This window comes from Elaeis guineensis, chromosome 12 (assembly GCF_000442705.2).
Source record: "Elaeis guineensis isolate ETL-2024a chromosome 12, EG11, whole genome shotgun sequence".
NCBI lineage: Eukaryota > Viridiplantae > Streptophyta > Magnoliopsida > Arecales > Arecaceae > Elaeis > Elaeis guineensis.
In genome coordinates, this window is record NC_026004.2 from 92,437,019 (window position 1) to 92,581,197 (window position 144,179).

General features: G+C 39.4%; 1 pseudogene; it reads left to right on the plus strand.

The window, feature by feature from the left end:
- The first annotated feature begins 42,284 nt into the window (after positions 1–42,284).
- Positions 42,285–119,706, plus strand: LOC109505176 (germin-like protein 5-1; annotated as a pseudogene).
- Positions 119,707–144,179: the final 24,473 nt, after the last annotated feature.

A 144,179-nucleotide genomic window follows, 5' to 3' on the forward strand; every position in this document is an offset into this window, starting at 1 on the left:
TTTACATCCATCTGCCAGATCTCATAATCCAGATGGACAGCTATTGCAAGCATTATCCGAATGGATTTGAGCATTGCCACAGGGGAAAATGTCTCGTCATAGTCAATACCATAATGTTGACGATACCCCTTGGCGACCAGACGGGCTTTATAGGTCTCCACCTTTCTGTCTGCGCCCCTCTTCCTTTTGAAGACCCATTTACATCCAATGGGTTTAACCCCTTCAGGTGGGTCAACCAATGTCCATACATCGTTGACCTTCATGGACTCCATTTCGGATTTCATGGCTTCAAGCCATTTCTCAGAATCAGGTCTTTGCATTGCATCCATATAGGTGATCGGATCCTCATTATTCTCATCAAGTTCGATGGGATCACCGTCCCGGACCAAGAAACCGTAGTATCTGTCCGGTTGACGCGGTACTCTACCGGATCGCCTTAATGGTGCAGGTACATTGGGCTCCGGATCTGATCTAATCATATCCGACTCAGGTTCAGCTATTGGTGTCGGTCCTTCTACCTGTTGAACTTCATCAAGTTCAACCTTAGAGGCAACGGTTCCTTCACCAAGGAACTCCTTTTCTAAAAAGATTGCCTTAAGGCTGACGAACACCTTTTGTTCATCAGCATGGTAGAAAAAATATCCTTTTGTCTCTTTGGGGTACCCTATGAATGAGCATTTGTCAGACCTAGGTCCAAGTTTGTCTGTGACTAATCGTTTGACATAAGTCGGGCACCCCCAGACCCTAAGGTGTGAAAGTACTGGCTTACGCCCTGTCCATATCTCATATAGAGTCTTAATTACAGACTTACTTGGAATCCTATTTAATAGAAAACAGGCCGATTCGAGTGCATATCCCCAGAAGGATATCGGCAAGCTAGCAAAACCCATCATGGATCGGACCATGTCTAACAGAGTCCGATTCCTCCTTTCAGACACACCATTATGCTGTGATGTTCCTGGAGGAGTCCATTGGGAGAGAATCCCATTCTCTCCTAGATATGTGAGAAATTCACTAGAAAGGTACTCTCCTCTTCGATCAGATCGAAGAGTTTTAATACTCTTTCCAGTTTATTTTTCTACTTCACTTCAGAATCGTTTGAACATTTCAAATGAATCCGACTTATGTTTCATCAGATAGACATATCCATATCGGGATAGGTCATCCGTGAAAGTTATGAAGTAGAAATATCCACCTCTAGCACTGGTGCTCATGGGCCCGCATACATCAGTATGTACTAGGCCCAAGAGCTCAGGAGCTCTCTCATCTTTTTCAGTAAAAGGTGACTTGGTCATTTTACCAAGAAGACAGGACTCACAAGTTGGAAGTGATTCACAATCACTGACTTCGAGGATTTCCTCTTGAGTCAACCTGTTTATTCTGTTCTTGTTTATATGACCTAGCCTACAATGCCATAAGTAGATATCTGACACACTATCTAATCTAGGGTGCTTGCTAGTTGAATAGACTACATTAACAGGTTGTGATAACATATACACACCATTGTTCAAATGTCCACAAAAAATAGTAACACCATTCTCAATGATATTACAAATTTGTTTCTTTATTGAAATTTCATAATCATTTTTGGCCAGAAGGCCTACAGAAATGACATTTAAAAAGAAACTGGGACAGAAATGACAATCATTAAGAACAACGATATGAGATTCAAAAACAAGTTTTAAGATTCCTAATGCTAGAACTGGAACTGGTCTTCCATCTCCAACGTTCAGGAACCTCTCGCCTTGCTCGAATCTCCTACTGACCTGCAACCCCTGCAACGAATTGCAAATATGGTAAGGGCTACCGGTATCCAATACCCAGTCAGTTATATCACAAATAGAGAAATTGCAAGGAGTTATCATATAAATACCTTGCCCAGCAACAACTTGCTGCTTTCTCTGCCTGTTCGGGTCTAGGGAGGCAATGTACTGGGGACAGTTCCTCTTCCAGTGCCCCCGCTTCTTGCAAAAGAAGCATTCAGCTTGACTCTTATCGGGTTTGATCTTTTTGGCCTGACACTGCACAGATGTCCCAGCCTGAACTTGCACCTTCTTCACTTTCTTCTTCTTGTTCTTCTTCCCTTTCTTAAAGGGTTGAGAACCAGTAGACGAACCTCCCACTAAGTTCACCGACTCCTTATGGAGTTGGTGATCTTTCTCAAAGTTCTGAAGTAACCCCAGTAATCTGTGGTAGTTTACTTCAGGCTTTGTCATTCTATAATGAGTGAGGAATAGGAGATAAGACTTGGGCAGCGAGTTCAGTATTGCATCTTTCCCAAGCTGCTCATGCAAGGGAAAGTCGAGCTTGCTCAATCGTTCCATCAGCTCGATCATGTACAATACATGATCAGTGACAGAGGCACCATCCCGTATTTTGGCGTTGAAGATGGCACAACTAGTCTTGTGCCTCTTCACGTCATCGGGTGTGCCAAAGGCATCCTCCAACACTTGAAGCATGTCCTTTGGCTGAGCCATCTCGAATCTGCGACTGAACTCGTCGCTCATAGCAGCCAGCATGATACAGCGCACCGTGGTCCGGTCACTGAGCCACTTCTGGTAAGTGTCTCTGACTGTTCCACGTGCATTGACAGCTGGCTCCTCAGGTGCAGGATCCATTATCACATATAGGATCCGTTCATGCTCCAGGACTATCTTCAACTTTCGGTACCAGCTACCGAAATTGGGTCCCACCAACTTATCATTGTCCAACAATGATCGGAGCGATAGGGAAGTGGCCATATCTGCACAAAAGAGAACCATAACCTAATTAGTAATTGATTCATTAAACCTAAAGATTTGAACTTTAATCAAAAGGTTTCTCTCACTATTTTATTCGAATTGGTAGCCTCTACCTCCAACTCGAGGAATTACCCTAATTCCTTAGCGGGTACTAGAATCCACTTAGACTGCACACAAGTCCAACTTTGGTTGGTCAACCCATGTACATCTAAGGGTAGGTTCATAACCAATTGTTTCTCTAAACAATTTCTAGTAATTTTAATTTTGCCCCAGAAACCTAATCAGTAGGCTTTGGCCTCCACTGTAAGGATCCGGTTAGGTTCAACCATTAACATGATCATACTTGGTGTATCTAACCAACGAATGATTAAGCCCAACTTTGGTTGGCTCACCTAACCACCATTAGAGAGACACTTCCAAGTCATCATATGATGAGTGATAATTCCATTAGTCAACAAGCACCAGGCCTTTGGGTCTGCAATGATTATTGAGTTAATGGACTCATTATCAAACACCTTAATGGGAGGCTATGACTCAGTTATCTCCATAACTTTATCATTTTAAGGACCTAATAATTTTAGAAGATTTAAATAATTTAGAGGATGAGGTCAGATGAATCAGCTTATCATGATCCTCCCACTGGCTTCACCAAGTCAGCTTAAGGGAGACCAGGGCTGGTCTAGGAGCACCTAAATCAGTCACATTAATTTACCTAGCTGACATGGGTCAGCTCGAATAGTCAAGTGATCTGATCAAAACATAATTTCACCAAGAGGCCAGGTAAGTTCGATCAGTGGGAGGGTCTGCCAAAGCTTGCCTTAGACACCATCAGAAATGGCCAGGTAAGCGGGCTCCTAATTAAAAACCACCGGTCTGGTTTACCTTAGACACCAACTGGTTTAATTAGTTTCGATTAGATCAACCTAACAGTTCGTGCTAGATCGCTTAGCCAAGAATCAAGTTCATTTGGTTCTCGTTAAAGATATGGACTTGACCAACTACAACTATTGTAATTGATCTAGAGAATCCTTGACCTAATCTAATACAACAATTGATTAGATTTAGTCAATTCTCTAATTAAGTCCATCTTTAATCTAACCATAGGTCTAACCCAATTAATGGACCTAATTCCCACTAACCCATTAACCCAATGTGTTATGATTTGTGTCTTAGGTTCTTCAATTCACAATCCTAGAACCTAATCAAACAACTTCTTAATTCTTAATTAAGTTTTGGGCTGAGGGTTGGGTTCGGCTTTTCAAAAAATAATTTTCATATTTGTAAAATAATTTTACAATATGATTCTACCAACCATATTGCATGTTTGATTCATAATCAAGATGCAAGTGAAATAAACATGAAACTACTTTAGATCTAATCTAAACAGGTTCATGTAATTCAAACAATTTCAACTTTAAACAATTTCTTTGCACAAAAATTATTAACAAAGAGATTTTATTTTAGATTTAAACATCTTTTAAATTTAATAAATTATAAATTTAATCTAGATCATATCTAATAAATTTATGATTAAAGATAGATCTACACAAACTAGGACAACCTTTGCACTGTAAGGGGTAAACCTTACAGCAGGACAACCTTGCAGTTTGTGATTGATCTAAAATTTTAATTTCAGATTTAATAATCAGATTATAAATTAGATCTAATCTAAAAAATAATCTAAGCATGTATAAATAGTCATGTAATAAAGAACCTAGGCTCTGATACCAATTGAAGGAACCAGATCTAGGGTTTCAGGGTTAGATCTTGAAAAAGAGGGTTAGATCTTGAAACTTTTTCAAGATCATACAGCGGAAGACTAAAATAAATCAAAATTTATTTTTTAAGATCAAAAAATCCCTAGATCTAAGATCCTATTACATTATTATTACATGGCATTAAATCAAAAATTAAAATATATAAATATAGCATGAACTATATGTTGATCATATCAACATGTTTCTATACTACATCTAATGTATGTATTAAACAATAGATCAGATCTATTACCTTGCAAGTTAGATGTTCTAACCTTACTGATCTGGGCTTGAGGATGATGTTACAAGTCGCACATGCATCCGGCCTCTAGGAGTCGTCCACACGAGCCCACGAATCTCGATCAGAAGTCCTGCTTCAGGAAATCAGCACAGTATGCTAGTACTGCGCTGATCCTTCTTTGATGGTTGATCAGGTGCCTCCTTCTTCTTGATTTGGACTCTTCCAAAGATGGAAAGTATAAGGAGAAGTTTCAGATCTGAGACGCTCTCAGAAAACTCAAGATGGAAGGAGGAAAGATATGAAAAATAAAAACCCTAGAAGAAGACCCTCTTCTTCTTCACGTTTTTCTCTCTAGACACCCAAACTGGTGTCTTTTATATCTCTATGACCCAAAGGTATTTCTCTCTGATTTTTTGATGGTAGAAAGGTCTCTCGAATATCTATCTCTCCCTAAAATTTTATGAAGAAACTCATCTTATATAGAGAGATATGATAGAGTCCTTGTCTAGGTCAAACACCTAGTCAAGGCTTATCCAAACATGGCAAGTTAAGGGACGCCCAACTCTTGAGCATCTCCTCCATATTTTCATACATGGATCACCAGCAAAGGGTTCACAATGTAAACCCTAAAGGCCATGAAAATTCCAAAAAAAATTTGGATAAATTCGGTGCAAAATTGAAAGAGTTTTGGATTTCTAAAACTCTATCTCATAGAATTCAAAATCCAAACTTATTCCTTTTAGATTTGATCCAAACCACCTTCCATGTAAGAAAGAAGAGAGGAGACCTTTTGTGAACGTGGGAGAAATCTGGGAGAGGGCTTTTGTTGCACAAAATAAGTGGAGATTGGCGTTGAATAAGAGAGAGGGCGTGGAGAAAGATTATGTGGCGCAAGGTGGAATCCTAGTCTTACTAGGATTCTGTCTTATGACTTGTTTTAATTTGGTTTCCCAAACCAAATCAAATCAAAATTGGATCAACCCAATTAAAATAGGTCTTAACCCAATTAAAAACCTAATTTAATCAGATTAAATTAGATTTAAATCTGATTTAATTTTCTAATCAAATTAGAAATTAGACTGACCCAAGTCCTAGTTGAACTAGGACTAGTTTTTCCTTGCACTTGGCTTATCCAATAAACCAATTGGACTTGATCCAATCAAGCCCAAACCAAATCTAATTAAATCATATTTAATTAGACTTAATCTCAGCCCATTGGCTTAATCAAATTAAGCCAATTAGCAATTGAATTGCTAATCGATCCTCCTGCAACACTTGCACTGGGTTAAATGTCAATCGTATTGATCATTTAACCCTAGAATGATTCTTAATCATTGATCAACCATCTGATCGGATCATGAACTCTAATGTGTGTGACCTCATAGGTCCGAACCTAAGCCGGTAGCATAGAAATAAATTTCTATACCAATCGAAGTGACCATCTAGCAATGGTACCCGACGACCGGATAGGTCGAATGTGTAGAACAACATCCTTAGAACCCATGCGGATATAGTTTTCATATAATTCATCCCCTTGACCAAAATGATCATAGGACACCCCAGAGTTTAACTGTCAACTCTGATCAGGTTGTCCATATTGTATTTCAAAATATCAAATCCATCTGATGGATTACCCTGGCCAAGGTTTTGCTAAATTGAAATACAGCGACTCATTCTTCTCCAACTCTTGGAGTGGTCAATCCCATCTCGATCACACTCTGACTTCACAAGTACTTGACTGTGCCCAGAAGCCTTCCGTCTTTGAATTAAAAATTCAGTTAGTCCAGTACCAAAGCACAGTGAGTTGCTTGCAAGTCACTGAGGCGATCTCAGGTCTAAGGGACACTTATACCTATATCCCATCAGAGATATTCTCGACAGTAGAATACTCTGGAGTTGGTCACGTTCAATGATGATGTACCCTTACATCTCACCTGTATGCCATACCAGTGTCTCCACACTCCTTGGTTAAGAGGACAACCAACCCATATGGCCTACAGCGACCTATGCTCGATAGAAGCTGTCGTCCTTATTAACAGCCTATCATTTGGTCGTGAACAGTTTTAAGGACTAATCGATAAATCCTCTCTTTATTGAACCTAAATAGTCCTAAGGACTTTATCATAACAACGGAGTTCATTAGAAGATGAAAGCTTATGATGAAAATGCCAAATATATTTTATTTATTAACAAATCAATTATAATACTTGATTGCTCAACCGTCAACAGCTTGACGATTGGCTTTTTGGGACACATTTCCCAACACCAACCACCGTCGTCAGAGGAGGAGGCAGAGGCTGGGAGACTGGAGGTGAGGCCGGAGCCTGTGATCTGGCCGCGGAGGCCGTAGATCGCCGTGTGGATGCCCTGCGGGGAGGCATCGGGCGAAGATCAGGCGGGAGAAGGAGGAGTGGATGTCAGAGAAGATGACCAGAGGTGGTCCCGTTGAGCGCTCCTTTAAGAACAAGGGTACTGCAAAGACACAAACTCCTTCCTCTAGCGCCAATCCTGTTGGCACAAAAATCCGCTTGCACCGGAGAGGCTGGAGTCGAGGGAGTCGCAGTCGCCGCTGGGACCTGCAAAAGAAGTCTAAATCGGAGGTAGGGTTGCTCCGGCAAGACCCTCCGATGCTCAAGTCAGTTCTCTACCTCAACAAGAATGGAGTGCTCTAACGAAAATTTTAGCAGAGTTTTGGGTAAGAAAATGAGAGCTTATCGAATAACGTATCTGGGGTCCCCTTTTATAGGCGAAAAGGGGGCAGTAGACTGATAGTGACATCTGTAACCGTCTGGCAGTGGACTGCCCGGAGTCAGGCAGAGTTTGTTGCAAAGAGTAGTGGAGTGAGATCGTGTTCACCGCCGAAACGTGACACGTGGAGTACGTTGCGGGTAGTGGAACGGCACCCGTTGTCGCGACTTGCCAGGAGGTGGGAGGAATCGTGTAGTATCCATCGCAGGGAGTGGAGCAAAATCATGGTCATTATAGCGATCTGCCAGGGAGTGATGGAGCCACGCAGAATACATCACAGGAGGTGGAGCAGTATTGTGGCCGTTGCTGCGGCCCACCAGTGGGCCCAGGCCTGTCGGTCGAAGTTCGGCTAGAGTATCTGGCAGAGAGATGTGGCTGGCCATCCGTCTGAGAGGAGCTCAGAGTCCAGCTCCTGTAAGAGTCCGGATGAAGTCTTCTTTCAATCAGAGTCGGGGATGAAGTCCGGCTCCCGTAGGAGTTGGGACAGAGTCTACCTGTGGTCGAGGTCGAGGACGAAGCCCGGCTCCCGTGGGAGTCCAGGTGAAGCCTTCCAGCCGTTGAGGTTGGGGATGAAGCCCGACTCCCGTAGGAGTCCGGACGGAATCTATCTGCAATCAAAGTCAGGGATGAAGTCTGGCTCCCTTAGGAGTCCGGACGAAATTTACCAGTAGTCAAAGTCGGGGATGAAGTCCGGCTCCCGTAGGAGTCCGGACGGAGTTTCCCCGTGGCCGGAGTCGGAGGTGAGATCCGGCTCCCGTAGGAGTCCGATTAAAGCCTTCCTGTAGCTTGAGTTGGAGATGAGATCCGGCTCCCGTAGGAGTCCGATCGAAGTCTACCTGCAATCAAAGTCAGGGATGAAGTCCGGCTCCCTTGGGAGTCTGGACGAAATTTATCAGTAGTCAAAGTCGGGGGCAAAGTCCGGCTCCCGTAGGAGTCCGGACGGAGTTTCCCCGTGGTCGGAGTCGGAGGCGAGGTCCGGCTCCCATAGGAGTCTGGTTAAAGTCTTCCTATAGCTTGAGTTGGAGACGAGATCTGGCTCTCGTAGGAGTCCGGTAGTTGTAGAAATCTGCCGTTGGTGAAGTTCGGCTGTTGGTGAGGTCCGAGGCAGTCCGGGTTGGAGTTGAACCTGGCTGAAAGAAGTCTGGAAGGGATTTGGGGAGCAGCCGACGGTCGTAGGAGGTCGGCTGGCGGCAGAGCTTAGTGAGCTCTTGGGGCGGCTTGATAGACGACTGGGGGAACTCATGTTGAAGGAGTTTGGGGTGGTGCAGTGGGAGTTCGTCCGTCGGGGAAGTTCGGTCAACACCATGGAAATTCGACTGTTGGAGAAGTTCGGAGAGGTACCATCTACAGTCGAAAGCCGGATGAGTCTCGGGAGGATCAATCCTGCTATGAACTTTGACTGAGGGTATTTTATACCCAACATGCTGAATTTGAACACATATTAAATTTTGTGCTGAAATTAAATATATGATCTAATCACATACCTATTTCGTAATTTATTTCTTCGAATCTAGATCTGAAAGAGAGTAGGTTTTTTCTTAGCCATGCAAGTGCCTGATCTCTATGGGTATCCACTCAGGATCAGCCTAAAATAGTGTGTTGATCTTTCTTCTCCAAGAACAATCACTCTGCAAATCTGAACGAAGTCTAGATCACGATCAACTCTTTGATCCTTTTCTTGATCTTTTCTTTCTTTTTTTTCTTGATTTTCTTCCCTTGATTATGAAGCAACCACGGTCTGAAAACCAACAAGGAAGGAGAGACGTCTAAGCTCTTCTTGGGCATGGAGATGGAGGATGCCCAACACCTTTGGGCAGTGGAACCAAAGGAGAGAAGAGAGGGAGGCATAGGAAGACCTTATGAGGCATGGGAGCTGCTGCAAATCTCATCCTAAGAGCCTTAAAGAAGGTCTTTTTAAATAGGCAAAAGGTTTGAATCTTATTCAAAATCAAATAGCCTCTTAATACAAGTCCTACTTGTATTAGGAATCTTTGTAGCCTCAGATATTTGACCCCCTTTAGGAGATCCATTAGGCGCCAACTATTGGAGCCTTTGCACCCACTTTTTCATATGCCACATGGGGCTTAGGGGACGCCCCATACTAGTCCTTCATGCCCTCTTTTAAGTGGGCATGCCAAACTTGATCAAATCAAGTGGCACCCCAATCCAAACAATCAAGAAAATTGGTTAAAGGTTTGAACCCTTAATGCGTATGATCCAAAACCCTAGGCACCAAATAATTGAAGCCCAATGAATCTAATTCATTCAAGATATTAGCAGGTAATTAACTTGAATTAATCTTATCAAATAAAAAATTCAAGTGCAAAGAGAAAATTAGATTCAATTATGTGCTAGCAAGGTTATCCTGAATCCAATAGGATTTCTGTAAACCCAATTGAGACTTCATAAGCCTAACTGCTTATTTCAAATTTAGTCTCTTTATTGTATGATCCCATAGGTTCAATTCTATTTGGTAGTGAGATATACAATAATTTTTATTATAGTATTATTGAAACTCTTTTCTATGGATCAGAATGATTTTACTCTAACTCATCAAAGATTATCGATCTTGAGCAACCCTAGTGAGCTCTCACAATCCATCAGTGACACGTGGCAGCATGTAGTGACAATCTAGTAGACCTGAAATAGAACCTTAAGGCATAGTTCACATGTGATTCAGTCCCTCTTTAATGAGTCCTAACTAGATGGTAGGTCATGGATAAATCATCAAATCTCATCATCAGTCATATGATATATTCGATTAGCTCAAGTCCATTTGTGATCCTCATGAAAATTCTTTTCCATCAATCACATTACTGTAGCCACAGACTTTTGGACTTAGCTTTTCAAATTTTATAGGACTACTCCTCTCTATTAAGATCGATAGATTCCATCTAGAGGTGCATCCTTCTCTTATAATAGATCAACTATCACCAACATCCACTATAAGTCTCAACGAGATCATGTTTATGTGTCAGTCAAACTCCAGCAGTCTCAATACAAGCAATCATACCATCATAGGTCAAAAGATCATCCTCACAACTACAGCATCGAGACAATCACTGATAATCGAGTAGAAATCTAAGAGATCTCTCTTATGTTCACACTCAATACTAGTTATTCTCTAATAACTATCCAAACTCGTCGCTCAGTATCTCTACACTATAGATCGAGACTCATCTATCTCAAAAAAAAATGATCTGTGCATTGATCTATCTAGATCAATTATTATCCTCATGATGATACTATGATCAAGAGCATTTAGGAATTAATTATATATGCCTCTAATTCACAATACTTTAAGAATATGTATCGAAGTATTAATTTCATGGACAATTCAAGGATACATTACTCTTGAATGAAAATAAAATTTACTCTTTTATTGATCAAATTAATGTATTAAGTATAAAATTATATCCTAGACTTATTACAATGTGTCAGTCATATTGGTTTCTAGGACATACATCTAACAAGGGTATTAGCTATTACATCTCCAACAATATCATTCCTCCCTACAATGAGGTGCAGCTCTTCTTTCTCGTCAGCCAACCTATCCGATACAGTCCAATGCTTAGGCAAACTAAAGATCTAGGCCAATCTATCATTTGAGAGCTCAAATTGCACTCCTTTGACTAATGACACAATCTCACTTGATCCTCCTCTCAGATTTGCATAAAACTCCCTAACAATGTGAGAATACATTGGTAGATTCAAACAACAAAAATGTTTCCAGCCCATAGTCTCAAACCACTGCCCTACAGGGAATTTATAACACTCAAAGAAATCAAAGTCTATTCTCCTTCCCATCGTGATAAGCCTAGTAGCCATTCTTTCTAATGATGAGGACTGAGGAGGAGGGATAACAGTATCTTGACCGGCTCCATGCTTAGGTTCTCCCTCAGTCTGAGCCTCGGGTTGGCTCTTTTTGGCTCTTCAAGATGAAATGCCTTCATCTCGAGCCTTGGAGCTCTTTTCTTTGATTATTTTGAATTATGGCTGCTTCAATCTTCATGCGATCTCCTTCCCTGGTCCCATCCCACTTGAATCTGATGAAGAATCAAAGAGAAACAGATAGATGAAGAATCAAATGGTTGGGGATTATTGTTTCTATGGTTTTTGGAGAAGAAAGAGATAGTTTAGGAATAGTTCGAACATAATTAGAGCGAAAAATAAAACTACGGGTCTGACTATATGGCACTGTGGTCCCGAGTGTTGCCCAGAGATAGCAACCCAAGAGGGGGGGATGAATTGGGTTCTTGAAAAATTTTAATCAAATTACACTCTAAACACATATGTGCTTTATTTAACTTAATTTAACTTAATATGATTATATAGTGTATGCAGCGAAATCAAATATGTATGAATCTAAGCAAGAATTAAACAAAGCTAATCAAGAGTTAAACAGATTTGGCAAGCAAAGCAACAATTAAAAGATGCAAGATATATGAATTAATAAAGAAAGAGGCACAACTTTAACATACAAAGATTTTATAGTGGTTCGGTGTAACCTAGCACCTACATCCACTCTCTAAGTTTTTTTTAAAAATTTCACTATAATCTTTCTAATTATAGTATATTTATTTTCTCGGTCTTATAAATAAACCCAGTTGATTTTTCAAAATCACCAACCAAAATTTTATACCAATAATTTTTTGGACTCACTCTCAACCTAGTTAGTTTTATGGGCTCACCAACCAAAACTTTATACTAATAATTTTTCAGGCTCACTATCGATCTAGTTAATTTTATAGGCTCACCAATCAAAATCTTACAACCATAGTTTTCTGAACTCACTATCAACCCAGTTAGTTTTACGGGCTTATCAACCAAAACCTATAAAGTTCAATTTTAGGCTTGGATAGGTCTAATCTCCAAGCTTCTTTTCCCTAAAGAAACTTATAAAGAAAATAAAATACAAGTATAAAAATTTTAGTTCAAAACAAAAATAAAAAAATAAACTCTTTTGGATGCGAAGAAGAGACTGAATGATTGGCTCTTTTGAAGATTGAACACTCTTCTTTGAAGCATAAGAGGATGCTTGAGAAGTTGTGAATGATATCTCTTGAATGTCCTCTGAATTCAAAACTTGATTCCTCTCTTTTTCTCTCTTTTTGATGTGCAATGAAATTTTCTTAATCTGAAAATGATTTCTCTCTTAAACCCCACTCATCTTGCTTCCAAATTGATTCTCTAGCCTCAAATAGTCTTGGAGATGGCTGGAGAAAGAGTTTTGGCTATTGAAAGGGCTGATCTAGCCGTTAGAGATAAAAACTAGCCATTAGAATCAAATCTGCATACTTCTGAAAATTCTGCAGAACTAGTCATTGGACTTTGAGTCGACTCGGATAGGATTCAAGTCGACTCGACTTGTCTGCGAGTCTGCTCGAGTCTTTTTACTAAAAATCTAACTTTCTATCTTTTTCTGAGAACTTCAGCTCAGATATTCGAGTCGACTCGAAGGTCCGCTCAAATTTCTATAAGTCCACTCGAATTTCTATGAGTCTATTTGGATTTTTTATCCTTTTTTTTTGAGTCAACTCAGATGACACTCGAGTCGACTCGAGAGTGTGCTGATTGAAGCTTTATCATGCCAAAACCCTCTTTTCTTCTATTTTTCTGTTTGAGTCGACTTAGATAAAATTTGAATCGACTCGAATGATAGCCCACTAAAAAAATCTACATATTTTTCTGTGTGTGGCTTTTTGACTTCAACTTTTGCGAGCTTCTTCTACCTTGATTTTTATGATCTTTCATAATACGTAGGCTTCCAAAAACTTCTCATTTGTTTTTTATTTAGGCATTTAGATCCATTATTTTTTTTAACTTTACTTCTTTTGAGGAGATTTCTTCTATAGATAATTTCTTCATTTTTAACACTTAGAAAATTCTATATTTACTCATAAATATATGATTAGTAATATAATCACTCAAAATTTTGGAATCATCAAAATCAATCATAGGATCAACAATCTCCCCCCTTTTTGATGATGATAAAAAACTTTGAGTATATGCACAATAAAATAAGTAATAATTTCAATGCATTTTGCCAATATATATCATGAAGTAATAACTTAAACATATGAATGCACACTTCATGAATATTCTCAATAATCTTTAGTTCATTGTACATATTTAGTTCATTGCACATATCTCATATACTCATTTCAAAAGAATGTCTCAATTTAAATCAATGAGCATTAAGATTTTATCTTAAGCATTAATTCATTGAGTTTCTTGAGTACTAATCCTTTAAGCATATACTCAACATCACTCTCTCCCATTTTGATAGCATCAAAAAATTCATGGGAAGGATTAGAATGATCATCAAAATTAATCAAGTTGAGTTCAAAGAGTATCAAGTTGAGAGATGTATCAAATTCAAAAAATCAAAATTAATTCAACTTCAAGAATGTATTAAATTCAAAACTTATGGCACATCTCTCTTTTTTTTAAAAAAAAATCTGACTTTTTATTCAAAATATGCTCAAAACTTTTCTTCATTTTCAAATGTTAACTAAATTAAGATACTATAAGCTCTCTCCTTCTTTTTGAATGAATTGGATTCTTTAATCAGATTTTCAATTATACCTCTTTTTTTTGGAATATAATCAATTTATTAATCAAATTTTTAGATTCAAATACTTTATGCTTTAAGAGTTTAAGAAGAATAGAGCTTTTCAAATGTTTGAGCAGTGAAATTAAGCATAACATTTACTAAATATTCATTCTTTCCTTCTCTTAATAAAAATCAGCTATTTAAATTTAGAAAAGGTATGTATTGAGAATGTATCGAGCAAATCAATGATAGTATTAAAATAAATGAGAGTTATATTTTCAAATTCACTTCTTGAATAAAAATTGCTTTGATACAAATGACATTATAAAGATTTTTCAAGATACATCAAAAATTCTATATTATATTCAAATTTTCAAATGACTTTCAAAATTGGAAGTATGTATCAAAATTAATTTATTTGAAGTAAGAATATGTTTTAAATTCACTTTAACTCTAATTGATGGTTAAGAATGATTAATCAATCAAATCATGTAAATCAAATGGGATAAGCATATGAAGGCTCAACTTAAGAAAAATCATATAGTAATTAATTAAGAATATAAGGTTAAAGTTTATTTTTCTTAACTCAAATTAATTAGTATTTTCAATCAAATCAAGCGAGACAATACCACAAAATTTATTTTTCTTTTAACTATTTTAGCAATATTTTCTCCCCCTATTTTTTATAATTAATGATGGATAATTTTACTATACAACTTTTCTCCCCCTTGTTCTTTCAAATTAAGCACATTTAATATGAATTTAACATTTAAATTCATATTTTTTATTTTAAAAATATTTTTAACTAATTTTTTTCTTTTAACCTTTTCTCCTTCTTACTTTTACAAACAAAGCTAATTTAAAAATTAAGTACAACATAAAAGTGTAAATATCAATTGAGTGAACTAGGCATCAATTTATTTAAATATCAATCAAATATAGCATTCACTCAAGTAGACACCAAATTTTTAAAAAATTACTTTTCATTAATTTCAAAGGATGTTTACAAAAAGTGTTTACAATGATAACAAACATTGAAAAAATCAAAAGATATGACATCTATATCTATCAAAAAGATTTTCTACTTAAATTTAGATTTTTTTTCATAAAAAATATCACTCAATTAAGTTCAGAAAAGATATGAAATTCTTTGAATTTATCTCAAATGGTATCACATCAAGAGTATATCAATGAAAAATAGATTTGAGACATCATATTCAATTCTTTTGTCAAAAATAATGCAATAAAATGTAAGACAAGAATGATACCATTTATATCAAAAGTGAAAATTTTCTTAGGAAGAAACTTTTTGATACCAATTGTAAAAATAATCGATTATTTTAAAAATCAAACCAAATAGTTATTTCTTTGAAAGATTTTTTTGATATCAATTGAACTGAAATTTAAACCAAATCATGATTTTCTTGACAGTTCTATACCACTTAAAGATCAATTTACAAATTTAGCTTGATACCAATTATTTTAGTTTTGAAGTAATGAAGATGAATCATTTCAAATCAAACAAATTTGATCAATTTGAATGGAAATTGATTTGCAATCAAATTGAGGATCAAAAGTGATATTCAAATCAAATTAAGGGATTAAACATTGGTCAATTGGAGTTTGATGAATAATCAAATCAAAGGTATCAAAGAAGAGGGAATCTAGATATTAGGCTTTATGAGTTTAGTTCTATTAAGAAATTTCAAATCCTTAGGGATAAACCTAAGATGCAATGCACATCAATCAAGCACTTGATTAATTTTTATGATTGGATGTCTTGTCTTCAAGTACTTAGATCATGCAATTTTTAAGAAAATTTCAACAATTAAGCATCTAATGGAAAAAATGTTAAAACTTAGTTCATTTATCATTTTTGTAATCAACTAGATTTATATACAATTATGCTTCTTTTAATTTAAGTTTTCAAGAAATGAAGTGATATGGGGGAAGCTAAAAGATCATGCTGAATTTGAAAAAAAATTAATCTCATATTAAATATTATAAAAGAAGAGAGCATGCTAATTTTGAATTTTATTTAAGATCAAAATGTTCAAAGTTCATACATTCAAATCATGGAACATAATCATTGTAGGCACTAATAAATCATCAAAATCAATTAATTAATCAAAATATATTCTACAAACAATGATGGTATGATGTGAGAAAAGTTTAGATTTTATCAAACATCATCACCCATCCAATTTCATTTCTAAGGCATCCATCCATAAAAATTTCTCTTTTCATTCTATTGGATCCTTGGTATACCTGCAAAATCATTTTCTAAATTTTGGTATCCAAGTCATCGTGAGTCCTTGGAGGTTAAAGCATATGATTCTTTTTGAAATCTAAATTTGTTTAATCAAAATATGACCATTTTTATTGATATTGCATTTTGAATATTCTATGATCAACTTTGTTGTACTTAAAATAAACTATAGAATAATTTTTATGATAAACTCTAATAAATATATTTTTAATAAATTTCTATTTTATTGAAGAGTTAAAACCAATTTTAGCATTATTGAAAATAGATTTTTGATTTTTCAACATTAATTGAAGCTTTTCACAACTAAATGTAAACTTTTGAACAATGGGCTTCAATATTTCTATCTCTTTTCTTAATTTTGCATTGTATTCCATAAGACATTTTTCAGATTTCAAAAGCTTCTCTTTTTCTTCAACTAAAGATTTTTTAGATTTAAAAAGTTCTTCCTTTTCTTTAGCTTGAGCATTCTTTTCTGTTAAAATATCTTTTTCTTCTAATAAGAGTTTATTCTTTTCATCAGCTAAAAGAAGATTAGACTTTTTGAGCTCTTTATTTTTCAACCTTAACTTTTTAAATTCATCCATTAAATCATTAAAGACTTTAAATAATTTATTAAATATGAATTAGAAAGAGTTTTTAAAATTTATCTTATCCTCAATAGTTATGAGGCAAAGATATGCCACTTCCTCTTCCTCACCCGAACTTGATAAGTCACTATCTCCCTAAATCCCAACCATTGCTCTTTTCTTGGTCTTTTTGGGGTGCTTCTTGAGTAAGGGATGAACCAGTTTGGACCATTCCGAGTGCAGCAGAGGGAAAAATCTTCTTCAGAACCGGATCTCCTACTTAAAAGCGGCGCTCCAAGACCTTTTTCTGGTAAATCCTGCGCTGATATATCTGGGCATGGTGGGCCGCTCGGAGCTCCCGTGTCAATCACTTCCATTCCTCAGAGTAATCGATTAGCCCAATCATCGGAGCCTTGGAATGGGAGCAAACGTAGCTGGGTCGGGATTGCTGAAAAAAGGACCGGTATCAAACAGTTGGTACCGTTCTGTTGGGACAGAATGGGCCTTTTGGATTGAAAAATGCACGCGAAAGCTCTAATCTAATAGGGGTGCAAAGCCCCCGGTAGAGCAGCAGTTAGCCATGCTCTTGCATTTGTGGCAAGTTCGAGCTGTATGATATGGCTAGTAAGGAGAAGTGAGAAAGGCGGTGAGTACACAACTGGATCTCTTATTCGCCTTCCAACGGGGACTCTCTCAGGTCCTAGTTTTCTGGGAATCTCTTTTTATCTAAAGTTGTCTCTCCCTGCTTCAAAACTACAGGGCGCGCGCTACGGCTTTTCCGCCTCCGTTTGCTGGAATCGAAATAGTTGAGAACAAAGTGGCGAACGGGTGCGTAACGCGTGGGAATCTGCCGAACAGTTCGGGCCAAATCCTGAAGAAAGCTCAAAAGCGCTGTTTGATGAGCCTGCGTAGTATTAGGTAGTTGGTCAGGTAAAGGCTGACCAAGCCAATGATGCTTAGCTGGTCTTTTTGGATGATCAGCCACACTGGGACTGAGACACGGCCCGGACTCCCACGGGGGGAAGAGGGTCAGGGGAAGAAGCGGGGTAGAGGAATTGGTCGACTCATCAGGCTCATGACCTGAAGACTGCAGGTTCGAATCGCTGCTTGGAAAGCAGCTGCGGTGCCCTCGCTTCAGGCTCGGGGGTAACCTCGCGAGTTGGGTCCACAAACCAACTCGCTCGGTCTTTGGTGTCAGGTCTTCCTACTAATACCCGATTTCAAAAAATCGTATAATGATGTTCGAGATCACCGTTGTGTGGTGCTAATAAGCTACAACAGAATAGGGCATAGGCCAGGTATCGTATCTATCCAAATTGGGATAAGATCCAAAGATTTCTCCTCGGATCCATTTGTGAAAGAAGAGCGAACGGTCACCTTCCTAGCCCAGCGACTTTCCAGGAAAGAAGACCTAAGAGGAGAGGCACTTGCTTAATAGGGTTAGTACAGAGATTGCCTTAGCCCCAGCCCGCCCTGTTTACTCCTGACCGAAGGTAATCTTTTTGAACTAGAAAGCTGCGAAGCAGACCTTATGAATTGAACCTAATTTTTTTTTTTGCTTCTTTTTCTTTTTGGCGAGTGTTAAGCACCAAAGAAAAAAAAGCAAAAGAAAAGGCCCCCCTGCAGGTCGGTATGCCAATGCGTTCATAATTCACTAGACAAAGCGAGCCTAGATTGCAAGTTTTGACCCCCAGGATGGATAGAACGAAGCTCGACCTTTGCCATGGCAAGTCTTTGTGAAATAACTCCGATGGGAAGAAAAAAGAAGGTGTTAAGAGATGCTCCTGGCCCAACCCTAGACACTCTAAGATCCAAACCAACTCGCTCGGTCTTTGGTGTCAGGTCTTCCTACTAATACCCGATTTCGGAAAATCGTATAATGATGTTCGAGATCACCGTCGTGTGGTGCTTCAAATTCGATAAATGTTGGTTGATCGTATATTTCATTATAGTTATATGATTCAGAGTATCATTTCCTATTCGATCCCTTTGAATTCCATATTCGAAGTTGCGATCGGATCTATTTGGAGTTATGAAGGTGTCGCAGGGGCACATATTGTGTTTTCTGGTTTGTGCCTTCTCTTCGAAGAAACTCTATGCGTGGATTGACAGCTAGTCGGACTTGTTGGCTGGCTTTTCTTTCTTTCCGTCTTCATCCTATAGTAAAAGAAATAGTGTAAGGCCGTACTTTGCCTACCCCCAAAAAAAGGAATAACTACCCCAAGTACTATTTTTACTCAAGGTTTCGCTACGTCGGGTCTTTCAACTGCCTAATCCAGTCCGACTAGCGAAGCTAGAGAACTTCTAAAGCGAAACCAGACTGAAGAAGACAGTAGAGAAAGACTTTTTATTACGTTATCCAGAATGCAATGCCCCAAGGCAAGAAAGTCGCAATCGGCTTTCAATCCTATGATTTTACTCGAATAGCTAATGTCAGCTATACAATTACAACCCATCTTTTCTCAATGGGTATCTATATTTGGCCTAATAAGTCCGTGCTAAACCCATTTCTCTTGATTCATCGATCAAACAAAATCGATAAAGACAGAACCCACTGTGATAACGATAAAGAAAGAACGAAGTGTCAGCAGCATTCTGGTTTCTTGCCCAGAACGAATACATCCAATAGTGGTATACGGCATGTCTTTCGTCGCTGTCAAACATTGTTGTATTCACGTAAACATGTTGAAGATGATTCGGCATAAAAAAACTTCGGATTTGGGAAGAAGCAAGAAAGTAAAGACAAACACTAGGGATAGGCCCATGAGCATATATTGATTCCAGTGCCAATTCGGTTGGAGATGTTTGTCCCAATTCCAAAGATTTCGATTCGATTTCTCCTGATCCAGCTTCCATACTTTCATCTGCTACTGAGACAATTGTCATTGCCTTTTTGTTGCTTCTAAATTGATTTTGATGATTACAAAGCAGATTGAAAGGATACAAATATTTTTAAATTGAAAAAGTCTTTATGCTCTTCAGGGGCAAAATTGTAATTTTACTAAAATCCTGATTTGATAGTATCATTTGGTAGAACAAGTGATTTGTAATCTATTGGTGAAAATTTCATTAATTTTGGACTTGTATTTTGAAAGTTATGCATGTTTGAAAATCATGAGTCGACCCGTGAGTCAACTCATGGCACTATGAGCTGATTGGCACGCAAAAATTTCCCATGGCACGCTGGATTTTTGACTTGGCACGACATGTGAGTCGACTCATGAGTCGACCCACAAGGCATGAGTCGACTCATGAGTCGACCCCTGCTGATTTGAGCCAAAAAATCCAGAAATCAAAGTTTCTGGCTAATGCAACAGAAGTTGACTCCTGAAGCATGAGTCGACTCATGAGTCGACCCCTGCGACGGAAAATATCCGCAACGGCTAGTTTTTTATCCATTTTAATTGCCTTTTATGCTCCCTAAAAATGCTCTAACGGCTCTTTTTCTGCCTAATGTGTTTTCTCTTGTTTCTTAAGGCTATAAAAGGTTTCAAATGGTGAAAGAAATTGTAGATCAAAAATACAATTGAGAGGATCCAAAATACACGAGGTGATCAACGAGATACTCGAGAGAAAAAGAAAAGAGGATCCAAAATCTACACGAGAGAGAGACAGAAGATCCACAATATACACGAGAGATTGTGAAAGAGATTCAAGAGCATTCAAAGAGAGAATTTTTCACACCTATTGTTTCAACCTTGATCTAGAGATCTTTCAAATCCTTCAAGAAGTCTTTAATCAAAGATCATCCTCTTCTCAAGCATTCATTCAAGCGTTCATCCACCTTGAAAAAATTCAAAAAGGGGATTCTTCATTTGAGTAAAGTGTTTTTATTGTTATATTCGTTCATTTAGGGAGCTGTTATTGTATTAATTTATGCTCTAAGCTATTTTACTCTTTGTGAGTATTTGTTCTTGTTTTTGGAGGATTTCCAAAACAAGGGAAGGTTGATCCGAACCTGAAATCGGAGTGTTTTGGGTTAGCTTGTACCCGGGAAACAAGTAGATTAGCTTGGGATAGCTAGTGTCGGAGTTTCCGACGTTTTGTATTCGGGTTGAATACAAATATAGTGGATTGAAATTCCCAAGTAGGAGCTTGGGGAGTGGATGTAGGTGCAAAGTTGGCACCGAACCACTATAAATCCTTGTGTTTGTGGTGTGCTTTATTGTTTATCTTTATTTCTTTATTATATCCTTGCATTCTTGCTTTAGGTTATTAATCTTGAATTAAAGTCTTTGTTCTCATTCATCATAAGTAATTAATTAAGCCTAAAATTTTTAGAAACCCAATTCACCCCCCCTCTTGGGTTGCATAGCTGGGCAACAAGTGGTATCAGAGCCCGGTGCTCTAGCCCTTCTTTGATCTAACAATCAAAGAGCCAAAGATCTATGGCAACCCATGTCGGTACTTGTCTAGCCGAGGGGCAATCTACAAACCGACCTCCACTTTTCAATGGGTCAAATTACACCTATTGGAAAGCTCGGATGAAGATATTCATACAAGCACTCGACTATGATATGTGGAGTATCATAGTGAACGGTCCTCACACACCCACCAAGATTATAGATGGTGAGGAGTCAACCAAACCCGAGAAAGAATGGGATGAGGTTGATAAGAAATTAGCACAATTAAATGCTAAAGCTATGAATGTTCTTTATTGTGCACTAGATGCAAATAAATTTAATCGCATTTCTACTTGTGCATCTGCTAAAGAAATATGGGATAGGTTAGAAGTAACCCATGAGGGAACAAATCAAGTAAAAGAGACTAAAATAAACATGCTAGTGCATAAATATGAATTGTTCAAAATAGAGCATGATGAGTCCATAACTGCTATGTTTACTCATTTTACTGATATAATTAATGGTTTGAAGAGTCTTGGCAAATCTTATACTAACAGTGAGCTTGTAAGGAAGATTCTCAGGTCATTGCCAAGAACTTGGAAAGCCAAGGTGACTGCCATCCAAGAAGCAAAGGACTTGAACACTCTACCTCTAGAAGAGCTTCTTGGATCTTTGATGACTCATGAACTTAGCATGAAGCAACATCAAGAGGATGAAGTCAAAAAGAAAAGAACCATTGCCCTCAAATCCACAACTTCGCCTGATTATGAAACGGATGACACTGAAGATGAAGAACAGGATGAAGAGATGGCACTCATCACCTGAAAATTTAAGAAGTTTCTAAGAAAAAGGAAACAGGGGATGAGAAAAAAATTCACAAAAGGGGAACAAAGCAAAGAGAAAGAGAAAGATCAACCCCTTATATGCTACGAGTGCAAGAAGCCGGGACATTTTAGATCCGAATGTCCACAACTGAAGAAAGGTCCCAAAAAGTTCAAAAAGAAAGCAATGATGGCGACTTGGAGTGCGAGTGATGACTCAAGCTCCGACGAGAAAACCTCAACAGAACAAGCCAACCTGTGCCTGATGGCACACGAAAATGAGGTAACTTCTGAATCCACTAGTGAATTTACTTTTGAAGAATTGCATGAAGCATTCTATGATTTAATTGATGAATCAAAGAAACTAGGGAAGAAAAATAAAGAACTGAAATTGAAAAATCAGTCCTTAGTGAAACAAGCTGAAAATCTTTCAATTGAAAAATCCACCTTGATTCAAGAAAATCAAAGCTTGAAGAATGAAATTAACAAGCTGAAACCTATAGTAGATAAGTTCACCTTAAGTTCAAACAAACTAAATATGATTCTTGATAATCAAAAAGCTGTATATGATAAGGCTGGACTTGGCTATAACCCCTTGAAGAAACAAAAATTTCTGAAGAATATTTATGAAAATTATTCAAGCAACAAGGCTACAAATATTACTTGTTTCAAATGTGGTAGAATAGGACATAAATCATACACATGCCTTAATAACAAATATGCAAACACAACTATAAAGAAAATATGGGTTCCAAAAGGAACCATTTTGACTAACCTAAAAGGATCCAAGAAAGCTTGGGTACCTAAGACAGAAACTTGACCATTGCTTGCAGGCGTGTCTAGCATCCCAAGAAGGAAACAGGAAATGGTATCTTGACAGTGGATGCTTGAGACACATGACTGGTGATGAATCACAATTCATCACGCTTGATGTTAAGGATGGAGGGATGGTCACCTTTGGAGATAATGGCAAAGGAAAGATCATCGGGATAGGTAACATTGGTATCACTCCCTCCAAATACATTGAGAATGTTTTATTAGTTAAAGATTTAAAGCATAACTTACTGAGCATTAGTCAATTCTGTGATAAAGGGTATAAAGTAGTATTTGAATCATCTATTTGCATTGTGACTAGTCTTATTAACGATGGCATTAAATTTATAGGACATAGGCATGGCAATGTTTATATGGTAGATTTGAATAACTTAGCCAAATTAGACATGCAATGCCTAGTATCCTTGAATGCTAAAATTAATGAGACTAGTTGGCTGTGGCATCGTAGACTTGCACATATTAGCATGCATTCTCTTTCAAAACTAATTAAGAAAGAATTAGTTCTTGGTTTGCCAAAATTGAATTTTGAAAAGGATAGAATTTGTGATGCATGCCAATTAGGTAAACAAACTAGAGTTTTATTTAAATCCAAAAATACTGTTTCAACTTCTAGACCTTTAGAGCTCTTGTATATGGACTTATTTGGACCAACTAGAACCACTAGTTTAGGAGGAAAATAATATGGCTTTGTAATTATAGATGATTACTCTCGTTTTACTTGGGTTTTCTTTTTGGAACACAAAAATGAAACTTTTCATATATTCACTAAATTTCATCGAAAAGTCACTAATGAAAAAGGGTTTTCAATTCAAAATATTAGAAGTGATCATGGAACTGAATTTAAAAATCAAGATTTTGAAAATTTTTGTGATGAAAATGGAATTGGCCATAACTTCTCTGCTCCTAGGACACCCCAACAGAATGGGGTAGTTGAAAGGAAAAACAGAACCTTAAAAAAATGGCCCGTACCATACTTTGTGAAAGCAACCTTCTAAGATATTTTTGGGCGGAAGCAATTAACACAACATGTTATATTTTAAATCGTGCTTTGATTAGATAATTTTTAAAGAAAACCCCCTATGAACTTTGGAAAGGAAGAAAACCAAATATTGCATATTTTCATATTTTTGGTTGTCGATGTTTTGTATTAAATAATGGCAAAGAAAAACTTGATAAATTTGATGCAAAATCAGATGAAGCAATCTTTCTAGGTTACTCCTCCACTAGTAAAGCATTTAGAGTTTTCAACAAAAGAACTTTAGTAGTTGAGGAGTCCATACATGTTGTTTTTGATGAATCTAACGATCTTCCTTCAAGGAAGAATGAGGGTGTTGATGATGCAGATCCACTAATAGAAGGTATGAAGGAGATCACTCTGAAAGATTCAGCAACTCCAAAAGACAAGGATCAAGAAGACGAACAAGATGAGAGAGGTGAAGAAATTCAAGAACAACCTCAAGGTACAAATGTCCTACCCAAGGAATGGAGGTATGTTCACAACCACCCTAAGGAATTAATTATTGGTGAGCCTATGCATGGGGTAAAAACCCATTCTTCACTTAGAGACGTAGTTAATCATTGTGCTTTTGTATTTCATCTTGAACCTAAAACTTATGAAGAAGCTGAAAATGATCATAATTGGATTAATGCAATGCAAGAGGAACTTAATCAATTTGAAAGAAATAATGTTTGGACCTTAGTATCAAGACCTAAAAATTATTCAATAATTGGCACAAAATGGGTCTTTAGAAATAAATTAGATGAGCATGGAAATGTAATTAGAAATAAAGCAAGACTGGTTGCTAAGGGATATAATCAAGAAGAAGGAATTGATTTTGATGAAACCTTTGCACCTGTTGCTAGATTAGAAGCTATTAGACTTCTACTTGCATATGCTTGCTTTATGAAATTCAAGTTATTTCAAATGGATGTTAAAAGTGCATTTTTAAATGGATATATTACTGAAGAAGTATATGTAGAACAACCCCCTGGATTTGAAAATCATGCTTTTCCTAATCATGTCTTTAGATTAAATAAAGCTTTATATGGATTAAAACAAGCACCTAGAGCATGGTATGAAAGGCTAAGCAAATTTTTACTAAATAATGGTTTTTCAAGAGGTAATGTAGATACAACCCTATTTATTAAAAGAAATCAAAATGATATGCTAGTTATACAAATTTATGTTGATGACATAATTTTTGGATCTACTAATGAATCCCTTTGTCAAGACTTTGTTAAGCTTATGCAGGGGGAGTTCGAGATGAGCATGATGGGAGAACTCACCTTCTTCCTCGGACTCCAAATCAAACAATCAAAAGAGGGAATCTCCATCACCCAAAGCAAGTACACCAAGGAACTACTCAAAAGATTTGGAATGGAGAACTACAAACCAATTGGCACACCAATGAGTCCCTCATGTAAGCTTGACAAGGATGATGAAGGTAAATGTGTAGACTTAAAATACTATAGAGGTATGATTGGCTCATTATTTTATTTAACTGCAAGTAGGCCTGATATCATGTTTAGTGTTTGCTTATGTGCTAGATATCAATCTAATCCTAAAGAATCTCATTTGAATGCTGTTAAAAGAATCCTTAGATACTTAAATGGTACTCAAACTCTAGGATTATGGTACTCTAAGGACTCACAAATTGATTTATTAGGATATTCAGATGCTGATTTTGCTGGATGTAAATTAGATAGAAAAAGCACAAGTGAAACTTGCCAATTTCTTGGAGTTAACCTAATCTCATGGTTTAGCAAGAAATAAAATTCGGTGGCACTGTCTACGGCTGAGGTCGAATACATTACAGCCGAAAGTTGTTGTGCTCAAATCTTGTGGATTAAGCAACAACTCGAAGACTTTGGAATCAAACTTAATGAAACACCAATAAGATGTGACAATACAAGTGCCATAAATCTATGTAAAAATCCAATTCAACACTCAAGATCCAAACATATTGAAATAAGACATCATTTTATAAGAGAACATGTTCAAAACAAAAATATAATTCTTGAATATGTTTGCACTGAAAATCAATTAGCTGATATCTTTACAAAGGCCCTTAGTGAGGATAGATTCTGTGAAATTAAGAGAAATCTAGGAATTCTAGATCCATATGCCTAAAATTTCTCAATTTCCAAAGAATTGATGTCAAAAACTCTTAGAGCTCAATTTCCAACATCTATCCTGGTCCCAAAAGCTCAAATTTATCATTCTAAAAATTTATCATTGAGCAAAACCCCTTCTCCCAAAATTTTGAATTTTTTTGGAATTTATTCATATTTTTTCTGAATTTCTGAACTTCATGAGTCGACCCCCATGAGTCGACTCAATGGCAAACTTGTTATTTCCTCAAACTTCCCACGGGCTCATTGCTTTTAAACGGGATTCTGTTCGTGAGACGACTCATCTTCTCATCGTCCTCCTTCCAAAGGCCATCTTCTCCAATTCTTTTTGCTCCAAATCCAAGGATCTAATTCGAGGCACTTCTCCCTCCTCCTCTCCACCAAAAATTGCCTCCTTGGAAAGGGATTTTTTGTGCCTTCTCGTATTGCTTGGCGCGGTTGGAACGTGCCCTAGCACTCCACCGTTCTTCCCAAATCCACTTCTTTTCTCCATCAAAATCTCTCTTCACTCTCTTGTGATCCCTCCTCCACTCATTCACGTGTTCCTCCAAGTCTTCTAGTCTGCTACTGTAGTGAATATGGCTCCGAAGATGAAACTTCCCCAAAGAAGAAAGTCAATCCGTGAGCCTGAAGAAATTGTCAGAAAGAAAAGGCAAGCTGGTCAGTCTTCAACTGCTCCAACTCCAGCTTCAGTATCTGCTCAAGGTCCCCCTCAATCCTTTCTAAGCCCCAGTAAGAATCCTCTTTCCGATAGAAAAGTCAAAACCGGGAAGAATATAGATTTTCGGTTCTTTGAGAAAGAGGGCTTTACTTTTGCAACTAAGATTAAAAATCAAGGATGGGAACTCTACTGCTCTCTTAAGGAAGTCACCTATGTTGACCTAGTTAGAGAATTCTACCAGAATCTACATTATGGAGATGGGCCAGTGACTTCAACAGTCAAGGGTATTGATATTTGCTTGGATTCAAGTATATTGGGAGAAATTCTTGATTTGCCTAGTGAGGGTTACTCTTATATGGAACTCCCAGTAAAAGAAGAAGGGATCAGAGTTATTTTAGGGGGAACTTACTCAGGAAGTTTAAATAAATTGGAAGCAAAGATTTTGTCTATTGAGATGAGGATCCTGCATCAGATGGTAACGAAGCTCTTCTTTCCTAGGAGTGGTAGGCATGATTTACTTTCCAGCAGAGATGTATGTATCATGTTTCATGTCATCACTCAGACCCCCCTAAACCTCCCTGCACTTATGATAGAGGCCATGAGAGAAACTTTGAACAGATCCAAGGCACACTTGCCTTATGGTATGGCCCTTACTAGAGTATTTAGGAGGTTTGGAGTTAGCTGTGAGGGGGAGGCTTCTACTAAGCTCTCTCATGTGGACACTTTCAACCAACACACCCTGCACTGAATGGGATTTACAAAGACTGATGGTAGTTGGATCAAGGGATCTGAGGAGAGAGCTGAGGAGAGAATTGAAGAGAGAACTGAAGATAGAGCTGAAGATAGAACTGAAGGCAGAGTAGAAGAAGAAGGTCCATCATCTCCTGTCCATGACTTCAGGGCAGCATCACCAAATATCCAGTTCATTCCTGATACAGACGCTGGCCCTTCAGATTTTACTAGGATGCCCACACTAGTGTATCAGCCAGAGAGCAGAGTACCTCATTCAGAGTTCAGACTGGCTGACGATCAGATTGAGCTTATATCACAGCGTGTGGCTTCTCTGCTATCTAGTCAGTGGAGTAGTACTTCTTTTGCATCTGGAGTCACTTCTTCTGATCAGACCATTACTCCCCACATCTCCACTGTGTTTCAGATGATATCAGATCAGTCCATCCGGATCCAGCAACTTGAGGACACAGTCTGGAGACTGACTAGCAGAGTTCTAGACTTGCAGGGACAAGTCCTTACTTTGGCCCATCCTAAGCCACAGGAGTCAACTATTGAGGTCACAGACCTCACTGCAGAGGCTGGCAGGCTCAGAGGAGCACTAGAGGGTGGATATGAGTTACTGAGGAAAGAGATCCGAGGATCGAGTGAGCATGCTACCACTCAGTTCACTGCTCTACTACAATCTGTTTCCAGAGCACTGAACATACTTGATTCCATTAGACTCACCCTTTCTGTTCAATCCTTAGCATCTCAGCGTACTCAGCCTCCCAGTTCATCTCGCTCTCCTGCTCGTGCCAGAGGCAGACGGGGTAGAGGACGCACTTCTGATCCATCAGCTTCTCATCCCATATCTGATGATTCCGATCCATGACTTCTCATGATCTTTACTAGATCCTAGGTATTAGTGTCTTGTTCTAGGATCTGTATTTTGGGGCCATGTATTGACAATTAGCTGGTTGACTTTTATTTTAAGAACTATGTAATAAAATAATTATGGTTTTATGGTATCATTTTTACTTATATCTCTACCTTTTGTAATGATGTCGATCATATTTTAGTTATATATATTCTCCTTGTTGAAATATTAATAATTGCTGTATTAAGGGGGAGCAAACATCTGTGATAAACCCTAAAGGGAGAGAAATTAAAGAATGTTTCAGAAAAAGGAAGAGTTAACCATGTTTGATGATGTCAAAAAGGGGGAGAAATTAAACAAAAATTTGGAAAATTAAACAAAAAGCAATCCAACAAAAGCAAAACCATAAACTATGAAAAAGCAACTCATCAAAACCAAATTATGAGAAATTAATGAATGAATTGAAAATTTAAAGAACAATATCAAAAATACAATGCTAAGTACAATGCAAATAAGTAATTTTTAAATTACTTCTTTACATATGCTCTGATTTGCTTTAAAAAAAAAAATTTAATATGCTCTGATATACTTCAAAATTCAAACTTGCTCTGATATATCTTTTGAAATTTTATTTACCTTGATACATCTTAAGAAATTTAACTTACTCTGATACATCTTAAAATTTTTTTTAACTTGCTCTGATACATTATAAAATTTGCTCTGATACATTGTGAAATTTTCTCTGATACATTGTAAAATCTTTTCAGATAACATTGTAAAAATTATTTTTCTTGCTCTGATACATTGCAAAATTTATTTTTCTCTTATTCTGATACATCTTAAACTCAAAATGATCTAATACTCTTTTCAAATCTTTAAGAAAATGGATAAACTATTTTTGCATATGACCATTTATATTACATGCCAATAGAATCATACTCTTTTCAAGCATATACACCTATAATGCATTCTTTTGAAATTAATGCATTCACATAAATGCTTTTGTTCAAGTGTTTTGTCATCATCAAAAAGGAGGAGATTGTTGCTCCTAAATTGATTTTGATGATTACAAAGCAGATTGAAGGGATACAAATATTTTTAAATTGAAAAAGTCTTTATGCTCTTCAGGGGCAAAATTGTAATTTTATTAAAATCCTAATTTGATAGTATCATTTGGTAGAACAAGTGATTTGTAATCTATTGATAAAAATTTTATTGATTTTGGACTTGTATTTTGAAAGTTATGCATGTTTGAAAATCATGAGTCGACCCGTGAGTCAACTCATGGCACTATGAGCTGATTGGCACGCAAAAATTTCTCATGGCACGCTGGATTTTTGGCTTGGCACGACATGTGAGTCAACTCATGAGTCGACCCACAAGGCATGAGTCGACTCATGAGTCGACCCCTGCTGATTTGAGCCAAAAAATCCAAAAATCAAAGTTTCTGGCTAATGCAACAGAAGTCGACTCATGAGTCGACTCCTGAAGCATGAGTCGACTCATGAGTCGACCCCTGCGACGGAAAATGTCCACAATGGCTAGTTTTTTGCCCGTTTTAATTGCCTTTTATGCTCCCTAAAAATGCTCTAACGGCTCTTTTTCTGCCTAATATGTTTTCTCTTGTTTCTTAAGGATATAAAAGGTTTCAAATGGTGAAAGAAATTGTAGATCAAAAATACAATTGAGAGGATCCAAAATACACGAGGTGATCAACGAGATACTCGAGAGAAAAAGAAAAGAGGATCCAAAATCTACACGAGAGAGAGACAGAAGATCCACAATATACACGAGAGATTGTGAAAGAGATTCAAGAGCATTCAAAGAGAGGATTTTTCACGCCTATTGTTTCAACCTTGATCTAGAGATCTTTCAAATCCTTCAAGAAGTCTTCAATCAAAGATCATCCTCTTCTCAAGCATTCATTCAAGCGTTCATCCACCTTGAGAAAATCCAAAAAGGGGATTCTTCATTTGAGTAAAGTATTTTTATTGTTATATTCGCTCATTTAAGGAGCTGTTATTGTATTAATTTATGCTCTAAGCTATTTTACTCTTTGTGAGTATTTGTTCTTGTTTTTGGAGGATTTTCAAAACAAGGGAAGGTTGATCCGAATCTGAAATCGGAGTGTTTTGGGTTAGCTTGTACCTGAGAAACAAGTAGATTAGCTTGGGATAGCTAGTGTCGGAGTTTTCAACGTTTTGTATTCGGGTTGAATACAAGTATAGTGGATTGAAATTCTCAAGTAGGAGCTTGGGGAGTGGATGTAGGTGCAAAGTTGGCACCGAACCACTATAAATCCTTGTGTTTGTGGTGTGCTTTATTGTTTATCTTTATTTCTTTATTATATCCTTGTATTCTTGCTTTAGGTTATTAATCTTGAATTAAAGTCTTTGTTCTCATTCATCATAAGTAATTAATTAAGCCTAAAATTTTTAGAAACCCAATTCACCCCCCCTCTTGGGTTGCATAGCTGGGCAACACTTTTGATTATCTTTTTGATCAGAGGTTGAATCGATCATCAGAAGAAGAATTAGGCCAAAAATTAGGATACATTCTGGGAAAATGAAACTTCCATGATAAGACGTAGGATAGAAGGTATAGGATGGAACCGAATCGAGCCTACGAAGAAGTTGCTCCTTAGAATGCCAAACCAAAGACGAAGCAAGCAAGGCTTTCTTTTCTTGTAGTCGGGGAAAGAATCCCGGGGTTGATGCTGAACCACCCATTATGTGGCATAGGTGTTACATCACGTACTAAACTTAATAGTATACCACTTCTACGAATGGCTCGTAATGCTGCATCTCTTCCGAGACCAGGGCCTTTTATCATAACTTCTGCCCGTTGCATACCTTCTCCAAGTAAAGCCCTTCGCATGGCAATACCTATGGTATCGGCTTGACCTTTCATAAGCGGGGACAGAATGAAACGACCTGGGGTGACGGAGGGATCGTACCATTCGAGCCTTTTTTTCATGCTTTTCTCGGAGGTCTGGAGAAAGCAGCAATCAATAGGATTTCCCTAATCCTCCCTTCCCGAAAGAAAGAACGTGAAATTCTTTTTCCTTTTCGAAAAGTGACCGAAGGTAATCTTTTCGAACTAGAAAGCTGCGAAGCAATAGCTAAACTCAGACTGTTCGGTGCTAATCATCTTGCCTCGTAGGTGAACCGTGAACGGAGCCAGCCCAAGGCAAGTCCACAGAGACAAAGCACCACATAGGGAGAATCAGACCCTTTTTCGGCAATCAAACCGTCAGCATCAGCAGTAGTTTTTGTTCAGCCAGACTTAATGGGAGATGCAAGCCTAGTTTATTTAGGTGAAAGTGGACTTCCTCGAGAATTTCTGCAACTAGAAAATGAGAATATGACCTTCCACGATGGGGTCGGGTACGGGATGAAAAAGCGATTTCACGCTTAAAGATCGATCCTGTCGAGAAAGTTTTCAATGCTAGGATAAGATAACCAAAGCGGGCATAGTTCCATGTAGTGAATTCTAGTAGTTTTTCTTGCAACGTCGATCTTACTTCCGCTGCCTGCCCGTACACGGGTCGACTCACCAGAAATGCAGCTAGCTCGCCAACTAACTGTTCATGTTTGAGTTCGCAGCCTTCATTCCTGCCTGCTCGCTTCCACACACGCCTTGCATTCTGCACGGTTGCCTTTCCATCTCCCCTTCTTTAATGGCGGAGGGCGAACCCTGCTCCCGCTTAGATAGAACAGGAGCCCTGCCAGAACTAGAAAAGGTCTCGATCTCTGAGCCCAAGGCCAACCAGACGAGAGGGAAAAGTAGTCACTACCTGAGCCACAGAAGATGCTTTTTGACCATGAGCTGTAGGACTGCACTGAGATGCCTCTCGCACAAGGTCCAATTGATATCAAAGGCGGGTCAAAGGCGTAAAACCATCAAAAGAACTGGTACCCACTGTTTAGTATAGGAACAACGACTAGTTTTCGGGTTATACATGCCTACTTCTTAAGCAAGAGAATCATTCAAAGAATCTGGAGAGATTGTCACTATGAGACTAAGAATGACAATACGAAGCAAGGGAGAATCTGAGTGCTGTGGGATCCCAATATCCTAACAACAGTCAAAGTTATCGAAAAGTCACCGAAGGGGTTCGAAACAAGAAGTTCTGGCCCTGGAGGTACAATATCAACCACTTGATGTCCATCCGATGCATCTTAGATTCACCAGATTTTTGTCGAGGTTCAATACACTTTTTCTTTTTTCTTTCCTTCCTATCCTCCGTTCGCTCTGAATTTCATGACAAAATTCAGTTTATGTTGGGTGCTGGTAACTCAGGTTTCTTCATTACCAATTGGAGCGGACTTGGCGCATTACGTCATTTCTTTCAGCCTGCTGATTGGCGTTCTTTCAATTTCGGAGTACATTCCTGCTGTTTGGCACGGGAATCGGGACTATTGATTTAAGTGCAATGAAATGTACCGGTGGTTCGCGAAGCATCTGGCTTACCGGTAATCTCCCATTCCCGTCGTCGAGAGACTAACTATAAGAACTATAGCATGCCAGAAACGGGGAGTTGAGGTGGTTAGACCTATACCCCGAAATGCTCCCAGCATAGGAGCCTATGGTTCCATTCTTGTTGTTGCTGGAGGTACACATACCTCTTCTCGGTGTGGAGCGATATACGAAAAATAGATGCTAAGCCTGCAATGTCTGATAACGGCGCTGAAGTTTTGAATCTATCGGCACCACAGCAGTGGCATACAACTTTGGACCTAACGGTCGGCCCCGTTACCTTTCGGAATGGGGGATCCCCGTTGGCAACAACCACGATAGTAGTTGCGAAACTACTGGGCCAAGAGAGGACAACCTGTTGTTCCTGCTCCTCTTTCTTCGCTTCGGGGACGGAGGTCCTACGGTAGGTAACCCAGCCCCCCTTCTGATCCATTCATTTCTGCAAGCAGGCGGGATCCAGAGCTAAGCCCCCTCCTATTCGAGGCCGGGTGGCCTCGCCCAACCTTCCTTTTGCTCTTCCTTCGGTTTGGCTCCACGAACGCGCCACCTAGGAGCCCCACTCATATTCAAAAGGCGCTACTTCAATTCAAGCGCAAGTCCCCCACTTTGACTATAAGAAGCAAAGTACCAAAATGGTTGTGGGAACGAACTTCGTTTCGTTTCCGGGTTTATGGATGGATTCAGTCAGCCTCACTCCTTCCTTTTGAAAAGTGACGCTTTGCGTCTTCGCTTCCGAGGGTTAGGGTCAAGGGCCGTTTCGAGCAAGCTTTCGCTTTTTCTCCCGGCTTTCAACAACTTTCGCTTTAGCTTCCAAAGGCGACCCTATGATGTTTCCGTCATTGAAGTAGCCTTTCGTCGCCCTACCCTAAGAAAGAAGTCACTATCAAACTGCTTGCCCTACTGAAGTACCAAAGGTGCGCGGAGCCCAAAAATTCTTAATATGTTTGCTACTGAAAGAAGTAGGGCTCCTATTGAAATGCTTTCCCTCCCTCAAAAGGTGCCCAGCTTTCAAGACGATTATCAAATTTAGTTACGCTGCCATTTTTCCAATATCATTGAATAGCATGGCCCGGGGCTAAGGTAACTCCAGTGGGAGAGCCGTGTTATGGGTGACCTTATTGCACGGTTCAGAGAGCACTTGTGTATGTGATGCAAGTGAACGTGTACGAAAAAGCTGTCGTAAAGTTTCATTGTTCGTTCCGTCGTCGACCCTATCTATGTTTCTACGATGGTTCGCGAAGCATCTGGCTTACAGTATATTTCCAGTCCGACTAGCGAAGCTAGAGAACAAGGGAGATTAGATAGAGAATATGAGTTAGATCTCGAGAGGTAATTCAGAGTGGAGTAAGGCGTGTTGGAAAAAAGAATGTTACCTTGGTTAAGCACTCTTAGAGGTGTCACTTAGGGATTCTACCAGTAAGGAAGAACTAAGTGAAAACTCTAAGTTTTAGGCTTAACTCGACCACGACCGTACAAGACGACGGACATTGATACCTGAAGTCTGTTGGCGTGCCCTTGCCTATGGGCTGGGAGACAGAAACTACAGGGTCGCTTGTCGATCCTCCTTCCCAAAAGGATAGGACTAGATCACAAGCATGCTAACGACGCGACGATGGCTCCATACTGTTATAGATTTAGTATCGGAACCTGCCAATTTTTCTTTTGCTTTTTTTTCTTTGGTGCTTAACACTCGTCAAAAAAAAAAAGAAGCAAAAAGAAAAATTAGGTTCAATTCATAAGGTCTGCTTCGCAGCTTTCTAGTTCGAAAAGATTACCTTCGATCACTTTTCGTTAGTTAGGTTCAACTCACTAATGAAGGGGTAATTTTAATCAAAGGTTCCGAGCCCTACCGGGCTCGATATCAGGGGAGGAGGACCTCCCCCGAACCCCTCCCTACCACCTATGACGCTCCTGACCATGCCGAATTCACTAAATATCTGTCCAAACGGGCACGGATGCAGTGAGCGCCTTCGTAATTGTTACACCATGTAAAGCGGCTACCTTGATAGCCTGCATCAATCCAATTTGTTGTTAACATGATTCAAGCTATCAACAGATCTTGCCTCCGGATGGTTTCCACCAAGATTCTCATCATTTGAAAGAACTGCAATCAAGTCGCCCCCGACCAACCATGGTAAAGAGATTTTATAAGAAAGCATTGCCAACTGATGCCAAAAGTCCTACCTTTCTGATACAGAACATTTTGCATAAAAAAAGGAGAAAATGGCTTGAATATGCCCATTTTTTCAACCTTCAAAGAGATCATGAGAGTGATATGGAATGAGCCTGATAGGATTCTTCCAAAACACCCATATTTTGCAGATTCCATCTCCAGAACAACAGAAACCATCCATATTGAAACGTCTAGCTAGCTTTTTTCCCGCTATGGATCATGATCATGGGCTCTAGCTATAAATGACAGCTTATGTTCTTTGATGAGAGATTTCACTCTCAAAACAGAACTATGATTACCAATTCCCCTCACATTCCATACTAACCCAGAAATCATCATGAAGAATTTGATTTAGGACTGACGCCCTTTGCTAACATACCACGAGTCCGAGTGCTAAGAGGAACAAGATTGACTTTCCTCTTCCTTTTAGCAATGCTTCGACTACTGGTCGGCTGGTTCATCAATGTGTCGTAAGCTATCATCTGCAGTATGCTGATCCAACAGTTGCACCTGATCCAGCACACTAAAACTGTTTTTGTGGTTATCCCTTCTGTTTCACCTGCTTATAACTCGAATTGACGTTGAGTCTGTGTGTGATGACTTCCGGGTCAATGTCTGGCATATCTGCTGGGGACCAAGTGAATACATCGTGATTTGCTCGGAGGAAGCTGACTCATTTCTCTTTTCTCTCCTTGGAAATAAGGGAGCCGATCATCACTGTCCGTTCACTATCATAAAAGGGAATGGATTCAAGGTCTTCCCAAAGGCCGGTGCACAAGAATAAGAACCGGATGTCGGTTCCTCGATAGGCTGCAGAATTCCTTCTGCCTCTACTGAATAGTCAATTGATGATCCGGGGTCAAGTAAGGAACAATCCGGCTTATAATGTCCCTTTTAGTTGCATTTGTAGCAAGTGATATTCTTCTTTTCTTTTTCTTGTTCATTTTTTTTTTCTTCACACTTCTCTTTATGAGGAATTTTTTAAATTTTTTTATGAGTAGTGTCATGTCCTCATCATCTTCACTCTCTTCTTCATCTTATTCTTCCTCTGACTCATCGCTCTCCTCAAAATGTATAGTAGATTTGAAGGCAATGATCTTTTTCTTCATTGGTTCATCCTCTTTTTCTCTTTGAGCCATGTTCAACTCATGAGTCATGAGTGAACCTATCAACTCCTCTATGGACAACTTGGTAAGGTCTTTAGCTTCTTGAATGACTATTATTTTTGCTTCCCATTCTTTTAGCAAAGACCTCAAAACCTTGCAAACAAGTTCATAGTTAATATAGGTTTTGCCAAGACCATTTAAATCATTAATTATATCAATAAATTTAAAAAATATATTAAAAATTGATTCATATTTTTTTATTTTAAATATTTCATACTTATGAAGAAGTAAATTAATTTTAGACTCTTTAACTTGGCTTATTCCCTTATGAGTAATTTTTAATTTATCTCAAATTATTTTTTCTGATGTACAAGTGGATATTCTATTAAATTCATCAGCATCAAGTGCATAATACAAAATATTCATGGCCTTTGCATTTAGCTCAATTAGTTTCTCTCATGCATATCCCAATCCGCTTCAGGTTTTGGAACATCAATACCATTTACTTTAATTATGGGAGTGTGTGAGCCATTGATTATAACTCTCCATAATTGATAATCTAGTACTTAAATATATATGCGCACACGTGCTTTCCAATATGTGTAGTTTGCACCATTAAATAGTGGTGGTCTTGAGATTGATTGTCCTTCGACAAACGAGGAACCAACCGAGGTTGCCATAATCTTTTACTCTTTGACTGCTAGATCAATAATTAAATATTAGAGTACTTGCTCTTATATCAATTGTTGCCCAGAGATAGCAACCTAAGAGGGGGGTGAATTAAATTTTTAAAAAAGTTTAATCAAATTACACTCTAAGCACATTTGTGCTTTACTTAACTTAATTCAACCTAATATGATTATGTAGTGTATGTAGCATAATCAAATATGTATGAAGCTAAACAAGAATTAAACAAAGCTAACCAAGAGTTAAATAAATTTGACAAGCAAAGCAACAATTAAAAGTATGTAAGATATGTAAAGTAATAGAGAAAGAGGTACAACTCAAACACACAAAGATTTTATAGTAGTTCGACGTAACTTAGCACCTATGTTCACTCTCCAAGCTCTCCTTGAGAATTTTACTATAATCTTTGTGATTATAGTGTATTTATTTTCTCGAGCTCACAAACAAACCTAGTTGATTTTTTGGGATCACCAACTAAAACTTTACACCAATAGTTTTTTGGACTCACTATCAGTTGATTTTATGGGCTCACCAACTAAAACTTTACCCTAATAGTTTTTCAAACTCACTATCAATCTGGTTGGTTTTATGGGCTCACCAACCAAAATATTACACCAATAGTTTTTTGGGCTCACAATCAATCCAGTTGATTTTATGGACTCACCAACCAAAACCTAAAAAATTCAATTTCAGACTTGGATGGACCTGATCCCCAAGTTTCTTTCTCCTAAAGAAACTTGTAAAGAAAACAAAATACAAGTATAAGAATTTTAGTTCAAAACAAAAATAAAAAAATAAACTCTTTTGAGTATGAAGAAGAGGATGATGATCAGCTCTTTTGAAGATTGAACACTCTTCTTTAAAGCTTAAGAGGATGCTTGAGAAGTTATGAAAGATATCTGTTAAATGCCCTCTGAATTCAAAGCTTGGTTCTTCTCTTTTTCTCTCTTTTTGATGTGTAATAAATTTTTTCTTAATTTAAAAATGATTTCTCTCTTAAACCCTACTCATCTTGCTTCCAAATTGATTTTTTAGCCTTAAATAGTCTTAGAGATGGCTGGAGAAGGAGTTTTGGCCATTGAAAGGGCTAATCTAGCTATTAGAGATAAAAACTAGCCATTAGAATCAAATCTACGTACTTCTGAAAATTTTACAGAACTAGTTGTTGGACTTCGAATCAACTCGAATAGAATTCAAGTCGACTTGAGCTGTCTGGGAGTCCACTCATGTCTTTTTTCCAAAAATCTGACTTTCTATCTTTTTCTGAAAACTTCAGCTCGGATATTCGAGCCAACTTGAAAGGTTCGCTTGAATTTTTGTGAGTCCACTCAAATTTTTGTGAGTTTATTCAGATATTCTATACTTTTTTCTTTAACACTATAAGAAATAAAGGTATTAGCGATGGCATTCTAGCCGTCACTAATAAAAAGTATTAGCGATGACATTACTGATGATAAAAATTCCATTGCTAATATCTTTTTAACCGACAGATATTAATGATAATATTTTTGTTGTCTTTAAAAAAATTATCGATAATAAATAACTTTAAAAAATAAAATATCATAAAAAAATAATTATTTATTAAACTTATTAGCGATGGTAGAAAATATATTAGAGACGGAACATGCCATCGTTAATAATCATTAACGATGATACTATTAGTGATCAACTTAGCCATCATAAAAAAAAATTATATTTATTAAATTTATTAATGATGGTGAAAAGAGTATTAGCGACAAAATGGACCATCACTAATAATCATTATTAGAGATGGTAATTATCATCATAAAAAATAAAAAAAAAAAATTTATTTATTAAACTTATTAGTGATAGTGAATAATTATCTTTATCATTCATTATCTAAATAATTATCGTTAGAGTATCGTTACAAAAGACCACCTCGATCTGATAGCCCTAGCTATGTTGATCAATAAAATTTGATTTCGATGGCGACAAACGACCATATGATGATCTAATAGATAGAGACCATCGATGGATCTAAAAATTTATAATGATGATATTGATGATATTTGTAGCATACTATCAAAATTTTACTTCAATCGGACATCATTTTTATGGTTAATTTAGCATGAAATTATTTTGATCGTTAAATAAAAAATAAGTGATCAAAAGGCCAAACGACATCTGATTAAAGTAATTTTTTAGATAAATAATTTTTGTTACTACTTTAATTATTTATATGATAATGATCATAAAATTCAAATCGTACATACATGAACCATCCACATTAAGCAGATCTTACAAAAGTATAAGTATAATTACTTAAGAACTTTGAGAATGAGTATCAAGAGATATATAGTTTTGGATCGTTCATATATATTCGATTTGAATTTTACGATCACCATCAGACAAACAATCAAAGTAGTAGTAAAGATCATTTATCTAAAAAATCATCTTATAATCAGATGTCGTTTGACCTTTTGATCATTCATTTTTCATTTAATGATCCAAATCATTCCGTACTAAATTGATCATGATAATGATATCCGATTGAAGTAAAATTTTGATAGTATCCTACAAATATCATCAAAATTATTATTTTAAATTTTTAAATCCATCGATGGTCTCTATTTATCAGATTATTATATGGTCATTCCTGATCGTCGAAATCAAATTTTAATGATCGACATACCTAAGGCCACCGGATCGAGGTGATCTTTTGTGATGATACTCTAATGATAATTTTTTAGATAATAAATGATAAATATAAATTTTAAATTTTAAAATTAAAAGTTTTTTAAAATATTAATAATTTTTTGAAATGCTAAAGTTATTAGCGCCGACTTATAGCGATGATATTTCTACCATCTCTAATAACCATTATAAGCGATAGAAGATCACTATTAGTAATCATTATAACTATAATTAATTAATTAATTAAAATTTAAAATTTTTAATAAATTTAAAATTTAAAAAAAATTGATTATAATTATAATTAAATTAATTAATTACCAACAGTTATTAGTGACGGATGTATTTGCTGTCACTAATAATTTTGAAAAAAAATTATTTAAAAAATTATGAAAAAATATTTTTTTTGATAAAAGTATTAGCGACGGCTCTCCATTTTTAACGATGGATTTTACCATCGCTAATAAATTTACTGATGGCATTAGTGACGATGACTTACCGTCGCTAATACTCCACCACATTTACCCAAGCATGGTGGGAAAAAAAATTTTCTCGTGCACTCCTCATCTCTCTCCTCTTCTCTCCTCTGGCCGGTGCTCAAACCCCCCTCAACCCCCTCTCACTAGTGCCCAAACCCCCCTTAACCCCCTCTTGCCGGTGCCCAAACCCCCCTTCCCTCCTCTTCCCGCATCCTCTCCTCTCGTCGGTGCCCAAATGCATCATTCTCTTGCCAGCAACTCATCCTCTCATCGATGCCCAAGTGCCTTGTCTCTCCCTATCCCATCCCTCTGGCATCCTGTGGCCCCAAGCTCACATCCCTTCATGCCCACGGTCACCCAGATCCCATCGGCCCCGACGTCGCCAGCCTAACCCCACAGCCACGAGCCCGCATCCCTCCACGCCCACGATCGCCCCGACCCCACCGGCCCCGACATCGTCGGCCCGACCATGTGGCCCGAGACTGCATCCCTCCATGCCTGCGGCCTCCCTGACCCCATAGATCCGAGCCCGCATCCCTCCATGCCTACGGTCGCCCCAACCCCGCCAGCCCCAACATCACCAACCTGACCTCGCAGCCCCTGCCCTGCCCCCGCAACCCGTTGCCCCACCCCGTCGGCCTAACCCCATGGCCCCGACCTGCACTGCCTTCCTGCAGCTTCGTCCTTGCACCCTTATCTCCGCAGCTGCATCCCCGAGCTGGCATCCCATCCTCGAGCTGACGTCCCATCCCTAACCATCCTCTTACCCCTCAGTCCCTGCCCGCCAGACCACCTTCTGTTGTGAGTATTAGCGACGACTAATGTCATCACTAAAAATTATTTTTTTATTTAAATTATGTTAATTAAATTTAATTATATATTAAAAATTAATTAATTAAATATTAATTTAATTAATTAGTTAGATATTAAATTAATTAATTAATTAATTAGAAGCATGGGACTTGAGTCTCGGCATGCAGAGCACTTGGACTGAGGAAAGGAGTTGGGCAGTAAACACGGGGTCAGGGCATGCTCTATGTGCTCAGGCCTTGAGTCCCAGCTGGTGTCCAAGACATCCAGCTTCTAGATCGTAGTTAGATGGATTGTTAAGTAGTCGATGGGGTGATTTCTGTAATACCTTATTTTCCAATGGTAGAATTGAGCTTTCTTCTTTTTCTCTTTTTCTTGTTTACTTTATTGTTCTCTGATTTAAGTACTATTTTTAGTTTTTTATTTTACTTTTTTAAAAAAAAATTACTCTTAGTTTTTGGATTGGGCTCGGGTAGGGGTGGGGGGCTCGATGAGACGGTTGGGGGCTCGGTGAGGCTATGATGACTACCTATGCGAAATATACCTAAAGAGTCTAGAGAGAGATTGATGGAGGTGATGCATTTTTGTTCTTATTGTTGTAGTTGTAGAGCAAACTTGAATGGTCTGTTACATCACAGACAATCACTTGTAACCACCTCATGGTTAAAGGTACAGTGGAATTTGCAATGCCTTATTGTTCAATGACAGATTTGAGCCTTCTTCTTTTTCTCTTTCTCTTGTTTACTTTATTATTCTTTGATTTAAGTACTATTTTAGGTTTTTATTTTATTTTTTTAAAAAAATTTTGCTCTTAATTTTCAGACTGGGCTCGGATAAGGGTGGGGGCCTCGAGGAGGCAGTCAGAGGCTTGAGGAGGCTAGGATGACTGCTTGTGCAAGATGTGCTTAAGGAGTCTAGAGAGAGATCAATGGAGGTGATGTATTTCTATTTTTGTTGTTGTAGTTGTAGGGCAAGCTTGGATGGTCTGTTACATTATAGACAATCGCTTGCAGCTATCTCATGGTTAAAGGTGTGGAGGAACTTGCAATACCTTATTTTTCAATGGCAGATCTGAGCCTTCTTCTTTTCCTCTTTCCCTTGTTTACTTTATTATTCTCTGATTTAAGTACTATTTTTAAGTTTCAGACTTGAGATGGAAGGGATGGGTACAAGGAGGTCAAAATTCAATCTAACTATTCGGTGTATGGCTTGGAGGTATTTATAGCTCCATATCATCGAATGGAATATGTAGGAACAATCCATTCAAGAATCGAAGTAGTATATTAAAATATATTCTTTCGTACCAATTTAGGTTTGAGGCATATCAATTACAATAGTTTTTTAGTTTTAATTAACATAGTTACAGACCATTGGATTATTGGCCAACAAAATATGTTATTTTAAATCTTGCATTACCACCTATAATTGTATAATTAAATCTTGCATTGCCACCCATATATAACTTATTTAACGTTATCCTTGATCTGTAGTAGACCTACCCCTAGACCCTACAATCGATGTCGATCCTCCATCAGAGAGATCAGATGTTATACAAGATTGTTAGTTAGCATCTGTAATATATCAACAGAAAAATGATTCTCATCTAGTAGTACATGATAATGTATTGGTTTGCTTTTATGAATGTGGTACAAAGTTAAGGTATCCCTATTCATTCTCAGATATTATCTTTCTAAATTTGGTGAAAAAGCTATTCTTGCTTATATTAGTTTTTGATATGTTGAATTTTGAAGGTCATACTATCTGATGCTAATATTTTTGAGAAAGGAGAATACAAAATCATGGCATTTATATGGCTTCAATGCAACCTTCCTGGTTGCAACCCAAATTTGCATCATTGCTTATATGGTCTGGTATGAGAATCTAAGACACTACAGGTCTTCTGGATTTAAATTTTTGAGAATCTAAGTTTCAAATTTCTGACCATACTCATCTGGTAGGGTTGGGTCTTATATTTCATACCTTTCTATTGGATGCTTTGATCTATACTTGAATCAAATTTTATTCTCCAGTCTTCCTAAAGTTGTGGTTAAAATATATACAAATAAGCTTGTACTTGTCCATGTTGACAAAATGATGATGGCGCTATCACCTAATTAGTTGTTACTAAAAATCACAATAAGATATATGCTTCTATAGTTTTTGTTAAATTCTGCCATATTTCTTGCTATAGCGCCACTATATACGATAGTGCCATCATTTTGTGCAACTAATTATCTAGGATATGCTGATTGAAAGCCATTACTTGGATATGATTAGACCTAGTAATGAAGCTATGATTGAAAGCCACCACAATCTGAGCCTTCAATTGATGCAAGCAGCCATGGTAATATGTTGCCCAAGGATGGCTACCTAAGAGGGGAGGTGAATTGGGTATTAAAAAAATTTAAATGATACTTATACAGATTATACTACTTAAGTGCTTAATGAAACAAGATATAAAATATGCAGTGAATGAGAATAGTAAAGTAAAAGCGCACAATCACAAACATAATGATTTTATAGTGGTTCGACGTCAAACTCACCACCTATGTCTACTCCCTAAGTAACTCATTTAGGAATCTAACTATAATCACTAAGCTTGATTATAGTCTGATTGTTTTTCTTGGGTTCACAATCCAACCCAGTTGGTTTTGGCCTAGGCTCACCAACTAGAACCTTACAATGATTGTTTTTCAGGACTAACAGTTAACCCCGATTGATTTTAATCTTGGCTCACCAATCAGACCCGTATAATGTCCAACTCAAGGCTTGGACTAACCCAAGTTTCTCATCCTAAGAAACTTGAAATTAAACATAATTAATACAAGAATAAAAGTTCAAAAAATAAACACGATAAGGCACAAGAGAAGAAAATCTAAATTGCTTGCTGGTTCCTTGACTTTTCTCATTGAATGCTTGAAAGATGTGGACGAAGATCTTCAATACTGATTTCCTGACTTCTCTTAGCTTAAGGATAGTGGAAGGACATAAAAAAATTAGTAAAATACTCCTTCCTTTTACTATTCAGCTCATAAACTGAAAACACTTCAAAGCTCTTCACTAGGGTTCAAAAAGATACTCTTCAATACTCTAAAGATTTTCTTATATAATACTGATATTTTTCATCATTTAAAATCATCTGAAGATCCTCTAAAATATATTTTACCCATTGGAGATACGAAAATAGCCATTGTAGGGTGCATGGGACAAAAAACTGTATTTTTTAAAAACTAGCCATTATAGACACTGGATCGGCTCAATTTTTCTCTGAGTTGGCTCAGTCCTTCACTAGGTCAGGTCAGTTGCAGCAGGCTGAAAAATGAACTTTCTATCTTTTGATGTATTCTCAGACTTGGTCAGCTATCTTTCTGGCTGAGTCGGCTAAGTTGCTTACTAGGTTAGCTCAGTTGAAAACTGGATTGGCTAAGTCCCTTGGATCTTGAATTTTGAGTTTCTGTGCTTTTTATTTTTGGTATCCACTCAGACTGGATCAGCTCAATTTCTGACTGGGTCGGCTCAGTTTGCATGCCAAATATTATTTTTTAGCCTTTCTTCTTCAATTTGATTTCTAGGCTAGACTTGCCTTCTAAACTTGATTTATTTCTCATTAAAACTCCTTGAATGGTGTGTCTAATCTAGAGTTTCATCACTAGGATCTTGGATGGTGATTCTTCATTTGAATGTTGAAAAATACTTGAAAATTGTGAGTTTCTTGAAACTTAAAACTACACATCCTCATAAATAATGTTAGAAACTTAATAATTTATACTCAAATACTTTTGTTATCATCAAAATCAATCTAAGGTCAACATAATATTTATCTTAAAATTTTATTTTGTATACTAGCTTTTACTTATGAATAATACCTAATTGTCTAGTTTATACTATTTGTCTTGGTAATAGGTTCTACAATTGGAAAGAAAAGAGGTCGGGGATAAGATAAAGGGTTAAACCTGGATATGATCCAAAGTTAGAAATTTTTGATAAAAGATAATTATTTGAAATTTATTTTACATGGTTAGTAAAATTTTATAATTTTTTTATTTGATATGAATCTACTATTATTTTTACTTAAGACGGTATGTTTGATAAATTTGTTACTAATAGTACATACTTACCTCAATTATGCCATGATTAATTATAATTTTAGGATAATTACACTAGCAGCATGCCATAAAATTAGCAGTCTTTTTCATCAGAATATCAATGGGTCTTAGACTACTTTTAGTCTATACCCAAGAAAAGGATTCGACCATAGGATTTGGCTACAGCTTCGACCCTCCAGTGGCTCGATACTCTTCGATGTCCTCACAACCCTCGATGTCCTAGGCTTGGAGTGATGCACATGGGAAGGAGGTTATGCAGAGGCTTCTAAGCCAGTGACCTCAGAATTTTTGGGATGCCGTCCGTGATATGGTCGTGGAGATTCTTCGAGATCCATAGCTGCACGACCAGCTGGGCTCATTATCCCAACCACCACATCAGATAATTCTATTAGTAAACTCTTTTATTTGCTTTAAGTTTTTATATTTAAAAGCTTCACATATTTAGGCTTGAGTCGGAGAAGGGGATCTAGGGGCTAAAAATTTAATCTAACCATCCAATTAATAGACCAGAGGTGTTTATAGCTCTGTATCATTGAATAGAATATGTAGGAATAATCTATTCAAGAATCGAATGAGTATATCGAAAGATACACCTCCATACCAAAAGGTACATCTTTGTATCAAAACTTATTAATAATATTTTATTTTTCTTTATTTCAGGATGCTGGGACATCCGACTCTCATCCACCAGCTGCTGGAGAGGAGTAGGAGGATGAGGAGGAGGATGACGAGGAGGATCTAGACAGATTTTTTTTTATTTTGATATATTTATTTTTTAATACTACTTATAAAATTATACAATTTATATTTTTAATATAATATAATTAATTTTTTATTTATGATTATCATATTATCTTTGGATTTTAATTATAACATATGTTAGGAACCATAATTGATTGTGATTAATTAAAATTGATTTTAAAAAATATTATTATTAGATTTTTTAAAAAAATAAAATTAACTATTATTAACGGTATTAGCGATGGCTTTAGCCATGGCTAATAACAAAATATTATTATAATTTTTTAAAAAAAAATAAAATTAAATATCATCGATGGTTAATATTTATTAGTGATGGTATTAGCAATAACAAAATCATCGCTAAATTTTTTAAAATTTTATTTAAAAATAAAAAAATAAATAGTGATAGAATTTAACCATCACTAATACTTTCTATTAGCGATGGCTAGGAAGACCGTCACTAATAATGATAATTAATGACTAAAATTTTTTCTATTAGCGATGGCTAGGAAGATCGTCACTAATAATGATAATTAATGACTAAAATTTTTTTCACCATCAATTAGCGATGAGCTACCATCACTAATAGTATTAGTGACGATAAAATTACTATTAGCGACGATAGTTAGCCATTGCTAATAGTCAAATTTTTTATAGTATGAGTTGACTCAGATGATACTCGATTTGACTCAAGAGTATACCGGTTGAAACTTTAGTATGCCAAAACTCTCTTTTCTTTTATTTTTTAGCTTGAGTCAACTCGGATAAAATTTGAATCAATTTAAATGACAGTCTACTAAAAAATTCTGCATATTTTTTTGCATAAGTAGCTTTTTAACTTCAATTTTTGAGGACCTTCTATCTAGATTTTTATGGTCTTTCACAACATGTAGGCTTCCAAAAACTTCTTATTTGCATTTTATTTTGGCATTTAGATCCATTTTTTTTCTTAACTTAACTTCTTTTAAGGAGATTTTTTCTATAGATAATTTCTTCATTTTCAGTACTTAAAAAATTTTACATTTACTTATAAACACATGATTAGTAACATGATCACTCAAAGTTTTGGAATCTTCCAAATCAATCATAAGGTCAGCACCGAGCTTTAAGTTGACTCAAATTTTTATTTGAGTCAACTCTAGCAAGAGTTAACTTGGGTTCATATTCAAGTCGACTCGAGCACAAGTCAAGAACACCCCATGGTTTTTAAGGAAAAACAAAAATCTAGGGATATCAAGGATTTTCTTATTATTTCAAATGAAGACAAATTAGGAGATTTTGATTGAATTAAGTTCAAATCAAACTAAATTGACTAAATTTGAGAGAGAAAGAGAGATGAGAATGATTTAGCCAAAAGGATTACATTACCACTTAGGAGTTTGATAAAAATATCAGCTAAATCTATCTTCACTTAGAGATTTGATAAAAATATTAGCTAATTATCTTTCAGTGCTAACAAAATCAACCATTAAATTACTATTTTATATATAATCTCTTATGAAATGATATCTTATCTTAATATATTTAGATCTTGAGTGTTAAATTAGATTTTTAGTTAAATTAATTATACTTATATTATCACATCTTATTGAAATCTTATTAAGTTTAATAGTGAAATCTTCAAGTTGCTGTTTAATTCACAAGTTGAGTGCAACAATACCTGACGGTAATATATTTGGCTTTGGTTGTTGATAATGCTATCGAGTTTTATTTCTTGTTAAACGATGAGATTAAGTTAACTCCAAAAAATTGATAGGTTCTACTAGTATTTTTTCTATTTAATTTATATTTAGTAAATTCCACATCAGAATATCCAATTAAATCAATAGATGAAAGCTTAGCATATCATAAATGAATATTAAGAGTAGTTGATAAATATCTAAAAATCTTTTTAATAGCTAGCAGATGAGATTTCTTAGGATTTGATTGATATCTAGCACATATATAAATACTAAACATAATATCTGATCTACTTGCAGTAAGATAGAGTAAGGATCCTATAATATCTCTATATAATTTAATATCTATATTCTTATCACATTCATCTTTATTAAGAGTATATGAGGGACTCATAGGTGTGCCAATTGGTTTTAAAGTCTCCATTCTAAATTTTTTGAATATTTTTTTGTGTACTTTATTTGGTTAATGAAGATTTTTTCTTTTATTTGCTTAATTTGGAGTCCAAAAAAAAAAATAGCTCTCCCATCATGCTCATCTCAAACTCATTCTGTATTAGCTTAGCAAACTCTTGACAAAGAGATTCATTAGTAGCATTAAAAATAATATCATTTACATAAATTTGAATCACTAACAAATCACCATTTCTTCTTTTCAAAAATAAGGTTGTATCAATATTTTCTCTAGTAAAATCATTATCTAGAAAAAATTTATTTAGTCTCTCATACCATGCATGAGAGATTTATTTTAAACCATATAATACTTTATGTAATTTATAAACATGATTTAGAAAAGTATAATTTTCAAATCCAGATGGTTGTTCTACATAAACTTGTTGAGCTATATAACCATTCAAAAATATACTTTTAACATCCATTTGTTAGAATTTAAAATCCAAGAAACATTCAAATGTAAGTAATAATCTAATTATTTTTAATCTAGCTACTGGAGCAAAAATTTTATCAAAATCAATATCTTTTGCTTTATTATAACCTTTAGCAACTAATCTAGCCTTATTTCTAATGATAATATCATTTTTATCTAATTTATTTCTAAATATCTATTTAGTTCTAATTATAGGATAATCAATAGGTCTATCAACTAAAGTGCAAACTTTATTCTTTCAAATTGGTTAAGTTCTTCTTACATAGTATTTCTCCAATTAAAATTATTTTAAGCTTCTTCTATAGATTTTGGTTCTACTTGAGATACAAATGCTAGATGATCATATATGTTTCTCAAAGAAGAATGAGTTCTTATCTTTTGAAATGGATAACCAATAATTAAGTCTTTTGGGTGACCATGAGGATACCTCCACTCTTTAGGTAGTTCATTTTTTTGTCTTGAAGTGATTTTTGGAGCCTTTTCTTCTCCATCCTCCTTCATTTGATCTTCTTCATCATTTTGAGGAGAGTCATCATTTAGTGGGAGATCATCCATCTTCTTATTCAGATTTTTTGTATCATCATCTAATGCATCTTTCTTTCTTGAAGATTTATCATTAGATTCATCAAATACTACATGGATAAATTCTTCAACAATAAGAGTTCTTTTATTCAAGACCTATATACTTTGCTAGATATGGAGTATCTCAAAAGGATATCCTCATCTAACTTAACATCAATTTTTTTAAAATTATCATTTTTATTATTCAAAATAAAACATCAACAACTAAAAATATAAAAATAATTAATACTTGATTTTCTAACTTTTCAAAGTTTATATGATGTTTTCTTCACAATTGGTTGGATCAAAATATGATTTAAAATATAACATGCTGTGTTAATAGTTTTCACCTAAAAATATCTTGGAAAGTCATCTGCACACAACATGGTGCATGCTATTTCTTTCAAAGTGTGATTTTTTCATTCTACTATCTCATTTTATTGAGGTGCCCTAGGTATAGAAAATTTATGTTCAATTTCTTTTTTATTGTAAAACTTTCAAAATGATGATTTTCAAATTTAATTCCATGATCACTATGAATGTATACAATAGACAAATTCTTCTCATTTAAAATCTTATGATAAAATTAGTAAATACAAAAATTAATTTATTTTTTTATGCTAAAAATATAATCCATATAAAATTAAAAAAAATCATCAACAATTATAAAATTGTATCTTTTACCTCCTAGAAATATGATCTTAGTTACTCCAAATAAATCCATATGAATTACTTCCTGAGGTTTAGAAGTTGAAATAACACTTTTTATCTTGAAAGAACTCCTAGTTTGCTTTTCAAATTGATAAGCATCGTAAATTCAATTGTAAATCTATACTTACATGATCTAATTTATAATACGACAACCAACTAGTCTCACTAACTTTGGCTTCTATTATAATAAGACATTGACTATTCTTCATAAAAAGATCATCTAGATCAATCATGTGGATATTACTATGTCTATGTCCAATAAACATGATGCCATTATCATTGGGATTAGAAACAATGCACAATGATGATTCGAAAAAAATTTTAAATTTCTTACCACAAAATTGACTATACTAAGTTATATTTCAGCCCATTAACTAATAACATATTTTGAATAAAAGTAGAAGAAATGATATAGATGTTATCAATACCGATAATACGTTCTTTTTTATTATCTCCAAAGATAACAACCCCTCCATCCATTGCTTCAAGAGTGATAAATTATGATTTGTCATCCGTCGTATGCTTTGAGTAGCTACTATCAAGATACCAAAGTCTTTTTCTTTCTTCGATCACAAGCACACCTATAAAAGAGAATCAAGTAGAAATTTTAGGTACCCAAGCCATCTTGAATCTTTTCAGATTAGTTTGCATGGTTTCTTTTAGAATTCAAATCTTTTTAATCATTTTTTATTTAATTTTTTAAAATTATTTGAGTAAGATTTATGTCCAACTTTTCCACAACAAAAGCATATAACATTTGAAGTAGGATTTGAAGAAGCTTTTATAAAGAAATTTTTCAAAAATTTTTGCTTCTTTGGAGGTTTAAATCCCAAACCGACTTTGTTAAAAATGATTCTTTATTCATTTAAAATTATTTATAATTTTTTAGAACTTAAGATAAATTTATCAATAAAGGATTTAATATTTTTCAAATCATCTTTCATATTCTAATTTTCAAGAGTTAGAGACTTTACTTCTTTTGAAATCTTTTCATTCTTATGAGACAAATCAAGATTTTGCTTTTCTATTCTTTTTTTTTTCCAAACTAGCCTTTCTAAATTTAGTCATAAGTTCTGAAAATGCATCTTGTAATTCATCAAATGTGAAATCTAAAGTATTCTCAAAACTTATCTCTCCTTGAAGAGCTATCAAACATAGGTTAGCCACCTCTTGTGTTTCCTCATTGGAGCTTGAATCTTCACTATCGCTCCATATGGCCATTATTGTCTTTTCATCTTCTTGATCGATTTCTTAAAAAGGGGGCAGTCCATCTTGAAGTGATCGAGCATTTTATATTCAAAGCATATGGGCAACTCCTTATCTTTTTCTTTTCCCTATCATTACTTGGTTCATCTTTGAAGGGCTTCTTCTTAAAGCCTTGTTTCTTTTTCTTCATGAACCTCTTGAATCTTCTTGCAATCAAAGCCAAGTCATCCTCTTCATCTCCTTCTACCGACTCATTGCTTTCTTCATCTTCAATTGCAATTGACTTGAGTGTGATAGTCTTTTTCTTCTTTCCTTCCTCCTCATTATTTTACTTCATAATTAACTCACGAGTCATGAGAGAACCAAAAAGTTCTTCTAGTGAAAGTATATTGAGATCTTTGGCTTCTTGGATTGTGGTGATTTTAGCTTTCTATGCTTTTGGAAGAGACCTAAGAATTTTACAAATAAGCTCACTATTAGCATAAATTTTTTTCAAACTTTTCAAGCCATTAATAATATCAGTAAACCTAATAAATATATTGGTAATAGATTCATTTGGCTCCATTTTAAATAATTCATATCTATTAACAAGCATATTAATTTTGGATTTCTCCACTTGATTGATATCCTCAGGAGTAACCTCTTATTATGGCAGTATTTTAGAGAACAAAAATGAAATAATATAGAATAGAGAAGAAACTCAATTGAGGTGGAAAAATTAATTAATCAAAGTTCTCTACACATAGCACGTCATAGCCAGGCTTTTTTATAGCGCATGGGTTATGCACTTTGGATAAGTATGAATAGATCAAACTCCAACAGAATAGCAAACTAAAAGTTGAATTTCAAATATTAAATAACAAATAAACAAATCTAACTAATTCTAGAATCAACTAAAATTTGGTCTTATCTTGAACACACTCCCATAAGATCAAATTCTATGACTCCAAGTCCTTCATGACACCAAATGAATTTTTCCAGTGGTAGTGGCTTGGTGCAAATATCCACAAGCTACTCTTGAGCTGAACAATGCACCAATATGACACTGCCATTTGCCATTTGGTCTCGAATAAAATGATGACGGATTTCAATGTGCATGGTGCGATTTTGGTACATTGGGTTCTTTGTCATGGTGATTGTAGATTGATTGTCATAGTAGATGATCATCGGGTCTGTCAGTTTTTGCTTCAAGTCACGTAAAATCCACTACAACCAAATTACTTAGCAAGCTGCACCGATGACCATAACATAATCGAACTTGGAAGATGATTATGCCATCATGTGCTATTTCTTTGAGGACCAACATACTGCACTCGAACCAAACTTGAACACATATCCACTTGTGCTCTTTCGATCGTCAATAGAACCTGCCCAATCACTATCAAAAAAATCAGAAAAAGAAAAATCATTAGATTTAGTAAGCCATATCCATGGCCACTAGTCCCTTTCAGGTATCGCAGGATCCATTTTGCTGCACTCATATAGATTTTGCTTAGATTTTGCATGAACTGAGAAAGTAGACTTGTTACGTGCAGAATATTCACTCTCGTGTGTGTCACATATAACAAACTTCCAATCAAACTTCTATAATTATTGGCATCAACTTTTTCAGCACCATCATCAATTGAAAGCTTCACATTAGTTTCCATAGGGTTTGCCACTGAAGTACAATCCTTCAAACCAAATCTGTCAAGTAAATCAGATACTTTTGTGAAATAAAATTTTTTTTGTCTGATTGTGTCACCTCAAAGCCCAAAAAATAATTCATCAAATTAAGATCAGTCATTTCAAATTCTTGCACCATATGAGACTTAAATTCATCGATTATTTTTTGAGAGTTTTCAATATATATTACATCATCAATATAGAGACAAACAATCAACACTTCTGTACCTTGGGTCTTCACATAAAGCGTCAGCTCGCTTAAACTTCGATTAAAACCATTTTGAAGAAATGGGTGTCGATCCAACTATACCAAGCCCGTGGTGTCTGTTTGAGTCGATGCAAAGACTTCTTGAGTCTATACACCTTATCCTCCACACCTTTTATTTCATAATCCTGAGACTACTTAACATATACTTCATCATATCAAAAACCATTTAAGAAGATAAATTTAACATCAAATTGAAAAATTTTTCATTTATGTTGAGCCGCTAGGGGTAAAACTATTCTAATAGTATCAAAACGAGCTACTGGATTGAATGTTTCAAAAAAATCAATACCTTCCCATTGTAAATACCCTTTGGCAATGATTCTCACCTTTAGTTTTTGAACAGATCCATTGGGCTTGAACTTAGTTTTGTAGATCCACTTTAGGCCAATTGCATTTTTGTTCGGAGGTAGATCTACAAGCTTCCATGTTTGATTTCGCTCCAACGCTGTCATCTCTTCATCTATTGCTTTGCACTAATTTAATGATTTTACTGCATCTTCAAAATTCTTGGGCTCAAGTGTAGAACTGAACTAGCACACTTCTGATCTTTCATAAATTTCTTGCAATGAACTCATCCTTGATGGAGATGATTCGGGAGACAAACTTGTTGATGAACTCAGTGAGGTATGAGTGGGGCTTGAACTTGCACTTCCCATTGCATTGATAGTTGGAGATTCTTCATCAACCATCCCAATAAGATGATCCTGCACAACTTCATCCCACTTCCATCTACTTTGTTCATCAAATATTACATCATAACTAATTATTAAAGAACATAAAATGGGATTACAAAGTCTGCTATATGCCTTACTTCGATCACTATGCCCCACAAAAATGTATTTTTGAGAATTATCATCCAATAACTTCTGTCACTTTTGAGATGGAACATGTACATAAGCAATAGAACCAAAAATTTTAAAATGTTTTACATTTGGCTTTCGCTCAGTCCATGTCTCATACGGAGTGCTATCCTCCAAGGATGATGTAGGACTCTGATTTAACATGTAGGCTGCTATAGAAACTGCCTCCACCCAAAGTTTATTTGATAGTTGTTTGGCCTTCAACATGCTCTTCACCATCTCCACCAGACTTTTATTTTCTCTCAGCAGCCCCATTTTGATGGGGGTGTAGCTTGTTGTCAACTCCCTATGAATTCCATTTTTTTCATAAAAAACTTCAAACTCGTTAAAAATAAATTCACCACCTCTATCTATTCGGAGAGTTTTTATCTTATAGCCAAATTCTCTTTCTACTATATTTTTAAATTTTTTGAAAGATGAGAAAGCATAAGATTTTTGTTTCATGAAAACAATCCAAGTCATCTAACTATAATCATCAACAAACACCACAAAATAAAAGTTGTTATTTAATGAGGGGGTTTGTATGGGGCTGCACACATCCGCATGCACCAAAGCTAGCAGCCTTTTTGGTCTTCATGAGCTTTTCTTCAGAAATAGGTTTCGATGATGCTTCCCCCATATGCACCTTTCACAAAGCGATTCATCATGTGCAACTTGTGGCAAACCGTCAACCATCTTCTTCTTATGTAGTAGCTCTAATCTGCCAAAACTCAAATGCCCAAACCTTTCATGCCATAACTAATTGTCATCAATAGATGCTTTCATAACATGATTTTGGAAATCAACATGTACAGGAAAAATCTTATTTTTTGCCATAAGAACTTCAGCAAGCAATTCAATTTTTTTGTTATCTTTGTAAATAAGACATTTAGTATTTTCAAACACCAAAGAATATCCAGAAATAAGAAATTGTCCAACACTAAATAAATTTGCATCTAAGCTAGGATCATAAAGAACATCTGATATTTTTGTAATTTTGAAAAAATTTACATTCAGTACTTCTTTGCATTGTGCTTCACGAACATGACCATCTCCCATTTTGACTGGCTTCTGGATTGATCTATCCAACTCGATGAATAGATCTTCTCTTCCTGTCGTACAAGCACTATCCAAGTATTAAATTTTTTTTGAACAATTATTTACAGTATAGCAAGCAGAAAAAATATCATATTTTGCATACTTAGCATCAACTGGTGCACTATTCTCTTTTTTTAATTGACAATATCTTTCAGCGTGACCATATTTCTTACAGTAATAACATTGGATATTCTTATAAGTGTTACCTCATTCGAATCTATTCGATCTGTCACTACTTCGTTGATCTGTCGGTTCAAATCTACCTCCACCTTTGTATCCTCGGCCACATCCTCTACCACGACCTCAATATGATGATGCTTGCTGGCTATTATTTACAGTACTTTTTTCTGTATCTTGTGAAATATTCAATTAAGTTTAAAAAATATTCTCAACATAATTTTTGTGAGGCCTATCTATTCATTCTTCATGTGACAAAAGAGAGCCAAGTAATTCACTACATGAATAATTAGAAAGATCTTTTGACTCTTCTATTGCTGAAACAACATGCTCTTATTTATGTGTAAGGCTTTATAAAATTTTTTCTACAACTATTTCATTAGTAATGGCATAACTATAAGTATGCATCTGTGTAACTACTTCCATAGTTCTAGAAAAGAAGGAATGAATATTTTCATTCTCTTGCATAGACGTTGTTGGGTATAAAATACCCACAGCCGAAGTCCTCAGCGGAATCGACTACATGACAACTCTGCCCGGACTCCTACGGGAGCCGGACTCCGCCAACAACTACAACCACGAGCAGACTTCGTCCGGACTCCTACGGGAGCCGGACTCCGCCAACCACTACAACCGCAAGCGACCTCTGCCTGGACTCCTACGGGAGCCGGGCTCCGTCCTCAACTCCAACCACTGGTAAGCCCCTGTCCGGACTCCTATGGGAGCCGGACCTCTCCTTTGACTTTAATTGCAGGGAGACTCCGCCCGGACTCCTACGGGAGCCGGACTTCATCCTCGACTCCAACGGCTGCAAGACAGACTGCGTCCGGACTCCTACGGGAGCCGGACTCCTCCAACAACTTCAACTGCAAGTAGACTCCGCCCGGACTCCTACGGGAGCCGGGCTCCGTCCTCAACAACGACTGCTGGTAAGCTCCGCCCGGACTCCTACAGGATCCGGACTCCGCCGATGACTTCAACAGCAAGTAGACTCCGCTCGGACTCCTACGGGAGCCGAGCTCCATCCTCAACGTCAACTGCTGGTAAGCTGTCCGGACTCCTACGGGAGCCGACCTTCGCCTTTAACTTTGATTGCAGGAAGACTCTGCTCAGACTCCTACGGGAGCCGGGCTTCATCCTCGACTCCAACGGCTGCAAGACAGACTGCGTCCGGACTCCTACGGGAACCGGACTCCGCCGACGACTTCAACAGCAAGAAGACTCCGCCCGGACTCCTACGGGAGCTGGGCTCCGTCCTCAACGTCAACTGCTGGTAAGCTGTCCGGACTCCTACGGGAGCCGACCTTCGCCTTTAACTTTGATTGCAGGAAGACTCCGCCCGGACTCCCACGGGAGCCGGGCTCCACCTACTACCCCAACCGCAAGGAGGACTCTGCCCGGGCCCCTACGTGGGGTCAGACTCCGACCACGGCCGAACTTCAGCCGACAGATCTGCACTCCCAGGCCGCAATCATGGCCACGATTCTGCTACACTTCCTGCGGTAGATTCCGCGCAGCTCCACCACTCCCTGACAGACCGCAGTAACGATCGCAGCACTGCTCCACTCCCTATGATGGATCCCACGCGGCTCCATTACTACCTGACAGGCCACGATAAACGACCGTGATCCTGCTCCACCTCCTGCAACGGATACCGCACGATTCTCCCATCCGCTGGCAAATCACGACAACAAACGCCGCCCCACTTCACGCGGCAGACTCCACGTGGCACGCCCCAGTGATAGCCACGGGTCCATTCCACTACTCTTCGCAGCAAACTCCGCCTGACCCTGGGCAGCCCACTGCCAGATGGTTACAGATACCGCCATCAATCCGTTATCTTCCCTGCCTATAAAAAGGGGGAACCCAGATATGTTATTCTATAAGCTCATTTCTTATCTCAAAACTCTGCTAAATTCTCCGTTCGAGCGCTCCATTCTTGTTGAGGCAGAGAACTGACTTGAGCGTCGGAGGGTCTTGCCGGAGCAACCCCACCTCCGGTTTAGACTTCCCTTGCAGGTCCCGGCGGCAACCGCGACTTCCCCGACTCCAGCTTTTCCGGCGCAAATGAATTTTTGCACCAACAGGATTGGTGCTAGAGGAAGGGTCTGAACCTTCACAGTACCCTTGTTCTTAAAGGAGCGTTCAACGGAGCCGCCTCCGATCATCTCCTCCGACACCCACTCCTTATTTTCCCCCACTGGGTCCACACTCGATGCCTCCACGCAAGGCATCCACACGACGGTCCACGGCCTCCGTGGCCAGGTCTCAGGCTCCAGCCTCCCCTCCTATTTCTCAACCTCCTCCTCCTCCTCCTCCAGCGGTGGCGGTCGGTGTGGAGCAGTTTGACTTGCTGGCACAGCAGGTCAGAGGCCTCGTCGAAGCTGTGCAAGCAATGCAGCAGCAGCAGCCGCAGGCGTCAGCGCACCCGAAAAGGGCATCTCCGGAATGCCAGAACCCGGCGGCGGGGCGGGCCACCTGGGCCAGCCGCCCCGTCCTTCCTGGGAAAACAAATTCGATGGTAGAGAGCCCTCAATCGGACCACGACTCCACCCCTGGAAGATCCCTGCCCCCGTTCTGCCAGAGGACCCTCGAGACTCGAAGTCGAGAGGATTTCCTGGACCGAAGGCTCCAGGAGATGAACCGACGGATTGAAGAACTCCGCCATGCGCCCCCCGCTTATGGTGAGGACATTTGTACTGACCCTCCCTTCTCCCAAACGATCATGCAGGAACCGATCCCGTCAAACTTCAAGCTTCCCCAGTTCGAAAGCTACGACGGAACTTCAGACCCGGTTGATCATCTGGAGGCCTTCCGGACGATGATGCTGCTTCACGGTGCTCCTGACGCCATCTTATGCCAGGCTTTCCCGTTTACTTTGAAGGGAGCAGTGAGGAACTGGTATTCAGCTTTGAAACTGGGTACCATCTTCTCCTTCGATCAAATGAGCCACCAATTTGTGGCCCATTTTGTCAGCAGCCGGCGCCCCCGGAAGGGTTCGGAGTCCCTCATCAACATCAAGCAGAGGGAAGGGGAGTCCATACGGGCCTACATCAACCGCTTCAACATCGCGGCACTGGAGGTCCGAAACTTGGACCAATCAGTTGCCATGGCCGTCCTGAAAGGCGGCCTTCAGAAGAATGATCTTTTGTTCTCCCTGGAGAAGAAGTATCCCAGGGATTTTGCCGATTTACTGGCCCGGGCTGAGGGATATGCCCGAGCGGAAGAAGCCTTCAAAATGAAGGATGAAGAGACAGCAAGGGAGCGGCAAGCGGGAGATTCGAGTAAGCCCGCAGTTGAGAAAAGGCCAAAGGAAGTCCGGCCGCGTTCTCGATCCCCTCCTGGGCATAAGCGCGCCCATACTCCACCCCGGGCACGCAGGCAGAGAAGCCCGGACCGCGGGGTTCGGCAGGGTTCCCCACCAGGAAGATTCCGCAACTACGCCCCCCTCAACGCCTCGAAGGCCCAGGTATTAATGGAGGTCAGGGAGCAGCTCCCTAGGCCGGAGAGGATGCGCACACACCCCGGGAAGCGCAACCCCAACAAGTTCTGCCTCTACCACCGCGACCACGGTCACGACACAAAGGAATGCATCCAGCTCCAGGACGAGATCGAGGAGCTCATTCGGCGAGGTCGACTTGACAGATTCATCCGCCGCAGGCCTGAGGGTAGGGGAGACCGGCCAAGAGCCCTTCCACAGCCTGAACCGTCGAGAAGGGAGGAGCAACCCGGGGACCGGCCTCCCATCGGGACCATCGACTCCATCACCGGAGGGCCTCAAGGAGGAGCGGGCCACCCGCGACCAAGGAGCTCAAAAAATCTATAAATGTATCACTTACGATTTCGTCTTGAATCTAATTTTCTTTCTACTTAACGTACTGGCATGGATTTATTATGACTGGATATGACCCCACCGAATGCTTAAAATATATCCATGTCAGGAACAGGAGGAGAACCTCGTCCTGACATGAGCAAAGTTAAAGGCCCGATTCTTTTAGACCGGATGGGGGGAGAGGCCTTACAACGCCCTAATGTGCCCCCACAGCCGTGTCAGAAATAGGAGGAGAACCTCGTCCTGACATGAGCAAAGTCAAAGGCCCGATTCTTTTAGACCGGATGGGGGGAGAGGCCTTACAACGCCCTAATGTGCCCCCACAGCCATGTCAGGAACAGGAGGAGAACCTCGTCCTGACATGAGCAAAGTCAAAGGCCCGGTTCTTTTAGATCGGATGGGGGGAGAGGCCTTACAACGCCCTAATGTGCCCCCACAGCCATGTCAGGAACAGGAGGAGAACCTCATCCTGACATGAGCAAAGTCGAAGGCCCGATTCTTTTAGACCGGATGGGGGGAGAGGCCTTACAACGCCCTAATGTGCCCCCACAGTCATGTCAGGAAAAGGAGGAGAACCTCGTCCTGACATGAGCAAAGTCAAAGGCCCGGTTCTTTTAGACCAGATGGGGAAAGAGGCCTTACAGCGCCCTAACGCACCCCCATAGCCAAGCCAAAAATGGGAGGAGAACCTCACACTGGCTCGAACAAAAAGGAAGACTTCACCCGGACTCCTACGGGAGCCGGGTTCCGCCCACAAGGAAGACTTCACCCGGACTCCTACGGGAGCCGGGTTCCGCCCACAAGGAAGACTTCACCCGAACTCCTACGGGAGCCGAGTTCCGTCCACAAGGAAGACTTCATCCAGATTCCTACGAGAGCCGGGTTCCAGCCACGACGCCAGGGAAGACTTCACCCGGACTCCTACGGGAGCCGGGTTCCGACCACGATGCCAGGGAAGACTTCACCCAGACTCCTACGGGAGCCGGGTTCCATCCACGATGCCAAGGAAGACTTTCGGCACTGATTAGGAAGACAACGACATCCCCGAAATAATGTGGGGCCCAGACGGCCAAGCTCGGGCTTGCGGTCACGCACGATAAGAAAGGCGAGCTAATGCATCGACGACCGGGCGCCCCCTGACGACGTCTACGTCAGACAAGTCAAACGACAAGAAAGGTTTGGCAGACGGCAATATTAGTGCAACACGCAGACGAGGTAACACAAAATGCTCTTTTTATTCCATTTTCGATATGCACACTACAAAGCCAGGAAGGCCAAGGAAAGAAGGGCAAAACGACAAAAAGGAAGTAACTACATGACAAGACAGAAAGACAAAAAGAGCTCTAAGAAGGCCCTGCTCCCTCCAACCTAGAGTTATCTATTCCGTTCCTCAACCAGGACTGCCTCAGATTCTCAATCTCCTCTTCTAGCTCTTCCCTCTTTAGCAGCGCGTCCTGGAGTGCCCGACGAAGTTGCTGGCTCTCAGCCTCCACCTCTCGATGCCTCTTCCTCAAAACTTCGGACTCTGCCTCCGCGTCCGCGATGGCCCGCCGCTCGAGTGCCAGTTGGATCTTCACTTGCTGCAGCTCGACTGTCTTTTCCCCGAGAGAGACAGAAATCTCCTCCACGATGCCTCTTAGGGCTTGGAGCTCTTCAGAATCTTGGGCAGAAGTAAGCTGTGCCCTGCTAGCCAGCCGTCTCTGGAGACGGACGACTTCGTCGGCTGCCGTCCTGAATCTCCCTTTGTATTCTTCCACTTGCCTGCGCCAGCTAGCTCGTTGCACGTCGTGGCTTACCTCGGCATCCTGAAGCTGCTGCTGAAGGTCGGAAACCTTCTGCGACCATCTCTGGTCATCGTCGACCCGGGCCAAGAGCCGGGATGAATTTTCTTCCAGCTGGCCGATCTTCCCCTTCGTAGCTGACAATTCCACCTTGAGGACGCTGATCCTGGCGGCCTAGGCCCAAATCCGATCGCTGGAGCTCTTCTTGCATTCCTCGAGCTCCTTTGCGAAGTTCGCCTTCCTCCGGCTATACTCCATGATCCCCTTCACATGGAGACTCCGAAAGTGGGCGGCCTCAGCGGCGGCTTCAGAGTGACCTTCTCTCGATTTGCGAAGCTCGGCTTCTGTCTTCTTTAACTTCTTCGTCAGGTGAAGGGCCTCTTTTTTCAACCGCTGGATCGTCGATTTCAGCGGGACCCCCAAGGGCAGGGGGAGTGCTTTTGCAGGACACTGCCATCGGAAGGTAAAGGCATCAAGGAACGATTCATTGCAGGAAGAAAAACAGAGAGAAGGAGGGAGGAGGAAAGAGAAGCCGTCCGTAACGAGAAATTCAACTTTATTGATTGAATGATTTTTAAAGACAAATGAAAAGGAAAAATTGTGATGAAATAAAGGTATAAGATCGGAGGTCTCAGACCTCAGGGGCGGGGAGTGGAGAACTCGGTGCGGGGGCTGCGACGGCAGTGGCGGCTGACGAGGGGCTGGCCTCGTCCTCAGACTCCTCGCCTAGGAAGCTGAGGTCGAGCTCTGAGAATTTTCTGGCCACCTTCTCTTGGCAGAGCTCGAACCCCTTAATGAATGCTTCCTGGCCGAACTGGATATTCAGGTCCCTCATCTCCGCAGAGGCCTTGAATTCCTCCACTGCAAGGGCTCTGGCCTCCGAGACCAGGACCGGAGTTTGCTTGACCAAGTGGGCGACCTCGGCCTCCACCTTCCTCACCGATTCCTCCAAGATCTGCCTCTCCTCCTCTCGGGCTTTCTTCTCCCTTTCCAGGGCCTCCTGGAGGGCGGCTACTTCGGCCGTCTTTGCTTGGAGGTGAGCAACCTCCACCCGACAGCGTTCCTCCACCTGGAGGATGTCCCTCCTCGTGCGGCTCATCGCCTCGATATAGGCGAGGAGCTGGTGCCCAATCTGCAAAGACAGCTAGGGAATCAGTACAAAGGCTGAATAGCCATGTAAATGAAGAGTCGCTCACCTCAAGGAAGGACCCCAAAGAATCCCAAGCCCGCTGCTCAGGATCGGCGCGGTCGATCCTCTCTACGATGTCAGGTAGAATGCAGCCATCGATCAGCCGCCTGATCAAGTCCCTATCATTGAAGGGATTCTCCGACCCCTCCTCGGAGCAGAGGGACTCGTCCGCAGCATTTCGGCGGCTACTCGCCCTGCGGGCCACCGATTTCCTCCTTTTCCCCGCGGCGGGCGCCTCTGTGGGGCGGACCCCCGGGGCGGGGGCCTCAATCAACGGACTCCTCGAGGAGGCCCGGGGAGCTGTTGGCTCGGCATCCGAGGGAATGTCGATGGCCGGGGCCGCCTGGATGGGTGCTGCTGAGCTCGTCTCCTCCGCCCTAGCCCTCTTCGCCGATCTGGAGGTCTTAGCGCCCTTTCTCTTGTGGACCCTCATGCCCCTGACGAGCCTCCGCACTGCTTCGGCGTCCATTCCTAAAAAAAAAAAAAAAAAAAAAAAGGAAGAGAGAAAGAAAGAAACAGAGGGGAAAGAGAGAGAGAGAGAAGAGGAGGTAAAAAGAAGAAGAGAAGGGAAGCACGAAAAGAGAAGATAAGGTAAAAGATGAATACTCGCTGGATCCTGGGGACTCAAGCCGATGTTCAAAAGAAACTGTTCCCTCAGAAGATTGGGAAGGGAAGGAGCGGAATAGGCCAGAAGCTTCTGGACGGCCTGGAGGTCGTCCTCCCCCAGGCTAGGAGCCCGACGGACAGAATCCCTCAGAGAGCCCCAAGGGGGCAGACCCAATCTCAGGGTCGGGCAGTGGACGAAGAGGAATTTCCCCTTCCAATTGTGGATCGAAGAAGGGGCACCTTTCAGCAACTCCTTCTTGCCGAACTGGGGGGAGAAGTACCACCAGTCCTTCGCCGAAGGATGGCGTTTGAAGGTATAGAAGTGCCTAAACAAGGAGAGAGACGGCTAGACCTCGACTACATGGCAGAGGGAGAGAAATCCTATCAAGAACCTAAAAGAATTCGGGGCCACGGAAGCCAAGGAGATATCTAGGAAGTGGAAGAGGGCAACGACAAAGGAAGGAAGCGGAAGCCGGAGTTCGGCACGGAACGCTTCCTGGTACAAACAGAAGCGATCGGGTGGGAGAGTGCTAGCCCGGTCAGAAGGGCCCGACAGTTCCAAGTCGTACTCCGAAGGAACTCCATACTGAACCCTTATCAGAAGGAGTTCCTCCGAGGTCAAGGAACACGGAATGGCACCCGATGCAAAAATCGGGCGGGGCCCAGCCCCAGATGCAGGTTCGTCTACAGAGACGGAGACCTGGGGGTTTGAGGCAGAAGAGCTCTCAGAACTGCCGGGAGCAGAAGAGCCAGAGGATATTTCGAGTGGTTTCGAAGGGAGGCTCTAAAGGACCCTAAGAAGACAGACAGAAGGGAGAACGAGAGATCACAGACTAACTCGGAGGAATGCAAGAAAAACAATGACAGAAAAGAAGTCCCTAGGTGATGAGAAGAAGGTTGGCGGTGCTGGAACTAACCTATTTCACTCTGAGGGACCTGAGGGACGAAAGCAGGAGACGCCTACGGCTCGAGAAGATGCTCACTGAAACAGGGCTCTCGAAGAGAAGGCAGACGCTGGTGAGAACTCAGGAACGGAGTGGGACACCTAAAGATGGGAGGACGGGTTTAAATAGATCCTGGGATCCGGCGCCATAATGATCGCGAATCCCCCCAGGCCGGTCCGCATCCGACATGTGTCCCACTCCCCCTGGCAGGCGGCTAAAAGCGGCTGGCGGTTGGCAGGATTATAATTGCGCCGTACCTAGGCCAGTGTACCTACGGGAATTTTGAAGCATCCCCTCGTACCACTCCAATTCGAAAAGACTCCGGCACGCGCACATTTAATGCCGAAATATCTGGGGGCGGCAGTGCGCAGGATTCGAAGGGACGGCTTCGGCTGTGCCCATCTCTCTCTCTGTACTTCCTTCGTTTGAAATTCAAACTCGGAAGTAGGGGGACTGGTGTTGGGTATAAAATACCCACAGCCGAAGTCCTCAGCGGAATCAACTACATGACAACTCTGCCCGGACTCCTACGGGAGCCGGACTCCGCCAACAACTACAACCGCGAGCAGACTTCGTCCGGACTCCTACGGGAGCCGGACTCCGCCAACCACTACAACTGCAAGCGACCTCTGCCCGGACTCCTACGGGAGCCAGGCTCCGTCCTCAACTCCAACCACTGGTAAGCCCCTGTCCGGACTCCTACGGGAGCTGGACCTCTCCTTTGACTTTAATTGTAGGGAGACTCCGCCCGGACTCCTACGGGAGCCGGGCTTCATCCTCGACTCCAACGGCTGCAAGACAGACTGCGTCCGGACTCCTACGGGAGCCGGACTCCTCCGACAACTTCAACTGCAAGTAGACTCCGCCCGGACTCCTACGGGAGCCGGGCTCCATCCTCAACAACGACTGCTGGTAAGCTCCGCCCGGACTCCTACAGGAGCCGGACTCCGCCGATGACTTCAACAGCAAGTAGACTCCGCCCGGACTCCTACGGGAGCCGGGCTCCGCCCAGACTCCTACGAGAGCCGAGCTCCGTCCTCAACGTCAACTACTGGTAAGCTGTCCGGACTCCTACGGGAGCCGACCTTCGCCTTTAACTTTGATTGCAGGAAGACTCCGCTCAGACTCCTACGAGAGCCGGGCTTCATCCTCGACTCCAACGGCTGCAAGACAGACTGCGTCCGGACTCCTACGGGAACCGGACTCCGCCGACGACTTCAACAGCAAGAAGACTCCGCCCGGACTCCTTTGGGAGCCGGGCTCCATCCTCAACGTCAACTGCTGGTAAGCTGTCCGGACTCCTACGGGAGCCGACCTTCGCCTTTAACTTTGATTGCAGGAAGACTCCGCCCGGACTCCCACGGGAGCCGGGCTCCACCCACTACCCCAACCGCAAGGAGGACTCCGCCCGGGCCCCTACGTGGGGTCAGACTCCGACCACGGTCGAACTTCAGCCGGCAGATCTGCACTCCCAGGCCGCAATCATGGCCACGATTCTGCTACACTTCCTACGGCGGATTCCGCGCAGCTCCACCACTCCCTGACAGGCCGCAGTAACGATCGCAGCACTGCTCCACTCCCTACGACGGATCCCACGCGGCTCCATTACTACCTGACAGGCCACGATAAACGGCCGCGATCCTGCTCCACCTCCTGCAACGGATACTGCGTGATTCTCCCATCCACTGGCAAATCACGACAACAAACGCCGCCCCACTTCACGCGGCAGACTCCACGTGGCACGCCCCAGTGATAGCCATGGGTCCATTCCACTACTCTTCGCAGCAAACTCCGTCTGACCCTGTGCAGCCCACTGTCAGACGGTTACAGATACCGCCATCAATCCGTTATCTTCTCCGTCTATAAAAAGGGGGAACCCAGATACATTATTCTATAAGCTCATTTCTTATCTCAAAACTCTGCTAAATGCTCCGTTCGAGCGCTCCATTCTTGTTGAGGCAGAGAACTGACTTGAGCATCGGAGGGTCTTACCGGAGCAACCCCACCTCCGGTTTAGACTTCCCTTGCAGGTCCCGGCGGCGATCGTGACTTCCCCGACTCCAGCTTTTCCGGCGCAAGCGGATTTTTGCACCAACAGACGTAGTTTCAAATTTTCTTTTTAAGGTTTAAAATTTGAATCGTAATACTTTAGTGGTACCTTGATATTCAATTTGTAGTATGTCCTATGCCTCCTTTGCTTTCTTAACTGTAGTAATATGAAAAAAAATTTCCTCATCGACTACCTGCTGAATGATAAAAAGCGCCTTTGCATCCTTTTTCACATGATCTGGGCTCGCATTTGTGGGCCCCTTCATCTATCCAAAATTCAGTTGGTTTTATACAAAATTACCAACTAAAATCTAACCCTAAGCTAATCCTTGGCTTTTAATCTAATTCTAAGGCTTCGATAAGCCTTCTCCTAACTTTAATTTTCAATTGAAGCTAGTTACAGCAAAAAGTTTTAAGAAAAATAATAAACAATAAAAAGCTCCTTTAATGAGCTGACAAAAGATGATGAAGCTTGAGGAATCTCTTTTGAGGAAGCTTTTTCAGATGTAGAGCTTGTCTTTTTACTAGAAAGGCACTGATGCTTTGATGGTTCAAGTGGTTGAGGAATGATTGCACACAAGTCAATGCTTTTTGGCTTTTTCTCTTAGTTTCTTGCTTGCTCTTTGATTCTCTTAAGTTCTCTTCCTTCTTCAATGAGTTTGGTGAGAGTTCAATATCTTTTCAATCAAAAAACTATTTATGACCATTAGAATCTGAGAAATAGTTGTTAGAACCAAAATTATATAGTTTTGAAAAGTCTGCAGGACTAGCTATTGGACTTCGAGTCGATTTAGATAGGATTCGAGTCGACCTAAATACCATTTGAATCCACTCGGCCAATTGTGAGTCTACTCAAGCCTTTTTCCAAAATCATAGCTTTTTATCTTTCTCTAAGAACTTTGACTCAGATGATTCGAGTCGATTTGAGCCATCTGTGAGTCCATTTGAATTTTTGGTGATGAAAAATTACTTTCTATCTTTTTTTGTGGGATTGACTTTGATAGAATTTGAGTCGACTCAAGTGCATACCGACTGAAACTTCAGCATGCTAGAATTTTCTACTTTCTTCTATTCTTTCAGTTGAGTCCAATCGAATAGAATTCGAGTCGACTCGAATACCCGCCAGCTAAAATTTTTTGATTATTTTTTGGCATGAGTGACTTTTTGATTTTAACTTTTGAGTACCTTTTTTATCTTGATTTTTATGGGCTTTTACAATACATGAGCTTTCAAAACCTTCTTATTTCAATTTTATTTAGGCATTTAGATCCATTCTTTTGATACTTTAAAATTTTCTTGAAATATTAATTTTATCAAACCATTAATTCTATTATATACTTAAATATTTTGTTATCCATCAAAATTAATCCCTAGGGTCAACAACTTGTCATTTAGATAAAACCATATTTCATGAGTGGTAGGAAGCTATTCACACTCACATATGAGACCGTTCATCATAGAGCTTATTAGAATGCCACATGCAATGGAATCTTTTTATTTTCATGCTCGATAAGCCTTTAATCTCTTCTATGTTGAGCACTGTTTTCCTCACTCGGATCAACCATGGCATAGTTGATAGCTTCTAGTGTCTCTTGTTTCTTAAGAGCATATTGGATCTTACAAGGACAAATATTGTAATTGTCACTATCCAATTTGTCATCTTTATTTAGTTCAACTATTATGTTCTTAATTTGATGCTATTATTAGTGATAGCTACATAGAGATATAATGTATAGAATAAATAGTAGTATTTTAATTTATTTAAATAACATGTGAATTTAACTAATTTTATCAATAATGAATTAAGCTAATGATAATAATTCACTCGATATAGAAACAAAAATTCACTATGTTCCCAATCAGCTCCTATTATCTAATGCTCTACTATTATTAACTTATAGCTTATTGCACAAAATTATAGTTTTAGATGAGATATTGCTTGAATTCTGTCAGCCTAAGAACTCCCACTCAACCAATACTTCATAAATTGATTGTAATTTTTATTCTTATCATATTAAAATCAAGATATGATGTTAATATAAGCATGTCATATACAAAAAGAAATATTACATTTCATTTCACACAAACATTTATGATGCATTTATTACCACAGATTTAGACCTAATATTTACACAAACAACATGAACAATTTATTTATTATTCCTTTCCTTTGAAACTCTTAGATATTGGATTAGCACTCTTGGTGATGTGCTTTGTAACACTTGGGGTCATCCTTTATAGCCAAGCATCTCTCTGTGTATCATTGACATCTATGTGAGTTGTGCTATGGGGATTAGGAAAACCTGATAGGACACCCACATGCCATGATATTCATTCCTAAATCTCCCAATCAATACTCTATATATGGTCACGTCCTCAAGCGACCATAGATCCCATAAAACTCTAGCCAGAACTCTGATAAGGTTGCGCACAACATATCCACTTTATGGGATTCATTCACGGCATATTCTCGTTGGAAACCACTAATTATACGATTAAATAATACTTATATGTCTTTATATATCATTGTTCCTTATTTTGTGCTTTTTCAGATTCTCAAATTTAGCCTCAGCTATTGGTCCTCTCGTTACTCTCTTAGTCTTAATAATCATCATCATTTTTATTAGATAAAAAATACATGTATATATATTAGTATCTAAAAAAAATACCTCATGTGAAAAAAAAAAATTTTCTCCTTATAAGTGCGAGCATGAGTCCCTCTTGACTCACATCCGATGTGAGACTATTGGTGACGGACCTCGACCCCTACTTGATGCGTCATTGTTGAGGATAAAGGCTCAGTCCGTCACGTAAGATATTGTCCACTTCGATCCATGAATCTCACAGTTTTATTCTTTAAAAAGTATCTCACATGAGAAAAATTTTTTTCTTCTTATAAACATAAATTTTTTTTGACTCACAATCGATATGAGATTATTAGTACCCTCCATATCATTAGAACCGGTGCCCAAAATAAATAACAACACAGCAATAGGCTCCCACTGCCTCCTATTTTCTTTCAATATAGTTTAAAATAATTTATTAAAGAGTAAAATGAATTTTTCACAAATTTTTCGTTAAAGTCGGCATATAAAATTATGCATATAGAAAAAAGGGGAGTCAAAATGACCTCCGATGGGCCCCTTACTCCCATTTCTTAGATTTAATAATATTAAATGCAACCTCGCCATGCCGTGGCATGGTATAAGTCCTTTATAATCCCTGCCGTGTACTTTCGCACATTGTATAATTTCACGTACTACAACATTGACACATGGAAACTATTCTTGGATACATTTTTGTGCACTCATGCACATTTAATTATAAATTCGTGGATCACAGTTGGCCGCGTCTTGAACTTACGATGTGCTCGTATACACCAGATCATGTACCCCTCTTCAACCTTAAAAAAAAAATAAAAAAAAAAAAACTTTAAAATTTTCACATTCAAGCTACTTTTTTTTAGTTTTCAAACACTTATATTTTTTAGCACAATTATTCAAATTATGCAAATGATGTCTATGGAAAGCTATAATATCTATTTTTAACCATACTAATTTCTTAATGTAGTTAGAAATGTATAGATAGATATATGACTCAAAAGTATCCTTCAGAGTCAACTTTTGATAGAAAATTAAATTGATTATATTTCATTATGCACCTATACATTTGACACGAAATTTTGTAGGCATGTTTTATACATTAAGGAATATAACATAAATAGAGCTCATATTGAGATGTGACTCAAATTATTAGATACCATTTTTGCACATAAATTTCAAAAACATGCATTCATAGCAAAAGCATTAATCAAGCCACAAACATCGATTTAATCATGATATTCTCACTAAGGAAAAGTTTGAATTCAATTTTAAAAGCTTTGGTACCAATGAAAGCAAATAATGATTAGAATTACCTATTGAAATGTAGAAATTTTCTTATATTGATCAAGAAATTGAATCACAAACTACTTGTTATCTCTGATTACACATGTGATCACCTTGATGGAAAAATACTCTCTAGATCATAGCCTAAATACTTCTTCCACCACCAAAACTATTTTGTTGAATTTTATGTTTGAAAAGAACCTAAGTTTTTTTTAGGAGTCTTGAATTGCACGAGAGTTTGAAATTATATGTGAGTTCTCTTGCAGTTACCAAGAAAATGATTAGTCTTCCATTTTGAATTGGCGGTTATTAATAAAACTACCCAGATTATATTGGATAACTCCAACATGTTTTAATCCTTTGTTAAATTTAAACAAAAATACCATATGGCAGTCTATCATTGGTGTCATAATTTTATAGAAAAAAATCAAAACTTTGGATGATGGATTAAGACCTCTAAAGTGTGATCAAAATATGATAGAAATGGTAAAGCATATCCTTGCAAGTTAGGAGATTGAAATATATATGAAGAATGTATATGAGACTCCAATTACTGTTGACATGAAGGGTGAAGATGAGCATCATGGAGTGCAAAAGGATTCACGCATCAATTATGGAGTGCAAAAGGATTTGAGAATTAATGGAGTGCCAAAGAATCCAAGTATTGATGATAGAGTGGCAAGGATCCGAGCAATGAAAATTGTGGATCTGATTTGGATGATAGTGACTATGGCTTCAAAAATGATGATTTAAAATTTGAAGGAAATGTGTACCCAGGGATTGAGAGATATAAGGGGAAGAAAAAAGAGAAAGCCAAAGAGCCTAGCTTTTTTAGGATTTCAAAGCAATGTAATTGATAATGATGATGGGAAAGACTCTTCCTATAAGAATTTAGATAATTTATATAGCATTGGTAGTTCAAATGATGATGATGGCACTAGTGGGCAAAGGTATCTTGAGTTTAGAGAGAGTAATATGAGTAATCTCAAGTTTGTGGATGGGATAAAGTTCAGCAATACGGACTAGATCAAGGCAGCCATTAATGGACATACTTTGAAAAACATGTATAACATTAAGTTTTTAAAAACCAGAGGAAAAGAGTTTATACAAATGCAAAGAAGGCTGTCCATGATCAATTTTTGTAAGCAACACTCCCAAGAACCCCATACACCAAGTAGAAAGTTATGTTGATGAGCACAATTGCAATAAATCTAGTCCAACAAAAGAATGAGTTCAAAGATTCTTGCACCTAAATACTTAAACATGTTTAAGTCAGATCTTAAGTGGTCTATGAGTTTATTTGAAGATACTGTTAAGGAGTATAATATCTAAGTCCCTGGAAACAAGCTTTGGAAGGCTAAAAGCTGAGCACTGGAGATGCTAGAGGGTGATTATAAGGAGTATTATAAGAAGGTTGGTAATTATGCAGCTAGCTCAAAAGGACAAATATCCTAGGATCACCATAATTATTAAGATAGACATGTTATTTTTAAAAGATTCTATATTTTTCTTGATGCCTATAAAGGCTTCTTGCTGGCTGTAAACTATTGGTTGGTATTGATGGTTGTTTTCTCAAGGATAGGTATAGGGTCAGTTGCCATCTGCTATAGAGATAGATGCAAATAATTGCATATACCTTATTGCCTATACTGTAATTGAAATTGAGAGTAGAGATTCTTGGTATAATTTCTCAAGCTGTTGGTAGAGGACTTGAGAATAGAGAATCAATATCATTGGATTTAGAGTTTTAATCAACAGAAGGTGCTATCTATCTTATTTCTTATTTTTCATTTATTATTAATTAATTTTACTTATTGTCTGATGTGCATATGCATCATATGCTAGGATTGATGCCAGCACTTGAAGAGCTATTCTCAAATATTAAACATAGATTCTGTGTGAGATATCTATACTCTAACTTCAAGACAAAGCATTCAGAAAAGGGACTGAAGGATGCTTTGTGGAACTATGCCAGAGTAATATATATAGAGAACTCTGAGGAAAAGATGAACAAACTAAAGGAGCTACCTAAGGATGCTTATAAGTGGCTTCAAGATAAGTCATCTTTCCATTGGTCAAGATCATATCCTAGCATAGATTCTAAGTGTGACATGTTATTGAACAATCCCTAGGAATCTTTCAACAAGTTTATTTTAGATATGATGGAGAAACCCATATAACAATGCTTTAGCTTATAAGGAGCAAAATAATGAATAGGATCATGAACAAGAGGAATAAGATAATGAAAGTCAAATGAGAAATTTGCTCAAAAATTCAAAAGAAGTTTGGAGAAGAATAAGGACCAGTCTGCTAAGTGTTGGCCTAGCTTTTTAGGGGTTCCACAAGTAGGGACAAGTTGTCCTAATAACTTGGATGATTTTGCAGTTGATTTGAGAGAGCAATTTGGGATCTCATGTGCACATGCTATGATAGCAATTAGGGATAATAGAAAGGAGCCTGGGGCTTATGTAGATGATTGTTTCAAGAAGGACACCTATCTAAAGAGATATGAACCAATTGATTGATGGGCCTAAGCTATGGCCAAAATCTAGTATGGGAGAAATACAATCTCTTGAGGTTCCAACGAAGATATCAGGCAAGGCTAAGATAGAAAGAGCTTAAAAGGAGCTTCAAGTTATGCAATGGACAATGTAGTAGAGAAGGGCATAACAAAAGAATATGTAGGAGAGGCAACGATGAGAACTTAGAACCACCATCAACTAATCAATCAAGTGGCTTGAGAGAAAATAATGTAGCTGTAAAAGTAATTCAATTTTTTAATAACTTTCCCTTAATATGAGTGTCTTTCTTAAGTACAATGTTTACATGTCTTTCTTAAGTACAATTTTTATATTGATACATGACTTATTTCTTGAATTGAAGGGTAAAAGGGCATGTGAAAGCAGCTTACATCCCCCACCAAGTAGTCAATCAAGTGGACCAATAAGAGAAAATACACCTGTAATGGTTTATAAATGAAGATGATCAAATAGAATTTTTAATTTGTAAGTGCAATTTATATGTTGAATTTTTTGAAATGAAGGTTACAAAGAAGACTACTTGTGTAGGAAATTCATCATATGTTGGAGGGCTTTCATCAACAATGACTATAAAATGAATGTTTGTACCCATGCCTTTGTTATAATCCTTTATTTTATCTTTTATATGTATTCTCATATCTTGCATATTTGTTAATTTAATTATTGTCATTTTTTATTTCAAAGCTCTAGCCGATATTGAACATCACAGTCAAGTAGAGTTGCTCCATCTATCATACTGGATATAATGATATCATATCCAGCACCATGTCAATCCACATCAACCTAGCTCAACCATAGCAATCTTAAGCACATAGCAAAGCTAGATAAAGTCAATGACATGACATTTTGTCTCAGCTGAACATACTACATTCCAATCTATTGGAACCTGTTGGAGCACGATCCCGGCTCCTCCCACGGACCTTGGGTGCAGCGGAACCAGCAACGAATAGATTTGGAGTCGTCTGGACACGATCCAAGGCCCTTGACGAAATTAGCCTGGTTGCTGTCTTCTTCGTCAGCCTTTCGTTCCAGATGAAGAACGCCTCTGAAACTACCTCTAAAAAATTCAAGATCTGGTACCCAACTAGATCAGACCTGGATCGAGGTCCTCCAATTCATAGATATCAAATTGAGATATTCTAGATGGGGAAGAAGATGGATGGAGACAGACCTCGCAGATCTGTCCTGCTGCAGCCTTTCTTGTAGATCTGTTGATGGAGATCTCACCCATGCCTCAAACGACCTCAGATCAACTCCAGATCTGAGAGGGACTTATACCAATCTCTTCTCAAGAGATTTCAGGTTCTGGACCTGGTGTTTGGATGCCTGCAAGAGGGGGAGAGCAGATCTGGTAGGCGGCTGCAAGGGGGAAGGGGCTTGCACCTCCCCTTCTTCTCTTTCCTTTTATGGACTGGCGGCAAGAAACCCTAGGGTTTCTTGCTCCTGGGGCATGGAGAATTTCTGGAGAGAGAGGAAGAAGAGAGAGAGAGACTTGGAAGAAAGAGTCTTGTATTTTCTTGGCTTAATCAAACCTATACATGTACAACTATATATAAACACCGGGTCAAGTGACCCAAACCCAAAACTTCCTTGACCAACTCTATGGGAGATTAGGTTAACCCAAGCCCATGTACACCCATGACTTGACCTAATCTCACCTATCCTGAGCCTAGACCTAGCCCATAAAGAGTTGGTCCCTTGAGGCCCACATAACCTAGACCTCAAGAACCCTAAAGGCCCACAGCCTTTCAACCTAGGGCCCAACTAGCCCTAGAGCCTCCATGAAGCCCTCATGAATGATGGACCTTAGCCTTAACCTTGGTCCCCTAGGCCTTGGGCACACCACCTGGATCATAACAATCTCCACCTTGGTGTCTCAAGGCCTCAACCAGCTCCACTCTGTCCTTGCGACTGTAGACCCATTTGCAGCCAATGGGCCTCTTCCCCTGTGACAACTGCAGCAATCGCCACGTCTGGTTCTGATGGAGAGACTGCATCTCCTCGGACATCTCTTGGACCCACCGCTCATATGGGTCTCCATTCGCTGTCACCAGGGCATATGACAGCATCTCCTCGAAGTCATATTGGTCCGATTGCCTGATGGTCCTCTTGGGCTTGTGAAGGGCAACATCGATATCAGTCCTCAATCCAGCTCGCTCCTGCTGGACCTCTCCACCTCAATCATCCATCCGAGTCCTCTCCACCTGTGGAGACACCTTAGGTAGATGCTCCACCTGAATGTCATATCCTCCCATAGTACCTACAAGAGGCAAAATAAAAGAGGTAAGCTGTCCAGCAGCGTCCTGCTGGACCTCCTCCTGCTCCTGCTGCTCCTCCATGCCTGCTCGCCTTCGTAGGACTGACTGAAGCGAAAATTTAGTGCAGGGATAAAATGGTAATTTTAAAACTTTTTCAAAATTACTATTTTACAGCAGAATTATTAATTAATCTCATTAATTAATACTAATTAACCCTATACTAAGATCTAAATATGATACAACAGCATGCATTTAAATTTGAAATTCAAATTTGAATCAGTAAACATTTTACAATGCTGTGTTCAGAACACATCACCTTTTTTGGATAGTCGATCACCGCAATCTGATCACCGTCGGGGGGCTCTGATCATCACATCACAGCCACACAAATGTCTGGCCTCTGCGGATCGTCCACACGAAGCTCCCGTCTGATCAGCTCCTCACGAATGCTAGTTCGTGATTTCACCCTTTTGATGGCAGATGTTGATCGAACTCCTTTGATCGATGTGTGCCGACTTCTTGGATGCTCTGGATCATCTGCACAGTTGCTTGAGAGGCTGATGGATCTCTCCCTAAAATTTGATGGACTCACGACACTCGTGGCACACCAATCTCACTTCCCGAACCCTAGGTAGAAACCCTAGGGTACACACCAAAAACCCTGCGCCCAATTTTCTCTCTTTTCTTTCTTTTTCTCTTGGAAGGTTTTGGATCTTCACCTTGCGCAGAAGCCTTCCTCACGCCCCAAAGTTTCTCTCCTAAAATTTCTACGCACATCCCACCTTTCTCCTCTTTTTAAAACAACGTCGAACGTGTCTTATCCGCGTGAGAGGATAAAGACAAGAGGTTACACATTTGAATTCAAATCAAATTTGAATTCAAACAAAAACCAACTTATCCCTATCCTTTTGGGTGTGAGAAGAGAAGGGGCATGGCTCTTTGTGTGTAGAAAATATTTCACAAGAAACCTTTTCTCGTGTAAGTAATGTGGCGCACAAAATGGATAAGGATGAAAGGGCAAGTGATAAGTTATCTATTCAAATTCAAACATGCTTTGAATTTGAATGGCTAACTAATTATTTTATCCATCCATATGGCGCACAAATGAGGATGTGGGGAAGGGTTTTGCGTGAGAAAATTTCACGAGAAGTTTCTTCTCGTGAATTCAAATGGGTGCAAGGAAGTTGGGTGTCGTAGGGAATTTAAAACAAGGTGGTTTGATTCAAATTAAGCCAACCTAGTTTAAAATAGGTCAAGCACAATTAAACCAGATTAAATCCAACATAATTAGGCTTAATTAGGCTCAATAAAATCCTAATCAAATCAAAAATTAACTAAACCTAACTCTTGATCAAATCAGGGACTAAACCACCTTAGCGATTAGGTCAACATTTAACCTAATCGGGTCAATCCAAACTGAATCCAATTCAATTGGACTTGATCCAAAAATAATTACTCAATCAAATTAAGATAATTAGTGATTAAATTACTAATTAAATCTCTCATAAATATTGAGTCCAAATCCGATGGGCAATCAGGCATCAGAGACCATCGATATGAAACCCTGATCAAAGAGTTCAAATTTCAAATTCAAAATTTGAAATTCAAAATTTTGACCCCGGTACCCAAAATGTGTGGATCTCATGATTAGAAAATCCTAATTCTCAATCATAGAGTCTCAGATAGATAAGACTCATAATCAGCCATCAGATCAGAAAGGAACCTCTAATGTGTGTGACCCCGCAGGTTCGAACCTAAACCGGTAGCACAGGAACCAATTTCTGTACTAATCGAAGTGACCATCTAGCAATGGTACCCGATGACCGGATAGGTTGAATAATCACAATCACAATATTTAGAACCTACGTGAATATGGTTACCATATAATTCATCCCTTTTGACTCTTGTGTTTAGGACGACTCAGGGTTAAACTGTCAACCCTGATGATATCATCCGAATCATGCTTAATTCAATTAGTCCTGTGACTCCTCACTAGGACTACCCTGGCCAAGGTTTTGCTAAATTGAAACACGACTGTACACAGCTCCTAAACTGGAGTGGTCAATCCCATCTTGACATACGCACCGACAAGTCAAGTACTTGACTACACCCAGCAACCTTCCGTCACTGAATTAGAAATTCAGGTAGTCCAGTGCCTAAGTGTAGTGAGTTGCTTGCAAGTCACCGTGGCGGTCTCAGGTCGGAGGGATATTTATACCCATATCCCATCGGAGCAAATCTTGACAGCAGAAATAGCTCCGGAGTTGGTCACGTTCAGTGCAGATGTACCATTACATCTCACCTGTATGCCATACCAGTGTCTCCATACTCTTTGGTTATGAGGACAATCAACCCATATGGCACACAACGACCTATGCTCGATAAACGTTGTCGTCCTTGGTAACAACGTATCATTTGGTCGCGAACATGTTTAAGGACTAAGCGACAAATCCTCCTTTGTCGAGTCTAAATAGTCCTAAGGACTTCACCACAACATAGGAGTTCATTAGAAGATAAAATATTTGTGATGAAAAAATATCAAAATAACTTTTATTTATTTATAATTCATGTACTAATACAAAAAGGAGCACAACCGTCAACAAGCTGACGATTGGCTTTGGGACACTATTCCCAACACTGACTCCACATCAAAAGTCACATACCGACTAATGATGACCTTCTTTTTTAAGGGATCCCACAACCTGTATCCCTTGACTCCTCGTGGATAGCCTAGAAATACCGCCTTGCGTGATCTGGCATCTAGCTTACTCCACTCACCAGCTCCAATGTGCACATAGACCGTGCACCCAAATACCCGTAGATGGCCCAACCCAACTATCCTCCCAGACCACACCTCCTCTGGAAGCCTGCCATCCAACCTGGTGTGAGGTGATCGATTGACCAAGTAACCCACTGCGTCAATTGTGTCAATCCAGAACTCCTTTGGAAGCCCTGCCTGCAGCCTCATGTATCGTGCCTTTTCCAAAAGTGTTCTGTTCATCCTCTCGGCCACCCCATTCTGCTGTGGAGTTTCCCTAACTGAGAAGTGTCTCCTGATGCCACACTCCTCACAATAATCTTGGAACTCTCTGCTGGTGTACTCCCCGCCATTGTCTGACCTCAGACACTTCACACTCCTCCCCTTCTCCTTCTCCACCTCAGCTCTCCAGATCTTGAACTTGATGAAGACTTCTGACTTCTCTCTCATGAAGTAAATCCAGAGTTTCCTTGAGAAATCATCAATCAGGGTCATGAAGTATCTGGCCCCATTTCTAGCTAAAACTGGGGCTGGTCCCCACACATCCGTATGTACTAACTCCAGAGGGACTGCACTGCGGGCTATACTGATGGCGAACTGAACTCTCCTCTGCTTTCTCATCTGGCAAGGTTCACAGATCTCCCCTGTAGCACCATCCTCCAGATCAGAGATGAGTCATCTCCTGCTCAACTCCCTCAGTCCTCTGTCACCCATGTGGCCTAGGCGGTAGTGCCACATCCTATAAGCCCCCTGTTGGTCCTGTGCTGCAGCTGCTGCATCAGACTCTCCGGTCACCACAGATCCCTCCATGCGATAAAGGTTATTATCCAACATCCTGCCTCTCATCACTACCATAGCTCTATTGGAGATGTTCAGTACTCCGCTTCTAGCCCTACTGCTGAAGCTGTATCCACTGCTCTCCAAATAGCCTAGTGACACCAGATTCTTTTCCAGCTCTGGAATGTGCTTTACATTTGTCAATGTCCTCACGATCCTATCAAACATCCTCATCCTGACTGTCCCTATCCCAGCCACCTTGCAAGGATGATTGTCGCCTAGAGTCACTAATCCCTCATCTGTCTTGGTGTATGTCGCAAACCAAGACCTATGAGGTGTGTAGTGATGTGAGCACGCAGAGTCTAGTGTCCACTCCTCTGTGTACTTCCTGTGACCATCTGATACCACAAGTAGATCATCCTCCACCTGCTGCCCAGCAATTGCACTCACTGATTCTAAGCCACTTCTTTCTCCCTTCTTGCTCTTCCATAGTGGACATTCTCGCTTGAAATGCCCGAACTCTTTGCACTTGAAGCATTTCACCTCTTTCTTTTCCTTCCTGGACTTGGACCACCCCCTGGACTTGCTTCTGCCTCTACCTGTCCTCTCCCCTACTGCCAAACCTTCCTGGGGAGCCCGATCTCTGGTCAACTTTTCTCTCTGCTCATTAGACCTCAGCACTGAGACCATGTCCTCATACTCCAGAGTCTCCTTACCGTAGAGCAGTGTAGTCACCAAAGAATCATATGATCCTGGTAGTGAACACAAAAGCAATAGAGACTTGTCCTCCTCATCCAGCTTCACCCCGATATTCATCAACTCTGTGCACAACTGGTCGAACCTCTGAATGTGGCCAATCACATCAGATCCCTCCTGCATCTGAAGACTGTACAACCTCTTCTTCAGCATCAGCTTGTTGCACATATTCTTCCCCATATACATGGTGTGCAACTTCGACCAAAGGCCCTTCGGGGTCTTTTATTCCAGCACCGAATACAACATCGCATCCGCCAAACATCCTCTGATCACCGAGCATGCTTTCTTCTCCAACGATGCCCACTATCTATCTGTCATTCCCTCAGGCTTCTCATCCAAAGTCTGATCCAGATCTGCTTGCACCAGAAGATCCTCCACCCGAATTTTTCACATGAAAAAATTTTTTTTGCCATCAAACTTCTCAAAATCGACCTTCATATTGCTGCCCATGACTGGATCTAAGCCAAACAAGCAATATAAAATCAAGAAGTGTAGAATATACCTTGATGGTACCTTACTGAAAATTTTCAGCACTTGGGATCTTCAACTTCTCATGCTTGGAACCGCTTCCTCACCATCGTGGTTCTGATACCAACTATTGAAGCATGATCCCATCTCCTCCCATAGACCTTGGGTGCAGCAGAACCAGCAACGAATAGATCTGGAGTCATCTGGACATGATCCAAGGCCCTTGACGAAATTAGCCTGGTTGTTGTCTTCTTCGTTAGCCTTTCGTTTCAGATGAAGAACACCTCTGAAACTATCTCTAAAAAATCCAAGATCTGGTACCCAACCAGATCAGACCTGGACCGAGGTCTTCCAATTTGTAGATATTGAATCGGGGCATTCTAGATAGAAAAGAAGATAGATGGAGATAGACCTCGCAGATCTGTCCTACTGCAGTCTTTCTTGTAGATATGTTGATGGAGATCTCACCCACACCTCAAACGACCTCAGATCAACTCCAGATCTGAGAGGAACTTATACCAACCTCTTCTCAAGAGATTTTAGGTCCTGGACCTGGTGTTTGGATGCCTGCAAGAGGGGGAGAGTAGATCTGGTAGGCGGCTGCAAGGGGGAAGGGGCTTGCGCCTCCCCTTCTTCTCTTTCCTTTTATGGACTGGCGGCAAGAAACCCTAGAGTTTTCTGCTCCTGGGGCATGGAGAATTGCTGGAGAGAGAGGGAGAAGAGAGAGAGACTTGGGAGAAAGAGTCTTGTATTTTTTTGGCTTAATCAAACCTATACATGTACATGTATATATAAACACCGGGTCAAGTGACCCAAACCCAAAACTCCCTTGACCAACTCTATGGGAGATTAGGTTAACCCAAGCCCATGTACACCCATGACTTGACCTAATCTCACCTATCCTAGGCCCAGACCTAGCCCATAAAGAGTTGGTCCCTTAAGGCCCACATAACCTAGACCTCAAGAACCCGAAAGGCCCACAGCCTTTCAACCTAGGGCCCAATTAGCCCTAGAGCCTCCATGAAGCCCTCATGAATGATGGACCTTGGCCTTAACCTTGGTCCCCTGGACCTTGGGCACACCACCTGGATCATAACAGAACCAACTAATGCAAAAATGCAGGAGAATATATGAAGTTGAGGGTGTTTTTTAATATATTTTAGAGATATACAATTTTGTGTTTTGGGAAGAACTCCTTGTTGATGATAGTGTGATTATTTTCTATATTTTTGAATTAATATAGGCAGATGTTATATATTGATGTCTTTTTTGTTAAAGGTTAATATCAAATAGTATAGATTGATACTTAATTGATAGAATTTTTGCATACCATTCTCTTCTTATGAAAATTAAATGAAAGTAAAAAGTTTTTAGTAGCAGTTGTGCTCTAATTATTGGTCATGTGACACTTCAGTCTTGAGCCAAAAGTTTTTGTTCAGCTTGTTATCATATTATACCATATGCTTAATGATACATAGCAAAAAATAGAGTGAACAAGGCATTTTGCTAAAAAATATAAAAATTACCAATTCATTATATATTAATGTGGTCATTATAGGGTTACTATTGCAACCATAATCTATATTACCCTAGCTGATCTACACAAAAGATACTAACTCCACCATAAACATTGCAAGCCACCTGCACCATCTTAAACTACAAAAAAAATGCATAGCCACATACCACCAATGGTTCTTATTGCCATCATGGCCCATTGTAAATTTGTGTTCTAGCAAGGTAAATAGAAAGATAGACCATCATGGCCCATTGTTGGAACCAGATCTAGGGTTTCAGGGTTAGATCTTGAAACTTTTTCAAGATCATGCAGCGGAAGACTAAAATAAATCAAAATTTATTTTTTAAAATCATAGAATCCCTAGATCTAAGATCCTATTACATGATTATTACATAGCATTAAATCAGAAATTAAAATATATAGAGCATGTTTCTATACTACATCTGATTTATGTATTAAACAATAGATCAGATCTATTATCTTGCAAGTTAGATGTTCTAACCTCGCTGATCCGGGCTTAAGGATGATGTTGCAAGCCGCACATGCATCCGGCCTCTAGGAGTCATCCACACGAGCCCACGAATCTCAACCAGAAGTCCTGTTTCAGGAAATCAGCACAGTATACTAGTACTGCGCTGATCCTTCTTTGATGGTTGATCAGGTGCCTCCTTCTTCTTGATTTGGGCTCTTCCAAAGATGAGAAGTAGGAGGAAGAGTTTCAGATCTGAGACACTCTCAGAAAACTCAAGATGGAGGAAGAAAAGAGATGAAAACAAACAACCCTAGAAGAAGACCCTCTTCTTCTTCTCGTTTCTCTCTCTAAATATCCTATCTTGTGTCTATTATATCTCCAAGACCCAAAAGTCTTTCTATCTAATTTTTGGATGGCCCAAAGGTATCTCAAATCTCTATCTTCTTCAAAAATTTTATGAATAAACTCATTTTATAGAGAGATATATGATAGATTCCTTGTCTAGATCAAATACCTAGTCAAGACTTATCCAAACATGGCAAGATAAGGAGCGCCCAACTCTTGAGCACCTCCTCCTTATTTTCATGCATGGACTATCAAAAAAGAGTACACAATGTGTACCCTAAAAGCCATGAAAATTATAAAAAAAATTGGATAAATTCGGTGCAAAATTGAAAGAGTTTTGGATTTCTAAAACTCTATCTCAGAGAATTCGAAATCCAAACTTATTCCTCTTTGATTTGATCCAAGCCACCTTCCATGTAAGAAAGAAGAGAGAAAACCTTTTGTGGATATGGGAGAGACCTGGGAGAGGGCTTTTGTCGCACAAAATAAGAGTAAATTGGCATGGAATAAGAGAGAGGGCATGGGGGAGGCTTATGTGGCGCAAGGTAGAATCCTAGTCTTACTAGGATTCTATCTTATGACTTGTTTTGATTTGGTTTCTCAAACCAAATCAAATCAAAATTAGATCAATCTAATTAAAATATATCTTAATCCAATTAAAAATCTAATTTAATCAGATTAAATTATATTTAAATCTGATTTAATTTTTTAATCAAATTAGAAATTAGGTTGACCCAAGTCCTAATTGAACTAGGATTAGTTTTTCCTTGCAATTGGCTTATCCAATAAACCAATTGGACTTGATCCAATCAAGTCCAAATCAAATCTAATTAAATCATATTTAATTAGACTTAATCTCAACCCATTGGCTTAATCAAATTAAGCCAATTAGCAATCAGATTGCTAATCGATCCTCCTGCAACACTTGCACTGGGTTAAATGTCAATCGTATTGATCATTTAACCCTAGAACGATTCTTAATCGTTGATCAACCATCCGATCGGATCATGAACTCTAATATGTGTGACCTCATAGGTCTGAACCTAAGTCGATAGCACAGAAATAAATTTTTGTACCAATCGAAGTGACCATCTAGCAATGGTACCCGACAATCGGATAGGTCGAATGTGTAGAACAACATCCTTAGAACCCATACGGATATAGTTTCTATATAATTCATCCCCTTGACCAAAATGATCATAGGACATCTCAGAGTTCAACTGTCAACTCTGATCAGGTTGTCCACATTGTATTTCAAAATATCAAATCCATCTGATGGATTATCCTGGCCAAGGTTTTACTAAATTGAAATACAGCGACTCATTCTTCTCCAACCCTTGGAGTGGTCAATCCCATCTCGATCACACTCTGACTTCACAAGTACTTGACTGTGTCCAGAAGCCTTCCGTCTCTGAATTAGAAATTCAGTTAGTCCAGTACCAAAGCACAGTGAGTTGCTTGCAAGTCACTGAGGCGATCTCAGGTCTAAGGGATACTTATACCTATATCCCATCAGAGATATTCTCGACAGCAGAATGCTCTGGAGTTGATCACGTTCAATAATGATGTACCCTTACATCTCACCTATATGCCATACCAGTGTCTCCACACTCTTTGGTTAAAAGGACAACCAACCCATATGGCCTACAGCAACCTATGCTTGATAGAAGCTGTCATCCTTATTAACAGCTTATCATTTGATCGTGAATAGTTTTAAGGACTAATCGATAAATCCTCTCTTTATCGAACTTAAATAGTCCTAAGGACTTCATCATAACAACGGAGTTCATTAGAAGATGAAAGCTTATGATGAAGATGCCAAATATATTTTATTTATTAACAAATCAATTACAATACTTGGTTGCTCAACCGTCAACAGCTTGACGATTGGCTTTCGAGACATATTTTTCAACAACTCCCACTTATCCTAAAGCCACTCGGCACAGTATCTAATACCCATCTTCAACTTGTGGTTGTCAAACTCCTTTATTGCCAGGGCTTTAATGAAGGAGTCAGTCAGGTTCTCCTTTCTGTCGATCTTCTGAAGGTTGATATCACCTCGATCCACGATCTCCCAGACCAGGTGAAAGTGGTGCAAAATGTACTTCATCCGCTGGTGTGCTTTAGGTTCCTTCGCCTGAGCTATGGCACCAGTGCTGTCGCAGTAGAGCAAGACTGGACCATCGAGGGAGGGTGCTACTCTGAGCTCAGTGATAAATTTTCTCAGTAACACAGCTTTCTTTGTGGCATCTGATGCTGCGATGTACTCCACTTCACAAACAGAGTCTGCCACAGTATGCTGCTTGGAACTCTTCTAGCAGATAGCTCCATCATTTAGAGTAAAGATATAACTCGACATGCTTCTGTTGTCATCATGATCAGATTGAAAGCTGGAGTCTGTGAACTCCATAAGTTTCAGATCTGACTTGCCATAAACCAACCATTGGTCCTTAGTATTTTTCAAATACTTAAGGATGGCTTTAACCATTTTTCAGTGGTTTTCTCCGGAATCAGATTGGTATCTACTCACTACTCCTAGTGAGTATGCCACATCTGATCTTGTACATGTCATGGCGTACATGATAGATCCCACGACCGAAGCATATGGGACTCTATTCATACGCTCTCTCTCTTCAGGACTTGTTGGATAATCCTTCTTAGAGAGAAAAATTTCATGACCTATCGGTAGATAGCCCTTTTTGGAATTCTCCATGCTGAACCTCTTCAGCACAGTATCTATGTACGTTGACTGGGATAACCCAAGCATCTTTTTAGATCTATCCCTATAGATCTTCATCCCTAGGATGTAGGATGCTTCACCCAAGTCCTTCGTGGAGAACTGCGATGACAACCAAACTTTTATTCCCTGTAGTGCAGGGATGTCATTCCCGATTAAGAGAATGTCATCCACGTGCAAGACAAGGAATACCACAACTGGATCATTTGTTCATTTATAGATGCAGGGCTCTTCTCCATTCTTAATGAAGCCATACGTTTTGATCACCTTATCAAAATGCATGTTCCAACTCCGAGAAGCTTGCTTCAATCCATAAATGGATCTCTGAAGCTTGCACACCTTAGACTCATCTGTGGATGTAAACCCCTCAGGTTGTATCATATACACCTCTTCGGTCAGCTCTCCATTCAGGAAAGCTGTCTTTACATCCATCTGCCAGATCTCATAATCCAGATGGGCAGCTATTGCAAGCATTATCCGAATGCATTTGAGCATTGCCACAGGGGAAAATATTTCATCATAGTCAATATCATAAGTTGATGATATTCCTTGGCAACCAGACGGGCTTTATAGGTCTTCACCTTTCTATCTGCACTTCTCTTCCTTTTGAAGATCCATTTACACCCAATGGGTTTAACCCCTTCAGGTGGGTCAACCAATGTCCATACATCATTGACCTTCATGGACTCTATTTCGGATTTCATGGCTTCAAGCCATTTTTTAAAATTAGATCTCTACATTGCATCCATATAGGTGATCAGATCTTCATTGTTCTCATCGAGTTCGATGGGATCACCATCCCGGATTAAGAAACTGTAGTATCTGTCCGGCTAATGCGGTACTCTACTGGATCATCTTAATGGTGCAGGTACATTTGGCTCCGAATCTTATCCAATCAAATCTGACTCAGGTTCAGCTATTGGTGTCGATCCTTCTACCTGTTGAACTTCATCAAGTTCAACCTTAGAGGTAATGGTTCCTTCACCAAGGAACTCCTTTTCTAAAAAGATTGCCTTAAAGCTGACGAACACCTTTTGTTCATCTACATGGTAGAAAAAATATCCTTTCGTCTCTTTGGGGTACCCAATAAATGTGCATTTGTCAGACCTAGGTCCAAGTTTGTCTGTGACTAATTGTTTGACATAGGACGGGCACCCCCAGACCCTAAGGTATGAAAGTGCTGGCTTACGCCCTATCTATATCTCATATAGAGTCTTACTTACAGACTTGGAATCCTATTTAACAGATAGCAGGCCGATTCGAGTGCATATCCCCAGAAGGATATCAGCAAGCTAGCAAAATCCATCATGGATCGGATCATGTCTAACAAAGTCTGATTCCTCCTTTCAGACACACCATTATGCTGTGGTGTTCCTGGAGGAGTCCATTAGGAGAGAATCCCATTCTCTCCTAGATATGTGAGAAACTCACTAGAAAGGTATTCTCCTCCTCGATCAGATTGAAGAGTTTTAATACTCTTTTCAGTTTGTTTTTCTACTTCACTTCGGAATCGTTTGAACATTTCAAATGAATCCGACTTACATTTCATCAGATAGACATATCTATATCTGGATAGGCCATCCGTAAAAGTTATGAAGTAGAAATATCTACCTCTAGCACTTGTGCTCATGGGCCCACATACATCAGTATATACTAGGCTCAAGAGCTCAGTAGCTCTCTCACCTTTTTCAGTAAAAGGTGACTTGGTCATTTTACCAAGAAGACAGGACTTACAGGTTGGAAGTGATTCACAATCACTGACTTTGAGGATTCCCTCTTGAGTCAACCTGTTTATTCTGTTCTTGTTTATATGACCTAGCCTACAGTGCCATAAGTAGATATCTGACACACTATCTAAACTAGGGTGCTTGCCAGTTGAATAGACTACATTAACAGGTTGTGATAACATGTAACATCATTGTTCAATTATCCATAAAAAATAGTAACACCATTCTCAATGACATTACAAATTTATTTTTTTATTGAAATTTTATAATCATTTTTGGCCAGAAGGCCTATAGAAATGACATTTAAAAAGAAACTGGGACAGAAATGATAATCATTAAGAACAACGATATGAGATTCAAATACAAGTTTCAAGATTTCTAATGCTAGAACTGAATCTGGTCTTCCATCTCCAATATTTAGGAACCTCTCGCCTTGCTCGAATCTTCTACTGACCTGCAACCCCTACAACGAATTACAAATATGGTAAGGGCTACCGGTATCCAATACCCAGTCAGTTATATCACAAATAGAGAAATTGCAAGGAGTTATCATATAAATACCTTGCCCAGCAATAACTTGCTACTTTCTCTGCCTGTTCAGGTCTAGGGAGGCAATGTACTGGGGACAGTTCCTCTTCCAGTGCCCCCGCTTCTTGCAAAAGAAGTATTCAGCTTGACTTTTATCGGATTTGATCTTTTTGGTCTGGCCCTATGTTTCTCCTAGATTGATTTTGATGATTACAAAGCAGATTGAAGGGATATAAATTTTTTTAAAAGTCTTTATGCTCTACAGGGGCAAAATCATAATTTTACTAAAATTCTGATTTGATAGCATCATTTGGTAGAACAAATAATTTGTAATCTATTGGTGAAAATTTCATTATTTTTAGACTTATATTTTTGAAGTTATGAAGGTTTGAAGTGCATGAGTCGACTCATGAGTCAACTCATGGCACTATGAGCTGATTGGCACGCAAAAATTTCCCTTGGCATGCTGGATTTTTGACTTGGCACGACCTGTGAGTCGACTCATGAGTCGACCCACAAGGCATGAGTCGACTCATGAGTCGACCCACAAGGCATGAGTCGACTCATGAGTCGACCTCTGCTGATTTGAGCCAAAAAAATCCAGAAATCAAACTTGTCTGGCTGTTGCAACAGAAGTCGACTCATGAGTCGACTCCTGAAGCATGAGTCGACTTATGAGTCGACGCCTGCGACAAAAATTATCCGCAACGGCTAGTTTTTTACCCATTTTAATTGCCTTTTATGCTTCCTAAAAATGCTCTAACGGCTCTTTTTCTGCCTAATATGTTTTCTCTTGTTTCTTAATGCTATAAAATGTTTCAAAAGGTGAAAATACAGGATACAATTGAGAGGATCCAAAATATACACGAGAGATACAAGAGATCTACAATATACACAAAAGACATACGAGAGATTTTGAAAGAGAAAAGCAAGAGCGTTCAAAAGGGCATTCAAGAGCATTCAAAGAGAGGGTTTTTCAAGCCAACTTTTCAACCTTGATCAAGAGCTCTTTCAAAGCCTTCAAGAAGTCTTCAATCAAAGTTCACCTTCTCCTCAAGCGTTCATTCAACTCTTCATCCACCTTGAGGAAATCCACAAGGGACTTCTTCATTTGAGTAAAGTGTATTTAATATTTTATTCACTCATTTAAGGAGCTATTCTTGTACTTATTTGTGCTCTAAACTGTCTTACTCTTTGTGAGTAATTGTTCTTATTTTTGGAGGGTTTTCAAAACAAGGGAAGGTTGATCCAAACCTGAAATCGGAGTGTTTTGGTTTGGCTTGTACCCGAGAAACAAGTGGACTAGCTTGGGATAGCTAGTGTCGGAGGTTCTGACGTTTGTATTCGGGTTGAATACAAGTATAGTGGATTAGAATTCCCAAGTAGGAGCTTGGGGAGTGGATGTAGGTGCAAGGTTGGCACCGAACCACTATAAATCCTTGTGTTTGTGGTGTGCTTTATTGTTTCTCTTTATTTCTTTATTATATCCTTGCATTCTTGCTTTAGGTAATTAATCTTGAACTAAAGTCTTTCTCCTCATTCATCAAGCTTCTAACAAATACTTTTCATAAGTAATTAGTTAAGCTTAAATTTTTTAAAACCCAATTCACCCCCCCCCCCTCTTGGGTTGCATAGCTGGGCAACAAGTGGTATCAGAGCTCGGTGCTCTAGCCCTTCTTTGATCTAACAATCAAAGAGCCAAAGATCTATGGCAACCCATGTCGGTACTTCTCTAGCCGAGGGGCAATCTACCAACCGACCTCCACTTTTCAATGGGTCTAATTACACCTATTGGAAAGCTCGGATGAAGATATTCATACAAGCACTCGACTATGATATGTGGAGTATCATAGTGAACGGTCCTCACACACCCACCAAGATTATAGATGGTGAGGAGTCAACCAAACCCGAGAAAGAATGGGATGAGGTTGATAAGAAATTGGCACAATTAAATGCTAAAGCTATGAATGTTCTTTATTGTGCACTTGATGCAAATGAATTTAATCGCATTTCTACTTGTACATCTGCTAAAGAAATATGGGATAGATTAGAAGTAACCCATGAGGGAACAAATCAAGTAAAAGAGTCTAAAATAAACATGCTTGTGCATAAATATGAATTGTTTAAAATGGAGCATGATGAGTCCATAACTGCTATGTTTACTCATTTTACTGATATAATTAATGGTTTGAAGAGTCTTGGCAAATCTTATACTAACAGTGAGCTTGTAAGGAAGATTCTCAGGTCATTGCCAAGAACTTGGGAAGCCAAGGTGACTGCCATCCAAGAAGCAAAGGACTTGAACATTCTACCTCTAGAAGAGCTTCTTGGATCCTTGATGACTCATGAACTTAGCATGAAGCAACATCAAGAGGATGAAGTCAAAAAGAAAAGAACCATTGCCCTCAAATCCACAGCTTCGCCTGATGATGAAATGGATGACACTGAAGATGAAGAACAGGATGAAGAGATGGCTCTCATCACCCAGAGATTTAAGAAGTTTCTAAGAAAAAAGAAACAGGGGATGAGAAAGAAGTCATTCACAAAAGGGAAACAAAGCAAAGAGAAAGAGAAAGATCAACCCCTTATATGCTACGAGTGCAAGAAGCTGGGACATTTCAAATCCGAATGTCCACAACTGAAGAAAGGTCCCAAAAAGTTCAAAAAGAAAGCAATGATGGCGACTTGGAGTGCGAGTGATGACTCAAGCTCCGATGAAGAAACCTCAACAGAACAAGCCAATCTGTGCCTTATGGCACACGAAAATGAGGTAACTTCTGAATCCCCTAGTGAATTTACTTTTGAAGAATTGCATGAAGCATTCTATGATTTAATTGATGAATTAAAGAAACTAGGGATGAAAAACAAAGAACTGAAATTGAAAAATCAGTCCTTAGTGAAACAAGCTGAAAACCTTTCAATTGAAAAATCCATCTTGATTCAAGAAAATCAAAGCTTAAAGAATGAAATTAACAAGCTGAAACCTATAGTAGATAAGTTCACCTTAAGTTCAAACAAACTAAATATGATTCTTGATAATCAAAAAGCTGTATATGATAAGGCTGGACTTGGCTATAACCCCTTGAAGAAACAAAAATTTCCGAAGAATATTTATGTAAATTATTCAAGTAACAAGTCTACAAATATTACTTGTTTCAAATGTGGTAGAATAAGACATAAATCATACACATGCCTTATTAACAAATCTGCAAACACAACTATAAAGAAAATATGGGTTCCAAAAGGAACCATTTTGACTAACCTAAAAGGACCCAAGAAAGCTTGGGTACCTAAGACAGAAACTTGACTTTTGCTTGCAGGTGTGTCTAGCATCCCAAGGAGGAAACAGGAAATGGTATCTTGACAGTGGATGCTCGAGACACATGACTAGTGATGAATCACAATTCATCACGCTTGATGCTAAGGATGGAGGGATGGTCACCTTTGGAGATAATGGCAAAGGAAAGATCATCGGGATAGGTAACATTGGTATCACTCCCTCCAAATACATTAAAAATATTTTGTTAGTTAAAGGTTTAAAGCATAACTTACTTAGCATTAGTCAATTTTGTGATAAAGGGTATAAAGTTATTTTTGAATCATCTGTTTGCATTGTGACTAGTCCTATTAACGATGGCATTAAATTTATAGGACATAGGCATGGCAATATTTATATGGTAGATTTGAATGATTTAGCCAAATTAGACATGCAATGCCTGGTTTCCTTGAATGCTAAAGTTAATGAGACTAGTTGGCTTTGGCATCGTAGACTTGCACATATTAGCATGCATTCTCTTTCAAAATTAATTAAGAAAGAATTAGTTCTTGGTTTGCCAAAACTGAATTTTGAAAAGGATATAATTTGTAATGCATGCCAATTAGGTAAACAAACTAGAGTTTCATTTAAATCCAAAAATACTGTTTCAACTTCTAGACCTTTAGAGCTCTTGCATATGGACTTATTTGGACCAACTAGAACCACTAGTCTAGGAGGAAAACGATATGGCTTTGTAATTATAGATGATTACTCTCGTTTTACTTGGGTTTTCTTTTTGGCACACAAAGATGAAACTTTTCATATTTTCACTAAATTTCACCGAAAAGTCACTAATAAAAAAAGATTTTTAATTCAAAATATTAGAAGTGATCATGGAACTGAATTTGAAAATCAAGATTTTGAAAATTTTTGTGATGAAAATGGAATTGGCCATAACTTCTCTGCTCCTAGGACACCCCAACAGAATGGGGTAGTTGAAAGAAAAAATAGAACCTTAGAAGAAATGGCCCGTACCATACTTTGTGAAAGCAACCTTCCAAGATATTTTTGGACGGAAGCAATTAACACAGCATGTTACATTTTAAATCATGCTTTGATTAGACAATTTTTAAAAAAAACCCCCTATGAACTTTGGAAAGGAAGAAAACCAAATATTGTATATTTTCATATTTTTGGTTGCCGATGTTTTGTATTAAATAATGGCAAAGAAAGACTTGGTAAATTTGACGCAAAATTAGATGAAGCAATCTTTCTAGGTTACTCCTCCACTAGTAAAACATTTAGAGTTTTCAACAAAAGAACTTTAGTAGTTGAGGAGTCCATACATGTTGTTTTTGATGAATCTAACGATCTTCCTTCAAGGAAGAATGAGGGTGTTGATGATGCAGATCCACTAATAGAAGGTATGAAGGAGATCTCTCTGAAAGATTCAGCAACTCCAGAAGACAAGGATCAAGAAGACAAACAAGATGAGAGAGGTGAAGAAATTCAAGAACAACCTCAAGGTACAAATGACCTACCCAAAGAATGGAGGTATGTTCACAACCATCCTAAGGAGTTAATTATTGGTGATCCTATGCATGGGGTAAAAACCCGTTCTTCACTTAGAGATGTAGTTAATCATTATGCTTTTGTATCTCATTTTGAACCTAAAACTTTTGAAGAAGCTGAAAATGATCATAATTAGATTAATGCAATGCAAGAGGAACTTAATCAATTTGAAAGAAATAATGTTTGGACCTTAGTATCAAGACCTAAAAATTATTCAATAATTGGCACAAAATGGGTCTTTAGAAACAAATTAGATGAGCATGGAAATGTAATTAGAAATAAAGCAAGACTGGTTGCTAAGGGATATAATCAAGAAGAAGGAATTGATTTTGATGAAACCTTTGCACCTGTTGCTAGATTAGAAGCTATTAGACTTCTACTTGCATATGCTTGCTTTATGAAATTCAAGTTATTTCAAATGGATGTTAAAAGTGCATTTTTAAATGGATATATTGCTGAAGAAGTATATGTAGAACAACCCCCTGGATTTGAAAATCATGCTTTTCCTAATCATGTCTTTAGATTAAATAAAGCTTTATATGGATTAAAACAAGCACCTAGAGCATGGTATGATAGGCTAAGCAAATTTCTACTAAATAATGGTTTTTCAAGAGGTAATATAGATACAACCCTCTTTATTAAAAAAAATCAAAATGATATGCTAGTTATACAAATTTATGTTGATGACATAATTTTTGGGTCTACTAATGAATCCCTTTGTCAAGACTTTGCTAAGCTTATGCAGGGGGAGTTCGAGATGAGCATGATGGGAGAACTCACCTTCTTCCTCGGACTCCAAATCAAACAATCAAAAGAGGGAATCTCCATCACCCAAAGCAAGTACACCAAGGAACTACTCAAAAGATTTGGAATGGAGAACTGCAAACCAATTGGCACACCAATGAGTCCCTCATGTAAGCTTGACAAGGATGATGAAGGTAAATGTGTAGACTTAAAATACTATAGAGGTATGATTGGCTCATTATTATATTTAACTGCAAGTAGGCCTGATATCATGTTTAGTGTTTGTTTATGTGCTAGATATCAATCTAATCCTAAAGAATCTCATTTGAATGCTGTTAAAAGAATCCTTAGATACTTAAATGGTACTCAAATTCTAGGGTTATGGTACTCTAAGGACTCACAAATTGATTTATTAGGATATTCAGATGCTGATTTTGCTGGATGTAAATTAGATAGAAAAAGCACAAGTGGAACTTGCCAATTTCTTGGAGTTAACCTAATCTCATGGTTTAGCAAGAAACAAAATTCGGTGGTACTGTCTACGGCTGAGGCCGAATACATTGCAGCCGGAAGTTGTTGTGCTCAAATCTTGTGGATTAAGCAACAACTCGAAGACTTTGGAATCAAACTTAATGAAATACCAATAAGATGTGACAACACAAGTGCCATAAATCTATCTAAAAATCTAATTCAACACTCAAGATCCAAACATATTGAAATAAGACATCATTTTATAAGAGAACATGTTCAAAATAAAAATATAATTCTTGAATATGTTTGCACTGAAAATCAATTAGCTGATATCTTTACAAAGGCCCTTTGTGAGGATAAATTCTGTGAAATTAGGAGAAATCTAGGAATTCTAGATCCTTATGCCTAAATCTTTCTCAATTTCCAAGAATTGATTCTTAGAGCTCAATTTCTAACATCAATCCTGATCCCAAAAGCTCAAATTTATCATTCTAAAAACTTATCTTTGAGCAAAACTTTTTCTCCCAAAATTTCGAATTTTTCTGGATTTTATTCATATTTTTTTTAATTTCTGAACTTCATGAGTCGACCCCCATGAGTCGACTCAATGGCAAACTTATTATTTCCTCAAACTTCCCACGGGCTCATTGTTTTTATAAGGGTCCCTGTTCGTGAGACGACTCATCCGCTCATCTTCTTCCTTCCAAAAGCCGACTTCTCCAATTCCTTTTGCTCCAAATCCAAGGATTTATTTCGAGGCAATTCTCCCTCCTCCTCTCCACCAAAAATCGCCACCTTGGAAAGGGATTTTTGTGCTTTCTCCCATTGTTTGGCACGGTTGGAACGTGCCCTAGCACTCCACCGTTCTTCCCAAATCCACTTCTTTTCTCCACCAAAATCCCTCTTCACTCTCTTGTGATCCCTCCTCCACTCATTCACGTGTTCCTCCAAGTCTTCTAATCTGCTACTGTAGTGTATATGGCTCCGAAGATGAAACTTCCCCAAAGAAGAAAGTCAATCCGTGAGCCTGAAGAAATTGTCCGAAAGAAAAGGCAAGCTGGTCAGTCTTCCAGTGCTCCCACTCCAGGTTCAGTATCTGCTCAAGGTCCCCCTCAATCCCTTCTAAGCCCCAGTAAGGATTCTCTTTCTGATAGAAAAGTCGAAACCGGGAAGAATATAGATTTTCGATTCTTTGAGAAAGAGGGTTTTACATTTGCAAGTAAAATTAAAAACCAAGGATGGGAATTCTACTGCTCCCTTAAAGAAGTCACCTATGTTGACCTAGTTAGAGAATTCTACCAGAACCTACATTATGGAAATGGGTCAGTGACTTCAACAGTCAAGGGAATTGATATTTGCTTGGATTCTAGCATATTGGGAGAAATACTTCAGTTGCCTAGTGAGGGTTACTCTTATATGGAACTCCCAGTAAAAGAAGAGGGGATCAGAATTATTCTAGGGGAAACTTATTCAGGAAGTTTAAATAAATTGGAAGCAAAGAATTTGTCCATTGAGATGAGGATCCTGCATCAGATGGTAACGAAGCTCTTCTTTCCTAGGAGTGGTAGGCATGATTTACTTTCCAGTAGAGATGTTTGTATCATGTTCCATGTCATCACTCAGACCCCCCTGAACCTCCCTGCACTTATGATAGAGGCCATGAGAGAGACTTTGAACAGATCCAAGGCACACTTGCCTTTTGGTATGGTCCTTACTCGAGTATTTAGGAGGTTTGGAGTTAGCTGTGAGGGGAGGCATCTACTAAGCTCTCTCATGTGGACACTTTCAACCAACACACCCTGCACCGAATGGGATTTACAAAGACTGATGGTGGTTGGATCAAGGGATCTGAGGAGAGAGCTGAGGAGAGAGCTGGGGAGAGAACTGAAGATAGAGCTGAAGAGAGAGTTGAAGACAGAGCTGAAGAAGAAGGTCCATCATCTCCTATCCATGACTTCAGGGCAGCATCACCAAATATCCAGTTCATTCCTGATACAGAGGCTGGCCCTTCAGAGTTCACTAGGATGCCCACACCAGTGTATCAGCCAGAGAGCAGAGCACCTCAATCAGAGTTCAGACTGGCGATGATCAGATCGAGCAGATATCACAGCGTGTGGCTTCTTTGCTGTCTAGTCAGTGGAGCAGTACTACTTTTGCACCAGGAGTCACTTCTTCTGATCAGACCATGACTCCTCACATCTCCACTGTGTTTCAGATGATATCAGATCAGTCCATCCGGATTCAGCAGCTTGAAGACACAGTCTGGAGACTGACTGACAGAGTTCTTGACTTGCAGGGGCAAGTCCTTGCTTTGGCCCATCCTCAGCCACAGGAGTCCACTATTGAGGTCACAGACCTCACTGCAGAGGCTGGCAGGCTCAGAGGAGCACTAGAAGGTGGATATGAGTTACTGAGGAAAGAGATCCGAGGATCGAGTGAGCATGCAACCACTCAGTTCACTGCTCTACTTCAATCTGTTTTCAGAGCACTGAACGTACTTGATTCCATTAGACTCACCCTTTCTGTTCAGTCCTTAGCCTCTCAGCGTTCTCAGCCACCCAGTTCTTCTCGCTCTCCTGCTCGTGCCAGAGGCAGATGGGGTAGAGGACGCACTTCTGATCCATCAGCTTCACATCCCATATCTGATGACTCCGATCCATGACTTCTCATGATCATTACTAGATCCTATGTGTTAGTGTCTTGTTCTAGGATCTGTATTTTGGGGCCATGTATTGATAATTAGCTGGTTGACTTTTGTATTAAGAACTATGTAATGAAATAATTATAGTTTTATGGAATCATCTTTTACTTATATCTCTACCTTTTGTAATGATGTCGATCATATTTTGGTTATATATATTCTCCTTGTTGAAATATTATCTTCTCTTTGTTGTTGTTTGCTGTTAATAATTACTGTATTTAGGGGGAGCAAACATCTGTGATAAACTCTAAAGGGGGAGAAATTAAAGAATGTTTCAGAAAAAAAGAGGAGTTAACCATGTTTGATGATGTCAAAAAGGAGAAAAAATTAAACAAAAAAAATTAGAGAAATTAAACAAAAATGATGAGCAATTAAAGAAAAAGCAATCCATCAAAAGCAAAACCATAAATGATAAGCAATTAAAGAAAAAGCAATCCATCAAAAGCAAAACCATAAATGATGAGCAATTAAAGAAAAAGCAATCCATCAAAAGCAAAACTACAAATTATGAGAAATTAATGAATGAATTGGAAACTTTAAAGAACAATATCAAAAGTATAATGCTAAGTACAATGCAAATAAGTAACTTTAAATTACTTCTTTACATATGCTCTGATTTGCTTTAAAAATTTAAATATGCTCTGATATACTTCAAAATTCCAACTTGCTCTGATACATCTTTTGAAATTTTATTTACCTTGATACATCTTAAGAAATTTAACTTACTCTGATACATCTTAAATTTTTTTTTTAACTTACTCTGATACATCTTTTGAAATTTTATTTACCTTGATACATCTTAAGAAATTTAACTTACTCTGATACATCTTAAAATTTTTTTAACTTGCTCTGATACATTATAAAATTTGCTCTGATACATTGTGAAATTTTCTCTGATACATTGTAAAATCTTTTCTGATAATATTGTAAAAATTATTTTAACTTGCTCTGATACATTATAAAATTTGTTCTGATACATTGTGAAATTTTCTCTGATACATTGTAAAATCTTTTCTGATAATATTGTAAAAATTATTTTTCTTGCTCTGATACATTGCAAAATTTATTTTTCTCTTGCTCTGATACATCTTAAACTCAAAATGATCTAATACTCTTTTCAAATCTTTAAGAAAATGGACAAACTATTTTTGTATATGACTATTTATATTACATGCCAAAAGAATCATATTCTTTTCAAGCATCTATAATGTATTCACATAAATGCTTTTGTTCAAATATTTTGTCATCATCAAAAAGGGAGAGATTGTTGCTCCTAGATTGATTTTGATGATTACAAAGTAGATTGAAGGGATACAAATTTTTTTAAAAGTCTTTATGCTCTACAGGGGCAAAATCATAATTTTACTAAAATCCTGATTTGATAGCATCATTTGGTAGAACAAATGATTTGTAATCTATTGGTGAAAATTTTATTGCTTTTGGACTTATATTTTTGAAGTTATGAAGGTTTGAAGTGCATGAGTCGACTCATGAGTCAACTCATGGCACTATGAGCTGATTGGCATGCAAAAATTTCCCTTGGCACGCTGGATTTTTGACTTGGCACGACCTGTGAGTCGACTCATGAGTCGACCCACAAGGCATGAGTCGACTCATGAGTCGACCTCTGCTGATTTGAGCCAAAAAAATCCAGAAATCAAACTTGTCTGGCTGTTGCAACAGAAGTCGACTCATGAGTCGACTCCTGAAGCATGAGTCGACTCATGAGTCGACCCCTGCGACGAAAATTGTCCGCAACGGCTAGTTTTTTGCCCATTTTAATTGCCTTTTATGCTTCCTAAAAATGCTCTAACGGCTCTTTTTCTGCCTAATATGTTTTCTCTTGTTTCTTAATGCTATAAAATGTTTCAAAAGGTGAAAATACAGGATACAATTGAGAGGATCCAAAATATACACGAGAGATACAAGAGATCTACAATATACACAAAAGACATACGAGAGATTTTGAAAGAGAAAAGCAAGAGCGTTCAAAAGGGCATTCAAGAGCATTCAAAGAGAGGGTTTTTCAAGCCAACTTTTCAACCTTGATCAAGAGCTCTTTCAAAGCCTTCAAGAAGTCTTCAATCAAAGTTCACCTTCTCCTCAAGCGTTCATTCAACTCTTCATCCACCTTGAGGAAATCCACAAGGGGCTTCTTCATTTGAGTAAAGTGTATTTAATATTTTATTCACTCATTTAAGGAGCTATCCTTGTACTTATTTGTGCTCTAAACTGTCTTACTCTTTGTGAGTAATTGTTCTTATTTTTGGAGGGTTTCCAAAATAAGGGAAGGTTGATCCGAACCTGAAATCGGAGTGTTTTGGTTTGGTTTGTACCCGAGAAACAAGTGGACTAGCTTGGGATAGCTAGTGTCGGAGGTTCCGATGTTTGTATTCGGGTTGAATACAAGTATAGTGGATTGGAATTCCCAAGTAGGAGCTTGGGGAGTGGATGTAGGTGCAAGGTTGGTACCGAACCACTATAAATCTTTGTGTTTGTGGTGTGCTTTATTGTTTCTCTTTATTTCTTTATTATATCCTTGCATTCTTGCTTTAGGTAATTAATCTTGAACTAAAGTCTTTCTCCTCATTCATCAAGCTTCTAACAAATACTTTTCATAAGTAATTAGTTAAGCTTAAATTTTTTAAAACCCAATTCACCCCCCCCCCTCTTGGGTTGCATAGCTGGGCAACACCCTACACAGATGTCCCAGCCTGAACTTGCACCTTCTTTACTTTCTTCTTCTTATTCTTCTTCTCTTTCTTAAAGGGTCGAGAACCAGAAGACGAACCTTCCACTAAGTTCACCGACTCCTTGTGGAGTTGGTGATCCTTCTCAAAGTTCTGAAGCAACCCCAGTAACCTATGGTAGTTTACTTCAGGCTTTGTCATTCTATAATGAGTGAGGAATGAGAGATAAGACTTGGACAGCGAGTTCAGTATTGCATCTTTTCCAAGCTGCTCATGCAAGAAAAAGCCGAGCTTGCTCAATTGTTTCATTAGCTCGATCATGTACAATACATGATCAGTGACAGAGGCACCATCCCGTATTTTGGCATTGAAGATGGCACAACTAGTCTTGTGCCTCTCCACGTCATCGGATGTGCCAAAGGCATCCTCCAACACTTGAAGCATGTCCTTTGGCTGAGCCGTCTCGAATCTGCGACTGAACTTGTCGCTCATGGCAGCCAGCATGATACAGCGCATCGTGGTCCGATCACTGAGCCACTTCTGGTAAGTATCTCTGACTGTTCCACGTGCATTGACAGCTGACTTCTCAGATGCAGGATCCATTATCACATATAGGATCCATTCATGCTCTAGGACTATCTTCAACTTTCAGTACTAGCTACCGAAGTTGGGTCCCACCAACTTATCATTGTCCAACAATGATCGGAGCGATAGAGAAGTGGCCATATTTGCACAGAGGAGAACCATAACCTAATTAGTAATTGATTCATTAAACCTAAAGATTTAGACTTTAATCAAAAGGTTTCTCTCACTATTTTATTCGAATTGGTAGCCTCTACCTCCAATTCGAGGAATTACCCTAATTCCTTAGTGGGTACTAGAATCCACTTAGACTGCACACAAGCTCAACTTTGGTTGGCCAACCTATGTACATCTAAGGGTAGGTTCATAACCAATTGTTTCTCTAAATAATTTTTAGTAATTTTAATTTTACCTCAGAAATCTAATCAGTAGGCTTTGGCCTCCACTGTAAGGATCCAGTTAGGTCCAACCATTAATATGACTATACTTGGTGCATCTAACCAACGAATGATTAAGCCCAACTTTGGTTGGCTCACCTAACCACCATTAGAGAGATCCTTCCAAGTCGTCATATGATGAGTGATAATTCCATTAGTCAACAATCACCAGGCCTTTGGGTCTGCAATGATTATTGAGTTAATGGACTCATTATCAAACACCTTAATGGGAGGTTATGACTCAGTTATCTTCATAACTTTATCATTTTAAGGATCTAGTAATTTTAGAAGATTTAAATGATTTAGAGGATGAGGTCAGATAAACCAGTGTATCATGATCCTCCCACTGGCTTCACCAAGTCAGCTTAAGGGAGACCATTAAAGGACTGGTCTAGGAGCACCTAAATCAGTCACACTAATTTACCTAACTGACATGGGTCAGCTCGAATAGTCAAGTGATCCGATCAAAACATAATTTCACCAAGAGGCCAGATAAGTTCGATCAGTGGGAGGGTCGGCCAAAGCTTGCCTTAGACACCATCAGAAATGACCAGGTAAGTGGGCTCCCAATTAAAAATCACCGATCTAGTTTACCTTGGACACTAACTGGTTTAATTAGTTTCGATTAGATCAACCTAACAGTTCGTGCTAAACCACTTAGTCAAAAATCAAATCCATTTGGTTCTCGTTAAAGATATGGACTTGACCAACTACAACTATTGTAATTGATCTAGAAAATTCTTGATCTAATCTAAGACAACAATTGATTAGATTTAGTCAATTCTCTAATTAAGTCCATCTTTAATCTAACCATAGGTCTAACCCAATTAATGGACCTAATTTCCACTAACCCATTAACCCAATGTGTTACGGTTTGTGTCTTAGGTTCTTCAATTCACAATCCTAGAATCTAATCAAAACAACTTCTTAATTCTTAATTAAGTTTTGGGCTGAGGGTTGGGTTTGGCTTTTCAAAAAATAATTTTTATATTTGTAAAATAATTTTATAATATGATTCTACCAACCATATTGCATATTTGATTCATAATTAAGATGCAAGTGAAATAAACATGAAACTACTTTAGATCTAATCTAAACAGGTTCATGTAATTGAAACAATTTCAACTTTAAACAATTTCTTTGCACAAAAATTATTAACAAAGAGATTTTATTTCAGATTTAAATACCTTTCAAATCTAATAAATCATAAATTTAATCTAAATCATATCTAACAAATTTATGATTAAAGACAGATCTACAAGAACTAGGATAATCTTTGCACTGTAAGGGGTAAACCTTACAGCAGGACAACCTTGCAGTTCGTGATTGATCTAAAATTTTAATTTTAAATTTAATAATCAGATTATAAATTAGATTTAATTTAAAAAATAATTTAAGCATTTATAAATAATCATGTAATGAAAAACCTAGGCTCTGATACCAATTGTAGGAACCAGATCTAGGGTTTCAAGGTTAGATCTTGAAACTTTTTTAAGATCATGCAGCGAAAGACTAAAATAAATCAAAATTTATTTTCTAAAATCAGAGAATCTCTAGATCTAAGATCCTATTACATGATTATTACATAGTATTAAATTAGAAATTAAAATATATAGAGCATGAACAACATGTTGATCATATCAACATGTTTCTATACTACATCTGATGTATGTATTAAACAATAGATCAGATCTATTACCTTGCAAGTTAGACGTTCTAACCTTGCTGATCTAGGTATCAGGATGATGTTGCAAGCCACACATATGTTCGACCTCTAGGAGTCATCCACACGAGCCCATGAATCTCGACCAGAAGTCCTGCTTCAGGAAATCAGCACAGTATGCTAGTACTGCGCTGATCCTTCTTTGATGGTTGATCAGGTGCCTCCTTCTTCTTGATTTGGGCTCTTCTAAAGATGAGAAGTAGGAGGAAGAGTTTCAAATCTGAGACACTCTCAGAAAACTCAAGATGGAGGAAGAAAAGAGATGAAAACAAACAATCCTAGAAGAAGACCCTCTTCTTCTTCTCGTTTCTCTCTCTAAACACCCTATCTTGTGTCTATTATATCTCCACGATCCAAAGGTCTTTCTCTCTAATTTTTAGATGGCCCAAAGGTATCTCAAATATCTATCTTCTCCAAAACTTTTATGAAGAAACTCATTTTATAGAGAGAGATATGATAGAGTCCTTTTCTAGGTCAAATACCTAGTCAAGGCTTATCCAAACATGGCAAGATAAGGGGTGCCCAACTCTTGAGCACCTCCTCCTTATTTTCATGCATGGACCACCAGTAAAGGGTGCACAATATGTACCCTAAAAGTCATAAAAATTACAAAAAAAATTTGGATAAATTCAATACAAAATTGAAAGAGTTTTGGATTTCTAAAACTCTATCTCATAGAATTCGAAATCCAAACTTATTCCTCTTTGATTTGATCCAAACCACCATCTATGTAAGAAAGAAGAGAGAAAATCTTTTATGGATGTGGAATAAGAGAGAGGGCATGGGGGAGGCTTATGTGGCGCAAAGTGGAATCCGAGTCTTACTAGGATTCTATCTTATGACTTGTTTTAATTTGGTTTCTCAAACCAAATTAAACCAAAATTAGATCAACCCAATTAAAATAGATCTTAACCCAATTAAGAATCTAATTTAATCAGATTAAATTAGATTTTAATCTGATTTAATTTTTTAATCAAATTAAAAATTAGGTTGACCCAAGTCCTAATTGAACTAGGACTAGTTTTTTTTTGCAATTGGCTTATCCAATAAATCAATTGGACTTGATCCAATCAAGGCCAAATCAAATTTAATTAAATTATATTTAATTACACTTAATCTTAACCCATTGGCTTAATCAAATTAAGCCAATTAGCAATCAGATTGCTAATCGATCCTCCTGCAACACTTGCACTGGGTTAAATGTCAATCGTATTGATCATTTAATCCTAGAACAATTCTTAATCATTGATCAACCATCCGATCGGATCATGAATTCTAATGTGTGTGATCTCATAGGTCCGAATCTAAGTCGGTAGCACAGAAATAAATTTTTGTACCAATCGAAGTGACCATCTAGCAATGGTATCCGACGATCGGATAGGTCGAATGTGTAGAACAACATCCTTAGAACCCATGCGGATATAGTTTCCATATAATTCATCCCCTTGACCAAAATGATTATTGGACATCTCAGAGTTCAACTGTCAACTCTGATCAGATTGTCCACATTGTATTTCAAAATATCAAATCCATCTGATGGATTACCCTGACCAAGATTTTGCTAAATTGAAATACAGCGACTCATTCTTCTCTAACTCTTGGAGTGATCAATCCCATCTCGATCACACTCTGACTTCGCAAGTACTTGACTGTGCCCAGAAGCCTTCCGTCCTTGAATTAGAAATTCAGTTAGTCCAGTACCAAAGCACAGTGAGTTGCTTGCAAGTCACTGAGGCGATCTCAGATCTAAGGGACACTTATACCTATATCCCATCAGAGACATTCTCGACAGCAGAATGCTCTGGAGTTGGTCACGTTTAATGATGATGTACCCTTACATCTCACATGTATGCCATACCAGTGTCTCCACACTCCTTGGTTAAGAGGACAACCAATCTATATGGCCTACAGTGACTTATGCTCGATAGAAGCTGTCGTCCTTATTAACAGCTTATCATTTGGTCGTGAACAATTTTAAGGACTAATCGATAAATCCTCTCTTTATCGAACTTAAATAGTCCTAAGGACTTCATCATAACAATGGAGTTCATTAGAAGATGAAAGCTCATGATGAAGATGCCAAATATATTTTATTTATTAACAAATCAATTACAATACTTGGTTGCTCAACCGTCAACAGCTTGACGATTGACTTTTGGGACATATTTCCCAACATATATTACCCTAGCTGATCTACACAAAAGATACTAACTCCATCATAAACATTGCAAGCCACCTGCACCATCTTAAACTACACAAAAAATGTATAGCCACATACCACCAATGGTGCTTATTGCCATCATGGCCCATTGTAAATTTGTGTTCTAGCAAGGTAAATAGAAAGATAGACCACAAAACACACAAAGAAGCCAATGCAAACCCTGTAACAAAAAAACAACATAATTTGAAGTATCTGTCCCTTCTTCTTTCGATTATATTTTCTATTTTCATTTTTCTCACCTTTCACAGTAGCTCTATAATAACCTACCTCTTGTAATCACGAATTAGGGGGTGATACCGAGCATAATATCTATATACACCAGATTGCTAGAACCAAAATGAAAATAAGGAGGTCATATGCTCCGTGCATCAAATAAAAAAGAAAAAAAAATCATTAGTTTTCAATGAAAGAAGAAAAGAAAGACAGCCAACCCACCCCATAGCTCTTGCACCCAAGAAACTTCCTCCCTGAATCAGTCTCTATCCATGAAGTCTTCAATGATGCATTTTTCTCAAAAAAAATAGATGGGGATGACGACATTAGGGGCTTCTATCCTTGCAAACAAAGTAAACTCTCTCTCTCTCTCTCTCTCTCTGTCCCTTATAGAAGCTTTGTTCTCTCGAATCAGAGCTCCTTCTCTCTTATTTTGGCGGGAATTCCCTCCTCCCCCCAAACAACCCACTGATGTGGCATATTCCTTCTAATTGACTCTCTCTGCCATGTCTTAGATCTATAAGTAGTGTCCCATTGCCACATCATTAAAAAAAAAAAAAAAAAAAAGGCACTTGTGCAGTTCCATTTGGTTGCCAACTTAATAGTCATGGTAATGACTAAAATAGATTTGATTCCAAATATTAGAGATTCAATTGCAACATTTTAAAGCTTGAAGACTGAAATAATTTTACACCCAAATCTATAGATGAATTTAGTAATTAAGCCAATTTGTTTTGGACGCTTGAATGCCTAATCACCAACCTAATATTATCCACAACACAAGCAGCTTGGAGGACTTGGTTTGGTAGGTAAAATAAAGGCTATGCGTAAGATGTTATCCACAAGAGTCCAAATCCATTTCAAATCCTCCCCGGTGGAGGAAGCTTCTCATAATCTTGATTGGGAAAAAATAAAGATAATTGGGAAACAAATAACTACCATCATAGCCACCTTTGCAAGTTCACGTGCGCACTCGTTGGTACTGCATACAAACCCTTGTTCTGTTAAGGTTGATGAGTCAATTATCCTAGTAACTATGGCTATCACTCTAACATGAAGGCTCATTGTTGACCTAGACACGACACATTCCCAAAAAAGGCCCAACCTTGACCTATTGATGAATGGATTGGGTACGGGTCCACAATTAGATCTATTAAAAATTTTAGAATGGGTCTGTTTGAGAATTTTTTTATTCTTTTAGATATTATGAATCACAAATTATGGTTTAAATGATTTTATTTAATTGTTATGATTATTCTATTATGGATGATGTGATATATTCGACCAAAATTATAACTTCAATATGAGTCTACATCAACTTGTGCTTAATCTTGTGGTTCTATTTTCAATATAGATGATTTATTGCCTTACTAAGATACTATTAAGGTTCATACTTTGCTATCTAAGATTCTTGTAGATACTTCAGTTCCTAAGATGCCACATTTTTCTTAGTAAAGATCTGAGATGGAGATAGTTTGGATGATGAGGTAGTTAATTATTTTTATGGTACCTTTTATCATTTTCTTGTCCAATGGAAAAGACATCCTTCATCAGATACTTCTTGGATTATAGAGGATAACTTTCATACCTTGGGTCTTGAGCTTCTAAAGTGGCACTTGCAGTCAGACTCTCTAAAGTCTAGTTCTTTCCAACTGGGAAAGTATGATAGAAGACTATCCATTAATAAGAAATCTAGGTGCACCTATGTTAGACACAAATATGGAAATTAGAAATTTTGATTTTATTTGGATTCTAGAACTCTATTTGAATTCTAGAATTTTATTTGAACTCCAGAATTTTATTTTTAAATGGGTTCTTAGGATTTTTGGTTATCTATACAAACCTATGGTGTTAATTAAGAACACTGTTTTCATTATTAAGAATATAAGTTACTAAGATATCCTCCTTTATCTCTCCCTCTGCTTTCCTCTCTCTTCTTCTCCTCATTCTCTACTCTCCCTTCTTCTTCTTCTTCCTCTTCTCTCTCTGTCTCTTTCTCTCTCTATCCTGCATCATGGTGCATGTTTTTCCATCCGAGAAAGTGTTACATCCCATTGGGTTCTTAGCAATGTTCAATAAGACATACTAGCCTATTGTTTGGAACAAGGCATGTCAAGGCTTTTCCATTTTTTCCACACCTCCCATATGCCCCCGAAGGTAACATCTATCTGTCTCTGTGAATTGGATCACTTATGACCTATAAGCTTATGCAATCTAACATAAATGATTATCGACAAAATTCTTGTTAATTGCCTCAAGTCATCTATGCCATGGCTCATCTCACCGAAGCAAGGGGCTGTTTATGATGTGATGTTCTATTTCCAATAATATGCTTGTAGTAGAGGAGATTGTGCACTCCATCCAATAGCCCATGCCCATCAAGTTCTAATGATGATCAAGCTTGATATGGAACGAGTTTATGATCAAATTTTATAGCATTATTTTGATTGCTGGTTTGAGACGAGCTTCGACTGACACTAGAAGCTATATTTCAAACCTGAGTTTTGCTTTGCTTATTCATGGATCGTCTGTCATAATAGGATTGTGGCAAGTCTACTTATTATCTCTTTAACTATTCATTTTGTATGCCAATAGCCTATCTCTTGCCCAACTTGGGCTACCAACCTATGGTAGTGATAATATGCAATTCATCCATCTTTATCTCATGTTCATAGTTCTTCCAAAATCCACCCTCATTAGTAATAGCATCGGTAGCATGCCCCTGGCATTTTGGTGAACCAGGAAACCTGGATGTACTTGGGTGTCCCAATGTTGGTAAGCGGCCCATGCATGTTGGCTTTGCACCCTTTGCCTGTACAAGTCACAGGGATACAAGAGTTGAGCTTGGCAAGTGCTAGCTATGGCATGCTATATATTAGTAAAAATCATGGAGTATTATATTGATTAAGAGAATCTCGCACATTATGTAATAATTCAAAATTTTTTTTTATCGATAAGATCATATAACCCAAGAAACATGAAAAATCAAGCCAACTAAAAGATTCTTTCATATAGTACAATAATTCAAAATCTTTTTTTTGTTGATGAGAATCATGGAGTATTATATTGATTAAAAGAATTTTATATATTGTGCAATAATTCAAAATCTCTCCTTATTAGCAAGATCATACAACCCAAAAATCATGGAGAATTAGGCCAACTAAGAGATTTTTTCAATGTATACCATTTTTTTATGAAACATTTCCTTCAATAATGATGGCCCTGTGTACTATAAATTTGTAATTAATAAATGAATTCTGTGTGGTTTTTTTCCTTCAAATATCTTACCTTAAACCAATGATCTTTCTTTTTCTTTCTCCATCCATGGCTAAAGAAGTTTCTTTAAGTGCCACCAATCCTATGATTGTGTCTGACCCTCTCTTCAAATCTAAATGAATAATATTCTTGTCTCCATAAATGCTATAGCCCAACTACCGCTGAAACTCATAGCAATGAACTATCCATCATGGCTTGCTCAATTCATTGTGCTCTTTGTTGGCTATGATTTGATGGGATTTGTTGATGGAACCATATTCTCTCTGCCCATGACCATCGTCAATGATAGGACAAAGAGCCCAAATCCGGGTTATCTTCATTGGCTTCGTTGAGATAAACTACTACTTCATATAATAATAGCCTCCACTTCTAACTCAATCATTCCACTTATTTCCTCTGCAACGACCTCGTGTGAAGCATAGGAGAAGCTAGCATGTCTCTTTGCAAATAGGACATGCTCGTGTGTTATAAGTCTTAAGGAGTGCCTAATGGTCACCAAGCATGATACTCGCTCGATGGCTGAATACTTATAACTTATGAAAGATATTACTGGGAACTTGCTCTTGTTAATACTCCAATTGATGTGGATAACTTGATCTTTCATACACAATAGCCTAGGATAAAAATTTAAGGAGATTTTTGCTGCAATTCGAGCCCAAGAGACTCCCGTCGCCTTTGAAGAACTCCATGATAAATTTATTGAATTTAAACAGTATTTGAAGAGAGAAGAAGTTGGAAGTGAAGTTCCTACAGCCACTACCAACTATGCAAAAAATTCAATACCTACCATCATCATAACAAAGTTAGTCAGAATTGGCCCAATAACACTCACCCTTCTAACCATCGGAAGCACCATGGTCCTCAAGCTGGTCATCCAAACCAAACTTTAAGGGTGACATGTCAAATTTATGATGAATGAGGCAATACTACCAAATAGTGTTATCATGCTAAATAATATTTTTTTCTCTCAATCGGTTGCTAATTGTACTACTTCCTCTCATGCCTATGATAAAAGCTAGTTCATGGACTTGGCTGCCTCTCACTTTGTAACATTCGATCTATGGAATCTATCTCTTCACTCAAATTATAGTGGTTCTAATGAAATAATCATTTGTGATGGATCGGGTTTGGAGATCATACATACTGATTCTATAACACTTTCCTCTCCTACTGCTTCATATTCATTATCTAACATTTTGTATTCCTTCTATCCAAACAAATTTAATTTTGATCTCTAAGTTTTGCAAAACTAATCAAGCTTCTATTGAAAATTTTTCTGATGATTTTCTGGTGAATGATCTATGCAAGGGGTGACTCTAACTCGAGGCCTAAATAATAATGATGTTTATAAGATGCCATCCTTGGTGCATATATCTCAAACTCGGCTATTGACTATGGTTGGTATTCGTGCATCATTCTATAACTGGTATAAGCATCTTGGCCATCCTTCCACTCAAATTATTCAACATCGTTTGAGGTTCGATTCACTATCCTTTAATTTAAAGTCTATTCCTACCTCACTTTATAATTTATGTCAGTGCAATATAAGCCATTGGCTTCCCATTGATGTATCGAGTCTGTCAAGTCATGATTTTCTTGATCTTCTTTATGCTGATGTATGAGATCCAACACCTATGTAATCTATGGATGGTTTCAATTATTATATAATTTTTGTTGACCATTGTTGGTGTAAAAATCCATCTGCGTCGGAGAAGCTGGAGTCGAGGGAGTCACGGTCGCCACTGGGACCTGCAAAAGAAGTCTAAACCGGAGTTGGGGTTGCTCCGGCAAGACCCTCCGACGTTCAAGTCAGTTCTCTACCTCAACAAAAATGGAGTGCTCGAACGAAAATTTTAGAAGAGTTTTTGGGATAAAAATTAGAGCTTAGAGAATAACGTATCTGGGGTCCCCCTTTTATAGGCAGAGGGGGCAACAGACTGATAGTGATGTTTGTAACCGTCTGGCAGTGGACTGCTCGGGGTCAGGAGGAGTCTGTTGTGAAGAGTAGTGGAGTGGAATCGTGCCCATCACCGGGACATACCACGTGGAGTCTGTTGCGGGGAGTGGAGCGGCATCCGTAGTCGCGACTTGCCAGAGGGTGGAGGAACTGCGCGGTATCCATCGCAGGAAGTGGAGCAGAATCGTGGCCATTATTGTGGTCTGTCGGAGAGTGATGGAGCCGTGCAGAATCTGTCGCAGAAAATGGAGCAGAGTCGTGGCCGTTACTACGGCATGCCAGGGAGTGATGGAGCCGCGTGGAATCCATCGTAGGAAGTGGAGCAGAGTCATGGCCGTTACTGCGGCATGCCAAGGAGTGATGGAGCCGCACGAAATCTGTTGCAGGAGCTCGGAGTCCGGCTCACGTAGGAGCCCGGACGAAGTCTTCTCGTAGTCGAAGTCAGGGATGAAGTCCGGCTCCCGAAGGGGTCCGATCGAAGTCTACCTGCAATTGAAGTCGAGGGCGAAGTCCGGATCCCGTAGGAGTCCGGGCGAAGTCTTCCTTCAGTTGAAGTCGGGGGCGAAGTCCGGCTCCCGTAGGAGTCCGGGTGAAGTCCTCCTTCAGTTGAAGTCGGGGGCGAAGTCCGGCTCCCGTAGGAGTCCGGATGAAGTCAACCTGCAATTATAGTCGGGGACGGAGTCTGACTCCCGTAAGAGTCCGGGCGAAGTCCTCCTTCAGTTGATGTCGGGGGCGAAGTCCGGCTCCCGTAGGAGTCCGGATGAAGTCTACCTGCAATTGTAGTCGAGGGCGAAGTCCGGCTCCCGTAGGAGTCCGGGCGAAGTCTTCCTTCAGTTGAAGTCGGGGGCGAAGTCCGGCTCCCATAGAAGTCCGGATGAAGTCTACCTGCAATTGAAGTCGAAGGTGAAGTCCAGCTCCCGTAGGAGTTCGGATGAAGTCCTTCTTCAGTTGAAGTCGGGGGCGAAGTCCGGCTCCCATAGGAGTTTGAATGAAGTCTACCTGCAATTGAATTTGAGGGCGAAGTCCAGCTCCTGTAGGAGTCCGGATGAAGTCCTCCTTCAGTTGAAGTCGGGGGCAAAGTCCGGCTCCCGTAGGAGTCCGGATGAAGTCTACCTGCAATTGTAGTCGGGGACGGAGTCCGGCTCCCGTAGGAGTCCGGGCGAAGTCTACCTGTAATTGAAGTCGAGGGTGAAGTCCGGCTCCCGTAGGAGTCCGGGCAAAGTCTTCCTTCAGTTGAAGTCGGGGGTGAAGTCCGGCTCCCGTAGGAGTCCGGATGAAGTCTACCTGCAATTGAAGTCGAGGGCGAAGTCCGGCTCCCGTAGGAGTCCAGGAGAAGTCCTCCTTCAGTTGAAGTCGGGGGTGAAGTCCGGCTCCCGTAGGAGTCCGGATGAAGTCTTCCTTCAGTTGAAGTCGGGGGCGAAGTCCGGCTCCCGTAAGAGCCCGGATGAAGTCTTCCTTTAGCTAGAGTTGGAGGTGAAGTCTGACTCCCGTAGGAGTCCGAATGAATTCTAGAAGGCGGTCGATCATTGTGGAAACTTGGGTGGAGTCCGTCAGTCGTGAAGAATCCGATCGACGCTGGTGGAGGCTTATCCGTCGGCAAAACTTGGGAGTATTGCGGAGGCTCGGCCGCCAGAGAGGTTCGGAGAGATGTAGCCGAAGGTCGAAAGTCGGTAGAATCCCCGGAGGGTCACTCCTGTCACGAACTTCGGCTGGGGGGTATTTTATACCCAACACCAGTCCCCCTACTTCCGAGTTCGAGTTTCGAATGAAGGAAGTACAGAGAAATTTTCACAGCCGAAGTTGTCCCCTTGAATCCGGTGTGCGATCGCCCTCAGATATTCTGGCATTTAATGCGTGCGTGCCGGAGTCTTTTCAAATCGGGGCGATCCGAAGGGACCTTTCAAAATTTTTGCTGGTGCATTGGCCTAGGTACGGTGCAGTAATGGCTCTGTCTGCTGTCAGCCACTTTTAGCCGCCTGCGGTGGCGAGTGGGACACGTGGCGAGCGTGGGTCGGCCTGGGGAGATCCATGATCATTATAGCACCGGATCCCAGGGTCTATTTAAACCCACCTTTCCACCTTCAGGAGTCTCATTCTGCCTGAGAGTTCTGTCAGTGTCTGCCTTCTCTCCGAGAGCCCTGACCCTTTTTGGCATCCACCTTGGCCCTAAGCGTTCTTCGAGTCATCCCTGTCCTCGCCCCTCTGCATCCTTCGGAGCGATCTAGGTTAGTCTCAGAACTTTTGTTTCTCCTCTTGCCATCTAGGTGCCCTTTCTCCTCCGTCTTTCTTCTGCTGCATTCCTCTGGTTTGGTCCCCCGCAAACTTTTCGCCTCTTGTCCCGCCTGATTTCTCCAGGATCTTTAGGGTCTTTGTTTGAAATGTCCTCCGGCACCTCCGCCTCTAGTGGTTCCCGGAGTTCGTCCGCCTCAGCCCCCCAAAACTTTCATACTGTAGACGAACCCACATCTAGGGCTGGGCCTCGCTCGGTTTTTACGTCGGATGCCATTCCCTATTCCCTGACTCCGGATGAACTTCTATTGATAAGGGTTCAGTATGGAGTTTCTCCGGAGTATGATCTGGAGATTCCTGATCCCGCCGACTGGGCTAGCACCCCTCCACCTGATCGTTTCTGCCTGTATCAGGAGGCCTTCTGTGCCGGACTCCGACTTCCGCTTCCGCCTTTCGTCGTCGTCCTTTTCCATTTTTTAGACATTTTTTTAGATTCAGTAGTGCCGAATTCCTTTAGATTTTTGATAGGGTTCCTCTCCCTTTGCCATGTAGTCGAAGTTCAGCCATCTCTTTCTTTGTTTAGGTATTTTTACACCTTCAAACATCACCCCTCGGTGAAGGACTGGTGGTATTTCTCCCCTCAGTTTGGCAAGAAGAGGTTGCTGAAAGGTGCTCCCTCTTCAATCCACAACTGGAAGGAGAAGTACCTCTTCGTCCATTGCCCGACCTTGAGGCTGGGATTGCCCCTTTGGGGCTCCTTAAGGGATTCTGTCCGCAGGGCTCCTAGCTTGGGGGAGGACGACCTTCAGACTGCCCAGAAACTTCTTAGTTACTCAACTCCTTCCCTTCCCAACCTTCTGAAGGAGCAATTTTTGTTCAACATTGGCTTGAGCCCCCTGAATCCTGCGAGTATCCCGTCTTTTTCTTCCTTTTCTTGTCTCCCGCTCTTCTTCTCTCTCTCTCTTTTTCTTCTCTTTTTTTTTTATTCCATTACTGATCTCTTTTCCCCTCTCTTCTTTTTTTTTTTCAGGAATGGACGCCGAAGCAGCACGGATGCTCGCCAGGGGCCTCAAGGCTCACAAAAGGAAAGGCGCCGTGGCCTCCGGATCGGCAAAGAAGGCCAGAACGGAGGAGACGAGCTCGGCCATGCCTGCCCAGGCGGCCCTCGCGGTCAACGTTCCTTCAGATGCCGAACCTCTGGCTCCCCGGGCCTCTTCAAGGAGTCTCCCCATTGAGGTTCCCATTTTGGGGGTCCGCTCCGCGGAGGCAGCCGGGGTCGAGAGGGGGAGGAGAAGGAAGTCGGTGGCCCACAGGGTGAGTAGCCGCCAGACCGCCATCGAAGAGTCCCACGGTTCTGAAGAAGAGCCGAGGGAGAATCCCTTCAATGACAGAGACTTGATAAAGCGGCTGATTGACAGCTTCATCCTGCCCGAAGTCGTCCAGAGGATTGATCGCGCCAATCCTGAACAGCGGGTTTGGGACTCCCTAGGATCCTTTCTTGAGGTACACAGGTTCACCTTCCCCCATCTCCTCGCTCCTTCATTTAATTAATTCCTTAGCTTTCATTCTAACCTCTTAGCCACCCTTGCAGATCGGGCACCAGCTCCTTTCCAATATCGAGGCGACGAATCAGGCGAGGAGGGATGCCATCCAGGCAGAGGAGAGTCGCCGGGCTGAAGTGGCTCACCTCAAAGAAAAGACAGCCGAGGTAGTCACCCTCCGAGAGGCCCTGAAGAAAGAAAAGCAGGCCTTGGAGAAAGAAAAGCAGACCTCGGAGGAGACGGTGAGGAAGACGGAGGTCGAGGTCGCAAATCTGGCAAAGTAGATCCCGATCCTGATCTCGAAGGTTAGGATTCTAGCAGTGGAGGAGTTCAAGGCCTCTACGGAGATGAGGGACCTGAACGTCAAATTCGGCCAAGAAGCATTCATTAAGGAGTTCGAGCTCTGCCAGGAGAAGGTGGTCAAGAAATTTTCTAAGCTCGACCTCAGCTTCTTGGACGAGACATCTGAAGATGAAGCCGGGCCCTCTCTCACTGCCACTGCCACCGCAGCACCCCTTCCAGGAACACCGAGCTCCCCGACTCCTACTTCAGAGGTCTGAGACCTCTGACTTTATATTTTTCTTTTATTGCGATTTTTTCTTTTCCTCTTGTCTTCAAGAAATATTCAATTAATAAAATTAGATTTCTCCTTTTGGAGGGCTTCTCCACTCAACTCCCCTTTTTTTTGTTTTGCTTTATGCAATGAGGTGCGCCTTGACGCTTTTGTCCCCCGATGGCAGTGTCCTGCCGAAGCGCTTCCCCTGTCATAGGGGATTTCGCTGAAGTCCATTATCCAATGTCTGAAGAAGAAAGTTTATCATTTAACAAAAAGGTCAAAGGAGATGGATGGCGAGCTTCGCAGGTTGAGGGAGAGCCACTCTGAAGCCACCGCGGAGGCCACCTGCCTTCGGAACCTCCACGTAAAGGGGGTCATAGAGTACAGCCAGAGGAAAGCGAACTTCGAGAAGGAGCTCGAGGAACACAAGAAGCATGCCAGTGATCGATCTTGGGCCCAAGCTGTCAGGATCAGCTCTCTTAGAGTGGAGCTGTCGGTTGCGCAGGAGAGGATTAGCCAGTTGGAAGGAAGCTCGTCCCGACTTCCGACTCAGGCCAACTGTGATCGGGAATGGTCGAAGAAGTTCTCCGACCTTCAGCAATGGCTCCAGGATGCCGAGGCTAGCTATGACGTGTACCGGACCGGCTGGTGCAAGCAGGTGGACGACTATAGGGGGAAGCTCAGGATGGCGACCGACGAGGTTGCCCGCCTTCAAAGGCAGCTGGCTGAGGGAGCTCAGTTTGCTCCTATTCGGGATCCTGACGAACTCCAATCCCTGAGAAAGACCGTAGAAGAACTGTCTATCGCCCTTGGGGAGGAGAAGGTCGAACTACAGCAATTGAAGATCCAGCTGGTGTACGAGCAGCGGACAGTCAAGGACGTGGAGGCAGAATTCAAGGTCCTGAGAAAGAGGCATCGAGAGGCGGAGAACGAGAGCCAGTGACTTCATCGAAGATATATGGAGATGCTAATGAGAGAGAAGGAATTGAAAGAAGAAGTCGAAAGCTTAAGGCACTCCCTGATGAGGGTCGAAGCCGAAAGTTCGAAGTCGGAAGAAGTCGGGCCCCCTTAGGGTTCTTTTTGTCTTTCGTCCTTCTATGTGTCTTCTTTTGCCACTTGTTTGTTTGTTGGCGTTGTTGCTTTTCTTTTTCTTTTTGATGCCGATGTCGTCTGGAGGTTCTTGGTCGTCACCGCATCGGCTTGCTTTTCTTGTCATCTTTCTTCTTCAGCCTCGAAGGCTCTGTAATGTATACTTAATTAATAAAAAAGAAATTTTCCATTACCTCTTTTACTCGTGTGTTGAATTATCATTTGCCGAGCTTCCTTCGGCTTTTGCATTGTCCGATATCGATACCGTTCGAAAGTACCCGATCGCCGTCGCATTGACCCGTCCTTCTGTTTATGGCCGCTGATTTGTCCGGGACCACTCGAGTTTGACGCCTCCTTTCAGAGTTCAAGCTTGGAGGTCCGGGCTTATCGTCGCCCTGAGGAAGCTGCCTTATCTCTGGCTCGTGTTGAGAGCTTTCTTGAAGGTCGGAGATTTTGATAAGAACCCCAATCCTTGCTGAGACGAGGTTTCTTGCATCTTTGATGCAATTTATTTTCCATTCATCGCTGATGCAGTCCGTCGCTATCCTTTTTAGCTCCCCTCCCCTTTTTCCTTTTCTTTTTCTGTGTTAGGGTTTTCTCTTTGCTCTTGGTGGGGTCGCGGGAGCGCGAAGGGGTCGCTGGGAAGGTTCCCTTCTTCGTATTTGATCTTAAATGATCAGATCTTGACTGACGTCAGGATGGGATTCTTCTCCTATTTCTGACATAATCGATTTTATCTCAGGTTAGGACGAGGTCCTCCTTCTGCTCCTAATGGGACTGTGGGGGCACATATGGGCACTGTATGGCCTCTTCCTCCATCCGGTCTACAAACAACCGGGCCTTCGACCTTGCTCATGTTAGGGCGAGGTTCTCCTCCTGTCCCTAACATGGCTGTGGGGGCGCATATGGATGCTGTACGGCCTCTCCCCCCATCCGGTCTATAAATAATCGGGCCTTCGACCTTGCTCATGTTAGGGCGAGGTTCTCCTCCTGTCCCTAACATGGCTGTGGGGGCGCATATGGGCACTGTACGGCCTCTCCCCCCATCCGGTCTACAAATAACCGAGCCTTCGACCTTGCTCATGTTAGGGCGAGGTTCTCCTCCTGTCCCTAACATGGCTGTGGGGGTGCATATGGGCGCTGTACGGCCTCTCCCCCCATTCGGTCTACAAATAATCGGGCCTTCGACCTTGCCCACATTGAGGTTTATTTTTGTTGTCCGATGGGGTTGTCCCCTGTCATTACAAGTCTATGCCAAAAAGGGAAAGATAAGCAAGTCTGAAAGAAATCTTGATTTAAAGTGGGATCGTTCACAATACATTTACAAGTTTTCAAACCCTAGGGCTGTGGAAGGTCTACTTCCCGTCAAGGTCCTCCAGAAATGGAGTTGATGATCCCAGTTGGAGGCCGATCTCTGGGCTGCTCTTCCCTCCTTGGCGGCTCAGGCTGCAGCAGGGCCCTTGGCGATCTTCTCTACCCTCAGGTCGGCGTCGAATGAACCTATCGAGTCGACCTCATCGAATGAGTTCCTCGATCTCGTCTCGGAGCTGGATGCATTCCTCCGTGTCGTGGCCGTGGTCACGATGGTCGAGGCAGAACTTGTTAGGATTGCACTTTTCGGGGTGCGTGCACATCCTCTCTAGCCTTGGGAGCTGCTCTCTGACCTCCATCAGCACCTGAGTTTTCAATGCATTGAGGGGGGCATAGCTGCAGAATCTCCCTGGGGGAGAGCCCCACTGAGCCCGGCGCTCCGGGCTTCCCTGCCTGCATGCTCGGGGAGGAGACTGAACGCGCTTGTGCCTGGGAGGAGTTCGAGAATGTGGCCGAGCTTCTCTCGGCCCTTTTTCGACTGCGGGCTTACTCGAGTCTCCCACCTGTCGCTCTCTCGCGGTCTCCTCATCCTTCATTTTGAAGGCTTCTTTCGCTCGAGCGTACCCTTCGGCCCGAGCTAACAGGTCAGCAAAATTCCTGGGGTACTTCTTTTTCAGGGAGAATAAAAGGTCATTCTTCTGAAGGCCACCTTTCAGGGCGGCCATTGCTACCGATTGGTCCAAGTTCCGGACCTCCAATGCGACAACATTGAAACGGTTGATGTAGGCCCGAATGGACTCCCCCTCCCTCTGCTTGATGTTGATGAGAGACTCCGAACCCTTCCGAGGATGCCGGCTGCTAACAAAATAAGCCACAAACTGGTGGCTCATCTGATCAAAGAAAAAGATGGTACCCGACTTCAGCATCGAGTACCAGTTTCTCGCCGCTCTCTTCAAGGTGGATGGAAAGGCTCGGCATAGAATGGCGTTGGGCGTGCCATGAAGCAGCATCATTGTCCGGAAGGCCTCCAGATGGTCGATTGGGTCTGAAGTCCCGTCGTAGCTTTCAAATTGAGGGAGCTTGAAGTTTGGCGGGATCGGTTCCTGCATGATCATTTGAGAAAAGGAAGGGTCAGTACAAATGTCCTCACCATAAGTGGAGGGAGCATGGCGGAGTTCTTCGATCCGTCAGTTCATCTCCTGGAGCCTCCGATCCAGGAAATTCTCTCGACTACGGGTCTCGAGGATTTTCTGGCAGAATGGAGGTAGAGATCTTCCAGGGGTGGAATCATGATATGACTGAGGGCTCTCCACCCTCGGATTCATCTTTTCGGGAAAGACGGGGCGGCTGGCCCAAGTGGCCCATCCTACCATCGGATTTTGGAGTTCTGGTGACGCTCTCTCCAGTCGCACTGATGCCTGTGGCTGCTACTGCTGTTGTATGGCCTGTACAGCTTCAGTGAGGCCTCTGACCTGCTACACCAGTAGGTCGAATTGCTCCGCGCCAACCGTCGTTGCCGGAGGAGGGAGAGGAGGCTGAGAAACTGGAGGTGAGGTCGGAGCCCGAGATCTGGCCGCGGAGGCCGTGGATCGCTGCGTGGATGCTTTGCGAGGAGGCATCGGGCGAAGACCTAGTGAGGGAAGGAGGAGAGGACGTCAGAAAAGATGACCGAAGGCGGTCCCGTTGAGCGCTCCTTTAAGAATAAGGGTACTGCGAAGGTTCGTGCCCTTCTTCTAGCGCCAATCCTGTTGGTGCAAAAATCCACCTGCATCGGAGAAGCTGGAGTCGAGGGAGTCGCGGTCGCCGTCGGGACCTGTAAAAGAAGTCTAAACCGGAGTTGGGGTTGCTCCGGCAAGACCCTCCGACACTCAAGTCAGTTCTCTGCCTCAACAAGAATGGAGTGCTCGAACGAAGATTTTAGCAGAGTTTTTGGGATAAAAATTAGAGCTTAGAGAATAACGTATCTGGGGTCCCCCTTTTATAGGCGGAGGGGGTAACAGATTGATAGCGATGTTTGTAACCGTCTGGCAGTGGGCTGCTCGGGGTCAGGAGGAGTCTGTTGTGAAGAGTAGTGGAGTGGAATCATGGCCATCACCGGGACATGCCACGTGGAGTCTATTGTGGGGAGTGGAGCGGCGTCCGTAGTCGCGACTTGCCAGAGGGTGGAGGAACTGCGCGGTATCCATCGCAGAAAGTGGAGCAGAATCGTGGCCATTATTGTGGTCTGCCGGAGAGTGATGGAGCCACGCGAAATCTATCGCAGGAAGTGGAGCAGAGTCGTGGCCGTTACTGCAATTATAATCGGGGATGGAGTCCGGCTTCCGTAGGAGTCCGAGCGAAGTCCTCCTTCAGTTGAAGTTGGGGGCAAAGTCTAGCTCCCGTAGGAGTCCGGATGAAGTCTACCTGCAATTGTAGTCGAGGGCGAAGTCCGGCTCCCATAGGAGTCCGGGCGAAGTCTTTCTTCAGTTGAAGTCGGGGGCAAAGTCTGGCTCCCGTAGGAGTCCGGATGAAGTCTACCTGCAATTGAAGTCGAAGGCGAAGTCCGGCTCCCGTAGGAGTCTGGATGAAGTCCTCCTTCAGTTGAAGTCGGGGGCGAAGTCCGGCTCCCGTAGGAGTCCGGATGAAGTCTACCTATAATTGAAGTTGAGAGCGAAGTCCGGCTCCCATAGGAGTCTGGATGAAGTCCTCCTTTAGTTGAAGTCGGGGGCGAAGTCCGGCTCCCATAGGAGTCCGGATGAAGTCCACCTGCAATTGTAGTCAGGGACGGAGTCCGGCTCCCGTAGGAGTCCGGGTGAAGTCTACCTGCAATTGAAGTCGAGAGCGAAGTCCGGCTCTCGTAGGAGTCCGGGCAAAGTCTTCCTTCAATTGAAGTCGGGGGCGAAGTCCGGCTCCCGTAGGAGTCCGGACGAAGTTTACCTGCAATTGAAGTCGAGGGCGAAGTCTGGCTCCCGTAGGAGTCCGGGCGAAGTCCTCCTTCAGTTGAAGTTGGGGGCAAAGTCCGGCTCCCGTAGGAGTCCGGATGAAGTCTTCCTTCAGTTGAAGTCAGGGGCGAAGTCCGGCTCCCGTAGGAGCCCAGATGAAGTCTTCCTTCAGCCGGAGTCGGGGGCGAAGTCCGGCTCCCGTAGTAGTCCGGATGAAGTCTAGAAGGCGGTCGATCATCATGAAAACTTGGGTGGAGTCCGTCCGTCGTGAAGAATTCGGTCGACGCTGGTGGGGGCTTATCCGTCGGCAAAACTTGGGAGTATTGCGGAGGCTCGGCCGCCAGAGAGGTTCGGAGAGATGTAGTCGAAGGTCGGAAGTCGGTAGAATCCCCAGAGGGTCACTCCTGTCACGAACTTCGGCTGGGGGGTATTTTATACCCAACAATCATTATACCAAATATATATAGTTCTATCCCATTAAAAATAAGTCAGACATCTTTTCTCTATTTTCTAAATTCAAAAAGTTGGCTGAAAATTATTTTCGCACTCCAATTATTTCAATATAGTCGGATGGGTGTGGTGAGTTTCAAAATTTTTAAAATTTCTTTTTATCTCATGGCATCACCCACCTTCAAATACCTCCTTACACACCTCAATATAATAGTTCTGCTGAGCATCATCATAGGCATATTGTTAAAACCAAATTAACAATATTACATCAAGCACTTCTCCCTTTATCTTTTTGGTCCTATGCTTTTAGAACAGCTATCTATTTAATTAATCACCTACCCATTCGAGTTCTCAATCTCAAATCATCTTTTGAAGCTCTATTCCATGTCCATCCATCTCTCGTATACTAAATTTCATGTCTTTGGATGTCTGTATTATCTTTGGTCAAAGCCATACACCAAAAATAAACTTGATCCTCATTTTAAACCTTGTACTTTTCTTAGTTATTCACTTCATCAAAGTGCTTGTAAATGTTATGATCTTAGTACCAAGAAAATTTATCTCATATCATATTGTCTTTGATAAATCCATATTCCCTTTTTCCCTGCATACTCAAATCTCCTCATGTGATCTCTTGAAAATCTCATACTATCATACATAATTCTAGAGTCTTTTGTAGCTAGACTTTACATATCCCAAAGATATAGAAAATCTAAAAGTTACATTAAAGATAGAGCTCAAGATAACTCATAGGCTTAATGACTTTAGGAAATTACAAATTATTCTTCCAACATACTCTTCATTAATTCAGCAAATTACTCAACAGTTTTTTTTTTCCTTTCAGGATGAAAAAACACATCAAATTAAACACAATTATTGGGCATGTTTTGGCTATTAATTGTAGTACAAAGATGCACCAGTGATATCTTCTTGCTTTTGATGATTAACCAACTGCAGTTGTGAAGGTGAATGGATTTGCATGCAAAGCCAATGCGTGTCACCGAGGATGACTTCTTCATCAAGGGACTAGTCACCCCAGGCGCCACAAACAACACTCAGATCCCTGGTGACGAGGACCAACATGGAGAAGATCCTGGGGCTCAACACCCTCAACATCTCCATAGCCCGCATTGATTACAACCCTAGCCAACTTAATCCTCCCCATGCCCACCCTCACGCCACTAAGATGGTCTTCATCCTCTAGGCACCTTTGTGTCGCCTTCATCACCACCACCAACATGCTCATCACCAAGACCATCATCATGGGCGAGATCTTCATCTTAGGGTTGAAACCAAGTTAGACCCCAGCATATCCATATCCATATTTATTTTGTCTGACAAATATAAATACGGATATGGATATTATTCGGATACAAAAATTTATATTTATATTTGCTTTAAATGGATACGAATACAATTCAAATATTAAAAATCTGGATATAATTATGAATATAAGTTGAATAATTAAACTTTATGACTACATAATCAAAGATATTATTAAATAGATGATAAATCAAATTAATAGCATATGTATATGGTTGTATATTTTTTAAAAAAATTAGTAACTGCTATATAAAATTATGTACAGTGCCGAGTAGATTCGGATATTCGGATATAGATCGGATAGTTGTCTATCCATATCTTTATCAATTTTTCTTTGATGAATGTGGATATGAATATGGATAATAATCGGATCCTCAAAGTTCTATCTATATCTGAATTAATTTCGATATGAAAATGAATCTGGACAGATATTATCCATACCACTTTCACCTTTATTTCATTTCCATGGGGACTCTCCACTTCCGAAAATACTCTCCACTTCCGAAAATACAATGGCCATGTCCCAACCTCTTCATCGCGGCCTTCAACTGCCAACTCCCGGAGACTCGAGCCATCACCACCACCATCTTCACTGCCTCTCCAATGTTACCCGACGTTGTGCTAGCCAAGGCTCTCCGGATCAGCGAGAAGGTGGAGAGGACCAAAGATGGGCTTGCTCCCAAAAAAGTGATATAAGAGAGATATTCGATAGCTTTTGATTTGCCATTTAGTTTGCTTCTGAATTGTTGTGTTCGTAACTCATGGTTTATGATTTCTTTGGTGTTGTTCCCAAGATCGGTAGTTCCATCCCGTCTGTCCCTCTCTCCCTCTCTCTCTGTATATATATACACGTATATACTACATATACATATAGTAAATATGGATCTCAAGTGTCTATCGTTTTCATTTCGGTCTCTGGAATTGTTGTATATATAGACTATACAGAAGAGGAATATCATAAAGCATGAGGAAGACAGTGGGGTCAAAGATATCCAAATTGTTATCAATATGGTAGGATGGGAGGGCCTATGATTAGGTCATAACTTGGCTTGAATCAGATCATAAGGGTATTATATTTGGGTCAAACTAGTTTATGTCTGATTGAGCCATGGTTTTAAATAAATCTTAAGTAATTATCTTTTCTTCATACTAGTTCTTCAAATCACTTTTAAAACTAACTAAAAAAAAATTTGTAATTATTGGATTTGATTTGTTAACATAGATATGTTAAGGATTAAGTATTGTAAAATAAATTATCTGATGATCAAATAAGTGACACAAACCGACCAGTGAATGGATACGGGTCAAAAGAGATCTTGACGATGTTCAGTCAAGTAAGGATCAAGATTTTCCATCTTATTGTTTTTAATCAACTCAACCCAAGCCTGAAATGTTGGCCCCATAGACTTATTCCAGTAACCTCCAAACATCAACTAAATAGAAGATGATATTAAGAAGAGGAGACAACCAGCTCTTGGAATAAATCAAACATGTAGGCCCAAGATCTGGAACAAATGCGTCAAAAACAAAAGAAGAAAATAATATTGAAGAGAGATCGAAAACAAAAGCTTATCAATAAAATAATGACAAAACTCATAACTAGAAGCTAAGCAAATTTTTTTCTCTCTCCTCTCTCTACCACCAAGGATCAATATTTAAAGCCTTCTAAGATGTCTCTTTCGGCCAAAAAAATACTCTCCAACTCTTCATATTTTTCTCCTTCTTTTTATAAAACCATACTCACTTCTACTATAAGACAAAAATATCATCATCTCCCACTTGCATTAAAAGGTAAACTTCTGTATATTAAACATAAACTCAACTTGGACTAAAAAAAAAAACCATTCCAAGTAGAACTAGAACAGAAAACTAAGATAAACTACAAAAAGAATTCTAGTATATCCATGATAAGCAATGAACTCTCAACACACCTCTTCGTTATGAAGTACATCTGAGAACACTAAATTTGCCAATGTTGTGAACATGAAAAGTCTTTGGCATTATTGCAACAGTAATAACAATGTATAATAATTTATTTTTTTGATGATATATATATATATATATATATATATATATATATAACAATTTGTTAAACCAACAATTAAAAAGAAAAATTTCTTGATTATCTCAAATAATAACATCTTCATGGGCTTATCTCCTTTGATGCATGTTTTGAAGCCGGCAATACCCTCCAACACTTACTCTCAACAATGAAGTTACAAGTAAAAGTAAAATCTAAACTTTATGAAGGTGATATAGAATATTTAAGTTTCGGTCAATGAAGAAAATTATCTTTATATCCAAAATATAAAGAAGCTAAAAAAAATATAAGATATTCTTATAGCTATCTGTTACGGGGGATACTGTGAGCATCTCGGATCGGCACTGCATTGCAAGGCATTTCAAGCTCTTCGGTCGTCAACACAACCACTGATTGTCGTATGAGCTGAGGAGTCAATCTCCCTGCTGAGCTGAGGCGTCCACGAAGTCTGACCTGTGTATGAGTTGCCTCAACCATCTTATCCCTTCATTATATGTGTGCGACAGCCGTCTATCCCGAACAGATAATAATCCGGCGTAATAGTCTCTCTTGATCTCACAGGAGCAATCAAGGGCTGAATTATCTCGTCCACTATGGCAATTTCAATGGCTTGATAATATTGGGATCGTACGATCGCATAACTATACAACCAGCTATCCGATATCCTTCTATATGAACAACCAAAGCCCCGAGGATCCAAGTAAGTTCAATCGAACTCCTCTCAGAGAACTCGTTGCTGTTTTTTTATTCTTTATTTTTTCTGACTTGAGTATTGGAGGATCCTCATCGGAGCCACAACCTCCAATTTGAAAACTTATTTTGTAGGTCACTCTAGCACTGACATCGCAGCTCGAAGTTACCAGGTGTCCGTCTTTCGATCTCAACTGATTCAAGTAGCAACAGATAGAGGAAGGGCCCTACATTCGCATTCATGACTCCAAGATAGACATCTTCTCGGCTTTCCAATATCGTCCCTTTCCGACAGATGGCTAGCCAAGCTGATAATCAAGTTCAACCACTGGCACCGAAAGTTCCTCCACCGGTTCAACCGATCCTCTCGATGTCAGTCACGGCTGACTAATTTGGTCAGCTCTCTCAGCAAGTTCAACATTTAACGACCATAATTCAGGCAGTTCAGATCTTTCTCGTGCCCTTCCAAGCAGTTCCATAGCCTCTCCAGGCTGTCCCTACACCCATTATGGTGGTACATCATAGGGTTCCCTCAATGGTGCCGCCTGTGCCTTCCACAGTGGTGCCTTCATAGAACCCTGCTTCAATCGTGGCTCTGCAACCACCACCTCAACTAGAGCTACAAGTGCCTTCTCGAAGTCTGGAGAAGAGGCTGACTCATCAGAGTCATCCTAGGACCCAGTAGCCGACCCGATGGTGATCTCCAAGCCCACAATCAAGCCATGACTCAACCCCCAGACGTCGATCTCCTCTGCTCTCCGAGGTTGGTACCGTCTGTGAGGCTGACTTCGAAAGATGATTTCAAAAGCTCGGCCAGTAGTTAAATCAAAAATAAAAAAAACTCTCAACAATAATGGCTCCTCGACACTGCCTTACGAAGGATATAATAGCCAGCCGCCCTTCGTCTCGAGGATTGTGCAGGAACTGCTCCCCTGTACTTTAAGTTGCCTTAACTGGAGGTCTATGATGGGACCACTGACTCCGTCGATCATGTGGAGACCTTCAAGGCAGCAATGCTCCTTCAAGGGGCATCAGACATAATTCTCTGTCGAAGATTTTTTTCAACTCTCAAAGGGGCTGCTCGGTAGTGGTACTCGAGTCTAAGACCTGTATCTATTCATTCCTTTGAACATCTGTGTCAGTTTTTCATCGGTCATTTTATCAGCAACTGATGATAGTAGAAATGGTCCGACTACCTCTACACCATCAAGCAAAAGGAGGACGAATCGATCTGCTACTTTATGAATAGATTCAACTTGGTGACTTTGAAGGTCCGAAGCTTGGACTAGTCGATCGCGATGGCCACAATGATGAGTGGTCTGTTGAAGAATGACTTGAAAAAGTCATTAATAAAAACTTATCCCTAGGATCTCTCGGATATGCTTGTCCGTGCGGAGAAGTATGCCCGCATGAAAAAGGCCTTTGCCAATGATACTCCTGTAGATTCAATCGTGGTAGGACTCAGTAAGGAGCGCCTTTTGAGGCAAATAGAGAAAAACTGCCTGCACTCCCGATCTCCACCCCCAAGATAGAATAATAGGGGTCGAAGTCATCGATCCTGGAGTCCCTCAAGAAGGGTTCGGCGACTATCACCGCTTGGTTAGTATGATAGCTACACACCCCTCACTATCCCTCAGAGCGAGGTATTTTTACAAGTGGGGGCTGAGTTACCTGCACCTCAGTTGATGAGAATGAGGTCGGAACATCATCGGGATCCAACTAAATATTATTTTTATCATCATGACTGTGGCCACGATACTAAAGACTGCCATCAGCTTTGTGATGAGATTGAGAAGCTCGTTAGGTAGGGGCGGCTGAATCATTTTATCTAGAGAGCGACCCCTCAATGCCGAGCTCTAAGAGCTCCACAGCCACCCCCTATACCTCAGCAGTCTCTCCTTCTACCTCAGCCGCAGCAAGCACCAGCTCAGTAGGAGCGACATCAGGTTAGAGAGCAGGTGGTGGAAGAAGAGTGATCCATCCGAGGAGAAATCTACATGATTACTGGGGGGTCATCTAATGGCCTTGGATTTTAGAGAAGGTCTAGTTGACGGATGCCCCCAACCAGCTGAGGAGGAGAATTCAAGCCGGATGGTGAAATTCGGCTCATGTCTATGTGAGGTAACCAAATACCAATAAATTTATCTTTTGCAGGAGAATAAGGATCTTTTTGCTTGGACTGCTGCCAACATGCCCAACATCAATGCTGAAGCGATATCCCATCACCTAAAGGCGGACCCAACTTATCGATCGAAAAAATAGAAGAGGCGGAGTCTTGCCCCGAAAGGTTAGGAGGCTATAGCTGAGGAAGCTAAAGTAGCTCGATGGAACTCCAATTTAAATTTGGCAAACCTCTACATGTATTATCAATAATGTAATAATGCTTTCTATGAAAATAAAATTTACAGGGCCATCAATTTATGATGGGCGCTCGAGTTTTTCAAGAGTTGCTTCCTCCTTCTACTTGAGATCCTGAATCATAATGACAGTCAGTGATACGATTGCGATACTGTCATTAAGACACCGTGATTATCAATCAAATTTCGATTTCAATAAAAATTAAAACTATATAAAAAATAGTGAGTCGGATCGAATCCACAGAGAAAGTAGGATTTTGATTTGAAATCTTTGATTTTATAAAAAAAAATAAAATTTTGAAGAAAGTAATTTAAGTCAAAAAATAAAAATTAAAAGTGCGAAAAATAAATCGGGTACTAAGATCTACTAACTAGATCCTAACATCTACTTGCAATAAAAATAAATAATAAAAATTTAAAAAGTATAAAAATAAATTGATACTAAGATCTACTAACTAAATCCTAGCATCTACGTACAAAAAATAAAAGATAAAAATTTAAAGTACAGAAAAATAAATTTTGTATTAATTGAAATTAAAATTCAAGTACAAAGAATTTAAAAAAAATAATAAAATAAAATAAAAATAAAATTGTAATAAAGATCTGAAGTTGATCAGTCAAGCCTCGTCAGGAAGATGGTTGATGACCTCTCTATCTTCCGTCATACTCCGAAGAGCAAATCAACTTCTCTTCTTCTTTTCCTTGGATCCCTAAAGCTATTTTATTTTTTTATATTTTTTTTATATCTTCTACTCAATTTTTCTACTCTCAAAGCTTATTCCCGAACTTTCTATTTATAGATAAATTTTTTATAATTTTTTGGTAGGAAAAAGAGTCCTAAAATCCTTAGAAATCATATTAATCTCTTTAGGAATATTTTTGACCATCGGATCAGCTTCGGACCGCCTAGATCTGCCCAGAAAATCTTCGTTTTAATCTGAATCAAAGTCGGATCAAACCACAGCCATTCGATCTGGGTTCGGATTGGTTCTGGACCATCGGATCGTGCAAAAAAATCCTATTCAAAGTCGACAACGAGTCTGAACCGTCGGATCTAGGTCAGATTGAATCTCAGCCGTTGGATCATGCTCAGGATCTTTCTCTCACTGTGAACTACACCTGTGGATCACGTGAAGTTTTCTGTGGACCGTGCCCTGGCTCTGTGGATCGAGCGGCCGGTCCACCGTACACCGAAGGCTATTTTCTTTATTTTTTAGGATATTTTGGCTCCATTTTCGCTCTGATTTTTTGCCTGAAAAATAAAAAAAAATATGTATTAATTTTTTTTAAATTTTTTTTTATTTTAATAGTTAAATTACTCAATTAAATTAATATCTATTTTTTTATAAATATATCTAATTTCATATTTCTTTTAAAATCACTTATTTTTTAAGAAAATTCAATAAATTCATGAAATTAAGATTTTTAAGAAGATGTTAGCACCATAAATTACCAAAAATATCTTCAATAAATATAAAAATATACCACTTATCATATTCTCCAACTTGAACTTTGCTTGTCCTCGAGTAAAGAAAGAATTTAGAATCAAGTACTTTTAAACTTAAAATCTCAAATTTCACCAAATAATTTTTCAAAAGACTATTGATGTTCAGTAGAGTGTGAATGAGGTATGTCATTAGAGTATTAATACTAGTCAATATGAATGTCATTGGGGTATTAATACTAGTCAATATGAGAGTTAAACTATGAATACTAAATATTTTATGAATTTTTTCAAATTATCACTACCTTTATCTCCAAATCATTCACCTTCACATGGACAAGTATATTGTTACTTCTATCCTTCATTTATTAATTGATTAATTTTTTTTAAATATTGTACTGCTATTGAGTATCTTAATCCCTTAAGCTTTCTGTTTGACCCATGTAGTGAGTTTTCAGTCAATGACTCTCAAATCAGATGGCTTTAAGGCACTAGGTATAAAATATCCCTCGAACCTATTTGCTTGAATCAAACAGGCTACGAGTTAAAACTAGCTTTACAACAAAGTTTCTTTGCCCTTCATACCTTTTGATATGAAACTCAATGCTTGCTTAGGCAAAGAGGCCTGGTTACTCAGCATGAAGTACTTGAAATTTTTTTTTTTTGAATATATAAAGAAACGTATAGTTACTCTACACAAATCCATAGAAAGTAAACTTTTCTTTGATGCTGGTAGAAAAAATTTAGAAATGCTCAAAAAAATTATTTAAGTTCTAAACTTAACTTTTTATTGAGTTTTCTTAATACTTAATCCCTCAATATCTCACAAACTCTCTGATCTGTACATCAATTTTTTTAAAAAAAATACTTGATTTAACTTGATTTTTAAGTATAATCAGATGCTTAAATACTAAATACTAACTTACTTGAGGACTTTAAAAATAAAAATTTTTATTCTCCCCCCAACTTAATCAACATTATCCTCAATGAAGTAGAAAAAATGAACAGTGCATATAAAGAGAAAGAAAAGGAGAGATATCACCTGATCCATAAATCTTTTCAAAACTAATTCTCCCCCCAACTTAGCCAAGATTATTTTCAAATTCCTACAAAAAATACTAAGTAAGACTTGATTAACCTAAACAAAATACAAAAGATAGCAAAAAGCACAAAACTGAAAATTAAAAATTGGGTTGCCTCTCAGAAAGCGCTAAGTTTACCGTCTTCAGCCAAACCATGCTGATTCTCTCACCTATCCTATGTCGAATATTGGATTGACAAATTTTAATGATTTTGGATTGCCAATATTATGAATATGGCCTATGATAAATTTCAGTATTTTATTGCCAATCTTCAGAAAGTAGTTCACATCTTTGTTCTTAATTTTAGAAAGATAGTTCACAAACCCATTCACAGACCCTTGTTTATCGAGAATTTCTTCTATTTGTTCTTCTAAAATGCTCATGAATTGAGTTTTTGGGTTAGAAACTAAGTTTGAAGAAATAGATACTAGAAGGATATCTTTTGATTTTAAACATGTGTTCTCAAGTGTGATCAAAGATAATTTTAATTCTGAAGGAGATAGTAATTCTAAAGTAGAAGAACTGGCTTCTAAGGCTGAAGAAAATAAGACTTTTGATGGATATATCTTGGATAACTCATCCACTCTCTTCTTTTCTTCACTTAGATCAGCATCAGTACTAAGCTCAGATTCTTCTATTGGGTTAGTCTCAGTACTAATCTCCTCTTCTAAATTTTCTTTTTGGCTAGCATCAGTACTAGCCTCACTCACCTGGTCTTGGTATGAGTCCTTAAGAATCCTATCACTTTTAAGCTCAAAAATTGCATTATCACTTTCAAATTGGGGATTCTTAGGTGGGCCATTGGATTGATGACTAGGTCCAGGTGATTGGTGGATGGGTGGGTCATTTTCAAAATTCGGTATTTATTCATTTGGCAATTGACCTAGTTCTCTCCTCATGGTAGATTCAGTTAATTGATCTATTTGTACTTCTAGCCTAGTGAGGGATTGCTGTTGGGTCATGATCATTTGTTGAAGTTGGCTAAATCTATCGTTGGCTAGATTGGTCTGTTGAGGAGGTGGGTATAATGGCTGATTATAATAGGATGGCTGGATAAGCTGACTAGGCTGACCACTATTATAGGCATAATTTTGATATTGGAGCCCATTCTGAAAGTTCTGCACAGAAAAAATTTGAGTCTGAGCCTGAGTTTGTTGGGGTCTCCAAAAAAATTAGGATGATTTTTCCAGCCTAAATTACATGTGTTAGAAAATGGATCATTGACAGGTTTGGAGTAACCTTGAGCAGCTTAAACTTGTTCTTGAATGAAAGGTAAAAACTGTGCAGCCGTGGGATATTCGCTCACATGATAGGTCGGGCTAGCACAGATAGAATAAATCTCCTGATAATTAGGTGGTGGTATGTATTGTGTAGGAGATTGTTGACCTAATGCTAGGAACTGATCAAATTTTTAGGCAAGAAGGTCGACTTTATCTAATCTTTGGGCTATTAGGTTTAGATCGGCCTTAGGACTAGAGTCTGAATATTTGATCCCATAGAATGATGGGAACATCGATGGATTATAGGTAGAAAGAATAAAATATTTCTTCATCTGCCTAAGTGGTTCTTAAAATTTCTAACCATTTGATTATCATGTTTAGCATGGATCAGTCGTTTAATTTCAGAATTAGGTTCAACTAGGTCAGAAAAAATTATATCGTGCATATATTAGTGCAAACCCTATTATGTGTGTTGTTGAGATTTTTTTTTTTTAAGAAGAAGGAGGAGAAAAAGAAGAGAAAAGAAAGAAAGAGAAAAGTTTTAAAGGTGAGATCTTTAAGAAAAATTTTAGACCTAAAAACGTAAGATGAGAAGAATTAGTTGTGGTTAAGTGTTAATTGCAATCAAGTTAGCAAATAATTAAACCTAGACACCTATGGATTTTTTAGACCTAACAGTTTGATGTAGAGTGGCTTAGTCTAGATACAAATTGGGTTTGTTCTCACTTCCTTCAACTAGCTAGGTAAGAGGTGAGATCATGGGGGTCCCCCCGTTGCTTGCCTTAGACACCAATTGAATTGATCAGGTAAGCTAACGAAACTAATTAAATAACCATAAATCTACTTTGGCTGAGCCTTTATAACCTCTAGCCTTAGACACCAATTTCAGGAGTGAGTCCAGACTTACTTTGAACTTGACTTAATCACAATACTTAGAACTGAACTCGATTAATACTAGGGGCCAATGTCTACTTGAGTTTAGTTAGGCTAGGGTTAATGTGGGATGCTGGTTGGTTATTTTTGAGCCAAGGGAGGGTGATGAAATTTCTACCTTATCTTATTATGGGTGTTGCTCTTAAATTGATTTGAGATGAATATGCACAACCAATTTCAAATAAAGAGTTCTATGCAACTAAATTAGATGCATGAAACTAATAAAACTTGAAAGCTTACTTTGTCTCCAGCGATCACCAAAAATAAATCTACAATGATGAATACTCCTAAAAATTAAGTTTCTACTCTTGTCATGCAATTTTTATTAGGTTTATGTGGATGAATTTTAAGTTAATTAAAAAAAATAGTAATTAATACTAAAAAAATTAGTTAAAGCTAGGGTTAAGATTGATCTCACCAAGCAAAATTGAAAGCTTTCTATCTCTTTTTTGAATTTTTTGAATTTTTTTCTGCACAAATATAAAAAAAATAAAAAAGTTAGTAAGTTAAATTTATAAAAAAATCAAAGAAATTAAATATTAAAATTATTATCTTCTCCAACAACGACGCCAAAAATTGATAGGATCGCGATGTTGTCATTAGGACACCGTGATTATCAATCAAATTTTGACTTCAATAAAAATTAAAAATATATAGAAAGTAGTGAGTCGGATCGAATCCACAGAGAAGGTAAGATTTTGATTTGAAATCTTTGATTTTATAAAAAGAAAATAAAATTTTGGAGAAAGTAATTTAAGTCGAAAAATAAAAATTAAAAGTACGAAAAATAAATCGGGTACTAAGATCTACTAACTAGATCCTAGTATCTACTTGTAATAAAAATAAATAATAAAAATATAAAAAATATAAAAATAAATTAATATTAAAATCTACTAATTAGATCCTAGCATCTACGTGCAAAAAATAAAAGACAGGAATTTAAAGTATAAGAAAATAAATTTTATATTAATTGAAATTGAAATTCATGTATAAAAAATTTTAAAAAAATAATAAAATAAAATAAAAATAAAATTATAACAAGAATCTAAAGTTGATCAGTCAAGCCTCATCGGAAAGATGGTTGATGACCTCTCCATCTTCTGTCGTACTTCGAAGAGCAAACCGACTTCTCTCCTTCTTTTCTTTGGGTCCCTAAAGCTATTTTATTTTTTTTATTTTTTTCTATACCTTCTACTCAATTTTTCTACTTCCAAAGCTTATTCTCAGACCTTCTATTTATAGATAAATTTTTCATAATTTTTTGATAGGAAAAAGAGTCCTAAAACCCTTAGAAATTGTATTAATCTTCTTAGGAATATTTCTGACCGTCGGATCAGCTTCGGACCACCCAGATCTGCCCAAAAAATCTTTGTTTTAATTTGAATCAAAGTTAGATCAAACCACAGCCATTCGATCTGGGTTCGGATTGGTTCTGGACCGTCGGATCGTGCAAAAGAATCCTATTCAAAGTCGGCAACGAGTCTAAACCGTCGGATCTGGGTCGGATTGAATCTCAGTCATTGGATCACGCCTAGGATCTTTCTCTCGCTGTGAACCGCACCTGTGGACCGCGTGAAGTTTCCTGTGGACCGTGCCCTGGCTCTGTGGACCGAGCGGCCGGTCCACCATACACCGAAGGCTATTTTCTTTATTTTTTAAGGTATTTTGGCTCCATTTTTGCTCTGATTTTTTGCCTGAAAAATAAAAAAAATATGTATTAAATTTTTTAAAAATTTTTATTCATTTTGATACTTAAATTGCTCAATTAAATTAATATATATATTTTTTATAAATATATCTAATTTTATATTTTTTTCAAAATCATATATTTTTTAAGAAAATTCAATAAATTCATGAAATTAAGATTTTTAAGAAGATGTTAGCATCATAAATTATCAAAAATACCTTCAATAAATATAAAAATATACCACTTATCAGTCAGCTAATGAGAGGGATAACTTATCAGACCCTCAAAAGGCCGTCAAGAGTGTATGCCACAGGCATAAGCTCGCCGCCGGCATATAATACCTCTCGTGCGAAGACGAGAAGTACTAGATATTATAGGCACAAGATCATCACAGGCATACAATGTCACTCGTTGGAGATAACTTATTACACCCTTAAAAGGCCACCGAGAGTGCATGCCACAGGCACAAGCTCGTCGTCGGCACATAATACCTCTTGTGCAAAGATGAGAAGTGCTAAATACTGCAGGCACAAGATTGTCGTAGGCACATAACGTCACTCATGAGGAATAACTTATCAGACCCTCAGAAGACCATCAAGAGTGCATGCCACAGGCACAAACTCACCACCAGCATATAATACCTCTCGTGCGAAGATGAAAAGTGTTAGATGCCGCAGGCATAAGATCACTGTAAGCACATAACGTCACTCATGAGGGATAACTTATCAGACCTTCAGAAGGCCATCGAGAGTGCATGCCACAGGCACAAGAGCGCCACCGATATATAATGCCTCTCATGCGAAGACAAGAAGTGCTAGATGCTGTAGGCACAAGATCGCCGCAGGCATACAACGTCACTCGTAAGGGATAACTTATCAGACCCTCAGAAGGCCATCGAGAGTGCATGTCATAAATACAAGCTTGCCGTCGACACATAATACCTCTCATACAAAGATGAAAAGTGCTAGATGCTGCAGGCACAAGATCACCGTAGGCACACAATGTCACTCGTGAGGGATAACTTATTAGATCCTCAGAAGGTAGCCGAGAGTGCATACCACAGGCACAAACTCATCACCGGCATATAATGCCTTTCGTACAAAGATAAAAAGTACTAGATGTCGCAGGCACAAGATCGCCATAGGTACACAACACCAGTCATGAGGGATAACTTATCAGACCCTCAGAAGATCACCAAAAATGTATACTATAGACACAAGCTTTCCACTGGCACATAATGCCTCTCATGCGAAGATGAAAAGTACTAGATATCGTAGGCACAAGATCATCGTAGGTACACAATATCACTCATGAGGGATAACTTATCAGATCCTCAGAAGATCATCGAGAATGCATGCCATAGGCACAAGCTCACCACCGGCACATAATGTCTCTCATACGAATATGAGAAGTGCTAGATGCCACAGGCATAAGATCACCGTCGATACATAATGCAACTCATGAGAGATAACTTATCAGACCTTCAAAAGGCCGTCGAGAGTGCATATCACAGACACAAGCTCACCATCTAGATAAAATATCTCTTATGCGAAGATGAGAAGTGCTAGATGCCACAGGCACAAGATCACCACAAGCACACAATGCCACTCATGAGGGATAACTTATCAAATCCTCAGAAGGCTGTCGAGAGTGCATGCCATAGGTACAAGCTCTTCGCCGGCATATAATACTTCTTGTGTGAAGATGAGAAGTGCTAGATACCGCAGGCACAAGATCACCATAGGCATACAACACCACGTGTGAGGGATAACTTATCAAACTTTCAGAAGGCCATTGAAAGTGCATGCCATAAGTACAAACTCGCCGCCGACACATAATGCCTCTCATGTGAAGATGAGAAGTGCTAGATACTATAGGCACAAGATCACCACAGCCACACAATGCCACTCGTGAGGGATAACTTATTAGACCCTCAGAAGACCATCGAGAGTGCATGCCACTGGCACAAGCTCGCTGCCAGCACATAATGCCTCTTATGTGAAGATGAGAAGTGCTAGATGCTGTAGGCACAAGATCACCACAGGCACACAACACCACTCATGAGGGATAACTTATCAGACCCTCAGAAGACCACCGAGAGTGCATACCATAGGCACATAATGCCTCTCGCACAAAGACGAAAAGCGCTAGATGCCGCAAGCACAAGATCGCCACAGGCTTACAATGCCACTCGTGAGGGATAACTTATCAGACACTTAGAAGGCCATCGTGAGTGTATGCCATAGGCACAAGCTCGCCGCCAGTACATAATGCCTCTCGTGCGAAGATGAAAAGTCCAAGATGCCATAAGCATAAGATCATCGTAGGTACATAATGCCACTCATGAGAGATAACTTATCAGACCCTCAAAAGGCCATCGAGAATACATGTCACATGCACAAGCTCGCCGCCGGCACATAATGCCTCTCGTATGAAAATGAGAAGTGTTAGATGCTACAAGCACAAGATCGCCATAGGCACACAACGTCACTCGTGAGGAATAACTTATTAGATCCTCAGAAGGCTGTCGAGAGTGCATGCCACAGGCACAAGCTCGCCGTCGACATATAATACCTCTTGTGCAAAGACGAGAAGTGCTAGATGCCGCAGGCACATGATCACTGCAAGCACACAACGTCACTCATAAAGGATAACTTATCAGACCCTCAGAAGGCCGTTTAGAGTGCATACCACAGGCACAAGGTCGTCGCCGGCACATAATACCTCTCGTGCGAAGATGAGAAGTACTAGATGCCGTAGGCACAAGATCACTACAGGCACACAACATCACTCGTGAGAGATAACTTATTAGATTCTCAGAAGGCCACCGAGAGTGCATTCCACAGGCATAAGCTTACCGTTGGTAGATAATGCCTCTCGCATGAAGACGAGAAGTGCTACATGCCACAGGCATAAAATTGCCGCAAGCATACAACATCACTTGTAAGGGCTAACTTACCATACCCTCAAGAATACCTCGATGATCAAAAACTTGATAGCCTATTTCGCAAGTGCACGAAATCGCTCAAGTAATATAATGATAAATAAGAGATCGTTCCCACGAGGACTGAGTTTAATTACCAAAAATGAACGCTGATTTTACTAATATCTAAACGATCGAAACTGAATGATAATGAAAAATAAAATTAACTCTAAAGAACTCAATGAAAGCTGAATCAAAATTCGATTGATAAAGCACTAGGGTATATCTGATTTCACTTAGACCAATTATCAATTCCAGCTATTCCGATTAATAATCTAAATTTAATTATTAATGCAAGGATAAATAATCTTAAATTATTTAATAATCTCTCCCGAGTCTTATTAAATATACTAATTAAAACCTATAATCTATCTTCCAATAGTAAAATAGATTTCAATTAGTTCAACAAGCACAGTGATTATTTTCAAGATCCCACAGGTCAAATCTTCTGCTCCCGCTCCAATTATTATTCCTATGATGTTTGTTATTAACTCCAATTTATAATCTTCCTTCCCAGTACCAATTATAAATCGAAATCAATCAAGTACCAAAGATAATAATACTTAAAAGCATTAAGCACAAATAACAAACAATTGCATTAACAAAGAAAATTAATACAAGATTCTGGAATTGAAATTTAATTCAAGCTACATCAGGTACCCTAGCTAGAAATTTAGCTTTTCATCATAACAAAATCAAACTCAAGTTTACTTGAATAAAACTCCAAAATCATCCTAACAATGAGTTCTAGAAAATAAATTCAAAGTAAACAAGAGAAAGAAAAAACTCTGAAGGAATTGCAGAGCCGAATGAATCTTCTCTTTAAATCTTCCAGATACTCCAAACTCTCCTTGCTTGATTTCTAGCTTTCAAAGATGATTCTCCTTCTTCCTGCTGGTGTTTTAGGATCCTTAAATAGGGCTAGGGCTAGGGTTAAGGTGGTATTTTTCTCATGATTTTATTCTATATATCATTCTTTTTATTTAGTATAGAATCTCTCCTCCTTTGGATAGGCTTTAAGCAATCACCAGCCATCTACTCCTTATGCTGCCCAAATTTTCTGATTTTATTATGATTTCCATAGTAAAAGAAGGAAAGGAGGCATGGTTAATTAGAGGAGAAGAATTTCTTCCTTTCTGGGTCCACAAAATCTGCAAAACAAGGTAAGGTTTCGACTGCCCAAATCAAGTTTTTCAAGAATTAGTTTCAATTCTTTCTCAGTTTGCTCCTCATGCAGAATTAGTTTGGACTCTGATTTTCTTCCATTTAATTCTTTCCAAGATAGCTCTTTGCCACTCAAAATTGGTTGCCATATCAGATCTTTGTGCCAAGAAACACTAAGAAGAATCTGGGTGTATCGGGTATTTCTTGTTGTGTCCAACATTGTTACCAACTTCAACCTATTGTAGCTACCTCATTTGGAATCCAAGTTCAATTCTGTAAATTATGTTCCTTTCTTGCTTCTCTCAAAATTCTGTAGGATCTAATCTTGCTCGATTTGGAGTCCTGTAGCTTACCTTTTAGGGGTCCTCACACCAAAATATCTAGAATTTAGATTGGTTGACTAGATGGGAGAGATTAACTGCTTGATTTATTTTCTGCATCTCTAATTTCTTTTCTGGCTGATGATGCCAAAAAGGATAAGGTGTGGGGTCCATTGATATCTTGATTTGATTATTCTGCTTTGAGGTGGACTCTGATTTTGATGCAAGACCTGATGACTCCGGATGACAAACCCTGCTGAATCGGACTCAACCAATTTCACTTAATTTGACCTTTAAAACATGGTTAAGCCCAATTAGGTGTGACCTGGCTCAATTACCTGCAATTGACATAAAACATATCAGGTTCTTATATTTATTTAGTTAATTATTATACCAATTTTATCAAAATCATTAAAAACTAATAATAATAATTACTATAAAAATGCAATACATCAAATACCCCCAAACTTAAGTTTTTGGTTGTCCCCAAGCAAAAGAAAAGTCCAAATCAAAAATGAAGAATCTCAAAAAATTAATGCTAAAAACTTTATTTAACATTAATATACTCAAAATCCATCTAGACACAAAGGAGTAATACCCAAATGCCATGGCTTAACCACCTCAATCCAAAATCGAAAGGCAAACCCACAAGCTAACTATTCCAAACTCATTCATACTCAAACAAAATTACGCACAATCAATAGCTACTCTGCTTCCTTTAGATTTTAATAAAATAATTCGGTTCAAACATCCAATCCTGAATGCAAAATCCTATCAGCCCATCTCCAATAGTGCAAACAACGTACTCAAGAGATCAATAGGACTTTTTCGGGTAAAAAAAAAAAAAAAAAAAAAAAATGGAAAGCAAGCAACAAGAATGATGGTTATGGTCACATAAGTGAAAATAAATTAACCACAATAAATCAGAGCATACTCAATTACTTATGCTTTACATCCCTTCCTTTATTTGTTTTATTTTATACTTTTAGAACAGCCTATACACTTTGGCACTCTTCCTTAAGTCATCATTTGCCTTTTTACGCGAATACCGACATTGGTGATGAAGGCACCCGGTTACTCAGCAAGTCATATACTCAAAGTGCTTTGCATACTCATAATTCAAGTCACTGTTTGACGTAAAAGCAAACATGGGGCTCATGAATGCTCCTAGTTACTAGGCAACTTGAAACGCGGAGTAGATTGTGCTTTTTTTTTTTTTTTTTTTTTTTTTTTTTTTTTTTTTTTTTTTTTTTTTTTTTTTGAAGGGAAGGAAAACTAAAAATTCAGTATGCTCTAACCATTATAATCAATTTATTCTCAAAAAATATGAACAGTAGATATGAGATAGGATGAAAAGAAAATACAAGGGGTCAAAAAGGATATGCCAAAGGAATGCCTATATCATTTCTCCCAAGTAAATTGTCTACATTTTATTGCAACAAAGCTCACAAATAGGATTGACGAAGCAAAGTAACTATCTCCTATACGAGATTTTATTTAAGTATTTACAAGTATAAAACAGTCAATCCCTGAATTTGACTTCCAAATTTAAAGCTAAGATAGCCAAACACTAACACAAAAGTAAAATTGTCCCCCTCTATATCCTTACAAGTGATCAATGAATCAACATTCCAATTTTTTTTTTTTTTTTTTTTAAATTTTATAAAAAAATAAAGATAAAGATGCAAACATAATGGCAATCCTATATTATTAACACGAAATGCTCATGCAAATGCACCCCCAAATCTGAATTTGACATTGTGCTCAATGACAAGATCATCATCACAATACATATTATAGCAAGGCATTCTTAAAGGTTAGGGGTACTCCCCTTTGTAGCGTGCCTATGCGCTTGTGTGAGTTTGCAACTCGTCCTCAGTCATTTCATATCTCTTGTCTTCTTCAATGTGCCTACAAAAAGTGAACAACGTCCATTCAAACCTTGAAAATATAGTAAGGATTAAAATTGACTCAAAAATAAAAAAAAATTTTGCTTAGGTTGCCTCCCAAGAAGCGCTAGTTTATAGTCGTTAGCTTGACTATCCCAATGCATTATATCAGTGCTATGGAGGTTTTTGGTTGCTCAAATCCTCCATCTATGTATTCCTTCAACCTTTGCCCATTGACTTTGAAGGTCCTATCACCACTCTTCAGCTCAACAGCTCCATGTGGAAAAACTTGTATAATCTCAAATGGACCTGACCACCTAGACCGGAGCTTGCCTGGAAATAGCTTTAGGCGAGAGTTATACAGCAACACCTTTTGTCCTGGTTGGAATTCACGCCTCACAATATGTTTGTCATGCCATCTTTTCGTTCTCTCCTTGTAAATTCTTGCATTTTCATATGCATGGAGGCGGAACTCATCAAGTTCATTAAGCTGTAATAACCTTTTCTCCCCAGCAGCTTCCATATTGAAATTTAGCAACCTAGTTGCCCAGTAAGCTCGATGCTCTAGCTCCACAGGTAAATGGCATGCTTTTCCATAAACTAGACGATACGGGGACATCCCAATTGGTGTTTTGAATGCTGTTCTATATGCCCATAACGCATCATCTAATTTTAGGGACCAGTCCTTTCTTGATGAGTTGACAGTAGTCTCCAATATTCTTTTAATTTCACGGTTGGAGATCTCTACTTGTCCACTTGTTTGAGGATGATATGGTGTTCCTACACGATGAGTAACACCATATTTTATCAATAGAGAATCCAAATAACGATTACAAAAATGCTTACCTCCATCCGTGATGATAGCTCTTGGAATACCAAAGTGTGTGAATATGTATTTCTTTAAGAACTTGAGCACACTCTTGGCATCATTAGAGGGAAGTGCTACTGCCTCAATCCATTTGGATACATAATCCACCGCCACCAGGATGTATTGATTTGAATGAGAAGGTGGAAAAGGCCCCATAAAATCTAATCCCCACACATCGAACAGTTCTACTTCAAGGATATTGGTTAGTGGCATTTCCTGTCTAAAAGAAATATTTCCAGTTCTTTGACATCGGTCACAAGAAGAAACAAAAGCAATAGCATCTTTAAACAGGTTAGGCCAATAAAAACCACACTGTAATACTTTAGCAGCTGTTTTGTTGGGTCCAAAATGGCCTCCACACTCTAATGAATGGCAGTGTTTTAAAATATTTTTAATTTCATCATCAGGCACACATTTCCTAATAAGCTGATCTGGACAATACTTATATAAATATGGATCCTCCCAAAAATAATATTTTGCATCATGTAAAAATTTCTTTTTTTGCTGGTAATTAAATTCCGAAGGAATAATATCACATGCCTTAAAATTAACAATATCAGCATACCAGGGTGTACTAGATGTGAGTAATGCAAATAATTGTTCATCAGGGAATGACTCATTAATGGGTACCTCAGTGTTCTCAATTTCTTTACTTAACTCTAACCGAGACAAGTGATCTGCTACAAGATTTTCTGCTCCTTTCTTATCCCTAATCTCCAAGTCAAATTCCTGCAATAAGAGCACCCAACGAATTAGTCTCGGTTTCGCATCCTTCTTTTCAAGTAAATATTTAATTGCTGAGTGATCAGTATAAACTATTGTTTTTGCTCCTATAAGATATGGCCTAAATTTATCAAAAGCAAAAATAATAGCGAGCAACTCTTTTTCTGTGGTGGCATAGTTCAACTGTGCATTATTCAGTGTTCGACTCGCATAGTACACCACATGAAGTCTATTCTCCTTTCTTTGTCCCAAGACTGCTCCTATAGCATAGTCGCTTGCATCACACATGAGTTCAAATGGTAGATTCCAGTCAGGTGCAGTGATGATAGGAGCTGAGATTAATTCTCTCTTTAATCTGTTAAAAGCAACCAAACACTCATCAGTAATTTTAAAAGGCGCATCCTTGATCAATAAATTACAAAGAGGTTTGGTAATTTTAGAGAAGTCTTTTATAAATCTTCTATAGAAGCCAGCATGCCCTAAGAAACTCCTCACTCCTTTAACAGATGTTGGTGGTGGTAATTTTTCAATGACCTCCACCTTTGCTTTGTCTACTTCTATCCCTCTAGATGAAATCTTATGGCCTAAAACTACTCCTTCCTGCACCATAAAATGACATTTCTCCCAATTCAACACAAGATTAGTTTCTTCACAACGCTGTAGAACTTGGGAGAGGTTAGTCAAACACATATCAAAAGAAGGACCAAAAACTGAAAAATCATCCATAAAGATTTCAATGAATTTTTCAACCATATCAGAGAATATAGACATCATACATCTTTGAAAAGTTGCAGGTGCATTACATAACCCAAATGGCATTCTCCTATATGCAAATGTTCCATATGGACAAGTAAATGTAGTTTTTTCTTGATCCTCAGGTACAATAGGAATTTGAAAATATCCTGAATAACCATCTAAAAAACAGTAGAAGGGATATCCGGACAATCTCTCAAGCATTTGATCAATAAAAGGCAAAGGAAAATGGTCCTTTCGTGTGGCTTTGTTTAACTTCCTATAATCAATACACATACGCCAACCAGTGACTGTTCTAGTGGGTATCAGCTCATTTTTATTATTTGTAATAACAGTCATCCCCCCTTTCTTAGGAACTACTTGAACAGGACTCACCCAACTACTATCAGAAATAGGGTAGATAATTCCTGCATCAAGTAACTTCATTACTTCAGCTCTAACTACTTCCTTCATATTAGGATTTAACCTACGTTGATGCTCAATTGAAGGTTTGTAGTTTTCTTCCATTAAAATTTTATGCATGCATATACTGGGACTAATTCCCTTAATATCATCAATAGACCAGCCTAATGCTCTCTTATGTTTTTTCAACACATGCAACAATTTTTTCTCTTGTTCAGTAGACAAATGAGCAGATATAATGACAGGAAAAATAGATGAGTCTCCCAAGAATGCATATCTTAAGTGAGAAGGGAGCTGCTTAAGCTCAAGCTTGGGGTTTGGCTTAGCCTCTACTGAATCCTGTATTTTCTCAATATCATTTAATACATCAACATGCTGTTTATTTTTAACACCATCAATCAAGTCATATTCAGAATTTTCAATTATTTCACTAACAAATTTATTAATCACATCTAATCTAAAACATTCATCATTCTCAAGAGGATATTTAGATGAATTAAGCACGTTAAAAATTACCTCTTCTTGTCCCACTCTTAAAGTAAGCTTACCCTCATGGACATCTATAAGTGCCTTGCCAGTTGCAAGGAATGGACGTCCCAATATCAAAGGAACATCTCTATCTTCCTCCATATCCAAGACAATAAAATCCACTGGGAAGATAAATTTGTCCACCTTGACTAATACATCCTCCACTATGCCTTTAGGATATGTCACCGATCGATCAGCTAGTTGTAATGAGACACTGGTCGGTTTCACATCCCCTAGTCCAAGCTTCCTGAAAACAGATAAAGGCATTAAGTTAATGCTAGCACCTAAATCGCACAATGCTTTAGTAAATTCGATATTGCCAATATTGCATGGAATTGTAAAACTCCCTGGATCCTTTAATTTTGATGGCAACTTGTTCTGAATGATTGCACTGCACTCTTCGGTGAGCATGACTGTCTCATGGTCCTCTAGCCTTCTCTTTTTGGAAAGGATGTCCTTCAAGAATTTGGCATAGCTAGGCATCTGAGCTAATGCCTCTGCAAATGGAATATTTATGTGTAGTTTCTTGAAGACCTCCAAAAACTTCAGAAAGTTCTTGTCATCCTTACTTTGCTTAAGCCTTTGAGGAAAAGGAATTGGTGGATTGTAGGGCTTTACTGGCTCTTCCTTTTTCTCTTTTAGCTTCTCTTTGACCATAGTCTCTTCTTGAGTTTGTTCCTTTACTTGTTCTTTAACAGGCTCTTTCCCTTGTTGTTCCCCTAGTTGTTTTCCACTCCTCAAGGTAATTGTCTTCACATGCTCCTTCGGGTTCGTTTCAGTATTGCTAGGCAATGACCCTTGAGTTCTGTTAGCTACCATATTGGCCAACTGTCCCATTTGTATTTCCAAGTTTTTAATGGCAGCTTGCTGGTTTTGAAAGTTTGCCTTAGTCTCACCCATGAAATCAGTAGTGGCCTTAGTGAGTGTTGCAACCAATTCTTCCAGATTAGACTTCTTTTCTTGCTGTGGAAAACCAGGTGGTCCTCTATTCTGATAATTTTGTTGTTGCTGTTGATTTCCCCAGGAAAAATTTGGATGGTTCTTCCAGGCAGGCGTGTAGGTGTTTGAGTATGGATTGTTCTGTTGCCTTCCTTGGTTTGCCACATATTGCACTTGTTCTTGTACTGGAGGCATGAATGAGCTGTCAATCGGGCAATCTCGAGTAGCATGTTGTCCAGTACACATCTCACAGGTCTGCACACAAGTATTGACAGCATTAATAGACAAATGATCTAATTTTTTGAAAAGAGTGTCTACTTTTGCATTGAGTGCAGTAATAGCGTCTATCTCATGAACCCCAGCAGGTCTCCTCGCCATATTTCTCTCATTGGGCCATTGATAATTGTTGTTGGCCATTTCCTCCAAAAGATCATAGGCCTCATCAAGCGACTTCCCCATCAATGAACCTCCAGCAGCAGCATCAATATTAATTCTGGTATGGTTGTTCAGCCCATTGTAGAAGGTTTGCACAACCAACCATTTAGGCAGCCCGTGGTGTGGACACCTCCTAAGCAGATCCTTGAACCTTTCCCAGGCTTCATATAAGGTCTCCATGTCAAATTGCACAAAGGTTTGGATGTCAGTCCTCAACTTGGCAGTCTTAGCAGGTGGAAAGAATTTTGCCAAAAATTTTTGTGCTAAGTCATTCCAAGTGGTGATCGAGCCAGCAGGAAGAGACTGTAACCATGCTTTAGCCTTGTCTTTAAGTGAAAACGGGAACAATCTTAACCGAATTGCATCATCTGACACTCCATTATGCTTAAGGGTATCACATATCTCCAAAAAGTTTGCAATGTGCGCATTAGGGTCATCATTGGGCAATCCTCCAAACTGAACTGCTGTCTGGATCATTTGGATCAAAGCAGGCTTGATCTCAAAGTTGTTTGCTTGCACAGGTGGTCTTGTGATGCTAGATGAAGCTCCATTCACGGTAGGCATGGCATAATCCCGCAGTGCCCTGGGGTTTGCCTCTCTAGCAACCTCATTATTCCCTACTAGGATTACTTCTCTCCTTGGATCTTCAGCCATTTTTGGATCTACTTTTGCCTCAGATTTCTTCCTTTCTCTGACTGCTTTAATGTTTTGTTTACAAGTGCGTTCAATTTCTTGACTTGAAATGGGATTTGATTCAATTCTTACTAGTCGACCCGATTCTCTTTTCCAAGTTGTAATTTTGAAAGATTATTATCTTTTTTTTTTTTTTTTTTTTTTTTTTTTTTTAAGAGAAGAGAGAAGAGGAAAGAGAGAGAAAAGAGTTCTAGAGATGAGTCCTAAGGAGTCCTAAATCTAGAGATGAAAGAGAAGAGTGTTTTAATTAGGTTTAAATTTTAATGGCAAACAAGTTAGCACAAAATGGACTTTCTATCCTAGGGTTAACCTAGATCTAGACAGCTCCTAACTGTTCCAAGATCGCCTTCAAGCACTCCAAGCCCAAAACTGACTAACTGTCTCGGCCAGGTAAGTGTAAGATGTGGGAGGTCCCCTGCTTGTTGCTTTCCTTAGACACCAACTGAGTTGGCCAGGTCAGACAACGGAACCAATTGAAAACCACCTTCTTAAACCACTTGCCTTAGACACCGAGCAATTAATCAATTCGAACCCGGTCTAACTTTAGGACTTTCTTGTCCTATTGAGCTCGAATATCCTAGGGCCAACGTTTAATTGATTTTAGATTAAGGTCTAGGTTATGCAGAATGAAGGATGTGGTTTTTGGGCTAAGGAAGGGTGATCAAATCCCCACCTTATCTGATTAATGGGTTAAGTGCCCTTAAAGTTAATTATGGAGATGCAATGCAAAGAAACAAGATGTCCAATCAAGTTTGATTTTTTTTTTTAATATTTTTGGTTATACTATATTAGTTAAGCGTTATGAAATGTCAGTAATTTTTTTTTTTTAAATATCTAAGAAATAAAATATCTAGATTACTAGTAAAGTCAACTATTCTTGATATTAAAGCACCATTCCCCGGCAACGGCGCCAAAAACTTGATAGCCTATTTCGCAAGTGCACGAAATCGCTCAAGTAATATAATGATAAATAAGAGATCGTTCCCACGAGGACTGAGTTTAATTACCAAAAATGAACGCTGATTTTACTAATATCTAAACGATCGAAACTGAATGATAATGAAAAATAAAATTAACTCTAAAGAACTCAATGAAAGCTGAATCAAAATTCGATTGATAAAGCACTAGGGTATATCTGATTTCACTTGGACCAATTATCAATTCCAGCTATTCCGATTAATAATCTAAATTTAATTATTAATGCAAGGATAAATAATCTTAAATTATTTAATAATCTCTCCCGAGTCTTATTAAATATACTAATTAAAACCTATAATCTATCTTCCAATAGTAAAATAGATTTCAATTAGTTCAACAAGCACAGTGATTATTTTCAAGATCCCACAGGTCAAATCTTCTGCTCCCGCTCCAATTATTATTCCTATGATGTTTGTTATTAACTCCAATTTATAATCTTCCTTCCCAGTACCAATTATAAATCGAAATCAATCAAGTACCAAAGATAATAATACTTAAAAGCATTAAGCACAAATAACAAACAATTGCATTAACAAAGAAAATTAATACAAGATTCTGGAATTGAAATTTAATTCAAGCTACATCAGGTACCCTAGCTAGAAATTTAGCTTTTCATCATAACAAAATCAAACTCAAGTTTACTTGAATAAAACTCCAAAATCATCCTAACAATGAGTTCTAAAAAATAAATTCAAAGTAAACAAGAGAAAGAAAAAACTCTGAAGGAATTGCAGAGCCGAATGAATCTTCTCTTTAAATCTTCCAGATACTCCAAACTCTCCTTGCTTGATTTCTAGCTTTCAAAGATGATTCTCCTTTCTTCCTGCTGGTGTTTTAGGATCCTTAAATAGGGCTAGGGCTAGGGTTAAGGTGGTATTTTTCTCATGATTTTATTCTATATATCATTCTTTTTATTTAGTATAGAATCTCTCCTCCTTTGGATAGGCTTTAAGCAATCACCAGCCATCTACTCCTTATGCTGCCCAAATTTTCTGATTTTATTATGATTTCCATAGTAAAAGAAGGAAAGGAGGCATGGT